At 53.1% G+C, this 110,796-nt stretch overlaps 29 protein-coding genes across 29 annotated transcripts; 11 read left to right on the forward strand and 18 right to left on the reverse strand.

Moving 5' to 3' along the window:
• Positions 1-1,374: 1,374 nt before the first annotated feature.
• HD553DRAFT_339591 (uncharacterized protein) lies at positions 1,375-2,379 on the forward strand (the record flags this gene model as incomplete). Its single annotated transcript, XM_046182459.1, has 7 exons — positions 1,375-1,385; positions 1,447-1,486; positions 1,546-1,598; positions 1,670-1,706; positions 1,771-1,826; positions 1,903-2,040; positions 2,103-2,379. The coding sequence occupies 7 exons, from the start codon at positions 1,375-1,377 to the stop codon at positions 2,377-2,379; spliced, it is 612 nt and encodes a 203-aa protein (XP_046038659.1).
• Positions 2,380-7,781: 5,402 nt separating this feature from the next.
• Positions 7,782-10,492, reverse strand: HD553DRAFT_305928 (pyridoxal phosphate-dependent transferase). Its single transcript, XM_046179206.1, has 4 exons — positions 9,562-10,492; positions 9,107-9,284; positions 8,087-9,007; positions 7,782-8,018 (listed from the first exon to the last, which is right to left on the reverse strand). Exons 1-4 carry the CDS (start codon positions 10,090-10,092, stop codon positions 7,867-7,869), a joined length of 1,782 nt encoding a protein of 593 aa, XP_046038660.1. The 5' UTR covers positions 10,093-10,492; the 3' UTR covers positions 7,782-7,866.
• A 2,568-nt stretch (positions 10,493-13,060) lies between these two features.
• Positions 13,061-16,905, reverse strand: HD553DRAFT_322178 (uncharacterized protein; the record flags this gene model as incomplete). Its single annotated transcript, XM_046181276.1, has 8 exons — positions 13,061-13,945; positions 14,014-14,507; positions 14,620-14,722; positions 15,096-15,369; positions 15,455-15,895; positions 15,976-16,071; positions 16,163-16,370; positions 16,473-16,905. 8 exons carry the CDS (start codon positions 16,903-16,905, stop codon positions 13,061-13,063), a joined length of 2,934 nt encoding a protein of 977 aa, XP_046038661.1.
• A 2,072-nt stretch (positions 16,906-18,977) lies between these two features.
• On the forward strand, positions 18,978-22,075 carry HD553DRAFT_305944 (Gar1/Naf1 RNA binding region-domain-containing protein). The gene is made up of 4 exons (XM_046179207.1): positions 18,978-19,468; positions 19,634-20,666; positions 20,728-21,017; positions 21,083-22,075. Exons 1-4 carry the CDS (start codon positions 19,062-19,064, stop codon positions 22,065-22,067), a joined length of 2,715 nt encoding a protein of 904 aa, XP_046038662.1. The 5' UTR covers positions 18,978-19,061; the 3' UTR covers positions 22,068-22,075.
• Positions 22,076-23,819, reverse strand: HD553DRAFT_280991 (putative pseudouridylate synthase 4). Its single transcript, XM_046178119.1, has 4 exons — positions 23,559-23,819; positions 23,229-23,454; positions 23,009-23,163; positions 22,076-22,922 (listed from the first exon to the last, which is right to left on the reverse strand). The coding sequence occupies exons 1-4, from the start codon at positions 23,633-23,635 to the stop codon at positions 22,148-22,150; spliced, it is 1,233 nt and encodes a 410-aa protein (XP_046038663.1). The 5' UTR covers positions 23,636-23,819; the 3' UTR covers positions 22,076-22,147.
• Positions 23,820-23,936: 117 nt separating this feature from the next.
• On the reverse strand, positions 23,937-26,584 carry HD553DRAFT_305948 (phosphoglycerate kinase). Its single transcript, XM_046179208.1, has 11 exons — positions 26,327-26,584; positions 26,186-26,231; positions 26,001-26,080; positions 25,606-25,786; positions 25,180-25,445; positions 24,922-25,076; positions 24,805-24,812; positions 24,559-24,736; positions 24,391-24,488; positions 24,244-24,310; positions 23,937-24,178 (listed from the first exon to the last, which is right to left on the reverse strand). The coding sequence occupies exons 1-11, from the start codon at positions 26,444-26,446 to the stop codon at positions 24,115-24,117; spliced, it is 1,263 nt and encodes a 420-aa protein (XP_046038664.1). The 5' UTR covers positions 26,447-26,584; the 3' UTR covers positions 23,937-24,114.
• A 107-nt stretch (positions 26,585-26,691) lies between these two features.
• Positions 26,692-29,911, reverse strand: HD553DRAFT_305953 (putative alkylbase DNA N-glycosylase). Its single transcript, XM_046179209.1, has 4 exons — positions 29,724-29,911; positions 29,263-29,338; positions 28,890-29,124; positions 26,692-28,750 (listed from the first exon to the last, which is right to left on the reverse strand). The coding sequence occupies exons 1-4, from the start codon at positions 29,842-29,844 to the stop codon at positions 26,825-26,827; spliced, it is 2,358 nt and encodes a 785-aa protein (XP_046038665.1). The 5' UTR covers positions 29,845-29,911; the 3' UTR covers positions 26,692-26,824.
• A 430-nt stretch (positions 29,912-30,341) lies between these two features.
• On the reverse strand, positions 30,342-33,666 carry HD553DRAFT_305957 (uncharacterized protein). Its single transcript, XM_046179210.1, has 15 exons — positions 33,512-33,666; positions 33,313-33,417; positions 33,190-33,227; positions 33,071-33,106; positions 32,961-32,975; positions 32,792-32,881; positions 32,427-32,715; positions 32,192-32,318; positions 31,974-32,088; positions 31,819-31,880; positions 31,707-31,747; positions 31,531-31,625; positions 31,046-31,421; positions 30,795-30,908; positions 30,342-30,685 (listed from the first exon to the last, which is right to left on the reverse strand). Exons 1-15 carry the CDS (start codon positions 33,522-33,524, stop codon positions 30,582-30,584), a joined length of 1,620 nt encoding a protein of 539 aa, XP_046038666.1. The 5' UTR covers positions 33,525-33,666; the 3' UTR covers positions 30,342-30,581.
• Positions 33,667-35,574: 1,908 nt separating this feature from the next.
• HD553DRAFT_366121 (uncharacterized protein) lies at positions 35,575-36,445 on the reverse strand (the record flags this gene model as incomplete). Its single annotated transcript, XM_046184096.1, has 3 exons — positions 35,575-36,061; positions 36,124-36,204; positions 36,264-36,445. 3 exons carry the CDS (start codon positions 36,443-36,445, stop codon positions 35,575-35,577), a joined length of 750 nt encoding a protein of 249 aa, XP_046038667.1.
• Positions 36,446-37,768: 1,323 nt separating this feature from the next.
• Positions 37,769-40,028, forward strand: HD553DRAFT_305961 (uncharacterized protein). Its single transcript, XM_046179211.1, has 7 exons — positions 37,769-38,027; positions 38,083-38,341; positions 38,428-38,777; positions 38,876-39,160; positions 39,235-39,326; positions 39,401-39,806; positions 39,869-40,028. Exons 1-7 carry the CDS (start codon positions 37,873-37,875, stop codon positions 39,936-39,938), a joined length of 1,617 nt encoding a protein of 538 aa, XP_046038668.1. The 5' UTR covers positions 37,769-37,872; the 3' UTR covers positions 39,939-40,028.
• Positions 40,029-40,176: 148 nt separating this feature from the next.
• Positions 40,177-42,281, forward strand: HD553DRAFT_170802 (uncharacterized protein). Its single transcript, XM_046176894.1, has 6 exons — positions 40,177-40,487; positions 40,560-40,832; positions 40,925-41,209; positions 41,276-41,731; positions 41,793-41,918; positions 41,996-42,281. The coding sequence occupies exons 1-6, from the start codon at positions 40,222-40,224 to the stop codon at positions 42,225-42,227; spliced, it is 1,638 nt and encodes a 545-aa protein (XP_046038669.1). The 5' UTR covers positions 40,177-40,221; the 3' UTR covers positions 42,228-42,281.
• A 147-nt stretch (positions 42,282-42,428) lies between these two features.
• HD553DRAFT_292670 (pectin lyase fold/virulence factor) lies at positions 42,429-44,076 on the reverse strand (the record flags this gene model as incomplete). The annotated part of the gene is made up of 6 exons (XM_046178412.1): positions 42,429-42,745; positions 42,811-42,971; positions 43,035-43,234; positions 43,300-43,536; positions 43,604-43,685; positions 43,883-44,076. 6 exons carry the CDS (start codon positions 44,074-44,076, stop codon positions 42,429-42,431), a joined length of 1,191 nt encoding a protein of 396 aa, XP_046038670.1.
• A 106-nt stretch (positions 44,077-44,182) lies between these two features.
• Positions 44,183-45,185, reverse strand: HD553DRAFT_330732 (uncharacterized protein; the record flags this gene model as incomplete). The annotated part of the gene is made up of 3 exons (XM_046181985.1): positions 44,183-44,370; positions 44,409-44,903; positions 44,985-45,185. 3 exons carry the CDS (start codon positions 45,183-45,185, stop codon positions 44,308-44,310), a joined length of 759 nt encoding a protein of 252 aa, XP_046038671.1. The 3' UTR covers positions 44,183-44,307.
• A 164-nt stretch (positions 45,186-45,349) lies between these two features.
• HD553DRAFT_305969 (glycosyl transferase family 90-domain-containing protein) lies at positions 45,350-47,546 on the reverse strand. Its single transcript, XM_046179212.1, has 9 exons — positions 47,118-47,546; positions 46,931-47,037; positions 46,728-46,806; positions 46,624-46,639; positions 46,377-46,523; positions 46,227-46,297; positions 46,025-46,154; positions 45,687-45,954; positions 45,350-45,620 (listed from the first exon to the last, which is right to left on the reverse strand). Exons 1-9 carry the CDS (start codon positions 47,490-47,492, stop codon positions 45,491-45,493), a joined length of 1,323 nt encoding a protein of 440 aa, XP_046038672.1. The 5' UTR covers positions 47,493-47,546; the 3' UTR covers positions 45,350-45,490.
• A 200-nt stretch (positions 47,547-47,746) lies between these two features.
• On the reverse strand, positions 47,747-51,226 carry HD553DRAFT_305971 (uncharacterized protein). The gene is made up of 7 exons (XM_046179213.1): positions 50,197-51,226; positions 49,645-49,857; positions 49,010-49,524; positions 48,708-48,924; positions 48,356-48,625; positions 48,084-48,255; positions 47,747-47,975 (listed from the first exon to the last, which is right to left on the reverse strand). The coding sequence occupies exons 1-7, from the start codon at positions 50,980-50,982 to the stop codon at positions 47,863-47,865; spliced, it is 2,286 nt and encodes a 761-aa protein (XP_046038673.1). The 5' UTR covers positions 50,983-51,226; the 3' UTR covers positions 47,747-47,862.
• A 408-nt stretch (positions 51,227-51,634) lies between these two features.
• On the forward strand, positions 51,635-54,322 carry HD553DRAFT_305972 (uncharacterized protein). Its single transcript, XM_046179214.1, has 8 exons — positions 51,635-51,914; positions 52,023-52,174; positions 52,449-52,558; positions 52,703-52,914; positions 52,993-53,747; positions 53,825-53,908; positions 53,981-54,026; positions 54,101-54,322. The coding sequence occupies exons 1-8, from the start codon at positions 51,870-51,872 to the stop codon at positions 54,212-54,214; spliced, it is 1,518 nt and encodes a 505-aa protein (XP_046038674.1). The 5' UTR covers positions 51,635-51,869; the 3' UTR covers positions 54,215-54,322.
• Positions 54,323-55,279: 957 nt separating this feature from the next.
• On the forward strand, positions 55,280-57,861 carry HD553DRAFT_348146 (maltose permease MAL61). The gene is made up of 6 exons (XM_046183351.1): positions 55,280-55,830; positions 55,912-56,003; positions 56,089-56,354; positions 56,434-56,695; positions 56,767-57,451; positions 57,528-57,861. Exons 1-6 carry the CDS (start codon positions 55,614-55,616, stop codon positions 57,683-57,685), a joined length of 1,680 nt encoding a protein of 559 aa, XP_046038675.1. The 5' UTR covers positions 55,280-55,613; the 3' UTR covers positions 57,686-57,861.
• Positions 57,862-58,441: 580 nt separating this feature from the next.
• Positions 58,442-61,296, forward strand: HD553DRAFT_171219 (uncharacterized protein). Its single transcript, XM_046176895.1, has 13 exons — positions 58,442-58,662; positions 58,737-58,824; positions 58,930-59,094; positions 59,190-59,227; positions 59,342-59,400; positions 59,520-59,737; positions 59,836-59,904; positions 59,992-60,416; positions 60,489-60,519; positions 60,592-60,632; positions 60,690-60,705; positions 60,777-60,835; positions 60,904-61,296. The coding sequence occupies exons 1-13, from the start codon at positions 58,516-58,518 to the stop codon at positions 61,174-61,176; spliced, it is 1,629 nt and encodes a 542-aa protein (XP_046038676.1). The 5' UTR covers positions 58,442-58,515; the 3' UTR covers positions 61,177-61,296.
• A 1-nt stretch (position 61,297) lies between these two features.
• On the reverse strand, positions 61,298-63,115 carry HD553DRAFT_339609 (thiazole biosynthetic enzyme; the record flags this gene model as incomplete). Its single annotated transcript, XM_046182460.1, has 12 exons — positions 61,298-61,378; positions 61,439-61,500; positions 61,563-61,618; positions 61,688-61,719; positions 61,791-61,866; positions 61,950-62,008; positions 62,125-62,204; positions 62,275-62,290; positions 62,357-62,413; positions 62,476-62,582; positions 62,651-62,828; positions 62,885-63,115. The coding sequence occupies 12 exons, from the start codon at positions 63,113-63,115 to the stop codon at positions 61,298-61,300; spliced, it is 1,035 nt and encodes a 344-aa protein (XP_046038677.1).
• A 386-nt stretch (positions 63,116-63,501) lies between these two features.
• On the reverse strand, positions 63,502-64,598 carry HD553DRAFT_306011 (uncharacterized protein). The gene has a single exon (XM_046179215.1). It carries the CDS (start codon positions 63,868-63,870, stop codon positions 63,637-63,639), a length of 234 nt encoding a protein of 77 aa, XP_046038678.1. The 5' UTR covers positions 63,871-64,598; the 3' UTR covers positions 63,502-63,636.
• A 1,033-nt stretch (positions 64,599-65,631) lies between these two features.
• Positions 65,632-67,355, reverse strand: HD553DRAFT_306028 (prefoldin subunit). Its single transcript, XM_046179216.1, has 7 exons — positions 67,185-67,355; positions 67,027-67,103; positions 66,832-66,943; positions 66,482-66,757; positions 66,213-66,371; positions 66,092-66,105; positions 65,632-66,023 (listed from the first exon to the last, which is right to left on the reverse strand). The coding sequence occupies exons 1-7, from the start codon at positions 67,314-67,316 to the stop codon at positions 65,951-65,953; spliced, it is 843 nt and encodes a 280-aa protein (XP_046038679.1). The 5' UTR covers positions 67,317-67,355; the 3' UTR covers positions 65,632-65,950.
• A 202-nt stretch (positions 67,356-67,557) lies between these two features.
• On the reverse strand, positions 67,558-68,561 carry HD553DRAFT_333884 (uncharacterized protein; the record flags this gene model as incomplete). The annotated part of the gene is made up of 3 exons (XM_046182119.1): positions 67,558-68,039; positions 68,133-68,170; positions 68,309-68,561. 3 exons carry the CDS (start codon positions 68,559-68,561, stop codon positions 67,812-67,814), a joined length of 519 nt encoding a protein of 172 aa, XP_046038680.1. The 3' UTR covers positions 67,558-67,811.
• Positions 68,562-69,531: 970 nt separating this feature from the next.
• Positions 69,532-69,921, reverse strand: HD553DRAFT_339612 (uncharacterized protein; the record flags this gene model as incomplete). Its single annotated transcript, XM_046182461.1, has 2 exons — positions 69,532-69,568; positions 69,668-69,921. The coding sequence occupies 2 exons, from the start codon at positions 69,919-69,921 to the stop codon at positions 69,532-69,534; spliced, it is 291 nt and encodes a 96-aa protein (XP_046038681.1).
• Positions 69,922-71,437: 1,516 nt separating this feature from the next.
• On the forward strand, positions 71,438-73,790 carry HD553DRAFT_306032 (uncharacterized protein). The gene is made up of 5 exons (XM_046179217.1): positions 71,438-72,439; positions 72,590-72,703; positions 72,838-72,924; positions 73,054-73,165; positions 73,255-73,790. Exons 1-5 carry the CDS (start codon positions 71,845-71,847, stop codon positions 73,331-73,333), a joined length of 987 nt encoding a protein of 328 aa, XP_046038682.1. The 5' UTR covers positions 71,438-71,844; the 3' UTR covers positions 73,334-73,790.
• Positions 73,791-73,955: 165 nt separating this feature from the next.
• On the forward strand, positions 73,956-76,977 carry HD553DRAFT_171700 (arginyl-tRNA synthetase). Its single transcript, XM_046176897.1, has 10 exons — positions 73,956-74,446; positions 74,572-74,636; positions 74,818-74,966; positions 75,113-75,339; positions 75,416-75,500; positions 75,581-75,826; positions 75,906-76,088; positions 76,170-76,362; positions 76,429-76,485; positions 76,551-76,977. Exons 1-10 carry the CDS (start codon positions 74,171-74,173, stop codon positions 76,918-76,920), a joined length of 1,851 nt encoding a protein of 616 aa, XP_046038683.1. The 5' UTR covers positions 73,956-74,170; the 3' UTR covers positions 76,921-76,977.
• Positions 76,963-79,349, reverse strand: HD553DRAFT_306046 (CRAL-TRIO domain-containing protein). The gene is made up of 11 exons (XM_046179218.1): positions 79,146-79,349; positions 79,063-79,080; positions 78,773-78,973; positions 78,668-78,687; positions 78,452-78,559; positions 78,212-78,347; positions 78,049-78,086; positions 77,896-77,959; positions 77,776-77,832; positions 77,629-77,700; positions 76,963-77,564 (listed from the first exon to the last, which is right to left on the reverse strand). The coding sequence occupies exons 1-11, from the start codon at positions 79,302-79,304 to the stop codon at positions 77,034-77,036; spliced, it is 1,404 nt and encodes a 467-aa protein (XP_046038684.1). The 5' UTR covers positions 79,305-79,349; the 3' UTR covers positions 76,963-77,033.
• A 1,160-nt stretch (positions 79,350-80,509) lies between these two features.
• On the forward strand, positions 80,510-85,458 carry HD553DRAFT_268641 (P-loop containing nucleoside triphosphate hydrolase protein; the record flags this gene model as incomplete). Its single annotated transcript, XM_046177588.1, has 14 exons — positions 80,510-80,906; positions 80,978-81,177; positions 81,238-81,630; positions 81,711-83,435; positions 83,493-83,857; positions 83,926-83,959; positions 84,024-84,085; positions 84,168-84,320; positions 84,404-84,525; positions 84,585-84,748; positions 84,818-84,882; positions 84,947-85,089; positions 85,160-85,232; positions 85,305-85,458. 14 exons carry the CDS (start codon positions 80,510-80,512, stop codon positions 85,456-85,458), a joined length of 4,050 nt encoding a protein of 1,349 aa, XP_046038685.1.
• Positions 85,459-86,165: 707 nt separating this feature from the next.
• On the forward strand, positions 86,166-88,393 carry HD553DRAFT_322197 (uncharacterized protein; the record flags this gene model as incomplete). Its single annotated transcript, XM_046181277.1, has 7 exons — positions 86,166-86,277; positions 86,431-86,473; positions 86,530-86,722; positions 86,761-86,790; positions 87,254-87,259; positions 87,297-87,436; positions 87,481-88,393. 7 exons carry the CDS (start codon positions 86,166-86,168, stop codon positions 88,391-88,393), a joined length of 1,437 nt encoding a protein of 478 aa, XP_046038686.1.
• Positions 88,394-104,790: 16,397 nt separating this feature from the next.
• Positions 104,791-106,037, reverse strand: HD553DRAFT_339621 (uncharacterized protein; the record flags this gene model as incomplete). Its single annotated transcript, XM_046182462.1, has 6 exons — positions 104,791-105,008; positions 105,162-105,377; positions 105,443-105,493; positions 105,568-105,630; positions 105,826-105,874; positions 105,936-106,037. The coding sequence occupies 6 exons, from the start codon at positions 106,035-106,037 to the stop codon at positions 104,791-104,793; spliced, it is 699 nt and encodes a 232-aa protein (XP_046038687.1).
• Between the last annotated feature and the right edge of the window lie 4,759 nt (positions 106,038-110,796).

Genomic DNA, 110,796 nt, shown 5'->3' on the forward strand with positions numbered 1-110,796 from the left:
CCCTAACCCCTAACCCCTAACCCCTAACCCCTAACCCCTAACCCCTAACCCCTAACCCCTAACCCCTAACCCCTAACCCCTAAAAAATGGAAGCGTCACCAATCTCATATCCGGGACAACGACTGCTCTCGGCATGTACTGCTGGGCTTCTCTCGTACCGTCATACCCTTTCTCCACCATCGCCATGTACTGTCGGGCTTCTCTCGTACCGTCATACCCTTTCTCCACCATCGCCATGTACTGTCGGGCTTCTCTCGTACCGTCGTACCCTTTCTCCACCATCGCCATGTATTGCTGGGCTTCTCTCGTACCGTCGTACCCTTTCTCCGCCATAGCCGCGTACTGCTGGGCTTCTCTCGTACCGTCATACCCTTCCTCCTCCATAGCCATGTACTGCTGGGCTTCTCTCGCCCCGTCTACCCTCAACCGACGACCAGACCTGGATACGAAAGGTGACCATTGTTGCGGGGCCAATCCATGGCGAAGGACGAGGATGCCGACGTGCGGTGAGGAATATGGGTAAGAGAGTGTGGACTAGTTGCACGGTCGGGCCAGCGCCATCGACGGCTTAGGGAGGAGGCGGATCGGAGAGGGTGGAAGGGGCGAGCATGGGATGTACGAAGCGTGATACACAGGGAAAAGAGACGATGCATGAGATGACCACGACCCGAGATGTAGGGTGACAGAGATGACGTGCTCGCTGTCATGCCCTGCAATGGGGTTCCAAATCAAGAACAGCTGCAATTCGCCTCCCTCTTGGCATCTCGATCCGCCCTCGTATCACCAACAACCAGAGCGGCCGCTCATACGGTGCAGGGAGGTCACGAGGGCAAAAGTGCAAATGTTCGTTGACGGATCTGACGGATAGGGAGGCGGGTGGGTTTCGCTAATCCGAAACTTTGATAACGGCCAAGTAGGAACCATGACGATGCCGGGGGGGCGAATGTCAGGACGGTGAGTCCAATGGCGTGCTGATCGTCGAATGGTAAGGATTAGAATCATATCGGCTGACCTGCGAGTTAGGGAGTGGATATCGAATCGAGCGACGAACATGGCGAGAAAGCGAGAGAGGTCAACTGAACAAAGAGGAAGAGAGCGCAGATCATCGAACGTGCGAGCAGATGGGGATGCCCTATTTCGAATCGAAGTGTCCCACCCGAATGATAAGGAAAACGGGGGTCCTTTGGCTAGCGTTCGTGACCTTCTCAGTGTGCGAAGCGGCTAGAAGTTTCGGGTGGGACGACAAGGGGAAAAAGGATAAGTACTGGCGAGGGGGATGAACGTTCTTCGAGCGAAAAGCCAGACGAGTAATCAGAAAAATCAGATATCACGTTTTGAGCTATTTACAAACTTAACCCCTAAGAGTCGGAGAAGATGGAGCCAACGTGAGTTGGTGAAGGAGTGTATGGCATAGGATCGAGCTGATTCAAGTCGTGCGGTGTGTAGCGAACGTCCCTTGAAGTATGTCCGCGGGCTGTCGTACGGGGTGAGTCTGGAGACGAGTCCTCGACGGTCGCAGCGGCTGACGAATGTATGCAAACGCAGTCGACTGAAGCGGAAGTTGGAGGGCGTAAAGGGCCGGATATGAGGTCCGAAGAGTAAGTATCTTTGTTGTGATTGCGGAAGTGAGGAGGCGACATTGACCCAATTTGACGTTGGCGGGTGATAGCGGAGACGAGCGGGATTTCAGGGAGAGGACGTTCGATGTGAGTGTATATGAGAGGTGCGGCGGAGGGGTACGGGGCTGACTGAAACAAACGTACGTTATAGTCGACCGAACCCGAGGTGGGGAAAGGTGCCTGGTCGAGGGAGGTGAAGGAGGAATAGTGAGTCGATAGATAGGAATGACTGTGGAACGTCTGAAACGCAAGGTGCTGATGATCTGAAGTGTGAAACGGACAGTGAGGATGAAGGTCTCGCGCCGGAAAACTGGCAGGAGCTCCATGCGGCGAACGAGGCGGGGGAGGCGACAGCGGGAGGGGCCGAAGGGGATGGGGACGCTGGGAGTGAGCAGTCCGGGGAAGCGCAGGGATTTGGAGCGTGAGTGGAACCGAATGAGAAATAGCGTTGAACGGAGCGAGTTCTGATCGTGGTGTGTGCAGAGGCAGGCTGGGTCGGGGATGGCAGATGGTGTGGAAGGACGCGAGGGGAAGGGTTTGCAGGGAGCCCGAGAATTACGAAGACCTCGAAGAGAGGTTCAAGCCGGGTTACATGGAAGAGGCGATCCTGAAGTGGGTTCAGCCCGGCGAGACGGTAGAGGAAGCGGCAGCGAGGTGGGAGGTTGAGTGGCGGGTGTTGTGGGCGTGGATCAAAGAGGATCATAGTAAGAACGTCGCGAGGGATGCGGGAATGACGCAGAACTGGGAGTGGCAGACTTAGCCAGTAATAATAGAGAAGTGCGATAAGAGACGGATACGATGATTATGTGTATACTGTCGTGGGGCCGACTTGCTTGTAAAGGTGAAATAGACATGGGCGAATGTAAAATATGACGGGTTTCGAATCGATAGATACTGGGTAGACATGAGAGTGAAATCGAGAGTTGCAAGTTTGTAAGTGGAAAGTGGTAACCCCGAGTGAGTCTGGACGGCGACTTGAGAATTACCCCCCTAGTCATAGGGTTACCCGCCAAGTCGGGGGGGAAAGTTACCCGCCAGATCGAGGGGGGTAATTACCCGCAAGTCCAAGGGGGTAAAATTACCCGCCGCGCACGGTCGGATCCTGACGGTCGGATCCCTAGGGCCTCGCGCGCGGGAACGGACCGTCAATTTACTAGCGAAACACGGTCCGTTCCAAATATTATATAGTTAGGTCAGAGCTGGGTCCTATGGCTTTGTTGGTGGTGTCATGACTCTGAACAACAGCTGGATACGTCGCTACCCGCTCAGAACCCGTTCGTTCTCACGCAATCGACACTGACCCCTTCGCAAGTCAAAACTCGACGTTTCAGCAATTTCACATGTTTCCTTGTGCTTTCCTCGTCGCAACAAGCTCAGCGATCACTCTGAACACTGTCCTAGATTGCTACAGCATTGTGCAACACTGAAATCACCATCCTACTATCAGGTTGTTGCAGAAACACGTCAAACTCGCTCGGGATCATCACAAAACACGCTAAACCTTTCGAAATTCGTCAAGAGTGTTCGGTCAACTCTGTGCTCATAACATTGGTTGTTCTTGCTTGTCTGCAGTCTGGACAAGCTGGGGAAATTGCCTGGACTGTTCTCTGTTGCATAGACAAGTGTGGGTTGCGTTTCTTCCGCTTGTTCTGTGGGGGGGCACTTTGGCTGCGAAAATTTAGTATTGGACGTGAACCCGAGGTCAGAGCTGGGTCCTATGGCTTTGTTGGTGGTGTCATGACTCTGAACAACAGCTGGATACGTCGCTACCCGCTCAGGACCCGTTCGTTCTCACGCAATCGACACTGACCCCTTCGCAAGTCAAAACTCGACGTTTCAGCAATTTCACATGTTTCCTTGTGCTTTCCTCGTCGCAACAAGCTCAGCGATCACTCTGAACACTGTCCTAGATTGCTACAGCATTGTGCAACACTGAAATCACCATCCTACTATCAGGTTGTTGCAGAAACACGTCAAACTCGCTCGGGATCATCACAAAACACGCTAAACCTTTCGAAATTCGTCAAGAGTGTTCGGTCAACTCTGTGCTCATAACATTGGTTGTTCTTGCTTGTCTGCAGTCTGGACAAGCTGGGGAAATTGCCTGGACTGTTCTCTGTTGCATAGACAAGTGTGGGTTGCGTTTCTTCCGCTTGTTCTGTGGGGGGGCACTTTGGCTGCGAAAATTTAGTATTGGACGTGAACCCGAGGTCAGAGCTGGGTCCTATGGCTTTGTTGGTGGTGTCATGACTCTGAACAACAGCTGGATACGTCGCTACCCGCTCAGGACCCGTTCGTTCTCACGCAATCGACACTGACCCCTTCGCAAGTCAAAACTCGACGTTTCAGCAATTTCACATGTTTCCTTGTGCTTTCCTCGTCGCAACAAGCTCAGCGATCACTCTGAACACTGTCCTAGATTGCTACAGCATTGTGCAACACTGAAATCACCATCCTACTATCAGGTTGTTGCAGAAACACGTCAAACTCGCTCGGGATCATCACAAAACACGCTAAACCTTTCGAAATTCGTCAAGAGTGTTCGGTCAACTCTGTGCTCATAACATTGGTTGTTCTTGCTTGTCTGCAGTCTGGACAAGCTGGGGAAATTGCCTGGACTGTTCTCTGTTGCATAGACAAGTGTGGGTTGCGTTTCTTCCGCTTGTTCTGTGGGGGGGCACTTTGGCTGCGAAAATTTAGTATTGGACGTGAACCCGAGGTCAGAGCTGGGTCCTATGGCTTTGTTGGTGGTGTCATGACTCTGAACAACAGCTGGATACGTCGCTACCCGCTCAGGACCCGTTCGTTCTCACGCAATCGACACTGACCCCTTCGCAAGTCAAAACTCGACGTTTCAGCAATTTCACATGTTTCCTTGTGCTTTCCTCGTCGCAACAAGCTCAGCGATCACTCTGAACACTGTCCTAGATTGCTACAGCATTGTGCAACACTGAAATCACCATCCTACTATCAGGTTGTTGCAGAAACACGTCAAACTCGCTCGGGATCATCACAAAACACGCTAAACCTTTCGAAATTCGTCAAGAGTGTTCGGTCAACTCTGTGCTCATAACATTGGTTGTTCTTGCTTGTCTGCAGTCTGGACAAGCTGGGGAAATTGCCTGGACTGTTCTCTGTTGCATAGACAAGTGTGGGTTGCGTTTCTTCCGCTTGTTCTGTGGGGGGGCACTTTGGCTGCGAAAATTTAGTATTGGACGTGAACCCGAGGTCAGAGCTGGGTCCTATGGCTTTGTTGGTGGTGTCATGACTCTGAACAACAGCTGGATACGTCGCTACCCGCTCAGGACCCGTTCGTTCTCACGCAATCGACACTGACCCCTTCGCAAGTCAAAACTCGACGTTTCAGCAATTTCACATGTTTCCTTGTGCTTTCCTCGTCGCAACAAGCTCAGCGATCACTCTGAACACTGTCCTAGATTGCTACAGCATTGTGCAACACTGAAATCACCATCCTACTATCAGGTTGTTGCAGAAACACGTCAAACTCGCTCGGGATCATCACAAAACACGCTAAACCTTTCGAAATTCGTCAAGAGTGTTCGGTCAACTCTGTGCTCATAACATTGGTTGTTCTTGCTTGTCTGCAGTCTGGACAAGCTGGGGAAATTGCCTGGACTGTTCTCTGTTGCATAGACAAGTGTGGGTTGCGTTTCTTCCGCTTGTTCTGTGGGGGGGCACTTTGGCTGCGAAAATTTAGTATTGGACGTGAACCCGAGGTCAGAGCTGGGTCCTATGGCTTTGTTGGTGGTGTCATGACTCTGAACAACAGCTGGATACGTCGCTACCCGCTCAGGACCCGTTCGTTCTCACGCAATCGACACTGACCCCTTCGCAAGTCAAAACTCGACGTTTCAGCAATTTCACATGTTTCCTTGTGCTTTCCTCGTCGCAACAAGCTCAGCGATCACTCTGAACACTGTCCTAGATTGCTACAGCATTGTGCAACACTGAAATCACCATCCTACTATCAGGTTGTTGCAGAAACACGTCAAACTCGCTCGGGATCATCACAAAACACGCTAAACCTTTCGAAATTCGTCAAGAGTGTTCGGTCAACTCTGTGCTCATAACATTGGTTGTTCTTGCTTGTCTGCAGTCTGGACAAGCTGGGGAAATTGCCTGGACTGTTCTCTGTTGCATAGACAAGTGTGGGTTGCGTTTCTTCCGCTTGTTCTGTGGGGGGGCACTTTGGCTGCGAAAATTTAGTATTGGACGTGAACCCGAGGTCAGAGCTGGGTCCTATGGCTTTGTTGGTGGTGTCATGACTCTGAACAACAGCTGGATACGTCGCTACCCGCTCAGGACCCGTTCGTTCTCACGCAATCGACACTGACCCCTTCGCAAGTCAAAACTCGACGTTTCAGCAATTTCACATGTTTCCTTGTGCTTTCCTCGTCGCAACAAGCTCAGCGATCACTCTGAACACTGTCCTAGATTGCTACAGCATTGTGCAACACTGAAATCACCATCCTACTATCAGGTTGTTGCAGAAACACGTCAAACTCGCTCGGGATCATCACAAAACACGCTAAACCTTTCGAAATTCGTCAAGAGTGTTCGGTCAACTCTGTGCTCATAACATTGGTTGTTCTTGCTTGTCTGCAGTCTGGACAAGCTGGGGAAATTGCCTGGACTGTTCTCTGTTGCATAGACAAGTGTGGGTTGCGTTTCTTCCGCTTGTTCTGTGGGGGGGCACTTTGGCTGCGAAAATTTAGTATTGGACGTGAACCCGAGGTCAGAGCTGGGTCCTATGGCTTTGTTGGTGGTGTCATGACTCTGAACAACAGCTGGATACGTCGCTACCCGCTCAGGACCCGTTCGTTCTCACGCAATCGACACTGACCCCTTCGCAAGTCAAAACTCGACGTTTCAGCAATTTCACATGTTTCCTTGTGCTTTCCTCGTCGCAACAAGCTCAGCGATCACTCTGAACACTGTCCTAGATTGCTACAGCATTGTGCAACACTGAAATCACCATCCTACTATCAGGTTGTTGCAGAAACACGTCAAACTCGCTCGGGATCATCACAAAACACGCTAAGTCAGCAGCTCTCAGGCCCTGGGCAAAAAACCAATTTCAACCCGTTGAACCGGTCCAAACAGATCCTCTCCGCTCAAATCTACATCACAATGGTTCGACTGTTCATGACGAGTCGTCCAAAGGCTCTTGTTTCCTGACTCGAAGATGGCTCTTTCGAAATAGGTCGGTGCGATGGCGATCCTCGGTCGAGTCATGTCGATTCCCCTGTAGAAAACAACAGCATCTCGCCTTCTCGAGGAGGGGCTTCAATCGCCAACGCCTGGGCAATCACCTCGGGTCGAATCCGATAATGTCGTAGTGACAACCAGTCGACGACCCGAGACTCTTGCCGTGTCGCTCAATTCAGTAGACGTCCCAGCCGCATGACCGGTCGCAAACGAGCTGCTCACCGCTTCGTTGATGCAAGCATTACCCGATCCACCCGGACCTGCGCACCTTTTGCATCTTGTCCGAAGCTGACCTTCCGGATTGACTAGCATCAACCCCGTCCTCTTGCCTTTGGCTGCACCGTACATCCTCATAAAGACCTCGGTATCCTCTCCCCGTACCGGGTCCGACCAATTGATGGGCGTTCGCAGGACCGAGTCTCGCCCTCGGGAGCATCTGGGCGTGGCCACCAAGGTATGCTCGAGTTCGAGGAGCGGTAAATAAGGCTACCCGAGTTTCAAGCCGGAGACGGTGCCTGAATGTCCGACAAGTGGACCAGCGAACAGCAGCGAGGTTTGCAATTCCCTTTCGTCCGTCATGACGGATCTCTTCAGTGTGAACAAGGAGAAGCTCTTCCTTGTCGCTCAATTTGTGGGTTCGGATGTAGCCCAATAGAGATGCCGCCGTCGACCCAGGTGATGGTGATTATCATATATGGGCGGCTGTCCATCATTTAACATATTATTATCTACTTGACGACAGGCACAACGGCCGCGTTTCGGAGTCTTGATACGTCACAGAGACAGTATACGAGGTCGTAACGCATGGGTCTGGGATCTGAGAATAGCGATGTGCGGAGGACTTGGCCAGGTTATAAATCCGTGTGGGCGATCATGGCGGCAGATCGAGCGATCTTGTCACAAGCACGAACGATGTGGCACCTGGAGAGATCGCCCACGCCCTCGATTTCAAAACGACCTGTTCCGATTATATACAATCATACGATTACAAAAACAGCACCCAACCTTCGCACGCCGCTCACGCATACCGCTTCATAAAGTCCTTGTGAAACTCCTCAATCTTGCCGACGTACTCTTCGACACCGGGGCAGAGCGCGGTAACACGGAGATGATACGTGCCCTCCTTTTGCCCGAACCCAGACCCAGCGACGGCGCAGATTCCGGTGGCGTCTGCGAGCAGCACCAACAAACGACGTCAGCCACCGCTCAACAACTCAACACAACCCGCCCGAACTTACCCAACAGATCCAACGCATACATGACGTCCGCCGGCTTGCCCCTCTTCTCGGCCTCCTTGAGCGCCTTGTCCGGCATCTCGATCGAGGGAAACAGGTACATCGCGCCCTCGGCCTTTTGACACGACATGCCCGGGAGCGCGTTGAACTTTTCCGACATGTAAGCCGATCGGTCGAGGAGGCTCTGGTGGGTGACGTTGGTCTCCTTTTCAAACTGCGCGTACGACGGCTCGCCGGGCTTGGGCGGGTCGACCAGCAGATCCACGCCGACCTGCCCCGTCACCGGCGGACAGAGCGAGATCGAGGCCATCTTGTAGATCTGGTCGACGACCTGTTCGTCAATGTTGACCAGCTCAAAGTAGCCCCCGCGCCTACCACACTCGCCCGAGACCCCCTTGGACAACGAGTGGAAAGAGATCAACTCGATGACGCCCGGGGTAATGGGGTTCTCGCCGTCTTGCTCCCGCTCCATTGTCCTGAGCACCTTTTTAAACGACACGAACGGCTTGGTCTCGGGGTAGTAGATGTTCGTCTGATAGACCTCGTCGGCCATGAGGACCAACCCCTGATCATGACACATCCTGACAATCTCCCTCATGTCCTTTTCCTCCAGACACCCTCCCGTCGGGTTACCCGGGTTGATGACAACGAGGGCCTTGATGGGGGTCTTGTCCCTGTCGACGGAATCGATCGCCGCCTGGAGTACCGGTTGAGACAAGCTCCACCCTGACGATTCTTGCAGTTGATACGGGACCGGATGGCAGGAGAGCGCGGCGAGGGTGGCCGTGTAGAGTGGGTACTGGGGGATGGGCACGAGCACGCCGTCCCCGGGGCTGAGAGCGACGTTGAGCCACTGGGAGACCCCTGCGGACGCTCCGGCGGTGAGGAAGATGTGTTCCGGGTCGCTAGGGAATCCATCCCGGCCTGCCATGTCCACCGACAACACGTTGCCCACGATCAGCCAACTGACCTACCCCTCACATCCCACACGTCCCATACGCATCTCATCAAAGTCGGACTCACGTTCGATAAACTTGGCCACCCTCTCCCTAATCTCCTTGACTCCCTTACTATGCGTATACGCCCCGACGCTCCCGATCTCCGCGTAAAGCTTCTTGGCACGTTCGATCGTATCCACCGGGTAGATCTGCGGGGTCAGGGGGTGGGACAGGAGGTCGGGGTATTCGAGGAGGGAGATGACCTGCCCGAGCCGAGTTGACGAGGTTGAGAGAGGTTGAGTGGTTGAGTGGTTGAGTGGTTGAGATCGATACGGGGATATGATACGTATGATGGAGAGAGACGGGGATGGTAAGGCAATCAGGGCGAGACATCGAGAATCGAGATCCAAGGTCGAGGACCAAGATCGAAACGATGCAAACAAATCAAACCAACGATCAACACGCTGTCAGACCATCACCAGACCTCATCACATCTAACCCCTAAGACGTCACACGTCACACGCCCACGCCAAAACTCACCTGCCTCCAAAAAGTGATCGGCTTCTGGTCCAACCCTCTCTGCTGCGGATTCCCGATATTGGCCGTGACGACCTTGTCGAACGGCAATCGCTCCCCTAAATCCCCGTGATCTTTCCCATCTTTCTCCTTACCCTCTCCCTTTTCCCCGTTCCTACTCTCCATCCCTCCCAAACCCGAATCCTTCCCCCCTTGCTCGCCCTGCTCGCCCTGCTGGCTTTTGAGCATCTGCGTATACTTGTCCGCCTTGATCGCCAACTCGCCCCTGACCGCATACTCCACATTGAGGATCGACTTGTGGATCGTATCCAGCGTCAACGTGCGTCCTGGTTTAGTGTTGTTCGATCCGGGAAGGTTGGAGCGGGGTTGTTTTGGGGTTGGAGGTGGGGTGAGCATAGTGTTGGCGCTGGTGGTGGTAGGATTGTTCGTAGATAACGATCGATATGAGGATGTTGTCGAGATGGTAGCGATGATTGAAGAAGGTAATCGAATCCGAGAGAGATGATTGATACGGGTCGAAGTTGAGAGCAACATGATGGGCGAGTTTAGAGGTTGGTGATGATGAGTAGACGAGGTCCCGGGGGTCTGTAGGTTATTGCGATACTAAATCAACCGGTGAGAGCTACGGGGGCTACGGGGTTACCGGATCGAGAGACTCCGTGTGTCGTCGTCGTAGTGTGAGAGTTGAGTGTCGGAGAGTTTGAATTGCACCGGAGTTGACGGGGACGAGAGGAAGAGGAGGAAGGAGGGATCTCGATCGAGTCAACGTGGTCTCTCTGCGTCGTTTTTCGGCCGAGAAGGGGGGCGATGTTCGGCGATGCGAGGACGATGACGACGGGAGAGAGCAGCTAGCAGCGATGAATTACTACCGTTGGGCTACTGTGGCTCTGTGGGCGGTCAGATACGGATGTGTGCGATAACGACGGCGTTGCGGTCCTCGGATCGATGGAGGTAGTCTGTGTGATTGGTCGATGATAACCTCGAGGTCTATTCTGTCGGTCCGAACGTTCCGAGATCTCAAATGACCCTGTAGTTCAGGTCGATCGTAGCTCGAGGTGTATAATTCGACGTTGAACAAGCAGTCCGCAATAACAGCAATAGCAGTAGCTCGTGAATCCCAGAGAACCCAGAGAGCCCATAACGCAAGCCGTTCTCCTCTATATATATCATCTGCCCATCTGCCCATCTGCCCTATGCTCATCACAACCCGCTCTTGTTGCGACGAGGTCAGATAGAAAGGTCACCCGAACCCATTTCTCATCGTCCGTGATCCGTGACAATCGGAAACGCCGTTATCGAACCATCTCATTGCTAATTGCTACGATAATTGTACAGATCTAGGCTTCTTACCAAGATCCATCAATCTGTCAAGCAGCTCTTGGACGACCCTTCCTCGTCTGATGCCCAGAAGACCAAGACCAAGACTATTAGCTCGTATTCAGCTGTTGAGATCCTGGACCCTCGACTCGCTAAGATCGCCCCCTGCTAAACGACTTGCTGCATGAAAGGAAATCAACGGCTCATCTTCCGGCTCAACAAGACATCCTCGTCTTGTCTCATCCCACTTTGATTCTTATGCTGTACGTACGAGGCGATGCCCACATCCCACGTCTATTCCAACGCCTGAACCTATTGAAACCAACGTTGAAAGTGAACAGAAAGACTAGAGTACGCTCGCCAACAAGATAAGGTGCCAAGTCCGTTCCTCTTCCCGGGTTTTAAGGGGGAGCACTTTGGCTGGTCGAAAATTTAGTATTGAGAGGGAGATCGAAATCGACTTTGGATCGAACTACAATGATATACTACGGCCTGAGATTGAACAGGGATCTGGTTATGGCCAACGTGCATTTCCCGTTGTCAACCAACCAACATGTCTCAACCAGCACGTTCGAACCGCAGTCTAAATCGCTCATCGTACATCTTACATCTCGGTCATACCATATATCCATATCATTATTGCATCATGACTCCCGTCTCCTGATCTATCACTCGCAAGAAAGCTCATCTACACACCTCTGAATCCGATTTCCCCATCCCAACCTCACACCTTCTCGCATCCTTGAAAACGCAACTCTCGCATCTCTCCATCGTCGTATTATTATTGGATTGATTAGAATATTGCGATCCATCACCTCGCCTCTCGCCTCTCGTCTCATTACACTTCTTCCAAAACCAGCGGAACCCTACTCTTCTCATTCTCACTTCCTGCTCAGGCCTCGGGTTGTGGCAGGTTCTACCATTAGCCAGAGTAGACGTAAGGCATCATCATGTTTTAGACGTCGTCGCCGGTTATCCGCGCTCTTCTTCGATTCCTCATCTAATTTTGCGTGTCCCCTTATTTCTCATGTTGTTCTTCGTATCGAAACTTGCGTCGTGTTGCATGTTGTCTATCGTATCGCATTAAATCGGATCGTACATCGTGTCGTGCTTTCACAGAGCATCAGGTCAGGCATTAGCATTATCGTACCAAGACATACTGGATGAAGGGCAAGGCTTCCGCGTGATCGTCATCTTCGTACCAATCCGCATCTTCAGAAGATCTCTCGGCCGAGTGCGAGGAGTGTGATACGCCGAGACCCCCGATCCGATGCGATTGCGATTCCGACTTGACCCGACACCCAGCCCGAGAAAGAGATCCCTGTACTTGGAGAAGAGGCATCGAACGTCGCAACTCGAGCTCGAAAAAGCCGAAGACGTCTGTCTCCTCCCGAAGATCGCAGTCGTGAAGCGTGTGTTCCTGTTCGCTGATCGATCCATCGACATGGTCGTCACTCTTTGATAGGAATCCGCTTGCTCGTAGATCTCGCATTCCATTCGCAATTTCCCGAGCTCAAGAGACCTTGAAGATATGTCCTATGCAGCTCGACTTTAAAGACGCAGCGTTTCAGGATACTGATTCGCGCGGATCGGTCGTCATCGGCAAGATTGTCATGAATCGTCGGAATTTGAAACTTCGGTGCCGTTGATCTTGGCGGTAGTCGCCCTGACGAGTCTTCCGGTCCAAGGATCGTGTCTTCGTGTTGTACAATAGTCATGTCTTCGTTTTGTAACGCATCGCTGTCGTTCTCGACAGGAACCGATCCGGACAGCTTGGCGGAGAATCACGTTCGTCCCGAGAGGCGAGAAAAGAGGTTATATCATGTTTCCTGCATTTCTATCGAATTATCCTCTCAAATGTCTTCCGGTCGTGACGAGGATAGTAAAGTACCGTGAGCTCGTGGCGCTGCGTCCAGGTTAAACCGGAAGCCGGGTAGATTTTGGTAATTGTATTTGATTCGTGACCATCGGGATTGATCGGGACGGTGACCGTCAATTCCAGCTCATTGTACGATCCGAGGGCCAAAGTCTATCTGTATTTGATGATCTTCCCCGTTGAACAAGCCGTTGATTTTAGATTCGCGAATCCAGCCGGACTTAGGGGAGCAAGGCGTTCTCTTTCTTCTTTTTGCGACTTTGATGCAAAAGACGAGCAAGATGCGTTCCACCGAGAGAAAGATACCCGTCACTCGTCGTCCGATCGCTCTTCATCGCCCGGATCCGACTGCTCATCGTCGACCGCCGCAGGATCTTCCTGTTCGAGCGCCCCGACCTGTTGCCGCCATCCGTGTATCGACAAGGGTACCACGGGCATATCCCGAATCGATTCGATGGTCCGCCACGACATTTCCGAGTCCGAGTCCGCTGGCGTGTCTATCGACGTGTCATTCGAATATACGGTACCTTCGTATCCCTCCAGCCCGTATCCCTTCCAACCTCTGTTGCGTGTCCGCGCGTGGCCCGCTGAATCCCAAGTCTTGCTGGTCGACGGTGCTTTCCTCTTCCTAGTGTTTGGACATTCCTGCCCGGCTCGACGATCGCCACACGCATTGCGACCCGCTTCTCTTGCGTTTCTCCTCTCGACGACGGGTGTGACGGCTTCGATCGTGACCCCGGTGATAACGACCCGTGTCGCCAGCGTGGGATCGACCTCGAACGGCCCATTGTCTGGCCAGACGAGCGTATCGACAGGTATATCGGCATGGTCATGACTCGCCTGCTGCTCCCTCAACTCAAAGAGGTCACAACACAGTCTAGCCACGAAGCGGATCAGGACTTTAGTTTGGCCAATGTGTGCGTGGTCTGGAAGCAAAGGTGACAACCTGAAAGCGAACATGCCGAATGGATTCTCCCGAAAAACCTTGTAGGCCGTCTCGATCGGGATTTCGAACATGCCGTCTGTCGACACGAGGCCGTGGTTGTAAAAGTACCTTTCGTCGCCTCTGAGGATCCAGGTAGTGATCTCGTCCTGACCTGTGTACTGGAACGGTCTGAACCATTGATTGCCATGCAGAGAGAGTCCATAGAGAGTACCATCGAGAGCGTGTGCGATTCGGATGTGAGATACGATCTGCGCGAGAGACTGAACATGACGAGGTCAGCCTAGATCGAGACCCACTCTAGGGTTGACGGGCGCACCTCGCTTCTGGTCTTCCTGTACTCGATGGCACACGCTGAGCGAAGGTCCTGGCACTCTCGTATCGGAGGATTGTAGTCCAACGACCCGTGCGTCATCATTCGTGGCAGGCCGATCCTGATCCTCTGTCGAAACTCGTCGGCCTCGGCACGGACGGCAGGGAGTTCGAGCGCGATTCTCGATTCGGCATACTCTACGAGATCGATGTCGGGTCCATACATGAGCGTCGTCGAGAGAGCGTCCTGTATATGCAAGAATTTCTCGGCCGAACTGACGGACCCGATCGCAGCGAGGGCTTTTCTGAGCTGATATTCTTCCAGTTTTCCGATAATCAGCCGGGACAATGTGTAGCTCCAGGTCTTTCTGGACTCGGCTTCCTCCACATGATAATCAGGGGGCGCTGTGTATCGCAGGTCAAGCCGCCGAGCGCGTCGCAGTTCCTTGTAGAGCTTGTCGATGTCGTCCGCCTCGAGATGTGCATGAAACTTTGCTGACGCTGTCGTGGATGATCGAGGAGTGGGAATTCGGCTGGATGTTGCCCATGGCCATTGTAGAGATCCGAACATTGCGCGACCTGTAGCTCTGGCTGCTGGATACGAGCTTCTGACCGCCAGGAGTAGTGAGTGTGTGGGGATGACGAGGCGAGTGAAGAGGATACCGAGAAGGGTCACCACCGATGATACTAGCAGGGTAGAGTAGGTCCCATGTCACCTATTGGGGAGATGAGAGTTGATATATCAGGATGCAGGAATGACAAAGGACCATACGGTAATAGAGTAGTGGTGGTGGTAAGTAGTGGTAACTTGGGAGAAGAGCGCATCGACATGGCTGTGGCTGATTCACCCTCATGTCCGCGCGGGCGTTGCAACAAGATGTCCGCGATCTCGACCGGTGGCAAACAACCCTCAATGTCGATTAGAGCATTGTCATCGTCATCTCATCGTCATATAGAAGTGTCCGTGTCAGAGCATAAAGCAAAAAGCACCTGTCTAAATCCTACATTATACATAGTATATATAAGCCATGTAGTAACGACAGAGCCTGCGAAACCTTAGAGGCTAGCCAGCACGATCCCCGCTCCGACCAGGACCAACGAGACGGCCGAAGGTCCCATCAACGAGGACGAAGCCGAGTTGCTCTTGTTGTCGTTCGACGAAGAAGCTCGAGAGGCGGTACTAGCGGGCGCAGTGTTGGAACCGGTCTTGCTTGCGTCGGTAGCGGCACCGGCAGACGAGGCGGCGGCCTTGCTACCGGTCGCAGTGCTAGATCCGGTCGCGGCGCTCGAAGCGGCGGCACTCGAAGAAGCAGAAGACGACGTGGCGTTGCCCGTCACAGCAGATCCGTCAAAGGCGGGGGTACTACGACGATAAAGCGAGTCGGACAATGGATGAGCTTACTAATCCTCTCAATTAACCACAACCTTCTCCCAAAACTCGTACTCACGTGACGTTCTGCTCGACATACGGATGCGTAACGTTCAACCCTTGCGCGACCGTAATGACATGCTGAAACGCCCCCTGAAGGTCGGGCAAAAACTTGATCGCCTCGCTCATCGTGAAATTGTTCAACTCGTGGGTGAGCATGATCGTCCCCCTGGTGTTATAACTCCCATTCTTGGCGGCATCGATCACGCTCTGATAATTGGCATCGATCTGATCCGAAGTGACCGGCGGGTTCCCGGTGTTGATCCTCCAGTCGTCCGAATCGGTCTCCCACAAGATCGAGGTCAAGTTCAGGGACTTGGCGATCACCCTGACTCGGTTGTCGATGTCCCCAAAGGGAGGTCGGAAGTGAACCGGAGTGACGCCGGTGACGAGCTTGATGGCTTTCTGGGTGTAGTAGAGCTCGGCAAAGACTTGTTCGTTGGTCATGGCCGTCAAGTATCTGCACGGACGAGTCGGGAGTGGAAAGAGGTATCAGTCGTGTGAAGTGCTAGCGACTCGATTGGGGACGAGACGACTGACTGGTGAGACCAAGTATGAACGGCGAGCTGGTGTCCATCGCTCAAACCCCGCTGAGCCTGTTTAGGCCAGTTCATGACGTTCGAACCGATGTAGAACCTGCAATGCCGCACCAACGTTCAATTGCAAATCAGCCCCGCCTGCTCGGACTTTCACTCTACTGTATCACCCCACACCTCTTCGCACTCACATGGTCGCTTTGATCTCCCTATCCTTCAAATGCTGATAAAACGCGTTATGACTACAGTTCGGACCATCGTCGAACCCGATCCCATAAGTCGACGGTTCGGGCATCTCGATGACGTCTGCGGGGATCTCGGTGTTGGAGGGTGTGTCGCATTGACGGTACGTCCACCAACAGTCCGGGTCCGAGGGAGGGTAGGTCGGGGTGAAGCTGGCTACGATGACGAACGAGCAAGAGACGACGACACGTTTGGTCAGCGGGCGAGGCTTGCAAGCGAAGGATATGATGAACTGCAAGACGATGCGACGCCACTCACAGAAATCCCCATTCAAGGTCCCCTTGACCGAGATGTTCGGTGCCAACCTGTTCACCTCGGCCACAGCTTTCGCCAACTCATCCGCCGCCTCCTGATCCCCGGGTACGAGCTGCGCCGTATCCCAAATAGTCGGGAAATTGGCCTTGTTATCCAGTACGGGCTGGTAAGAGTACCCCGTGCACTGGGAGACGGGGTCTAGGTTGTCCGGCGAGTATCCTGCAGCGTCTTGTCGTTTGAGAAGCGGAGAGTGGGAAGACGACTCTTCGGGAAAGAGGTAAGGGTTGCGTTTGGCGAGGTGTTCGCCGTTGCAGCCTCGGCCGACGTGAGAGGCTCGAGCGTTGGCACCGGGCAAGACGCAGGATCCGAGGACGAGCGTGACGGCTGCCAAAGGAGAGATGTTGAGGCTAAAGAGCGTAGAGGTCGGTCGGACCATGGTAGAATAGATTCGAGCTGGTGGGCGTGTGTCCGAGGGGTCGTGGTGGTTGTATATAGTTGGTATTTATGTGTTTGAGTTTGGGTTTCTCTGTCGATTATCGAGAAGATGTAGAAGGATAAAGAAATGAGAGGGGGGATTATAGCTTTCTCGTTTCTCGATCTCGGTGTCAAGGTTGTTATTCACTGTGTTATATGTAGTCGTAAGAGTTGGGACGCAGACGAAGGATAAAATGTACTAAACACCCTGAAGAGTCGAATGCAGTGTTGTTTAGTCCGACCTAGACTGAATCGTATATGAGAAACTGCATAGCAATCCCACTAGCGAGGTGTATGGACCTCATGTTTTGATCGCTAGTTCGGTTGAGAACCGTGCGGACGACACGCAACGCATGGGACCCCTGCCAACAGCGGTGTAGGGGTTGGCTGTGTGTGATGGTACAAGCCGAAGCTAGGTGGGGATTGCCAGAGGAAGAGAAGGAGACGTCGTCCGTTTCTGGATTTGTTTGTTGATCTTCGGCGGGAGAGTCGTCCAACTTTTGAGCTCGAAATAGCGATCGCCCTTGCGCGCTAACAGAGAAAGAGAGCGAAACCTCCGACCTGTCTCCATCTTCCCGCTGCTCGCTGCTCGGCTTCGGTCAGACGCAGCGACCTCTGCACAGCCTGCGAGAATAATGTCGTCGGGGAGTACCCGAGCTGTCCTCGTCATGATCATCGTCACAGCAACGCCACAGCAGCAGGCAGCAAGCAATTCTACGAGGGTTTCGGACTCGAGGTGGATCGTTCGAAAATCTGAAACCCTGGGCGCGGGAACCGAAGCCGAGCGAGAAGGAAAATCGCCGAGCATGCAGGGCGAAAAGGTCGTTAGGCTGCTGTGATATCGTGCGGATCTTTCGCAGCGTTTACGATCACAGCGTACAGCAATGATTGACGCAGCCTTACGAAAAACTTTACACGTTCAGCACCATCTTTGCAGCTCCGATAGAGATCCGGCCCTACTAGCTTCCACTGAGCAAGGATCTAATCATTTGGGCCGATCGAAAGAGTTCCTGGCTGCGAGTTTCAGGTTTCATCATGATAAAGCAGCGTTGATTGGGAGGCAGGAGAACAAAGATACAAAGAAAACGAGTCGCGAGCTCGACAAGTCTCAATCAACCTGATTGTCTTTCCGTACAGTAGACGACATAGAGAACTCCTCGGCTCAGTACTGTAACCGTAAGAAGGCTACTTCTTTCACGCTACAGTACAGAGCACTTTTCGTCGAGATCGCTACATCGTTTCAAGGCGAAAGGAAATCCTCGAGACCTGAAGTTACTTCCTGCGGCGGTCGTCCTCACTTCACCCTCTGAGTGTCAAGTTATGAACAAACTGGAATTCGGCAAGACCCCATGAGTAGTCTCGCACCGTCCGACCCTGCCAACACCTAGCTCGAGACAGTATGACCCACTGCCGCAGTACTCAGTTCGAGCATATCGCTAGTATATGCTCGGTCTTCATGCCTCGATGAGGACGAGGGAATGTTGCGATATTTTCACACGATTTGTACTTGCCGAGCATTTCTTCAGCGCGATCCACAGTAAATGCAAAGAGCGCCGGAGAGACAATTTCTTGCGAGGAGGGTCAAAAGATTCATGAAACAGCACAAAAGATGGGAGCACCTGCTCTGTGAACTAAGAATCAGACCTTGGGCTCGAACCGCACTGTAAGATTCATCTGGAGTATCGCCGCAGCGACAACAAACATGCATAGATTGCACTCGATTGCTCTTCTGGCGCGTATACGAGTAATCAAGACCTTCTTCACTCGACATACATTGGGCGTTTGGACTTTAAGCTCTGCCATCGCCAGGAGCAAACCTTGAGCCTGAATTAGCTACTATGGAGAAGATGACAGCATGGGACGGTTCCGATAACAAACTCATAGACGACACACCTCCCTTAAGCGCTCTCTGAGTCAGAGTCACGTGATTTCTCAGGACGAACTCTGAATTTCCGTCGCCGGCCAAGTGCGAAACTGCAGAAGTGGCTCGTTCGATCGAGACTTGCAGGTGCACACGAGTACAGAAGCGGACCAAAAAAACCTGTATCACCGCAATAGTTCTTGTCTTCATCTAAGAAGCTGACGACCGTCGGAAACCACCGCAATTATCAAACGTTGATGGACGACAAGCAAGAAACGCGAACGGGGGAGCAGGAACGCGAAGAGATGCAGGCCGAACGAGTCTCGCCCGTTCACGTAGGAGAGGTCGGACAGATCTCGACACTAGCCGAGATGGACATCGTGGGAGAACCTTTGGAGTCGAATAATCCGAAATCCGTGATAGAACCTGAAGCCGCCGTACCAGCATCGTCCGTGGTACCCATCTCGAACGCGACGGCAGGCCCGAGTTCGAGCTCGACGACCACCGCGCAACCTATCCCGCAAGACCTAGAGTTGATCATGAACATGGTCACGAATGGCAACGACTTGGCAGCTTTGTCAGTGGCCGACCGTAGTACACAGGGTCAACCGGGGGTTGAGGTGGAAGTGGAAGTAGAAGCGGGGAGCGGAAGTGAAGACGGAGCGTGAGTCGTCCTGTTGCTTAAATTCTGGATCTCTCATTCTGTTGAGACGAGCAGAAGATCAATACTGACGTCGGTTTGTTTCTGGTTGATCCCTCTTCATCTCTATCGTTTTTATCCTTTTCCCTTCCTGTCTCTTCTCTGCCGATCATCCATATATCATCACAGCGAGGAAGACTCTGACCCCGACTCCGATTCCGACTCATCCTCCATCCAAATTCCACCCTCAGGACCGACCACCAACACCCCAATGTCACAAGCTACGCGGGACAGGCTCATGGCCCAGCTTACCACCTTCTACACCTCTACCTCGAATGACGATGAAGGACTAAACGAGGATGGTGAGGGGTACATCACCGCGGATTCGGACGAACTGGAGGAAGAAGGTGCGGTGGATGTGGGGCTGGGTTATGGTGGCGATAGCGACGGGGACGAGGAAGCTCTAGCTCCGACTCGTCTTGCCGTGCCACAGGGAGCTACGATTGAGCTCATGAGCGAGGACGAAGACGACGAAGAAGACGATGACGATGATGATGATGACGACCAAGAGTCCGTCTCGGAGAGCTCTTCCCAGGACGAAGATGGCAAGATCGACCTGATGGACATGGAAGACGAGTCTGACGAAGAGGCCGGTGCTGCGGGTCCCAGCGTACCTCCAAAGACGAAGCATGAGCTCGAAGACGATCGAGCGGTGGTCCCGCAAGTGGAAATGTTGAAAGATGGGGAGAGGCTGGTACTAGCTGGAGAGATCATGAGCGTCTTGTTAATTGCCGGGGTCAAGCATGAGCCGGAGGTGGGCGCGGAGATGGAGGTCAAGGTCGAGCCCGAGGTAGAGGTAGAGGTGGATGTCAACGCCGCGGTCGAAGCCAAGACGGATCAGGCAAAAGCTGAAGAGGAAGTCAAACCGGAGATCGCCCAGTCTCCACTCGACCCTTCGACGACCGACCAGGACTCGAAGCCCGAACCCGCCGCCACCGCCGCCGATCACAAACCGAAACCGGTGAAAAAGGACGCCAAAACGAAACAACGGGAAAAGAGGCAACAAAAGCAGCTCGCCAAGAGTTCGGGGACGATCATCATCAAGGCTTTGAGGCCGCCTCTGGGTGAAGCTGGAATCGGCGGGTTGAGGATTGGGGACGATGAAGGGTGGTTGGAAGAAGGCAGTCTGATATGTCTGGAGAACCGACGGGTGTTGGCAGTGGTATGTCGAGAAAATCGTCCTCCCGGAGACGAAACGCTGATCAACCCGCCTCATTCTCCAGGTCGCCGAAACGTTTGGACCGCTTTCTCAGCCATTCTACCTCTTGCGGCTACCGCCGGCGCCATACCCTCTTCCGACGGCCTCGGAATTGACGATCGGCAAGCACGTCTACTATCCCGCCAGCGGTAACCGGTCGTTTGTCCCCGTACGCATGCTCAGGACGGACAAGCGGTACAAGGGGACCGACGCTAGCAATTTGCACGACGAAGAGGTCAGCGAGAGCGAGCGAGAGTGGAGTGACGACGAGGCAGAGAGGGAAGCCAAGAGGCAGCGCAAGGCAGGGAAGGGCAAGTGAGTTGGGTTGTGTTCGAGTCGTGATATAAGTCCGCCACTGATTAGAGCACCAAACGTGGTAGAGCCCCGGCAGCCAAGACACGACACTGGGACGCCGGAGCCGAGGTCGACATCGAAGACGACAGCGAATTCCTCGACTATGCGCAGGGTCCAGAGACTCGCGACGAGGACGATGGTCGATCGATGGCGGGCATGTCGACCGTGAGTACGAGGGGAGGTCGAACGGGTCCTGTGCGGTACGACGATATCGTTCCGTCTGGGTCGGCGGATCAGAGTCAATCAACTGGTGTAAGCGGGCGAGGCGCGAGGGGAGGTGCGATTCGGGGACGAGGACGAGGCGGACCGGTGTCCGATGCAAGGCCTAGAGGAGGTGAGCGAGATCAGCAGCGTGGTAGGGGACGAGGAGAGCCTCGTGGAGGAGCGCGCCGGGGAGGGGATCGAGGTAGCGCTCGAGGTGGAGCGACCAGAAACCAAGACGGCGGACGGCAGATCGGACAGGGTAGTGGTCGTGGACGCGGACGAGGGCAAGGAGGGTTCGGCTTACCGGTCTCCTCTCACGGTGGTGCCGGCAACGGTCCCGAACGATCTCGCGACATGTCTCCCACGTCGCTGGCGATCGCTCGAGCAACGAGCCAAGCTCCGATGTTGCCCCAAGGCACTGGCATCGCGCAGCCCATGTCGGCCCCGGCCATGCAGCAGCAGCAGCATCAGCATTACGGTCACGTCAACCCGATGATGCAGATGCAGCAACCGCAACAGTATCAGCCGCAACAACAGGCGATGATGGGCATGCCCTACGGCTGGCAGGGTCAACCTGGACACGGGATGGGCATGCCTCAGATGCCGTTCTACTTTAACCCTATGCAGCAAGGTCAGCAGGGTTTCGGAGGGCAATTCCAGCAAGGCGGCGCGCCTCAGGGGGCTTTCAACCCGGCATTTGCGGCTCGAATGATGGGTATGGGAATGGGCATGCCATATCAGCAGTCGCCGCAGAACAACAACAATAACGGCGGCGATAACGGGCAAAACGGTGGGCAGCAGCAGTAGACAGTTGGACTGTGCTTTCATCGCATTGTATTTCCGCCTGGTCTTGATTACATCTCATACACCCCCGCATCGTCCCAAGTCTAATCCTTCGAGACGAACCTCGCGAAAAACTCTCGCTCCCACTCTTTCGGTCGCCATTTCCCATTATCCGGCTTGCTCGCCAACAGCTCCTCCTCATCGACATCGCCCTGAGCGATCTTTTGCTCGTTCTCGTGTTCCTCCTCGATCTCGGCTTTGCGCTGTTTGATCGCCCTCTCCATGACGTCCCACGAGATGACCCCGCCTTTACGTTCGCCGAAATCAAACTTGTCCGGACCGTCCTCGTCGTAGACGAAAAAGTCTTCTTCCCGCGTCGCTTCCGTAGACTCGGGCTCGAGGGTGAATTGCCCTTGACGGGTTCGAGTGAGCTTGACGACGTGTGCTGCAGAGCCGATGGCGAGTCCGATATCGTGTACGATCGAGCGGACATAAGTTCCCGAACTGACGGTCATGCGGAGTTTGAATGTAGGAGGTTTGACCTGGGTCACGGTCGATGAGCCATGTTGAGCGTCCTCCTTTGCCTTGACTTCGGCATCAGCAGCGGGGATATCCATCAACCCCTCCGCCTGACCACTCGCCGCCGTCTTGGTCAACTCGGTCAGCTTGCGGTAAGTAGCGACCTCTTCCTCGCTGAGATGCTTGACGGGCGGGTTATACGTATGTCCACCGTCCCCCTCGACGACTTGAGCGGGTGTGAACTCTTCCAGTACGAGCTCGGAGACGGTCACCGCCCTCGGATCGATCGCTCGGGGAAGAGGTTTGTTCTCCCTGGCGTATTCATACAAAGGTTTCCCGTCCATCTTCAATGCCGAGTAGCTGCGAGGTTCAGGAAACGATCATTCACACACCGCGTCAACAAGGGTCCATCAAGAGAAATCGTGAGAAGTCGTAGTTGGACTGACATCGGTGGCATCTGATAAATATTTCCCCTAAACCTGTCCAACACGCCTTCGATCGTTTCCCGGGTGACATGAGCATAAGGAGCCGTCGAGATGATCTCTCCTTCCGAGTCGAACGAGGTCGTGCAAGATCCCAAAAGTCCGACGGTCGTATAAGACTAGCCAACGCCGTCCCGTTACAATCAGCATCGGGTTGTCCGACCTCTTTGTCTTGGCTGCTCACCTTGGTACACTCCAAAAACTGGCCCAGATGCTTGGTACCCCTCCCGATCCCCAGAACCAACACCCCATCGGCCAACGGATCCAGGGTCCCCCCTTGCCCGACCTTGAGCCCTCCCTTGCGTTTCATCATCTTTTTAGCATCAGCCCTGGTGTGATTGTTGGTATTCGGCGGGAGGAAGAATTTCGATTCACAGAGGAGCGGTTTGATGCTATCGATGATGCTCATCCTATGCAGCAGCATCGCAATCGAACATAGAAAACATCCGCACCAGACCATCAATCTCTGGAAACATAATGTGCAGTAGCAAGGGATCGAACTAGGCGGACTCACGACGTCGGCCCTGAAGGTTTCTCGATCCCGACCAACCCGTTGAGCGGGAATTGAGGGACTTTGGGTGCTTTAGGCATCTTGCCGAGGACGCTGGCGACGAGGTGACGTGGGAGGACCGAGTTTATGATGGGGACAGTGTAGTTGGCTCGAGGCAGGAGCTATAGAGTTGATTGGCTTGTCTTTCAAAGCGATGTTGTCGATATGTGATGATGTCCTGAGAGGTCGGAGCCTTTGAACTTTCGTCGACTTTCGAAACTTTGGGCACCAGCTGGCGCGCTCATATCCGAAAAACGATACAACAGCCAGAAAGAAGACCATCGACCTCTCCTCTTTCGACAACGCCCATCTCCCACAAGACATTCCCACAGCCAGGCTAAATTCCGTGGACCTTGACATATCACATACGACATCTGACATCTGACAAGTGACGGTCAACAATCCTGCAAAACTAATCTATTGGTTTTTTCTTTTCACGCAATCGTCTACCACACTCCCGTGAGAACCTCCTCGCAACCTGTTCGACAAAGCGCAATCTCGGCCTGGACGACGGATCCGCTCAAGCGCTCTTCTCCGAGAGCTCGGCGACACCGGGCAAGTTCTTTCCCTCGAGGAGCTCCAAACTATAGGTCGGGCGGACGATCAGCCAGCTGAGCATATGGGGGGGAGTACGAACGCGGAGACTGACCTGGCACCACCTCCAGTGGAGACGTGAGCGAGCTTGTCTTCGGCGTTTTGCTGGGCGACCAAGGTGGCTGAAGGCGCGTATACACAGCGGAAATACGGTTCAGCTTGGGGTTCAACTCGATCTGAAAGAGCTAGTGGCCCGACTCACCGGTGTCACCTCCTCCGACGATGACGGTCGATCCGTTCTTCTGGGCCTCGACGGCAGCGTCCAAGAGGGCGAGCGAACCTCCAGCAAAGTTGGAGAACCTGCCCCGATCGTCCACCTCTCATCAGCTCACTCTTTCTCAAACACCGCAATACCTATCCCGGGACCCACTCGAAGACACCAGCGGGTCCGTTCCAGAGGATGGTCTTGGACTTCAAGACGGTCTCCCTGAAGAGCTTGTTGGACTGTTCACCACAGTCGAGCCCTTGCCAGTCGGCCTTGATACCCTCGGCGTCGGTAGCGGTACCACGCTCGGTGTCGTTGGAAAAGTCCTTGGCGGTGACGTAGTCTGTGCGTCGTACATGAAGGGATAAGTCTGAGATCAACGATCAAAGGTATATCATGCCGCGTGCTTACCAACGGGGCTAGAGGCAAACAGAACGATTTCACATAGAGCACAGTGATCGTTCATCAAAATCACACCTTCTCCCCGAAACACATCCCCCTTCCTCTGCCGTGAACGTATATACTCACAAGACGAGCTCGACATTGTTCTTCTTAGCCTTGGCGACCAAGTCCTTGACCTTTTCAGCGCCGGCCTCGTCAAAGAGCGATTTGCCGATCTCGACGCCGTCGACGATCTTCTTGAAGGTAAAGGCCATTCCTCCGCAGATGATGAGCGAGTTGACCTGCGGCGCGGCGTTCACATACGGGGACGTCGGTTTCAGTCAGTTCATACGGTTCGCAAGAGAAAAAGAAAATTCCCGTTGAACGACAACGACGACTCCTCACCTGATCCAACATGTGATCGATCAACTGGATCTTATCCTGAACCTTGGCCCCACCCAAGATGGCCAAAAACGGCCTCTCCGGGCTCTCTAGCGCCTTGGCGAAGAACTCCAACTCCTTCTTCATCAAGAACCCTGCGGCACGTTTAGGCAGCTGGACGCCGACCATGGACGAGTGCGCTCGGTGGGCGGTCCCAAAGGCGTCGTTGATGTAGATCGATCCTAGGGAAGTGAGGGATTTGCGGAACGCTTCGACGGCGGATTTGTCGGCTATAAAGCGACGTGTGGGATTGGCAGGGCGATGATATTTCGTCGAGGTGAAGGTGGATGATGAGCGAGAGCGTCAGCGTCAATCCCAGTGTCCATTCAAGTAGATGCGGAAAACGTCCTCCACATCAAGTAAACGAAAAACACGCGATTCTCGACTCACCCTTAACCTTCTTCCCCTCACTATCCTTGCTAGACCCCTCCTCCTCGGCATGGAACCTCAGATTCTCGAGCAAAAAGATCTCTCCATCTTTACTGTTCTTGACGGCCTCCTCGGTCTCTTTGCCTACGCAGTCCGGCAGGAAGGTCACCGGCTTGGAGAGGAGTTCGGAGAGCTTGTCGGCCTGCGATTGTGACGTTGGGGCAGGCAAGGGGGTTAGGCGTTAGGATATGTAGGGTGGGATGTATAGTGTGTGAGGAGAGGTTGAGGAAGAAGAAGCGAGGTTGTGTCGTGTCAGTCAACCAGAACGAAAGCATCAGGATATCAGGAATAGGTAGAGTAGAGTAGAATGACAACGAGGTAGAAAGAAAGAAATGGAAATATGGACCCGAACGTACGACAGGCTTCAAGCTGTACTTTTCGACCTTGTGACCGTCCGGTCGGCCCAGGTGGGACATCAGGACGATCGAGGCGGCGCCTGTGTGATCAGTATAGTGATAACGAATCCCATAGTGAACGTAAACGGTATATTATTATTAGTATACGCAAGACTCGAAAGCACGTGCCGGGTTATAGGACTCGCCTTGCTCGATAGCATACTTGATGGTAGGCAACGCAGCGACGATTCGCTACAATGTCGACGTTCCCAAACAAAAAATCATCAGCTGTGCTTTCCTATTTATATGGCACCTGCATAAAGCAAGACCCTGGAGTTCTGGCTCACAGCAGGGTTAGTGATCTCGTTGGTCTTCTTGTCCTGAGGAACGTTGAAATCGACCCGGATGAGGACCTTTTCGCCCTTGAGGGAGACGTCGGTGATGGTGAGCTTGCTCGAGAGGGACATGGTTGAATAAGGTGTAGGGTTTTGGGTATAGGACTTGGAGTGTGGATGTCAAGAGAGTGATCAATCGATGAGGTTGACGATATCATCGTCATCATCATCGTCGTGACTGTTTGGGGGAGAACTCGCCAAGTCCCTCCCAAAGGTAATGTCTCCGCACAAATCCGTCCAACCGCCGACCGCGGATAAGCAAGTGGCAACTGGCGACGACGGGAGCATCGTCGACGGTGATGTTATCGACCACAACACCGGAGCAAGACGTCATTGTCAAGATGCATCGCGCATCGAGTGGTCTAGTGATACAGTACAGGCAGAAGCAGAAAGGAGGCAGGGCAGAATAATAGCGATCTCCTACAACCTTCTAGGATTGTCGTTTGTTTGTTATCCTCGTCGCCCGCCTCCACCCATGGACAAGACGACCTTTTTCCTACCCTTTTTCCCTCCCTGTTTCCCACCACCACCTCCTGTCGCTACACCTTGCTCACCCCCAGTGCCAGCATTTTCGGCATCCTGCCCCTCGACCTGATGTATAGCCCGTGAAGCCGCAGCGCGTTCTTCAAACTCCAACCACGCTCTCGCCATCTCATCGTCCACCTCCGGGTCACGTCTCCGGGCTGCTGGACGAGGTCCCCCCGGTGTATGAAGGGCAGAGGCGAACGACATGTTCGTCCCGTTCGTAGGAGACCCCCAGATGCCCTGCCCCTGCCCTTGTCCTTGTCCTTGCCCTTGAGCTTGAGCTGCGGTCGAGCTCCCCGTCGACATCCCACTCGGCGAAGGTCCGTTCCGCCCAGTAGACATGTGCGCGATCAAGCTAGCCGTCCCCGGTGAGACCGCCAACCCCTCCGGATGATCGTTATTCGACCTCTCTAGGGCGTTCAAAAAGTCTTCATCCAGCATCAAACCCGGGTCGATAGCTCCCATCGTCGTGGCCACCTTGCTAGGCCCCGCGGGTTGAGAATGAGAATGCGGCACGCCAAAGGGCAACCGTTCCCTCTCCTGCGCTTCCCACTTGACCTTGGCCCGATCCTCTTTCCTCGTCTTTTCCCGCTTGCGGTCCCTCCGTCGTTTCAACGGCGCTTCGAAAGCCTGTACCGCGCCCTTGCCCAACGTCTCTTCCAAGTCGGCTTCTACAAAGACGACGTTGGTGCCCAATTGCAGGTGTGCGAGGTATTTACACCGTCTCCTCAGGTCTTCGTTCATCGACCCTTCGTCGGCGCCCTCGGGTTTGACGAGGATCGTATCGGGAAAGGCGGTGTACGACTTGTAGTGCCCGAGGAGGATCTTGATGTCGAGCGGTGAGAGGTACACGTTGGCGCCGTTATCGGCCTGGTAATAAAAGTAGGCCGGGTCGTCCGCGGCGAAATAGTTGTTAGGGTTGTTGTTATGCGCTGGAGGGCGCTTGTTTCGTGAGGATTTGGTGGGTGTCGAGGAGGCCTCACCGGTCCCGCTGGACATGACGAAAGAAGGAGCGTTCGCTGACAACGCGGTCGTTGTCGCTGTGGTCGCCGTCACCGGGCTGATGGTCGTGGCAGAATCGACGACCAGCGCATCCACCCCATCTACCAGCTGCGCCTCCTGCTCGTCCTGCTGCCTGGCCTGTCTCTCTCGCTGCCTCTGCTCGGCCTGTTCGACTCTCCGCTTCCACCCTTCCTGAACCTCGGCCACCCCCTCCCTCGCCTCCCTCTCCATCCGCCTGAAGACCGGCGTGTCCAACTCGGTCCTCGCCTTTTCGATCTGTTCCTTGACCTTGCTCATCGCCACGTCGACAAACGACAACCCAAGCTCGTCTCCCCGCAGGTTGATCCGCTCACGTTCGAGCTCGGCCACTTCCCTCTCGAGCTGAGAGATCATGTAGGACGATGTGGCCAGCATGAATTTGGAAAACGAGAGGACGTCGGGGATGAAATGCCAGGGGGCTTGGTTGAGGGGGACGACTTCGGACGGCCAGGTAGGGGATCGGGGCAGGGCGAACGTGGTGATCTGAGGTCGTTGGACGAGACGCATCTTGACCCGATTCCCAGACGGCCTGGACGGCTGTTCCTCCAAACCTTCGAGATCGCCAGCCGCAAAGACCGTCTCCGAATCCGTCTCCACTTTCGCTGCCTTTACCACCTCCCCGGTACCTGCCCGCAATTGCTTAGACACGAGCTTCCCATCGACACCCGCCTGCCCAGCGCTCTCCTCGTCCCACCACCTAACGCTCTTCAACAAAAACTCTTGAATCGTCTCCCCGCAAATCGGACACTTGGCCGACCGCGGGACGTCGGACAAGGTGAAATAGTGGATGATGCAGGGGAAACAGAAGATCTGCAAGGGTAAGCAAGAGACGTGACCCCGAGGACAGGTCAGGTCAACACCGTTCGGATTCAGCCTGCATTCCTCTCTCCTAAAACGGGCAAGACCGCCATTGTTTTTCTTTCTTTTCTCATCGTCTCGCCCGACTCACATGCCCGCACTTGGTCATCCGCCCCGCAACCGGCTTCCCCAAACAAATCGGACACTTGAAAGCCTCCTCCTCCTGTTCCTTCCGTTCCCTCGACTGTTTCTGCTTCACCTCATGCGTGTGCCCTTGATCGTGATCGTGATCATGATCGTGTAGATCAACCGGTTGACCCTGGGCGAGGGACAAGAGCGGGGTGGTAGGGACGATCACCTGTAATATCTGTTGGAATGGGAAGATGCTATTCCACACGAAACACGAGTTCAAATTCAGAGTCAGTCAAGGTCGCTACGTATTCGCTATCCGCTATTTGCGATCGAGATCCGGGTGACAAGAGGTAGAGGTAACAGTGAGAGGTAGAAGACCAGAGCGGACTCACAGATCAGGATCGGCGAAATGGGCCGTATAATTCCCACTCGGTTTCATGACGAATCGGAATTGCGCGTTGACGTATTCTATCGTTCATCATCATCATCGTCGTCCATATCGTCGTTGTCGTTATCGTTGTTGTTGTCGTCGTTGTCGTCACGATGTCGAGGTCGTTGTGAGATCGAGGTGGAGTTTGTAGTCAAAAGAGATTGAGATTGAGATAAAAATTCCCAATGAGAGTACAAGTAAAACGTGCGAATGCAAGGGTATAAAAAACGTAGTCAGCTTTCCCCGCTCAGAGTCGCTCGGAATCATCGACAGACAGTCATCAGGCCATATGTCGTTGTGTGATCGATGTCGACCATGACCACACCACACCAAACCAAATCACATCATACCACGAAACCTCCACCACCACACCACAGCGACGACAACAACAGATCCGAACGAACGAGAAAGACGCCGACTCACTGTCCTTATTAAACGCTCCCCTAATCCCTCTAGACCTCCTCGGCGTAACCCCACCCCCACCTCCAGACGTCCCTGGATATCCAGACCCTATCCCGCTCCCAACGACAGCCCTCGGGGGCATCCTCAGTCCTAATAGATGATTCAAATTCCCCCCTCCTCCTCCTCCACCGGCATTCGCATGTTGATTATAATTCTCGCTCGATTTCCTCCCACCACCCACCCCCACCCCTACCCCTGAACCGGGTACTGTTCTCACTCCCCCATTCGGTCCCACCAAAACCGAGTTCGAGTTCGAGTTCGAGTTCGAGTTGTTGGAACCAGACAACAAGCTCGTCGGCGTAGGAGCGATCCCATAAACGGGAAGATCGATATCATCGTGTAGGTCCCCTAGGTGATGATGCGTCATCCGGCCTCCTGCACCGTTCCGGCGTGAAGAAGGTGTTCGTGGCGGCATACTAGTAGTCGTCGGGTGTGATCGAATTCGGTCTATTCGATGGGTATAGAATGTAAAATTGATGAGGTTAGAGTTTATCTTTGACTGGGGACTCCAACCAAGGAGTCCTTGGAGAGATTCGATCGAGTACACTACACCAGAGTGAGAATGGTGTTGTACAAAGTATCGGATGATGACTGGCTCTGGCTGGCGAGCGAGGGGGTCATCGTTTGGTCATCGACGATCGGGAACAACGCCTCAGCCAAGTGTGGGGGCGACGCGCATACAAGGACGTGGCAAACGTGCATCCAGGTTCACCTCTTCATCGATAGTTGCCATGTCATAATGACTACTATCTAGTACTAGCTACTAGCTACTATGCGTATTTCTTTCTGGGTATCAAGTCCTGAACGGAGGCGCGTGTCTCATACCACCTTGGATCGGTACAACAAGATGTACGCCGTCGAGTCCTCCCCACCCCCATCGAGGGACATGATCTTGCTCACGGGGACGACCGAGACCTTGTCGTCTGCCATTCCCAAATCGAGATCGAACATCGAGGTCACGTTGTACAGTCGCATACTTTGTCAGCACCTGGATTCTTGCAAAGTGAGCACCATCGAAGGCCTAGGGCTCACCGTCAAACTTCCACCAATCCTCCTCCCCCGGAACCCCATTCTCCTCGGTAGGCTGACGCGTCCATCCGATATAATGCCCAGAATCGGCCGAGTTGCCTTTATGCGTGACGATCGCTACGAGAGAAATGAATCCAAACGTGCCGCATATCGAAAGTGAAGTTGGTCAGCCTGATTTTTCGCTTCAAAAACATCGACATGTGGCTTTGGCAAGACGCTCTACTGTAGAGTAAAGTAAAGTATAGAAGACTCACCGCACAACTCGTACAACCCCGTCTGGTTCGCACCCTTGTCCACAGCACCCTCCTGGGCCTTGATGAGATCCTTGACCATCTCCCTCTCCCTCTCCCGCATCTTCTCCTCGGGAACCTCCTCGTCGCCGCCTTCCACCTGCATGTCCGTAGTCGTAGCCGTAACAGCATCCCCCTCTGAGCTCTCGGCGCTCTCTGTGTTAGTGCTAGGGGCAGCAGCTCCAGACTCGGCGGGACCTGCACTTCCACCGGGCGCAAGACCCCGGCTGATATTGTTCTTGCGCTTCTTGCGCTGCTTGGCACGGTCGATCCGGGCCTTGTCAATGTTCTTCAAAGCGAGGTTGACAGGTCGGACTCGTTCGCGGAGTTCGTCCGTGAGCTACCATGGGTGCGAAGAGACAGGTAAGAACGTATCGGTGAGGGAAAAGCCTCGGTGGTTAGCTTTTTTCTTCTGAGAGGAGCTCGGTGACACGCCTCTTCGGACTGACCAGCTCGGAAACGTCGAGTTCCATGGAAAACTTGACTTTACGCATGATCTTGGCCTTTTTCTGGACGTCGGCTCGCCAGTAGAATCGGACCATGTCTGTCGGGTCGATCGAACGTCTTTCGTCAGTAAAAAAACGAAACCCCTAGCTGTTTTTTTGGCGACGCGAGGTGCACTCACGGACGGTCAGGTTGGCGGGCAGTCGAGCGATACGAGACGTCCTGATTCGAGTAGGGTGGGATCCGGTCAGAGACGCGACGACAGAGATCGATCTAGAGGAGTGGAAACTCACTGGGTGTAAACCGCGGTCCTTCCGAGAGAGGGCGAAGTCTTTTCGATCTTCTGATCAAAGCTCTACGGCGAAAGAACGAAGTCCAAAATAAAGATATTTGAGGTTTAGCGACAAGACTGCCCGGAGATGACGGATCGCTTGCACCTCGCACTCACATCCTTGATCCCCGTCAACATGTAATTGGTATTGATATTGATGTTACAGTCGAGCTTGAGGACCTTGTCCGTCTTGACGTTCTTGGGCTCTTCCGGCGCTTCGTCGCAAGTCAGCCTGTGAAGCATAGTATTAGGTAGAGTAAGGTAAGCAACCATCGCGTCCATATTGTCGCCCAAGTGAAACAAGAGACGAAGAAAATATCGACAATATCACTCACGTCTGCTGTAAATCGGCCGAGAGATAATCGTCCACAAACGAACCCCGGCTGGATTCGCCCCCAGCGTCGGGGGAACGTAACGAATTGTGCAAGGCGCTGACGGTCTGGGTCCACATCTCGTCGGCGTCTATCCTCCGCAAACCGTAAAAGTTTCCCCATCGAGCCAGTAAACAAAGTCAGCGACAAACGAAAAGGAGTATGAGAGTAATAAAACGACATGATGATCGGAGCGCACCTTGTTGAGCATAACCACCATGCTGACTCTGTTCCGCAAACTGCGGCGCGATCGTCCTCAACGTCTGCAAAAACATGTACGGCGGGATCGCCTCTGTCGTCTGATCCATCCCGTTGAACAACGACCTCAACTGGGTGGTCAGCCTTGCATCCCCTCCCGAGCTGGTAGTAGAGTTGGGCATGTGGGACGTTAGGGCGGTCTTCAGTTCCGGGATCGAGCGGAGGGCTTGGAGGGAGGCGTTCATATAACAGGTGTTCCCGAGGTTGGTCAGACCGGGAGGTTGTTTGAGCTGATGGGAAATGGTGTCCAGGACTATCAGTCTTTCGAATCGCTAGATGTAAAGAGAAAGGTGGAAGAAGACTGACGACACTGGCCAGATCGGAATCGTCCATATCCTCGACAAACTTGATCGTCTGAGCCGGCGCTTGAGGTAAAGGACCGGCCGTACCGATGACCTGTAGTGTAACCGTACGAGTTCGTCTTCATCAGCCCTGGTCAATGATGACGTACAACAGTTTGGATTAATTTGCTTACTGTGATCGCTTGGCCCTGTAGTTTACGAAAAGGTTGAGTTCGATAGGAACATTGCCCGCGTTTAGTCCTGGGGAGCGTTTTTCAGGTTCGACACTCGGACCTCGCCTTACCTCCTTGATGGCCAACTTGCTCAAATCCGCATCATCCTAACAAAAACACCCCCCAAGTTTCCCCATCAGTCAACCGGGCCGTTCTTTCCGATACTCGAGGTGGACGACTTGTGACTAACCTTGAGGATCCCGCCCTTGACCATGACCTTCATCCGGTCTACCTCCCATAATCGCATCTCACTTCTCAGCTCGCTACCCAGGCTGCAAGACAGCAGTTCCCTGTGGAATTTGAAAGGACTTACCGGTAGGCACGCCCGTGACCTGGTAGATGCTCTCTTTGAACGCCTTGGCATCTCCCACAGGGTTGAACTCGACCTTGTGTTGCTTGCCTGCATGCTTGATCTCGACTGTGATTTATTTGACGAGCGAAGGCGGATGGAGGAAAGTCAGAATGGATTAGACGGGGACAAGAGCCATTTGGAGGTATGTCTTCGATCATACCTGTGAACGCCATGTTTGTTCTTTTTCGCTACTTCGGCTTGTTGACGTATTCTTTTGTGGTGATTGATCACTGTCTTGACCGTGCTAGGTCTATGATCTACGACCTTTGTGATGATCCCGAGTCCAGCAGCTTGTAGTCGAGTGTCATCAGGACAGTTGTGACTTTTAATCGAGATCCCGACAACACGATGACGATAGCGTGAAGGAGTGACACAAGGTGAACGAAGAGTCCAAGCTCAAGGGGCGTCGCAAGATAGAAACAGCTTGAACCATCCTCTACCTCTATGATATCTATGATATCTATGATCTATGGTGCGGCTGAACATGATGCGCAAGGGTCCATAGATCTGCGACAAAGATCGCATCTATCTCGCATGGATCATCGACATCACGATGACAAGCCAGGAATCGCTCGCGGAGGGATATATCTCCAAGAAAAGGAACTACGAGATAAAATGTACAAGCCGCATCTATCGAGTTCAGAAACAGATCCGATCTGGGGCCTCTTCAAGCTCTACGTAAGTTCCTCGTCTTTGCCGTGAAATTCGCGTACAAGCTCTCTGCTTCATCGTTCCACTGTATCGCCTCATAGTCGCTCGCTTTCCCATCGACAAGACTAAAACGGAAGGCGATCGGAAGAACATTACCTCGCCTCTCACCCAAGTACCTATAAGCGGGAGGATTCTCGTATGCCGAAGGATTCCTCTTCAGCGCTTCGAGATGAGGACAATCGTGTCGAACCTGACTGTGTTCATCACAATTCCCGTCCAGCCCGTTCCAGAAGAAACGGAACTGGAGGTACTTATCACTCTCTCCTATTCTTTGGGTGGTCAGGTCCAACTGCAGAGCGTCCTCCGGAACTTTCGGTGCGGTGCTAGTAAATGGATCCGAGAGGGCTGTACTGGGACCAATGTCCGCATTTGACTGATCATCCCCGGTTCTCTTGGTGCGTTCCGTCATCTCGTTCACCCAAGCTGAAATGAAATCTGAACCTTGAGATTGGGTGTTGGTCGATCTGGACAGCCCTTGATCAGAAGGATCATTGATGCGCCTCGAGAGAGAATCTTTACGCATTGCCCAGGGTGTAAGCTAAGAACATTCGAAATCTGGTAGATGAGCGGCCTCTTGTTATACTCAATGTTATCGAGCTTGAATGTGATCGTCCAACTAACGTGCTAGCGCTATATACTTTTCACTCGAGCGGGAATCCCGCCTAGATACAACATGCACGGAAGCACCTCGAGCGCGCTTACGTTTCGACGCCTGGATTAGGGTATTGCAACAAAGGAATGCTCAGCCGAGAAGCTACCGTGTAGGGTTCTCTTCATAGCTTGAGCAGATGACGAGGTAAGGGCTTATGGCCAGAGGGGGTCATCGAATTGCAACCGTATAGAGGAGCGCTATACGGACTTGTTAGAACTTCGCTGAAAATCATTTCCGCCAAAGTGATTCTATCCCCGTCAACAAACTGACTCGACGCAGAAATATCCTCAATCAGAGCGAGCTTTATGCGTTCGATCGCTCCTGGTAAGGAGAATTATACGCAGTACTATGGGTGGGTACCTTGCTCAACAAGAGAGAAGTCTTGTACAAATCTATCTTGCGAAGTCACATGTGAGTCGTTTGTCAGGAAGAACCCCATCACACGGAAAAGTATCGCAATGGTCGGCCTGCACATTCTCGGCTATGACGCATCCAACTGACATGCGATTTCTGAATGAGCCCGTTCTTAATATCAACTAAGCGTCTTTGTGACCTCCTGCAGACGAATCTGATGACGCGAGTATCGCAATCTACCGTAGACAGAGGTCTTTGACCTGTAACGCATACTGAAGACTTGCTAATGGGCTCTTGTCGCGATGTTCGCTGTCGAATCCAAATTCCAGTCCAAGAAGAAACCTGGTGGAAACACGGATCATAAACATAGATTGACATAGACAAAGTACAAGTTGAGCGGGAAAAACGAGTGGCCGGGACTTGATAACAACGTGAGTGTAGAGTATCACTTCTTCACATCCCGACAGGATGTAACCATACTTGTACTGATACGATGCACAATACGCTCAGTCCCATGTAGGGGGCAACTGATATGGTTTCCAGCGTTCCTCCCAGAATTCTTGTAACCTCCAATCCTCGACTGCGTAGAGAGGTCCTCCTATAACCATTCCCTTCCTGTTATCGTCGTAAAGGACATTGCCATCCGGTGCGTCGGTGTCGAACATTTTCACTTGACGCGCACCATAAGTGCCACGTTCAAGAACTTGGCACACTTTCTCGAAGTTCTCCTTTTCCCACGTTGTTCCGACATCATTGTGGGGTTCGTACTCGAAAAAGAGAGGTATGTGCATCTCTCCTGTTTTCCGATTTTTTCTGATCCCGAACCTCTGAGCGATCGTCTCCACGTGCACACACAGAAGCCTGGACTCGTCGGGAGGGAGGTCCTTACACGACAGACACCGCGGTTGATATCCCCTCTTATCAGTTCCTGGTTGTTGTGGCACCAGGATGATATATCTGCACTGGTAATGCACTCCGCGTTTGAACAAGGGCCTTTGATCACAGAGGCAGGAGTAGTCAGACAGCGATGATGATCGACAGACTGGTCGACTTACAGCGCGGTACCTTCACGGACCTTCTTCTCGCGCGCAAGCCGAATCGCCTCCTGTTCTTTCGATTCCTCCACGGGATTGTTGCTGCTGGTAACGATATGAGAGATTGTCTGATGACCTTAGATTCGGCTCATTTCACTTACGAGGCGGTAGTTGTGGCCGGGCCAGAGGTTGTACTAGCTCCGGCGGCGGAGAATCGAGAACCATCAGAAGCCAAGGTATCACCGGGAACGGTGCCGCCACCAGTGCTAGTGGGAGGAATGGAGTCGGTAGGTGCGTTCGAAGGGTGATCGCCCATGACGATACTCCAGTGACTTCCGGACATTTCGCAGTTGCAACAAAGACTTTTCGCGTCGAAGCTAGATTGGGAGTTGATCAGTACTGATCTGGGCTCAATCCTGATATTTCCATTTTCCCGCCGGTCACACGAGGAACATCTTCTTGTCTTATATACCTGTCTGGCTACCAAAGTTTAAACTGTACATTCATCAAATCAAAGGAGTCCGATGGCATCGCCAAGCCATGACGAGTTCTTTCGCCATTTACACAGCCTGCGGAATTGAGCGCGACAGCAGCGAGTTCGCGGTTCTATGTCCAATTTAAAATACATCTAATACTGAGTTTCTAATCGCTGACGATTTCCCCCAAACGAGATAACGAACTGTATGACTGCCCTGTAGAGCCTATACGAAGGAGCCCTGGCCGTCCTGTATCATAACGTCATTTACCCCTCATTTGTAGCCATATCGTGGCGAAAAATGACACGCGTCATGCCGAGCCGCAGTCAAAGGAAGTTGACCAGAATCTTCGGCAAATACGACCCTTGCTTATGAGCTATGCCGAACTGATCTCAAAGGATGTCATCGAAGAAGCTCGGCATCGCCGCAACAACAATCAGCTTCTTTGGTCCTAGTCGAAAAGACGATATTTCAGCCAGGCGAGGTCGAATCTTGCGCAAGGGCCTTGAGATTCAGCGACACGAGGGCCTGCAGGAAAAACGATGCTGATACAAACGGGCGATCTTTGTTGACATAGGGGCGTCTTTCTAGACATCGTCACGCAGATTGGTTGAGGGTTCCACGATTGCGAGATGACCAGCCTTGTATGTTGTCGCAGTGCATCATGAAAACGAGATTGATGCGACTGATGTCTTCAACCTTGATTCCGACATAAGAGAGGGGGCGCCTCTTCGAAGAGGATTATTGGACATGGAGCGGTGGTCGACGTATCGGTCGAAGAATTTGAGCATTCCAGGTAATACACGCACCACATTTCAGTGAACTGCTGTCCACAAGCACGAGCATCTCACCGTTTCGATGATGCAACACCCGTCAACCTTCTAATCATCCCTTCGCGCACATCACAAAAAAGAGAGCATGTTTCAAGACTCAACAAGAGACCGACAGGCGAGAAGCCTCTGGTGAATACACTGCCGTAGAACGAGACTCGACAAAGTTATAAACGAGGATATCCTCTTCGGAATGGGTTGTATTTAGGGTTTCAGGCGCGCGCTAGTCCTCGGCCGCCCAGACAGGCACGACTGTCGGTTCTCGGATGATTTCTTGCTTGCCGAGGCCGAGTCGAGCGGTCATCGTCGTTCGTATGTCGTCATGGGCGTTGTCAGGACAGCGTCTTATATCTAGTTGCACTCGACTGGGTACAGAGTTGTGCGACTTGCACAAATTGCTATCCAGACCTGGGCAGTTATACTCCTCATTGACCAGATACATCTTGCATCGAGATTGGCCCGCCATGGAAACGCTCGCAGGTCTGGCACCCGCCAACCTGTTCAACCACATCATCGTAGTCTTTAGCAAGCCCATCATCAAACCTGATGGCTCTCTCAATCTCGTCAAAGCGGCTCTCTTTTCCTGTACACTCAGTGCGGGTGTCTCCATCTACAGCAAGTAAGCTGCAGTTCTGGTCGCTTTAGATGAAATTCGGCTGACGAGGAACATGTAGATACCGTCAACTCGCCTATATGAACACCCCGGCTTATCGGCCCCCAATCGAAACGAAGACCAAGGAATCGAAAGAACCCTCCGATTCGACAACCAGGGTCGAGCAGATCAAACACAAATTCCGATATGAGATCTTACTACAGGGCATCCAGTTGTCGACTAGCTATGGAATGTTACTCGGAGGACTGGACAAGCTGTGGAGTTTCGCTAGCAATACCGCTGGAAGACTCGTTCGGTCGCCTGACAGCTTCGGAGGTCGTGTGAGTCGGCATTTCCTGCTCTGTGCCGTCAACTATCAAACGATACTGAATGAAAGGATCATATTCTTGCCCCGTTACGCATGTAGCTCATCTCCAACGCCGTTTTCACCTTCGCCATCCTCCACCTCAACTTCCTGATAAGTGCGGCCGTACATCGGCTCTACTCCCGCCTGACCTCGGAAGTCGACGATTCTTACAAGAAAGATCGGGACGTCCTGATCACCACGTTCGCCAACGTCTGGTACATGAAGAACAAGGAGAAGAGGGAAAGGGTACTCAAATGGCCTGAATGGAAGAAGAACGCCGGGACCTTCGGTCTCTTTGGTTTGGTGGTGGGTTTACCCTGTGTAGCGTTGACTGGGCTGTACGAATGGCTAGGCCCCGGAAGGGTCGAACCTATGGCCATGAGCGTAGGATTGATCGGGATTAGTATCGTGTAAGCCCAATCGCACGACATCCTGCGGATCTCAAGATCCCACGCAGGTTGCGAGCACAGCTGAACACCGTCAAAACCACCTCTCTCCGCACACACAGGACCTTGATCAACGGCCCTATCTTGTGGAAACGGATCAAGGACAAAGACGCCTATGCGAGAAAGTCTACGAAAGATCCTAGAAAAGGAGCAGTCTGGCCGACACTTGCTGAATGGGCTGAGAAGAAGGGACTATCGTTCGACGTGACGGAATTTGAAACCAAAGTCCGGGCGATGGTCGCTATGAGTGATGAGCATGCGGGCTCGGTAGAATTGGTCGTCCGGCCTGATAATTGGGAAAAGGAGGACGAAGAAACCTCGGAATCGTGGAAAGCCCTAGAATCTCAGTGGGTTTGACGAGAGCAAGTTCAACACCTTCCAGTGAAAGGTTGCTGACGGGACGATGACGTGGATATTACAGCTCGGTTGCCTATCTTCCCGAGACATTGTTGATATGCTTGAAAGAACACCAGCTAGAGTCGAGAGATTTGACTTACAACCTGGCTCTAGTCTGTAAGTCGTCGCCTGAACCGCAGATCTTACCACACAAGATAACAGCAACCGACTGATTGACTTCATATCATCAGCCCGAGCGGTAGTCACTAGAGGCTATATGAAGCACTTCTACCTCGGCCAAGGTGTCGGTCTCCTAAGCGTTTCATTTTTCGCCATCCTCCACCATTTCTACGCCAAGAACCCTTCGCTCTTGTTAGACGTTTTCCCCTCCCTCCCAGCCACTTCGACCATGCACATCCCTCTGGCAGTCTCGCTCACCATGACCAACTACCTGACCGAGTGGACAAACGTCTTGTTGGGGCTGGAGAGACATCATGAACGCATGAGCATCTTGCGGGACGATCGACGAGTTCAAAAGCTCTTGCCCGACGATAATTCCGACGGCTGGACCCAGGTCATACGAGAAGAAGCCCGGGTGTTCTCAGAGCAGCTGAATGGGAAGCCGGTGGACATGGACCTGGGAACCCTCGATGGGATGTGAGTCGCCGGTTCGAGTGCACCTTCATTCGCGAGCTGATTGCCATTCCGATCGCTTTTAGCTATACGCTCGTCAGCGGGAGGTTGCCATCCGAGACCGAGAGAATCGCCGCTCTTCAGAAACAGCTATGATTAACCGTACCAGGTCGTGTGTTGTATTTGTTCGACTCCATACCACTGCTCTCGTACTTTGCCCAGTTCTATCAACTCGATACGTCCAGCTTTTTGGAGACCCCATCGACATATTACCCCCGAGGCAAGGGACTACGTCCGCGATTCAATCGCCGGAAGAAGTACCTCGGCTGCAGATCCCTCACCTAACATCGCAGGTGACCTGACAAGACCGCAATAAAAAGATCAACCTCTGCAAGACGATCCGTTTCATCGTGCGATCCCACCGTATTGTCTACTCTAGATGGCTAGAAACACCAAGCTCACGGCCATCCTCGCGTTTGGCGCTTCACTCCTCGCGCTCAGCCTCTGGGTCGTCAGGCACGATATATCAGACGACCCACTCGGGACGGGCAACAGCTTCAGCTATCTACGTGAACAGCTGGACCTCCGATCATGCAGTGGTTGGGACTCTGGGCGAGGTGCGGAATACGACCCACCAGGGTGTAGCAGAGCGAAGCAGTACAGGCAGCTCGAAGCTCTGCTCGAAAAGGAGGAGGTCCTGCACCTGTGAGGCGCCATTTCTAGCACGCTGTTCTTGCTCGCTCTGATCGATGTCCCATTTTTGTGTTTCGTGAACAGACTCTCTGATCATGCATACCGTCACAACCTAGAATCAGTCGGGCGGCTCAAAGCGTGCCTCACCGGGAAATTACGCTGTCCCCCTCGACCACTCATCATCTCCGGATACTGGTACTTTACCGAAGCAGCAAACCCCGCGCGATCCAGTACGACCGGCGAGGTCATCTGGATGAAGAGCGTGCAAGACCAACTACACGCCAACGGATACATTACCCTGGGTGTGAATGCATATCAAGAGATGGTGGCGTTGAGCAAATGGCTGCCTGATCTGATGTAAGTGCGGAAAGTGTGATACCATGGCGTTTTCGAGGCAACGTTCCTGACAGTCAGCAAATATTTTCTTGCGCCACGCGACCTCTCTACAGCCATATGGTATGGACTCAAGACGTCCAAGTCGTTTCATGTCTCTCGGATCGACGATGCATAACACCTGAACACTACGTGGCGCCAATCCTCCATGCCAACGAGACCGTCTCCGAAGAGGAGGACATACCTGAGTCTGAGCTCGGGGCGATTCCCATATGGCGCCTGTTCGCTACGGACTATTGGGGCAGTCGACCGGGAAGACATGAGGCTTCTGGGTATTGGTGGGATATTAACGAGGACGAAGAATGGAGCCACAATCCACTCGGACAGGAGTGGACGGTTACGTGAGTTTTCAGTCCTACATCTGACATCCCGTCACGTCGGCAATCTAACCATATCCAACCTTTCAGGCCGTTCGACTACCCCGGTCACAGCTGGCTCCCAATGTCCATCGAGAAGAGCTGCATGCAAACACCTTACGTAGACCACGACAAGCGCAACGACACCGCGCTCGTCTACGCCAAAAAGATCGAATACTTCTATCACCCCCACGCGCCCGAGCTGGATACATGGTCATGGCTAGCGAACACGTCAGACAAGATCCGTCCCTTCGATATCATCAGCACGGCGCAAAACTGGCATAACCCAGGAGAAGAGGACTTCGAGCTGCCGCCCGGATTGGAGAGTCTCGGTTCGAAATCGCGGAGCGCTTACAATCGGTTGCTCAGCCAAGTGAGAGCTTTGATCGGGATCGGCAACCCTCTTATCAGTCCGAGCGTGTACTCGGCGTTATGTCAGGGGGTGCCAGTGGTGATCCCATATTTCCAGGAATACCCTGAGCCACCGGGATGGTATCTCTTCAATGGGTAAGCTTCCATGCCGACGACCCACAAGGTAGTCCAGGCTGATCTCGTTAAGTACGGACAGTCTTTATGGTCAACATGGTCCCGCTGCGGCGCTTGGGGAGCCGTACGTCTATTCGTACAAGTTCGACGATCGGGATGATCTGCTGGACAAGCTCAACCGAGCCATGAGCAATCCGATACAGCGATAGTGAGTTCGGAAAGACAAGCCCTCCCCTCAGAATGCATCGCTTGAATACGTTCTCTGACCCGATCGAGTACCTACAGTATCCCGCCAGATCTCAAGTGGGGCAACGCTGTAGCTCGAACGCGTCGATTCTTAACGAGAGATTGGCACGGCGAATTCAACAGACGAGTAAAATCGGCTGGCGGGATCCCGATTTTGGATCCAAAGATCACGATTCGATGCTACGAGTTAAACCGCTGCAAACAGGTCGATCCGGGGAACCCTTTCCACCAGCAATGGCAGGAGGCCCAAGCATCAAGGCTTCTTGAGTGATGTGAGAACTTGTCGTGTAGACTGATCTGGGCCGCGCCGATGATCGATTTCCCGGTTCTAAAGGTGGATGGATACTGTAAATATATGAAGGTTGTACACGTCGAGGTTCAGGGGTAGCATAGGCATCGTACATCGGTCGATTCGGCATCACCAATGTCCTCAAGATCTCTTATTGTATATACCAGATTGATCCTAATTGATTCAACTACTCGCGCTCGAGCCTTTGCCAAACACGACAGTCCCCAAATCCACCCAGGCAGGCATCCCCCCGAATACCGACTCGACCGTATACGCGCTCCCGTTTGCGACCTCGCCCACGCTCTGATTCCTCTGCTCGAGCTGGAATCCCGGGCCATACGATCCGACCTCTACGAACTCGGTCAATCCCGGTACGATCCGAGGTTCTTTGGCGGACCACTCGATGAACCCTTGGGGCAGGACGATATCGGACATGTACGTGTTCAGATAGACTGCCCTGGAGGCGTTGTTCCAGGGTCTTCCGAGCGCACAAGAACGCGCTACGATGCAGACGTAATATCAGCTTGATAATAAGCCACGAATCATGCTGCCTGCGATCACGTACTCAAATTCAGGTCTTCAGGCGCATCTTCAGCTCGGACGATCCTGCCATTCGCCTGGTACACGCCGTACGTGTTGACCTCGTCCGTGATGATACCGGTCGAGCCTTTCCATGCCGTCAGAGCTCCGCCGTTCCCTCGGTTTGCCATGGTGACATTCTCGAACCTACAGCGAAACAACATCAGCCTATCTGAAGATCTTCAGAACAGACGTCAAGGCTAGACTGACCATGCCGTCCCGAATCCATACAGGTAGTCGGTCTCGCCTCGGACCTCTCCTCCGTAGAACAACGCGCTCCCGTTTCTCCCGACGTACAGAGTATCTTGCCAGGAAAAGAAAGAACATCCGTAAAAGCTCGCATTGGTATATGAAACGCTGACGGCCCCCGACGGTCCTGTCTGTCCCATAAACTCGCGACCACCCACCGTCTAACACCAATCAACAAAACATCAGCTCAGACCCAACGGAATACTCTGCTTCAGTCTGCACTCACCGCCCGATTTGCGAAATCCAGATTATACACCCTGAAATCGATATTCCCGAACTCCGGTTGTAAAGGCGCTCCTGCAGGACCTGCTCCGATCAATGAAGCGTTCCGGTTCGGCGAGACGGTGAGGACCATGGCATCCGCATTGTCCTCGCCGACGGCCTGCGTGGTCTGGTTGATGAAAGAGGAATTCCAGACGTGGACTTGGTTGTTACGCCAGTCATATGGGTCCGATGTCACTCCCTGTATGTTGTTGCAGACCATTGTCAGAAGGGGAATCGATGCGCTTATGGGAGATTGTTCGACTGACCAGCAATGTCAGTGGTCCTTGGCGTGTCACGTTGATGACTTCGTGGTAGTTTCCGGGCCCGATGAGGATGACGTGAGACGAACTAGGTCGAGTCGATTAATGCTCAGCGAATCAGCGGCGCAGGGGGATCAACTTCGTACTCACTTATCCTGTGGTCTACGCCATGAGAGTGCCGTCAGCGCATTTGCTATACAGACTCCGGTTCGCCAACTTACAAGCTTTCGATAGCGACTTGAATCTTACAGCGGGACAATCGTGAGTGAAAGAAGAACAGCCGACTCCAACGCTCGACTCACCTGCCCGAACCCGGCCTGAGGATCGGTCTGCGATACGTAGAGCGTGCCGTTGGGGCACTGGTCGAGTTGTGAACCCTGAGCGCGAGGATATTGGCAAGCCGCCCAGGTAGAATTGGCCGTCGCGCTCGTCAAGGCCGCGCTGGCGAGCAGCGAGGATAATATCAATGACACATACATCGTGGACTTGGTGCCGGGAAGTGCATTCGCTGTTTCATTAGGTCGTTAGTGACTGAAGTTCTCAATGATCAATGATCAACGGTGCCCAACATGCAACATGACGGCCTATATATACAGGATTTGGATCTACGACGAAACGGCCCGGGGACTGTGCGCGCTAACGACAATGACCGGCCCGGAAGCCTTAGTCTTGGTTCGAGCGATTTATATCGAAGGAAGGCTCGCCTAAATCTAGTAATTGGAACGAATATCCTCCAACAATCCGATCTCCTTGGGAGTCCACCCGAACTGATCCTTGTCCATTGGCTGGTCGCTCCGGACTCAATCGAGACGAAGAAGGACAACCACTGGAAGTGGGCCTCGGCCTCTTCGGCAGGGACGGACCTGACTTCGACTCCGACCTTCTGACCAACGGCTCGAGCCATCTCCCTGAAGGGAACCGCCTGGTCGTCGAAACCGTGCAAGATCCTGCCGGCAGGCTTTTCGATGGCCAGACGGTAGAGAACTGCGGCGTCCTTGCGGTGGACGGCGGGCCATGCGTTGTTACCCTCATCGACGTACGCCGAGAAGCCCTTTTCCTTGGCCATCTCGGCGAGTCTGTAAACGAAGCCCTGATCTCCAGCTCCGTGAACCGAAGGAGCCAACCTCAAAATCATGGCCTTGACGCCGGCATCGGCGAGAGCAAGCGTAGCCTTCTCGGTCGCCAGCCTGGGAAAGTACGGTCCCGCCTCGTCCGTCTCCTGAAGGAGAATCTTCTTGTCGTCGCCCCGAGCGAGCGATCCGCTAGTCACGACGAACGGCTTCGAGGTTCCCTTCAAGACCTCGCCCTAGGCCGCGATCACCACGGCGTCCTTGGCGGCAGATCCAGCGTAATCGGCAAAGTTGTGGATGAAACCGGCGTGGATGACGGCGTCGCATCGACTGGCGCCCTCCTTGAGTATTTCCATATCCTCCAAGGTTCCCATCAGAACCTCGGCTCCCTGATCCTTGAGCTTCTTGGCCGACTCCTCGAATCTAGCCAGGCCCAGGACGGTATGTCCGTTCTGAAGGAGTTCGGGGACGATGGCCGATCCGACCCATCCGGTAGCGCCAGTGACAAAGACGTGCATGTTGTAATCGAGCGAGATAGTCGAGTGTGTTCGAGGTTGCCCTGAGGGGCGTATGTGAGCGTAAAAGTCGGTTGCAAAGGCTGAGAGACTATCGATCACAAAGGCAAAACTCGATGAAACGACCGACCTGGCGCGTGTTTTATAAGCTCGACCCTCGGCTCTTTCGCGGGACATCTCGCCAAACCCACCGTCCGCGACTGTCACCGCGCTCACTAATCACGGAAGTATGCCACTGAAACACCAGCGAGATCTGACCAAGGCATACGGGCAATACATCGGATTGATAATACATGGGCCCTTCCTGATCAATGTTGCTCCCATTCGGTCCTCCCCGTCAACAACCACGATTCATAAGCTACACCTCTATCCCCGCGTTCCGGTTGAAAAGCCTGTACAGAAGCGTAAGCTCGGATGGCATATCTGAAATAACAGTTGCTGTGTAATGGGATCGTCTAAGTCAGCCAGTGAACATTCGATATCACGTCCTTGCCTTATGCTCACTTGGCAGCTGGCGTCAAGTATCGCTGTCGCAGGTACGACCACGAATTCGAGGCGATCCTCTCTGCCCGTTCGTCGTCGGCTATCAAAGCCTGCATGACCGCAGGCAAATTCTCCTCTAGCGGCGTAGGCACCTCGACCATGTTCTGCTGTGGGGACCGATCGTTTGTATTGAAGAGATGATGGAAGTGTTGAATATACCGCAGAGGGTGGGAGACGATCACCGACCGACACATCTGCAGGTACTTTAATCGACCCGAATATCCCCAGCCTGCCAAAAGAAGAAAGTAGCTGGAATCAGCTCTACGTATATTCAGATTGAGACCGAGGCCGGATCTGACCTTCGACCTGGGCGAGGAACCGATAATCGCAATGCTCTGCTGGGCTCAAGAACCCGGTCTCCTTGACCTTGCCCCAATCGATTTCACCGACGTCGGACCAAGGTTGATCACGACTTGCTCGCAAGAGTTGCTGCATAGCGAGCGAGTTCCCCCCGTCAATTTGGCGGGTCGCACGGCTGTAATTTGGATCTCGACTACTCACCTGTCGAACGTCTACCATCGGTACACCCCTCCAGAGCAACTTGGGTATCTTCGCACCCCAACTCGGGGGTTCTATCAAACAATTTATCAGCCTCGATCAACCACAATGTCCATCCACAATCTAAAGTCGCCTCCCCAGGCGGCTGCTTACGATTCCCAGTAACATTCACACTCCTCAACGAATCCTCGCCAGCCTTCCCTGCCAAGCCCCATTCCCTATCCAGAGCTGCCTGTCTGATTTCTGTATAGGCAGACGCATCGGATCCTAGCGGTTCGGGCCAAGAGTAGAACCCAAAGTCTGCCCAGGTCGATTTAGCAAAAATTACAGGTGAGAAGCGGTTGGGAAATGATTTAGTTTGTTGATAATATGAGATGGGTTGAGTTGGGAGGATACTTACCTGGCATCAACCAGAGCTACATATATATCGAGACGGCCGACGTTTATGAGATCAGCAAAACTGCTTGGCCACTTCTGATACCCGACTATCGCTACGCTGCTCACGCTCTCTTGCTCCGGCTTCCGACTCAACGCAAAGACAGGCTCGTCCCCATCCCCATTATCTCCGCTCTGTATGACGAACCTGCGAGTACGTGCATCCAGCTCCGATATATCAGCCAAACGTCTTTCCTTGTGAGACCTCGAAAGCCTCGAAACCTCGAAACCTCGGCCCCGGAGAAACGAAGAAACAGAAGAAAAACTCTTACTCGACATCAGGTAACGGCTCGGTCGAGCTGATCACCATATCGTGAATCGCCGCAAGACTGGCCTGAGCGCGGGTGTTGATACCGCCTCGCCATCTCCTTACGTAGAGCTATCGAGATCAGGTCGGGTCGAGCGAGGACGCAGAGTCATCAGCTATCGTCTATATATAAACAATGCGGCCACGCTCACCTTGTTCCTCCAGATCAACAACCTCGCAGACCCTTTCTCCTCCGCCGCATCCAGGTCTTTCAGCGTCACCCCTCCCCTACTTAACGTCCACTCGGCCGCCCGGTCCGCCTCTTGATAAAGCCGGGGGAACAAGACCTGACACTGACTCTGCGTCAAGTGCAAGTTGTCCGCGAACGAGTCCAGTTCCCCCAGAGGCGGCGGGTCTCGGTCTTGCCATCCCGCAGGGTACCTCGAACTCGACCTTGAGATGGACGTGGATGAAGGGACTCCTCTTAGAAAGGTGATGAGCGCGATCAAGGTGAAGAGCCCAGCCGCGGTGACGATGGCATGACGGCGAGTGAACCCGGCACTAAATGGGTTCTGTATGTCCGGCATCGGACAGGGTATGCAAGGTGGAACCTGGGTGATGTTACAAGTTCACAAGATGCGATAAACAACGATAAAGTGGTCATAGTTGCATGCATGCTTTCTGTCTGTCCTCCCTTGATTGTGATCTCGGCGACCAAGACGTTTTACTGCGAAAATCATGGGAACCGAGTTACGGCAGAGTTTCCCATCCACACCCTTCTCGACCTCGGAATCGACTTGTGAGATGAAAGATCACCCGAGAAGCTCAGGAGGACGGAAATGCGAAACTCTTCATCGTGAGTTCACGTCCACGCATGTCATGTAATCGTGTATCGTGAAACAACCCTCCTAGCTCCTAGCTCCTATGCAAAAGACCCCGATCGAACGAGTTCCTATCCTACTCCACCCGATCCCTACACTGACAGAGCTCCCCAGGCTGTTCCCCACAATCCGCCAGGTCCAACTGCGAACACCTAAACACGCTGGGCCAACTTCGTTCCAACCAATGACCTGTGCGACACGAAACGCAAGCCGAAACACACATCACGCCCTGACGTCAGCCACAAAAACATATCGAACCTAAAAAAACGCAATCGCATTCAGACTGCCTCCGCGTACCTAACGTCGGATCGCTCGGTTTCGCGTTCCACCACTGTTCCTTCCATATCCACGCTTTCGGGTCGGCAGAGTTCGGTTCGACGTCAAAGTACCCGAGGAGGTTCAAGTACGTCTGTAAAGGGACGTCTTGGATGCGTTTTCTGGACGCGAGGAATTGGCCGGCCCAGGTGACCTAGCGTTACGCCCGGAAGGAAAGCGGGGCCGCAGTGGGATTAGCGCTCATTACCAGTGGTGTACGTGGTCAACAGGATCAAGCTGGAGAACAGACTCACGCTGAACCCGGTCGACGGACAAAGATCCCCATTGAACATCGCATAGATCTGTGAGATCCTCGGGAAACTCATCCCATGACTATCCTTCTCAGACCCGTCGCCCGTACACGAAGCGTTCAAATAGGGGCCAAAGGAGATGAAACCCGTATCCGCGTAGACCTCCTTGAGACGAGGTTTAGCCACCCAATCCCAGGCCAGGTGTGGTTGGAGGAAAAAGGTCTGCCTGGCCAGAGGTGCGCGGGGGTTGGAGTATCGTCGTGCGATGTGTTGCTGCCAGCAAGTCGGGGTCCGAGGTCGAAACAAGTCAGTCGACGGCACGCAACTCGCTCAAAGTAGCCGGTGTCGTACTCACCAGATACGTCTCCCCCTCCCTTCCGACGTTTGCGAGCGCGACCACCTCGTCCGCCTTGGTCTCTTTTAACAACCTCTGCAGACCATGCCGATCGGACCCTTCCAGCTTCTTCGAGTACACCGTGACCCTCGAGCTGGACATCCGGGGCAATCCATCTTGCACGTATCGGATCGTATCGGCGAGCCCTTCGACCGGTTCGTCATAATGACTCAGGGCGCTGCAGGGACGAACGACCCGAGTTCCTCGTTTATTCAGCCAATGTCGACCTCACGCATTTTGGATTTGGAAGGCGGCCGACTTACAGCTCGAAATCCACGTCCGCCCTCCAATTCGGCCCGGTGACCACGCCCAACTCCCCACGGATCGTTCCCATCCCCAACCCAGGGTACCTCCACAGGCTGATCATGACGGCCACGAAAGCGACCATCCCGGCGACCGACCTTGCCCATCGAGAACGTTTCGCTGAAGAGGCACCGTCGTCATGCTGATCTTGATCGCGGTTCTGCTGCTCCCCCAACAATTGCTGTTGTTGTTGTGTTTGTTGAGAGTCCTGCCTGGCGACCACCCACCCTAACGCGAACATCCCTGCCAAGACCCACATCCCCCCTCTAGCCTCCTGCAAGACCCCCAACAACCCCGTACACACCGCCAGTTCCCTGTATACCGTCTTTTGCTTCGGACCGGGGCTGGAGACGAGCTTGGGCGGGTTGAGGGCAAAGACGAGGATGACGAAGAAGAGCACAAAGACGGCTGCCAAGGTCGGGGCGTTGAGAGGGTGGATGAGGATGGTCCCGAAGGTTGTTAGGGCGATGGCCGTCTACGTCATACCGATCGAGGATCCGAGGTACCGATTCGTCGGTGTTCCGAAAAGAAATCGCAATCAGCCTACCCTTCTCACCGATCATCTTCCCCTTGGACAACTCGATCAGAGACTCACCCCAACGCCCAGATTACCCCTCGCCGCCCCTAAACCCGCCCACCGTCTCCCCGCATCCAACACCACAACCCCTAACGCTCCAATGACAGTCGTCCACTCGGACCCATTTGCGCCGCCGTACAAGGTGTACGAAGTGTAGGTGGTAATCAATGAGACGAGGAGGAGTGTGGGGTTGAGGTTGAGGTTGTTAGGGCGGGGGGTGCCGATCAGGGACTATTGGGCCGATCGGGGGCGTGATCGTGATCGTGATCGTGATCGTGGCGGTTATGTTGATGAGTTTTGGTGTCAGTCAAGGGTCGATCGTCATTCGGTCGCGATAGCCATAGCGATTTAAACGGCAGTAGTGATGGTGTGACGGAAATGCGAAAAAAAACTTTCATAATCAGCCCCCTGCCCCTGCCCGCTCGTATATCATGACGACCACCCCTCATCGTGCTCCGTCGCGGCTCATCGTGCTCGTCCCCTCTCCACAAACAAGACGACGACCGCCATACAACCACCAAACGACCGCCAAACGACGGCCAAACAACAAAGGTCCCCCAAACGACTCACCAACAAACCCAACCCCAACCCTGTATTCCCCCGACTCCCACTCCCACTCCCATTCCCACTGACTGCCAAACTCAACCCTAATGCGAGGGCAGCTTCAAGGGCTCCGGAGAGGATCTCTGCTTTTCGTCCTCTGAAGCGAGTGGTTGTGGTCGTCGTCGTTGTTTTTGGTGAAGAAGGGGAAGAAGGGGAAGAAGGTGATGATGTTGAAGTCGATGATGTAGATGCGGATGCCGAGGTAACATCGAGATTGACATCGACTTTGAAATTCCCACTCTGTTTCTCCTCATCGTCCCCTCCCCCCGAGGAGGAATTCAATCTACCCCCTTTGGACTTCGTATTCGTATTCGCTTCTTCCCCTTCCTCCGTAGCATACCCATAACCCCCACCCAACCCAGCTAACCCCAATCGTCTCCTCCCAACATCCCCGACAACCCTCCCTACCACGATCCCCACCGGTACATACCCCCTCAATCCATCCGTCCTCGTATGGGGTGACGACAGGTAGATAACCAGGAACAAGGAGAGTGCCGAGGGAAGTGTTCTTGTTACCAGGGAGGAGAGGAGGGAGTGCAGGGATTTCAGGGGGAGGTCTTTGAAGGGGATAGCGATATCGTAATCGATACCTCCCTTTAGAGGTAATTTAGATGTCAAGCTTGATCTCGAATAGAAGGAGTTCTTGGTGCTGGAAGTGGAAGTGGAAGAGAGCTTGTCCAGGCTCGCTGTGAACCTCGTCGGCGCTGGTGGTGTAGTTGTAGATGTAAGTCTTGGCGGATCCGGGGTGGACATCGTACAGTATCGTATCGTGTATGGCTATGGTCGACGCTAGACGCCAAACGTCAGGCGAATTAGGCGATCAACGACTGATAAGATGTCGACTGAATAATAATGTCGAATGCTGTATCGAGCTCTCGAGTGAGACGTTCCTGAGTTTCTAGAGGAGCTGAGCAGGATGAACGACGGTACGACGAACGATGTACGTGGATATATGGATATGGTCCTACGATCCTACGATGGTATTTCATTAGGTCGGTCCGGTTTCGTTCTCGCAGCAGATGATTTCGTCCATATCGCGTTGAAGTCGATGGATATTTTGATCCAACTGCCTCCCCCCTTGGCGCATGCGCCCATCGGCCAATTCCTCGTCTTCCATTCGCTCTGCTTCCACCCTCGCGCCCAGCAGGCGACAAAGCCATCGTCATGGGAACATGAATCAGGTTCGGAGAAAAAAGCTGTGTGTCCCGCTGTGCCGCCGGTACCATGCGGTGTGAGAAAGGCACGACCGACAACGGGAGCGTAGCGTGGCGCGAAGCGTCGTGGCGGGCGAGAAGGAGAGAAAGAGCGAGAACGCCGAGCGGAGGGATGGCGCCGAACGACCGAGGGTTACAGCTACAGCGACGACCGAGGGTGTGATTTTGCGATTTAGGGTTTCTCCCGCTTCGTCTATTTTGCTTCTGGGAAGGAGGAATTGGTCGATCTACACCGCGGATACACACACTTTCACCCCCGATCTAGAGATCAAAATCAAACCCAGCAACGACCCATTCGACTCAACGGTTCAGGTTCAAGTTCGCATCGATTGAGTTGTTGTCTTGTCGTCGGATCGCCTATCCAGAGCCAGCCTCATTCACCTGATATACCTGGACGATAACAATCAACAATTAACAAGAACGAAGATGCCCGACCGTCACGTCCAAGTCCTCGTCATCGGTACCGGTCCAGTAAGTCGAGCCTCTGATCACCATCCCCCATCCTCATTCTTATAACCCGCTTGTGATACTTGTGCTCAATCGACATCTCCCTCAAACCAACTCTTTTCATTTTTTCAGACCGGCCTAGGCGCAGCGACCCGTCTAGAACAACTCCAACTCCCGCAATCTTACCTGGTAGTAGGACAGGAAGACGTAGCGGGCGGGTTGGCCGGGACGGATGAGACGAGCGAAGGGTTCTTGTTCGATTATGGGGGGCATGTGATCTTTAGGTCAGTCTCGAGTTTCTTCTTTCCTTTTTTATAGTCAAGGGGGAGGGGGGTTTAGGCTGATTTTTACATTCTTTCGGTTCTTGCGTTCTCGGTTCTACATACTACTATACTACTGTTGATCCTCGATCAACGACGTTCAATTTCCTCGTTCCTCGTTCCTCGTCGATATCTCAATCTTTGCCATTAAACTCCACCTCGACATATCTCCCCACGTCAAATATTCAACCCACAACATAACCACGACCACGACCACGACCACAATTCGGAATCTCAGCCACTACGCCTACTTTGACGATACCATCAACAAGGCCCTCCCGAAAGAAGACGATTGGTACGAGCATCAACGGGTGTCTTATATTCGGAGTGGGAGCGCTTGGGTTCCTTGTGAGTCGTCGTGTCTTTTTGCTTGAATGGACTTGGGATAGGGGTTGGGGTTGATGTGGATACGACCATGTGCTGATCGGATCCTCTCATCGACTGATGCTTAACAAATCGATCCGGAATGACGATATATTAATCCCCCGACAGACCCCTACCAAAACAACATCTCCCAACTCCCTCAATCCGAACAACTCGTCGCCCTGGACGGACTCTTGGAAGCCGCCGAACTGAGAGCGGCCACCCCGACGGTGAAACCGGTGACGTTTGAACAGTGGATCGACCGGAACTTGGGGAAAGGGATAGGGGAGATGTTTATGCATCCGTATAATTTCAAGGTTTGGGGGGTTAGGACTAGTGAGGTGAGTCGCGAGTCGGAGGACAAAGTCGAGGTGAGGCGGGGTGAGCTGATGAGTTCTGTACGGGGCGACGTGCGACAGATGCAATGTAAATGGCTGGGCGAACGAGTGGCCGCCCCGAACCTCAAGGTGGTCATCAAGAACGCCATCACCCGGACCCCCGCTGGGAACTGGGGTCCTAACGCGACTTTCCGATTCCCCGCTCGAGGTGGTACCGGTGGGATCTGGAAAGCCGTGGCCGAGATGATCCCCCGAGAAAAGATCCAGGTCGGCCGGGTGGTCTCGGTGGACCCGGTCCACAAGCTCGCCAAGATGGGCAACGGGGAGACGATCGCGTACGACAAGTTGGTCTCGACGATGAACGTCGATCATTTCGTCGATATCGTCCAGGTCTCTTCGGAGGCGGACAAGGAAAAGCTCAAGCTGGTCAAGCAGGCCACGCAAGAGTTGGTTTATAGCAACACCATCGTCATCGGACTAGGCATGCGGGGGCAACGTCCCGAACGGATAGGCGACAAGTGTTGGCTCTACTTCCCTGAAGACAACACCCCGTTTTACCGAGCGACGATCTTTTCCAACTATTCCCCTCACAACTGCCCTGCCGAGGAAAAGAGCCTCCCGACCCTCCGTCTGGCCAACGGGTCCGCCCCGGCCTCCACCGAACCCTCTTCGGGTCCTTATTGGAGCTTGATGCTCGAAGTCTGTCAATCGGCACAGAGGCCACAAAATATGGACACCATCTTGGAAGAGACCATCCTCGGTGCTCTGGCTACGGACCTTTTGAGACCGGAGGATGAGATCGTGTCGACCTATGTCAGGCGGTTCGAGCATGGATAGTGAGTCCGAGTCCGGTTTCAATCTCGAGGCGCTATAAAGCCGGGTCGGGCTGATCAAAGGCCTTTTTATCTGGTAGCCCCACGCCGTCGCTCGGACGAGACGCCGCACTTGGTCGGATCTTGCCGGTCTTGAAGGATGATTTCGATATTTGGTCTCGAGGGTGAGCGATCGGGTCGGATTTCGTCTCGCCTGTGGCTCAATTCTGATCGTCGACTTTCCTTGGTGTTTGCAGCCGATTCGGGAGCTGGAAATACGAAGCCGGGAACCAGGACCACTCTGTAAGTTCCCGCCTCTTTCTTGCCATACAAAGGGGGAACACACGCTCACCCGCACTCGATTTTCGACCCGGCAGTTCATGCTCGGCGTAGAAGCCGTCGACAGCGCCGTCTTTGGGACGCCCGAGATGACGCTCAACGAGACGGATTGGGTCAACGGGAGGAGGAACGTCGAGCGGCGCTTGCAATAAGTGAGAGGGAAGGGGCTTGTTTCGAGAGCTTTCGGTACTGCGTACCACATTCATATACTCCATGCATGCATACACGATACCATATACATGATACCACTTTCCGTCCATCGCCTCTGTGGCAAATACGGGGTCCTTGGAACGCTATAGCATGTCACTGCAATCCCACCAAACACCTTAATCGTCACCGCCAGCTACAAGTGTTCGGTGATGATCTTGTTGCCGCATCACTGCCTCCGACAACGCTAGCAAGACATATCTCACCCGAGTCCTCTGAAAGACTTGAAAGCCGCTGTAAAACGCAAACCTGGCTTGGGAGTCAATACATGTGTCGCTCGGACTCTCGCGAGAATGCAGTGGTCATCGACTCTCCGTCCAAAGTTACGGGAACCACACGGCCATGTCTTAACAGATGGAGATTCTGGACGACCTTGAATGGGCGCTCGACTTCTGTCCGCCCGCATTGGTTCGACGCTTTACCAGATCGGTGATTATTGGCGCCGCCGACATGTCTGGGATCAGGGTTCGTGTCCTGTCGAATCTCTTCGCACGGCGCAGTCTCGATCCTCGCTCCCATGTTCATGTGCAGTGTCCGTCTCGAGACCGTACCTACGGATGATCCAGTGCGGTTATGCTCGGGCAACGCTATCTTCTGTTGAAGGACCTGGAACATCGGGCAGTTTCTGGGCGGTTCGTGACTTGAGCGTGGGGCATCCAGCTCGAGGTCGGGGCGCCAAACTCTCAAGATAACGCCCTCCTCGCAAGGTTCTTTCGCCTTGTCTTCGGTGACGAGTGCAATCTGCCGCTGCCGCGAGGTTATTCCCATCAACTACTGATCAAAACGAGGATCCAATTCCTCGGGCCAGGGCTTTCCGAAGCAAAAATCAGCCGAGATGATGGTCAGAACAGGTCGTCTCGTGTGGGGTCTCCGTCATTCGGGCGGTTTTTATCCCCCCGACGCCCTTGGACACATACCATCTCATGGCCTGATGGCCATAGATGCGGTCCGGTTACCAGAGATTGCTTCCCTAGTGCCCGCTGGGTCATTGTTGAGTATGTGTGTGATGTAGCCGGTCGTCAGCTGATGTCGTTCGAATATCGTTCAACTTCGGTCGTGCCAACCAGGTCGTCAGCATCTCAGACTTGCCTCCGTGATTCCTCTTTGCTTTTTTTCAATTGGACGGAGCGGAAGCGCACTCAGCGGACAGCGCATTCGGCCCGCCTCGCCGAAAAGAGAGGGAAAACAATCCTGTATATATCATCATCGTCATCGCAGACGTTTACCCCTATGCATCCCTCGACCTCGTCTCGGACATCACAACTCAGACCATAATTAGTACCTGAACACCTCATCTACCTCGGACACATCAGTGATCACCACCTCAATCAGGATTCTGCCGCGATGGAATCTCCCACTCTCGAGCAAAGCAACAGCAAGAAACAGTACGATGAGCCTAGCAACTCGTTCGCCCAGGATGCCAAACTCGCCACCGACAAGGAACAGTCGATGACGCTGATGCAGGGTATCCGCCTATACCCTAAAGCTATCGGATGGAGTATCGTCATCTCGACATGTATCGCAATGGAGGGTTACGATCTGTGTCTGTTGGGCAACTTTTGTGAGTCGCGCGAGTCGCGGCGTGATCAACGAGTCGAGTTGAACGCTGATCCTCGATTGATTTCGACGCACGACCTTTTAGACGGATTCCCTCAATTCAACGAAAAGTTTGGTGAGCTGGGTCCGGATGGGACGTACCAAGTCCCAGCACGATGGCAAGCCGGTCTGAGTAACGTGAGTCTCGAGGTCATTCCTCTCCAAGCCTTCGTCCCGAGAGGCTAACCCGAATAACCCCTATTTCCTCCGACGCTCCACGCAGGCCGCCAACTGTGGCGAGATCATCGGTCTCTTCATCAACGGTCTCGTCGCCGAACGATTCGGATACAAGAACACCATGCTCGCCTGTCTCATCTCGATGATCGGCTTGATCTTCATCCCGGTGTTCGCCACGAGCGGGTCTTTGATCCAGCTCTTGTTCTACTACTTGATCGCTGGTATTCCTTGGGGTATCTGGCAGACTTTGACGATCACCTATGCTTCCGAGGTCTGCCCTATCGCTTTGCGAGGTTACCTGACCACCTACGTGTGAGTGCTCGCTTAACCCACTCATATGAGACGAATACTCCCAGCTGACGCCTGATCAATCACACTCGCGCGTCCGCAGCAACTTCTGCTGGGGTATCGGTCAAGTCATCGGAGTCGGGGTCATCAAATCGCAACTCAACAACAAGACCGAGTGGGCCTACCGTCTCCCCTGGGCTTTGCAGTGGATGTGGCTCCCCTTCCTGATCACCGGTGTGGCGTTGGCTCCCGAGTCTCCCTGGTTGTTGGTCCGAAAGGGTCGAATGGAGGACGCTAGGAAAAACTTGCTCCGCTTGACCAGTCTGAACCGTGAGACCGGGTTCGATGCCGATGAGACCTTGGCCGTGAGTCCCTGGCGCACATCGAGCGCCCTCTTTTACCGCTTCGTGCTGATCTTCACGACGCGATCCTGCAGATGATGGCCCACACCACCGCCATGGAGGCTCAGATGACCACCGGCTCGTCCTACAAGCAATGTTTCACCGGTATCAACCGTCGTCGAACCGAAATCGTCTGCATGGTCTGGGCGATCCAAAACCTAGCCGGAAACTCGTTTACCGGGTACAGCAACTATTTCCTTCAACAAGGAGGACTGCCCGCCTCCTCCGCCCTCTCGTTCGTCCTCGGTCAATACGGAATCAACTGTGTCGGCGTCTTTGGAGCCTGGGCCTTGATGTCTTGGGGATTCGGTCGAAGATCGCTCTACCTCTACGGTCAATGCGGACTCTGCGTCATGCTCTGTATCATGGGCTGCATGTACTTTGTCCGTGACAAGCACCCCGAGGCCGCCGCGTTGGCTACGGGGGGGATGATGCTCGGCTGGGCGACCGTCTACCAACTCACCGTCGGTACGATCTGCTACTCGATCGTCGGTGAGATCCCCTCCCGACAACTCCTCGTCAAGACGATCGCCCTCGGCCGAAACGCGTACAACGTCGTCGGGATCGTCTGCAGCGTCTTGACTCCTTACATGGTCAACCCGACCGCTTGGAACTGGCAACAACTCACCGCGTTCTTCTGGGCTGGGATCTGTTTCTGTTGCATTGTCTACACGTTCTTCCGGATCCCGGAGACCAAGGGACGATCGTTTGCCGAGTTGGGTGAGTCACACGGCTGTCATCTCACTCTCACTGCCCATGGACAATCGAGCTGACTATCATTCCACCTCATGCACAGACCTCTTGTTCGAACACCGCGTCTCTGCCAGGCGATTCGCTTCGACCGACCTCGACGTCTTTGACACCACCGAAGCCAAGGCCGCCGCTCGTGCCGTCGAGATGGGTGAAGACAAGGACCTCCCGGTTCACGTCGAAAAGACGGCGAGGGTGTGCTGAGTCTCGTCTTTCCGTGAAATCCGGCGCCAGCATTGTCGGAACGTGCGCTGGTCATTGTGCAAATTTAGGAAATGTATTATAGTAGTGCCTTCAGGTTCAGGCTACTTCGACTTTTGTCAAATCATCTATACGTACATCTAGGTTGTGCTCCTATTCAATAATCTCGATCATCTACACTTTGAAACAGTGCCATGGTTCCGATCGTTGCAGTCTCACGCAGATAGCGGAACTTGTTAGACTCACGATAGATGACGAACGTAAGGCGGAGCAATCACATACTGTGATGTTACGAGGTCGATTATGTCCGAGAAAACGCGAATTAGCTATGAGATGTCGTCCACTTCTCAACCCATCAACTTGACACGTGGCTAAAGAGGTTGTTCTCGATCAAGACAATAAGATGAAGTCTATGACACCGATGTCAATGTTATTGAGCAGAAATTGTTGATATATGGTGGCAAATCCCAGCTAGACGCTGGGTGACTGAGATGCGCTCGCTCCCCCTCGTCGGCTCACTGGCTTTTCTGACAACGATGTTCCAGCGCATCCCCAATACTGTGGATATCCATTGGTTCCTTCTCCTGCTGTGCGTCGTAGCCATATCTACAACCTCGGGATACGATACATGAGTATGAACTGACTACTTGCTTGTATATATGCCGTGTCACGTGACATCATTACTTTGACAAAGGCCGACGACGCAGTTCCCCGATGACGATTGACGATCTCGATGTCGCATTTCATAACAAACAACACGCAACACGCAACTCCTTCCAAAAGGAGGCATATACGAAACTACATCCTGAATACGAGATACCAACACGCTCGTCATGCCAATGCTCATCAACAGGTCCACCCTGGGCCCAAAACGAGCAGCCCTAGCCGGCGCACTCTGTCTCCTGCTCGTCCTCTTCCTCTGGTCGAGAACGGACGGACCTTCATCTCATCTACCGCTTTCTTCGGACAGGCTGATCAGTGTAAGCCCCACAAGCCCAGACCTGCGGGGGTGTCATTCTTTGTGGAATGCTAGCTGAAGAACAAATGGAATCAGGTTTCATCGTTCCCCGCGTCTAAACTGGTCAGACGGATAGACGGGTACAACGTCCTCGAAAACGTCTTGGCTCACGACGACAAATTATGTAGGTTCCAGCCCTTCTTCCACCTCTCACTCACATTTCTCCTCTCAACTGCACACTCACATAGTACAATAATCTCTGAACACTCACACACCCTTGCCTACGCAGATATCATAACCGACGACCTATCAACAATAGACCCTAACCTGATCATATCCCAATCGAGTGATCGAAAACATTCCAAATTGAAGATCTTATCCCGCGCCCAAGCCGATAACTTGTTAAGAGGGACGTGCAGGACTTATCCGGAAGCGTGCGAGGAAGTTGGAGAAAGTCAGTCTATAAAAGACGGACCTGAACGTCTCTGAATGAACCTAGAAGGTTGAAAGATGGGAGCTTACGTACGTCGTCATCCTTGAAATGGATAGAGCTTGAACTTCGGGTCCAGCACCTCAGCGGAATGTCGGTAAGCCTCCAAACTAGACCCCTTTGAACTGCCCGCCCCTCGAAACCTCGAAACCTTGAAACCGTCGTTTCCTCCCACTCGATCCTGATTCATCTTCGGTCTCTGTCCTCGTAGCTATACTTAGCCGACGAGCCTGATCCTCATACTTCGTCTACAACCCTTGAAGGCTATCGGTACGTCAACTGTTCCGTCCTGCATTCCCCCAACATCTCCACCCTCCTCGATTAACCACTAACCGACTTTTAACTTCCCATCCGTCTTCCTCCCACTTTCACGTTTGACCCCTTGACAGTCATTTCGCCGCAGAACTCATCTTCGCCGGCTATCGAGCCGGAATGTCTAGCCTCACCCGGTCCGAGGCCGATGCGGTGATCATGGGCAAACAAGAAGATATCAGTCGGGTCATCTTCCCCGGCCGAGATCTGGGTGGAGGTGGAGGTGGATGGGGGGACGAAGCCGGTCTGGCGTCGAAGCTGAATGAGATGATCGTCAGGTACGGGTTGGCTTGTGGTAAGTACAAGCGATCTTGGAATTTGATCCGGATATGTTCGGCGGCAAGAAAAGGATATGGGGCTGATACACTACGATGGTATGATTCGTTATTGTAGATGTCGTTGAGCAGGAACATTGGCAGCAGTTCACCGCACGAGAAGCTCCTTGGGTCTTGCTCGAAAAGGGTAAGTCACACTAGCCTCCCTTCAGACCTCGAGTTCACCAACTGAACGATCTCTCATCTTCCCATTTCGTCGCGTATTCACTCGCAGTCGTCATCGTCGATCGCAAAGCAGCCACGCACAACCACTCCTCAGACCCCTTCCTCTGGAACCAACCGGCCCTCTCCGCTCTCCAGACGCCGGTAGGGGCTACCAACCCCGCTGCCTTTTTCGCTCGTCCCCGTACACGGTTGATCCGACACCTCTTACAAGGCCCGGAACTGCATATCCCTACGCTGCGTAAGAAACGTAACAAGTCGTTCAATGGGAAACAAGTCAAGATCGTCTACTTCTCCCAGCAGGGCAGTAATAGTAACAGAAAGCTGGTGAAGGAGGATCACGAATTCTTGGTGGAGCTCTTGGGGTCGTTGGAGAAACAATCTCGGGGGAGGTTTGGGCAGAAGGTCTCCGTCGAGGTCGTCGATCCCGAGGTGGTCTCGGCGGAAGACCAGGTCCGAAGCGTATTAGATGCCGATGTGAGTAGCGTTCCCACGGCAACTTACTAAGCAGGTCCTCGAGCTAAATTCTGCATCTCGCTTTGATCACAGATCGTCCTGGGTATACATGGTAGTCCCCTAAGTGCGTTTTCAATCATCGTCAAATCAAGGGTTACTGTCGATACTCATATCCTACTACTGGCTCTCCGCGTAGCTCACACCCTATGGATGTCACCTGGCGGAGTCGTGATCGAGGTAAGGAGTTCTTGACGAGTAAACTGCCTGGATTAAAGGCTGATTCTTGGCTTTCAGATCTTCCCTCCGAATAGTACGGCACAGTGGCAATTCTAACTTGACCCATACACCCAGTTCTAACGGCTTCAATCTTTGTTTTCGCAGCGTTCCTTCGGGATTACCAGATCATCGCTGAAGCTTTAGGTCATCGGCATGTGGCTGTAGTAAGTCTGACTCATCTCTGGCCTCCATTGGCTATTGGGCTCACATGGGGTCATGTGCCTTCAAACAGTGGAACGATCGTCAACACAAACCGGAGGAATGGATGAAACACGTAGGCGAGCTGGGACGGGAAGCTTTGGACGACGGGAGCGCGATACCAGTAAGATTAGCTCCGAACTCAAAAGCTGTACAGACGCATATTTTGAAAACCTTACAAATTACCTTCGCAGCTGGATCATGCGTATATTCGCCAGGTTGTGCGGACTCATATTATGAGGATGTTGCCAGGAGCCATCTGATGTGCGTTAACGTGGCCTTGTACGTGGGACATCCGGAAATGTAGCCAATAGTCGATACTTTCGTCTGGTATTCATAATTTCTTACAGTCTTGCAGATTCTTACACGTCCATGTCTCGATCCTGTCCGTCGGGACATGTCATTTTCCAAACCCCGAAAAGTCTGATCTAGGCGGCCTGCTTGAGCCCCACGACTTCCCCTTCGACGATATCGTAAGAATCGAACAATTTGATGGCCTCCTTTGCAGCCTACGTAACAATACCTTGTCAGCAATCTGCGGATAACTTTAGCAGCCTAGTTGAACATACCTTGACTCCGCTCGCGAGCATCCCGCCGAAAGTGGCTCCCATACGGTTGGCACCGTCGAGTTCTTGAGCATAAGGTCGGATGAGCTCGAGCGGTCGCAGTGTCGGTCGGTACCTGGGAGCTTACCAGACAATTCCATCCCCCCGGTGATCAGCCCTGGAACGATCTCCCTAGTCGCGTTACTGAGGACGATATCCTGTATCAGTTGTATGTGCGCTATCTAGCAGTCATTCTTCGCTCTTTCCACTTACACGATATAGTCTTCCGCGCAGCGCATGTTGAGCTATGGTGAGGTCACGGAAGTGAGCAACTCTGTTGCTTGGTACGGCCACCTGAGACGTCTGCTGGACTCACCCCTCGCATATCTCCGAGTTCTTTGACCATGCCCATGGCGGCAAGTCGCTTCACAGAGAAAGCTCCGAAAGGGCCACTATCATAGACAGCGATCCGAGTTAGATACAGGCTGCTTTAGTCGAGGATTTCATCTTCGATCGGACTCGATCCTGGACTTACTCGTGTCCCGCAAACGACGCTACGATCGGAGCGGTGATCGTCTGAGGATCCATGCAGCTCTGAAGACCGTGGGCTAGGGTGACCAGAGTCCTGTCGGAGAAACCATCACATACTGTCAGCGATCAACTTCCCTTCTGTAGGGAATGAGACCATCGCAGGCTTGCCAGTTGCTGACGACTCCCGCTACACGCAAGTTCGAGCCATTGAGAGGGTCCTTGACGGTAATCAGATCTTCAACGGCCGTGGCGTTGTAGACTAGTTTATGGAAACGTAAGCACGGCGTCGAAGCGAAATCAGAGGTGTTCCTCGATTTTGATTGACTTACGTTTGACATTGGGGAACTGTCAGACAACAGAGAGATTTCATTTATTCAAGGGAATATCGAAGAACCACACGACAAATCTTACCTTCAATACCTTGCTCAGGATGGTCGAAGTGAACAAGGCAGCATGCTTAACCACAACCTTTCTATGAAGGCAATTAGCATCCAAATACCATTTACTGACACCCGATCAAGACGGCTCACGTAATCGCCCTCGTCCTCGAACGGGACCTCCAGCTCACGCAAAAAGTTGTCGGCCGGCTTTCGAACAACCATTGCAGACATGAGCTGTCCACCAAGCCAAGCGCCACCTTAAAGCTCGAGTAGCTGTCAGCGAACTGGAAATGGCGCAAGCGAAACAGCGACAACGCGCTCGTACCTCCCGGAGCAACTCCCGCTTCCAAGATGGCGATCTTCAAGTCAGGTCGCTCTTTGGCGAGCTGGTATGCACAGCTGAGACCGGCGGAGCCGCATCCAACAATGACAATGTCGGAGATGGCTGTTCGATACAGGTCATCACCGTATCGCTTGGTCATGGCCCGGGCGACGTGGTGCTCCTGTGAACGATTGAACATAAGATCGATACCGATACTGAAACGTTGACTTGACTGACCTTGATGGGCGCAAATTTGTAACCACCTTCCCAGTCCTCGATGGGTCCCACGCGAGTGTCGACGACCTCGCTTCCGTCGTCCGACGCCACCGAGCTGACCTTGACCGATGCGGGGGGAGACAATGGCTTGACGATCTGAAACTCCTTCATCGAGATGGGAGAGGCGTTGGAGTGTTTGTGGTCCGAGGGAGCCAATCGAGTGGAGCAGATGGAGGATTTGAATGACGACATGGTATAGAAGGTTAGCGCAGTTTGGGTTGTTCAATAGAGGTCTTTCACCTGAGTCAGTATTCGGTTGGCGAAGAGAGAAATGTCAATGACGCATATATACTCAACCGATTCAAGTTTCTGGTCCTGATGTTATGGGTCGCACGCTGCTACCTCTCTTTACACGGGACTCCGTGTCGAATCTCCTTCCGTTACCCCTATCCACGGATAGATATGAAACGGCGCAAGGCACCTCTCCGGAACAAATGTCGCGCTAAAGTTCGGTGCGGAGAGCAATAAAGTAAGATTCCGTTTTCGAATTATTTCATTGTGGTCCTACAGTGGTACAGTTCTACCGAAGGGCGGCCGACGGTGCCTTGTTGCACAGCTTGTTCATAATGATGTGAGATTGAGAATGCGGCCGTCGTTGGTGAGGGATGACTGACGTTGAAAAGCGATTCTGCTCTGGTCCATCGTCCGCGGATCGGTCCTTTCTCGACTCGACGATATCCGCGAAGGTTATCCGCGCCGCGTATGACGAAACGCTAACATTTTCGAATCTGACTTCGTTGCGTAACTACAACCTCCACATCACATGAATGAAGCAGACAATCGGACCGTGGCACGAAACTGAATAATCTTGAAATAGATGTGAAGAGAGCCCGACCGGGGTTCTCGAGTTTCGGCTTGTTTTTGGTTTGCAAACACAAGTTGCGCACCGCGGAAGCCAGTAGGAAGGGTTCATGACCCAGAAGTACCACCGCCGCGCTTAGCGTCATTCCATCAAGCCGGTCCGGAGTGGTATCTCCCGCTCGATCGGAAGTCGTATTACGGTGGTAGTTGACAGGGTCACAGCTCGTACCTCGAGAGAGCGCAAATCACTCAACCCGATCCAGTCTTCGATCATGATGATAGTCTGAAGACGAGGTCGGGCTTTCGCTTCTTATCGCCCATGACATCGGTGCTATCGCAGACAACTATTGCCAAGAGCGTACAGCCTATGACAATCGTGTCTGCCAGACAGAGTTCTACATCGTAGGAAGGCGTGATCAAAATAAGCTATGGTGGTCTATGGCAAGAGGCCAAGAAGGGATCGGTTTAAGGCCCCGCCCTGTCTTCTGGCTGCAGGTGGGGAATCTGAGATGAGCAACTCTGGTAGAGGCAATCGATATGATTGGGTTTCGATAAAGGCTTGCACCGGCTATGACTGTCGAAGAGGCTGTTTGTAACGTCACAGGCCTGAACCCGTCAGTCAGTGAGAAGTCTCGTTCATTGTCGGCGGCTTGCGTGGCTTAGAATCGCGCTGCGCCAATCGAAACGCAAAAAACGATTGGATACATTCATCGATCAGACGGGTCACGATCAACGCAGAGTTGATCATCTGCATATTGTCTAAAGATCGAATCAGCAGATTATCTCAGTAACAAAGGTGTGACTTTTGATAATGCAAGCGAAACCTCGTGCATTTCATGACTTCCTTGATAACAACTATGACGTGCGAGACCGACAAAGGGGGCATTCTAAAGTGGCTGTGTTGAGAAGCAAAGGTCTGATATGTCAGCTGATCGTTTTGGTATTGCTAAGCAAAGTGAGATTATTTCAAGGGATCCTCATTAGCTCTTGGGGGCTTCAGCACATCACCGTATATCTCCTACCATCACATGCGACTGAACCATCGCCCTGTCAAGCTTTTCAACCAGCGGGTAGACGCGTCGCTGGAGGTGTTTTCCTGTTCCATGCGGAAATGCGCCTTTCAAAGGCATACCGCATCATGAGTGATCGATCCATGTGAATAAGCAGGCTGCGAGCAGCAGCAGTACGAAGGAGCTAGCGGGCTCCTTTCTTCACATGCGACTTTCCGAGTCCCAGAGTGAATTGAGTGGGTCTGCAGGGTATATATGAGCTAGACCTGGCCGACTGAGCTATCTCTCTGCCCAGATCTACAGATCACTCAACCTGCATTCTTCCCACACACATTACCTTCATACACATCACCCTTGATACTCATCAACCATGTCATCAAATCATCAGCCTGAATCTTCGGTCAGCTCTACCGGCTCGACCAACCTTGATTCGGCCAGTTCGACCGGCTCTACCCAGAGCAGCTCTGCTTCGGGTCTTACGGCCAATTCTGCTTACACGCCAGTTGTCCAGGAAGGCCAGTGGAATCTCCAAACAGGAGGATATTGGTACGGACGAGAAAAAGATCCAGACGTTGCAGCCATGCGGGCTTCCCGCCTACCCAAACTGGAACCGCACAAGGAAGAGGAGGCGATACCCAGTGATGGCAATCGCGCTCCCGGTCGTGACAAGGGCGTCGTGCAGACTGGAGGTGACGTTCCTGGCGGTTTGAACCTTTGGCCCCAGGATGGAATCCGGGAAGAATTTCCCCGAGGATCTGATGCATCTTGATGCTGAGAGTGGGTAGATGTGGACGAAAAGATAGTCCTGCTTTGGGCCGTGTATCTTTACCTTTCTTCGTCGAATGCAAACGACATTGAGGAGTCATCTACCTCTCCGTGTGTCAGTCTGTACTGTAGTCCTCTCATGTATCATCGTTATGGTCTGTAAGAACAAGGGGAGGTACATGCACAAAACCCTGGCTTAAACATCCAGCTGTCGATATGCTGTCATTTGAGGATGGTGTAGCCATAGCCGTATTCCCAATGCAGCTCAGTTTCTCATCGATGAGCCAGTAATTGATCGTTGCGTACAATGCGATGATTCACATATGACAAATTTGGTTACCGTATACACAGCCTTCTGATGTATGCTTTTCCGGTAATACCGTTCCGCCAGCATAGTGCACTACCACATCTTCTGCTAGTGCTCTGCTCCTCGCTCTCCCACTCGTCTCGTCTAATCTTGGTCCTTGAGCGACTTGACGTGTTCCCCCTTCTTCCCCTGATCTCCCTCTTTTTGTAGTCGTCGTCTGCAATACCAAAACCATTTCATCAGCCGTCGCCCCACTTGCCTAATCATCAGAATGCTCAGGCTTACCGTTTGACGTCCCACTACATCCAGATCCCATACCATCCATCAATCTCATCTGGTCAGCATTCCCAACCCCATATCCAAACAACGACTCCAAAAGGATCACGGAGACATCCTTGAGACTCACGTTATGTACCCTAGCAAAGTTGACCTCCATGACAGTCACCTGTTCTCGCAAAAACTCCAAGTCCTCTTTGATATTATTCAGGTTCTTCTTCGCCGTCGAAAGTTTCTCAGAGAGGAGGACGACGGCTTCTCTGAGCGGGTACATGAGCATCGTGTTGGCCTACAACGACCCCACCAAACGCAAACGATAACGTATCAGTCTCAAGCTCGACAGATGCCAGTGAAAGTCCACGACCGTTATAAGGACCCAAAATAAGAAGTCCGACTCACACCCAACCACAACCCGACCTGCCCATTCTCCTCGACCTCGGCCTCGGCAAACAACGTATCGTTCAACTCGTAGAGCGTCTTCAAAGCCTTTTGCCCGGGGACCTTGCCGCTCTCGAGTTGTTCGTCCGAAGCTTCCAGCTCGTTGGCTTCTGCGAGGAGATCATCTTCGTCCTCGGATTCCGGTTCGTCTGAAAGTGCATCCTCGTCGTCCTGCTCTTCGTCTGATTCGTCCGAGTCCTTCGGGACGACCGTAGGTTGTGTTCCCAGACTTTTGCACTATGAAGATGTGGGAAGCTGGTTAGTATGTTCCCGTGAGAGATGATCATCTTCGTGATAAGGGTAGGACCCACTCGTCTAGCTTCCAAAAACTTGACCACCTTCAACGTCTCGGCGATATCAGGGATCTTGCTCTCGATCCCCTTTCGGCGGGTTTGCAAGCTGACCTCCATGTATTGGTATTTGCTAACATGACCACGACAAGACAAGTAGCGAAGTGAATAATCTGAGGCGTCTTGTTGCTGTAGTAAATGCGGACGTGAACTCACGACGTCATCTCCTTGAAAGACCCCATGATGCCTTCGACTCCAGCATCTTGACCGCCTACAAAGTCGTCCACGTTGGTCTAGATCAAGACAAACAAAGAACAAAGATCAGTACATGAATCCATTGAGGATCAGCTCGGCATCGTTGCCTCAGGACTGACCACAAAGGGGGCATAAGGAATCCCCCTTGGATTGCTCTTGTCGATCGTGTCGGAATGGATCCCGATGGTCGCGATCCCTCCGAATGCTCCCTTCGGCTTGCTAGGACCGGCTACGGCGTTGGGTCCAGACATATTGCTTGACGGACGTAGAGCAATCGCTGATGTTGGACGTCGTAGGGACAAAGTCAGCCTTGCGTCAACCGTCTGATAGCTGATAGCTTGATGAGGCATCATCTCTCGCGAGGTCACTATCCCGCTCGATGATCGATTTCACGTGATCGATCGAGCTGGGAGGACCTGAAACACCGACGTCAAGTATGACATACTTGACGTTCGAGGTGCACATTAATTCAACTTTGCAGCTTGTGAGTGTCTCGGGAATTTTTTTGTTTCCATCTAGATAACGACATGAACGAGTGACAGCGACAACGAAAAACAGAGCTAGGCTCGACGGAAAGTCTCGCTCATCGACCCTGACCCGTCGAATACCTATCTCAAGCCGAGTCCAAGAGCGATGTGGTAACAAGGCATCGGGTCACACGGGAGGCTGGGATCGAAGACAAATACATTTCTCAAAGGCAGAGTCGAAATATGCCATGTTCGAATACAGGCCCCTCGATCAGGTTTTCAGAGAGAGAGCTTGAGCAAGATGACGTTTCGAGTTGGAACACCATGGGAGGTCGTCAACGAAGAATGTACAGGGAATGAGTAGATCGAGACAGATGCACGTCTTGTAAACATGAATACCATTTCGCCTGGCACTCCATTGAAACGCGATCTCGGGCTCGATATAGTGTCAAAGACTGCTGAGCTGAGTCTTCGATGATATTGCTTGTACCAATCGTATTGTTCGACCTGAAGGACGTGGAGATATCCTAGTACAGCAAGTATCGTAAGAAAAGTGGCCATCTATGACAAGACATCCTTGTTTCGCCGTGAACCATGAACCTGATCGGGCCTTTCCCTTGTCGGACCCGGCGTAAAGGCTACAAAGCCGACGCGAAGTCGCTTACTGGCAGTCGAACGGTCAGCGTAACAAAGAGTGAACCCGAGGGGACACATCGTCAGCGAATTCTTTGCCAACGTCAGGGCCCGAATCTGAAACGTACGATCTCAGCAGCAACTCCCTGCCCCAGATGCAGCGCCAGCGACCTCCTCAGCAACTCCTGCAGCCCCGGCCGCCGCCGCCGCAGCAGCAGCAGCAGCGGCAGCTCCACCTCCCATAGTCGCGCTCTGGGCTCCAGCGAACAACCCTCCAGCAGGTACGGCGCCTCCCCAGAAGACCGATTGAGCTCCAGCAGCGATGGATCCAGCGACCGGGCCGATGGACGAGAATCCAAAGTAGCCGAGAACGGGGGCGAGGAAGGGGATAGGCATGGTCGTGAGTTGTTTATTTGGTTGGAGTTCGATGTGGGAGCTTTGGTAGTAAAGTTACTGTGATTGTGGATGTTTGGAAACGTGGCAATGAGTTTTTCAGAAAGTAGGGAACGAAGGCTATGGACCAACAAGAACAGTCTTGGCCTCCCATTATATATCTTGTCTAGCTTCTGGCTTCTCTTTGCCCGATACCTGAGACCGAAAAAAATTATCCTCGGAAGCTAGAAGCCTATGATGTGCTGGTCTGAACGACAAAGAGACAACAGCAACAACGACGAGCATCGCTCATCGCTCATCGCTCGTCGCAGTGGTCGCTGTATCCACCAGGCTAGGCCCTAGACCCCGTCTTGCCTTCCGCCAACCACCCAGCTTGTGTGGTAAACAGTTTCAAGCCGCAAGCCAAGCCGATTGGGGCGACAGCGACAAAAACACGATCGGCGGACGACGAAGACGACACAAAACAGCAACGAAGGCAATGACGACGATGACTGTGATCTAGTTCGGTACCGATGCGAAACGTGCGATGCGCGATGCGACGACGGATTTGTCTCTGGCATCTCTGGCTCTCTGGCCGTGCGTCTGTGCTAGTACCTACCCCCAGAGAACAGGAACGAGTGGAACCGTGTTGCTGTTGCTGTTGTAATCGTCTGGCGCGTCTTACGAGGATTGGCAATGTCATGAGTGATCGAGTGATCTGGTGATCCTTTATGAAATGCAATCGAGCGAGCTTATTGCAAGCTGTACATACCCCCACTTACGGAAATACGCTCTGGGCACACTCGGTGGTACTGTATGCCTTCCCGGCTCAGATATCAATGTGATTTCTTCAAGACCAAAGATGACCAGTCACGAGCTCGTGTGCTACATCTCGGCCAGCCCACAAAGACATCCTCTCAAAGGTCGAAAATCTGCGTCGTACGAGGTGTGCCTTCCCGCACTGGAATCTTGCGATGATACGACGAGTAGACGGTCATCGTTCGAGGACATCCTCATGGATCCAAAGTGTCCTACCAGGACCATCCAAACGATTATCAGCACATCCGACCGTCACGTCAGCCAGATCATCACATACCTACCACGCACGAGCACCCTCTCAGACCCCCCACCGTTCTCCCAGCTCAAGCGAACATCTTGACCGCCACCACAACAGCTCCGATCCCGACGACCCCCAAGACGACCGGTAAAGCTCCTCCGACAGAGCTCCCATGGCAGCCCTCTGCATCCCCGCAAACATGCTTCCTGCAGGGACGGATCCTCCGTAAAACGCCGCTTGGGCTCCAGCGGCGAGAGAGCCGGCGACGGGTCCGATTTCCGAGAAGCCTATGGCGCCGAGGAGAGGAGCGAGAAGAATTGGGGCCATAGTCGAGGGGTCTACCGTCTTGATTGATTTTGTGGTTGGATGTGGGTGATGTTGGGTTGAGTATGAGAGAGTTTGTGGACGTGTACGTGCTGACACGAAAGAGTTGGCACGAAGCGGGCGAGGCGCGAAAGGTTTTTCCTTGATACCTTGTTATACTTGTTCGCTGATCCATACGATCCATATTCAATACCCGAAACCCGAAAATGCGGTCCTCAAAAAATGCCAGAAGGCAGAAGCTAGAAGTTGCCCCATCATCATCTTTAATCTCGAATCTTCTCTGGGTAAGAGACAACAGCAACAGCAACAATAGGAAAAACCAGAAATTCCTCCTTGTTTGTGTCGTCTCTCGCTCTGTCTCCTGTCGGCTGTCGCTAGGTGGCTTCATCGCGTAATCGCTTATCGTTGTCTTTGTCTCACTACTGTTTCAGACCGTTTGAAACCTTCCGAAGGATCCGTTGATCCGCGTTTACAGTACGATCATGACAACAACAACAACCACAAACTACAACGGGGACACCAGCCATTCGCGACAGATCCGACAGATCGACAAACATCATTGCCTTAATAGATCAACAGCCACCAGATGATGAACGCTTCTTATCGTCCTGTCGCAGTTCAATGGGAATTTAGTGTACGACCCTGGACCAACCTTCGCTGCAGATCTTGAACCTATATGTAGAACCAAGTCTAATCCGTCTCCAGGCTCGTCCATCTTACAGCTCACCCCGAACGAGGCTCGGCGGGCTCAAAGCTAGGATCACGACATTCAGCGATGAGAGGCAAGAATGATCAATCGATAAGCGCAAAGAGAGCTGTACTGGTTCGTCGATGGCTGAGAGGCCGCCGTCTTCGTCGCACAGAGCTGGATCTCTGTTCCGGTGCTGAATCGCAATCGCGCGTTAACGACAACATGACCCGACTCGGTTTGATAGAAGATATTTCGGTCGACGAGGGTGTCAAAGAAGTTACCTATCCTCGCTGCAGGAAGGCCTGATTGAGTCTTTCAGGCTCTTATTATCGTCCCGCTCGTCCCGTTCCCGCCGTTGTAGTTTTGCCAAGCGAGCGATGACGATCCACCTCCTTTACTGCTTCGCTTGGTACCGCATCGCTCATACACCGGAACGCGTTGGGCATGAACAATAGGTCTCTGGCCCTGGTATCGTGAGAGGTGACAAAGATGAAACCCTTCCGATGGAGGCAGATAGGAACAAAAGGCGATACGCTGTGACACAGCGCGCGGACACAGTGCACAGCAACAAAACGACGTGAGGAAACCCGTAGTCGGCCCGGGCTTGAAAGTCTATTATTCCCACGTGGCAGTGCGATCGCAGCGTGAGGCAAGCAGCGCAAGGAGAGGGAAGGGGGCTACGCGTGACGCGTCGGTGGCTAATCCGGAACAATTCCCGGAGAGGGGGGCGACGCGCCATCCACAAAGGCATCCCGTCCGTCGATCTGATCATCAAATATTCGAAACACAAGGTTTGCCCTCCTCCTTCTTCCCTTCCCTTCATTCTACTCATCGTATTGTTCCCGCCACCTCTCCCTTCCTCGTCCTTCCCCTCTTGATATAAGACAGTTTGGCACCGGTTGCGAAACTACTCCCTTCCTTCTTCTTGTCTCACCGACACCCTTTACTCTTCACACCTCACTCGCCCTGACCTCGAACAAACGTTTTATCCGTTGACCGGAACGTTTCTCGACTCTCCACTATCTACCCACCACTTCGCTCGACACAGCACACACAAAGCACACGTTGCATACACACAGCACATAGCCTCGACGGTCTATATATCTCCCCAAAGGACAGCACGCACCTACTCCAATTCCAGGTCGTCCATCTCGCACATTGACTTTTACTTTCACCAAAACCAAACTTCACTTTCAATCTCGATACCTATACCTACATCATCACAAGATCACAAGATGATCTCCCTCGTATCCCTCCTCCAAATCATCCTGGTCCTGGCGACCCTCAACCTGACCTCCGCCGCACCCATCGCTCACGACGCTGGCTTTGCCGACCTGGAAGTCAGGGACGTATCATACATGCAATCCCGCCTCTTCCCCCTTGGCGGTTACCCCTCCAAATCAGCTTGGACGACCTCCACAGCCCTGTCTGACCGGTTCAACCTCCAAGCCGGGATCCCTATCAACAAGGGCGGTAAACCTCCTCAGGGGCACGCTCCGGATGGGAAAGGCGCTATCGTCAGTTTCTTCCCCCAGGGGAGCATCAACCCCGGGAACAAGCAAGCTCCTAAGGGAGGGATGAGCTGGTATACCTCCGGTCCTCACTGGGGGTCGACTTTCACCAAAGGAACGGGGTCTTGGGAGGACGACCTGACGCGGGCTAAAGAGATCACGTTTGGGTACTCGGTCATGTTCGAGAACGGGTTCCAGTTTAATAAAGGAGGGAAATTGCCTGGGGTTTATGGAGGGGTTAGTGAGGAGGAGGCGGTTGGGTGTTCGGGTGGGAGGCAAGAAGGACGGGACGGGTGTTTCAGCTCGAGGTTGATGTGGCGTGAGTCTCCTTTACTCCTTTCCTTTCCTCATCTTATACCTTAACCTTTTCGTCGCATCCTGACTGTCGAGACTGACCCCCCATCTACCTCTTACCCCTCTATCTCTCTGATTCTTCTTGACATCTGCTTTCATCTCTACGACCAAACAGGAACGGACGGAGCGGGCGAGACCTACAACTACCTCCCTACATCCGCTCATCAGCCCGAATCTTACTGTCAGACCGGACCCGAGAGCCATTGTAACCCGGATTACGGCGATTCCAGTCAGTATCCTCTCCTCGTCCTCCTTTTTTCCCTTTCCATCATTCGCCCTGCACTAGTTGCTATGTATGGAAGCTCGATACTCTCGCGAGAGCAAGATGGCTCATAGTATGATTTCGTTGATATCTGGTTACAGTCGGAAGGAAGTCGTTCTACTTTACCCCTGGGCAATGGGTGACCGTCACCCAGCGGATCAAGCTCAACGATGTTGGGAGCTCGAACGGTCAGTCTCATCCCCTCTCCCACGCTTACCCCTCCCGGACCCCTCGGGATCATTCCCGTCTGCGCCGAACCGGGAAGGGAAAACTAACCCGTTCTGCCCTGCTTTGATGGTACATTCATTACCTTGCAGGTGCGATCGAGATCTTCGTCGACGGCATCTCCAAGCTCAACGTCCAGGGTATCGAACTGAGAACCCGGGGAGACTCTGTCTTCCGGGGTATTCAGGCTCAGACCTTCTTCGGGTGAGTTCCAGTCTTTTTCACAGGGGACCGAGTTCAGCGCGAGCTAATGTCTGCTTGGGTGGGTTTCCTTTGTCTGACGAAACTTACAGAGGACACTCGACCGATTGGGCGTCGCCTAAGGACCAGACGGCTTGGTTCAAGGATTGGAGCTTGGCCATCATCAACTAGTCGACTAGGATGGATGGTGCTCTCGCTCTCGGTTCGGTCTCTCGGTTCACGATTCGGGTTTTCAGGGGGTTCATAGCTTGAGGTTTGGTTTGATATTTTGGGATTTTGGAGGGATCATGGGAAACCTGCTTCAAAGGTTTACATTACAGCACATTACGACGACACGATGCGATAGGATAAAGGAGATTGAGGATGAGAACGAGGTGGGAAGACGAGCGGGACATGAAAGGGTTTCTCGCACGAGTTGCTCTGATGTCGGCGGTTCGATCCGTTTTTACGATAAACGACCCTTATGGTCGCAGCCACGATCCCACGATAGGCGAAGACGAAAGCGCGAGGGAAGAACTGAGGCGGGTCACTGGTTGATCTTCCGGGTCTCGTTCTTGCTTGTGCTTCCGAGTTGTTGAAGGGAGTGGCTTTCATGAAGATTATTATAACATGCACATTCGTTCGATGATATATAAGCCTGTTTGGCTACTGGAGGTGCAACCTGAAACGCTCCTTTCACTTTGGGTCACGTGACCCGGTGTCTTTGACTTTTGAGCCCGGTCAACGTCCCTTTCAGAGTTCGAGCGAGACTTATCGAGTCAACCCACCACAAGAAGGGAAATCATAGATACAGACACTGTGTCTACCGAAATACATCCTTAACATACGTAAAACCCCACACTCCTTGTCTCTAAGACATATCCGCCCATCACGTCCTCGTTCATCGGCCCGTCGATCCGAGGTACCTTACGGCTCTCTTCTCGTACCGCTCTCCGTCCCGTATCTAGGATCATCCCGACCCGCCCAACTTTCATTCAACCCCACGCTCAACCTCAACATCTCCTCAAAATGGCTTCCACCTCCACCTCTACCGAGCTCAAACAGGGGGACGCCTACTACCTCCCCCCTGTCCCTTCAGTAAAGGGCGCCGACACCGAGACGGCCATAATCGAAGCCTACCGTATCGCCGCTGCCAAGATCGTCTCCGAAGCCGTAGATATCCCTCTGGAGACCGCTTACCCTGGTATCGATGTCGGGAACAAGAAGGCAGATCTGTATGTGGCCATGCCCAGGTTCAGGCTCGGTGGGAAACCTGATCAATGGGCGGAAAAGGTCGTCGCGCATGTGAGTTTCGACGTTTTCCCCGATTGGATGATTGTGGGAAATTGGGGGGTCTGGTCATCGTCAGAACAGAAATGTGATGGAAAGTTGCTTATCTTGCTTCATTGGAATTGAATCGATGAATCTAGTTCAAACCGGACGAATACCTCAGCAAATGTACATCTGAAAAAGGATTCGTATCCTTCACCCTCAAGTCAGTCCCCCCAGGCGCTCCTACTTTGATCTATCCACTAATCACCTCGCTGATCGACTTTGATTCCCATCTTTCACATTCCCTTACGACCTATCTGCTCTGTCCAACACGTCCCACCTTCCACTTCCACTTTCATTCCAATCTCCGCCGATAACGACAACTCCTCCTCTTACACTTACAGCCACGACACCTTCACCCGCCAAGTCCTCCGACAGATCCGAAATGCCACTCCATCGAGTTCGGTAGGGACGAGCGTCAACCCGCTGGACAAGGCTGCTCAGAAACCGGGGTATGGGAGTAACAAGTCTGGGCAGGGGAAGAAGGCTATCGGTAAGTCTCCTCTCTCTCTCTCTCTCTTTTCACCCCTGCTTGTTCATCCGCCAGCGAAACCTGCTTCGATTGCCTCAAAGCGACGAATTCTAACTGACCCTTCCCCTCTCCTTCTCTCCCATACCGTATTTTCCCATGGGCAACAGTCGAATTCTCCTCTCCCAACATCGCCAAACCCTTCCACGCCGGCCACCTCCGATCGACCATCATCGGTGCCTTCCTCGCCAACCTGTACGAGGCGCACGGGTGGGAAGTGACCCGGATCAACTATCTCGGGGATTGGGGTAAACAGTTCGGCTTGCTCGCTGTAGGGTTCCAGAGGTTTGGGACGGAGGAGGAGTTGGAGGCGAATGCGATTACGCATTTGTACCATGTGAGTCCTCTCAAGAACCCGCGGGGAGTGAACATAAAGGCTGATCGAGGTAGAGATTTTCGGTGGTTCGTGATAGGTGTATGTCAGGATCAACCAGGAGGCCGAGGCTGATCCTTCGATCCACGACGAAGCCCGAGCGTTCTTCAAAAAGATGGAAGATGGTTAGTCCGAGGCTCTTTTCACAGTTATCATCCACCTTACCTCGGGCTAAAAACTTCGACATATTTTCCTTATTCCGCAGGCGACAAGGAAGCCCTAGCCCTCTGGTCCCGATTCCGTGACTTTTCCATCAAACGTCTCGAAGAGACTTACAAGCGACTCAACATCCACTTCGACTCGTACGCCGGAGAAGCTGCCGTTAAGCCGGAAAAGATGGAAGAGGCCTTCAAGATCATGCAAGAGAAGAACATGTTGGTCCAGGACAAGGGGGCTTATCTGTGTGATCTGGAAAAGTACAAGTTGGGCAAGGTCGTCATCAAGAAGGCCGGTGAGTCGAGGTCCGACTACTCGAAATTGTGGCACTGGTTGCTCACTTCGATCGTATTATGTTACCTCACGACGCACAGACGGGACCTCGATCTACATCGCCCGTGATCTCGGTGGTGCCGCTCAGCGATACGAAAAGTACAACTTTGACAAGATGATCTACGTCGTCGCTGCCCAGCAAGACTTGCACAACAAGCAGCTGTTCAAGATGCTCGAGTTGATGGGCCACGAATGGGCCGACCGATTGGAGCACGTCAACTTTGGTGTGTATTCGGGTTCTCAACTTTCGCTCCCGTGAACACGTAGCTGACGACCTGGGTTTTGTCGTCCACTCCGGCTCGCAGGTCTGGTGATGGGAATGTCGACCCGAAAGGGAACCGTCAAGTTTTTGGACGAAATTCTCGCCGAGGCCAAGGACAGCATGCACGAGCAGATGGCCAAGAACGAGGAAAAGTACGCTCAGGTGGAAGACCCCGAGTACACCAGCGACGTTGTCGGTCAGACCGCCGTCAAGATCCAGGACATGTCCGCCAGGCGGTAGGTACAACACTTTGGGTTGATATGCCGTAACGACGGGGGTTCTGAGTGATAATCCGTCTGCAGAATCAACGATTACACGTTTGACATCAAGCGAATGACCTCTTTCGAGGGAGATACTGGGTAAGCCGGAACGATCTCGTTGATCGCAAATCCCCGTGCTTACGCCACTTTTACCGCCCGCGCAGCCCTTACATCCAGTACTCGCACGTCCGACTCTGTTCGATCGAGCGAAAGAACCCCAACATCGTCCTTCCCGAGGACGTCACTCAGATCAAGACCGAATTGATCACCGAGCCCAAGGCCAGGGAGATCATCTACCTCCTCGCTTGTTACCCCCAACTCGTCAACGACGCCATGAGGGATTATCAGGCTTCAGGGATCGTCACCTACATGTTCAAGCTCACTCACGCCGTATCATCTGCTTGGGAGACGCTCAAGGTTCAGGGTCAGGAGGAGGAGCTTGCCAAGGCCAGGATGTACTTGTTCTTGTGTACCCGGGATGTTTTGGCGAGCGCCATGAGGCTGCTCAGTCTGACGCCTCTGGACAGGATGTAACGAGACTGGATATCATATTCTATACGACGCATGCGCATATATCATTCGACCGGGCTCTTGCGATACAAACGTGCCGTTCTTGGCTTGACTGCAGACTCGATCGTCACACTCCGCTACGAAGCTCTCGACACGGCCGCCTCTTCCTTTTCCATCAAACGCCTAGCCTCCATCTTTTCTTCCTCGGTAGGCGGGTGATCAAAGACGACCGGCCCGGCAGGCGGCCCAGGGGCAGTCTCGACCTCGACGCTCGCCGCAGATCGGACCGAGTCGACAGAGCGCCTTGGCGTTTGCGATTCTTGCTTGATCGACGATGTACGCAGGTTCTCCATCTTCGTGTTGAGCTGAGCATCTTGATCGGGTCCGGCTGCTGGCGGCTTCTCCGAGTTCGCTGCCGAGCCTGCAGCCGCAGCACCAGCAACGCCCGCAGCGACACCGGCACCAGCCCCAGCTCCTGCCATATAGCTTGATCGTTGGTTCTCGTCCACCATGGCCGGGGACATGCCCGGTCTAGTCTCTGCCTGTTCTTGCTGCATCTCGGGCATCCCACCGGCAGCTTCGAGACCGAGTGCAGCGGCCTTGGCACCGTTCCCAAGGGGAGCTACCGTGGGCTTCCCATCCTTGTCGAGTCTGCCGCCGTCAGGTGCCTAAGTCACGACAGTCAGCGATCCATCCAACTCGTCCGAGTATCGAAGTCGGCCGGTTACTCACTAAGTAGCAATCCTGGACGAGCGTACGCCAGTAGATATCATGGTCGAACTTGTAGTTGTTATCACCGCCAAACTACAAAGCCACAACCGAAAATCAGATCAAATCGCCCCGGTCCCGTTCAAAAGAGCGGCCTTCCACTGTACCTACCTCGGTATCAAGCTGTTCCTTGGGCACGATCTCGGTCATGTTCGGGTTGAATCGAATCTGCACATCGTCATATCAGCTCGGGTCATCCACGAGCCCAGGAAAGAGACGAATCATGCGTACCTTTTCCTTGGTGACCGGATCCATGAACGGCTGAATCCCTTGGAAAAAGGCGTTCACCCACCATCTGAAAAGATCACGTACACCGATAGCGCAGTCCTCAGTATCATTCCATTATTTTGATTCTCCTGCAGAGGAAAGAAGACGAGGACTCACGGCATGTTGACCACGATAGCCTTTCCCATCCTCTCGACCTACGAACAAAATTCATACCCACCGAAATGCACCAGAACATCAGCATCGACGACTCGCCTCCTACGTTATGCCATCGACACGGCTCAAAGCCGATGCGACGCGATGGGTGGGCGACCGTGCTCACATAATGGTTCTGCAAGATGTTCAACGCCTGCCTAGCCGTCCCGATCGACGGATTACTCTGCGAAGTCGCCGAAGCATAGTCCACCACGATAGTAACCGTCTCTACTCCAGGTGGGGCTAGGTCGATGGCTCGTTCGCTGCGAGTCGGGGTATCGTATTATAGCAAAACAACGAAAAGTCGAGTCAGTTGAGATAAGCAATTCGATCTCCCGACATCATAGGCTAGGATGAATGGACTGACAGGTGAAAGATCAGATGTTCGATCTGCCTCGGACTCTTCTGCGTGTTCTCCCGTCCAGGTCGCATGTAAATAATAGGTCGACCGTCAAAGTCGAATCCGTTGACAATACTAACGAGCGGGGGTAAAGAGCACTAATATCAGCATCTGCTGCGACCGTAACTGTAGATATGACGGCTTGAGATCCGGTTTATTCGAGTTGGGGTTGGGGTGGCTTACATCTTGCCCGTCTCGGCTTCCTACAACACAATCAACCGCGATCAATAACCACGTCCGCCTCTCACATCCATAGGTTTATCCGCCAAGAGAGAACGGGATGCTCACGATCTTGACATGATCAGGCTTGATCAAATCCGGCTTGAACTCTCTCCTCCACTCGATCGTCCCCCTGACCCTCTCTTTCGCATTGTCCATCTTCCATTTCGCTGCCCGACAGTACCGAGGCATACAGCCTGGGTCTGATAGGAAACGTTTCTCCCAAGGATGGTATGGATCGCTTTCAGGGAGTAGGAGGGTGAATGCATACTGTATTGCGAGTATCAGGTTGAAATCGAGATAGCAATGAGGCGGGGTTAGGCTTTCGTAGATACGGGTCGGGCGGGGTTTGAGCTGACCTGCCGAAGTTCCTCGATCTAGGACAGGGTGCATCGCGATAAATTCCCAAGCTCTGTAATTTCCGAACAGTCTTCCTGCTCACCTTGTCTTCCTGTTCTTTCGAATACACCGTCTTCTTCTTCGGCCCACAACCCGGAGCCGGCGACGTCTTGATCTCGCTCGTGGTAGGTTTGTTCGGGTCGTCGGATACGGACGAGCGGCGGGAAGAGCTCCCTCCCAGTCGGCTGAGCAGAGACGACATGGCGATAAAAGGATTTGTGTAGATTCGCTAGCCCCTATGATGTTTTTTGCCTGCAACGACTAATAATGCGAGTCTGTGGCTCTGTAGATGATAGATGATAGCATTCCCCTCCCCATCCTCGCTCGGTCAGCTCGCAGCTTCTCCTTCTGACGTCACGTCACCCGAGATCGGTCATCGGCCCGCCCGCGCCAAGCGCCCAAAGGAAAGCCATCATCGAGATCGTAAGTTGATATGCATCGTACCATGTATATCACCTGCCTTCTCGCTCAGATTCAGCAATCGAGCAACTACGGGTGGGAGGGGATAGTTCGGCACAGAGAGGCTCCGATTTACCCTCAGCGCCTCTTTGTTTTTCGGCGCAATGAACGCGCTCGAAGGGGACGGGCTCACGGTTCGGACTCGTGAATTCGTGCAGCGGGACGAAGGCGATAAGCGCAACTCATGCAGATGGCAGCGTCTATGCATTATCTTTTCTGTGTAAGCTGTGATGGGATGCCTTGCAAGCTGTTGATCCTTGGCCGCAATGCCTGGTCGAGTCCACGATTGCTTTGAGCGCGTGGACATGTCCGATGTTGAATTCGGCCACTCGTTCTCGGCGGTGATTTTAATAACGATGACGCCTGCTACAATCTGCTCGTCCCTACGCTTGATCTCAACTTACCATAAAGAACATGGATATAAGGAAACCCCTTGTTCGACGAATATCGGACCCTCGTAAGCCAGTCAAGCTGGCCGAGCCGATACCCATTTCCCGCTCGCGCGGCACAACCGTCATAATGACATAATGATCAACGCGAAATCCGAGAGACGGTGACAGATTCATCTCCTTCTTCGTACCACGTTGTCTCCTGTACGCTTTCGACCGAGTGAAAGCGATACTGTCGATGATGAAACAGAAAGACCTTCGACAAAGGATCCGCGAATTTGTGATGACGACCGATTCCCCTGATCGCCCCGCGATGGCGCGACCTCGTTTCAGCGTGAAAGGGGAACTACCTTTGTTCCTAGATCACGGTGGTATCAGGTGATCCGAGGTGAAGAAGACTTGACGCTGGCTATATATCACCACATACAAACGCTCGATCGAAAGGGAGGTGAGTCGAGCGTGCGGAGAGCCTCAAGTCGACCCGTATTCGAATCTCGCCACGATGTGGCCCTTTCAGACAAAGACAAAAGCGCAGCCTCTCTCGCAGGAAGAGGCAAAGATGAAAGCTCGGCCTACCTCGCAAGACAAGCTCGCCAAGGAACAGCTTGCTCCGGACCAAAGTAACGGCCAAAGCAAGCAAGTTTTTGGGCACCGATCAACTCTCCCAGACATTCTCTATCCCCTTTCTTTTGCTGGTCCTCTTACTCCTTTATGGGTATCACCAAGCCTATTTTTCGCTCATCCCTGGGTACTGTACTCAATTGGTTTCATTGGAGTCATGGTATCAGCTGCATGCCTACCGGTATTTGAATACATAATTGGCCTTTGGTTGAATGGGATCACCGACCTCAGCAAGACAGCTGAACAGCGCAAACAAGTTGGAACAGACTCTGCCTATTACATGTTGGCTCCCATGTTTGCCGTTCTCATAGGCAGCTATACTTGGTTTGCATGTTGTCAGTTCATGCTGCACTAGTTTGCCATCAGTCAAGGGGCTGATATATCAGTGATTGTGTTTGCCCTCCAGATACCAAGGCTTCAAGGAAACTAGCTACAGCAATGCGGTTGGAATATATGTCATCTATCCTTGCTCAGGATACAGCATATTTTGACACTCATGGTTGTGGAGAGATCACCACAAGGGCTGACAAGGACATTGATACTATCAACAATGGTTATGGGGAGGACCTTGGCTGGACAATGCATCTTGGAGTATACTTTATTGCAGTGGGTGTTCATTTGTGTTGCATCCCTTGATGTGACCTGACAATGACACAACTCCTGCAGAACTTGGTGGTTGCGTTTGTGGCCTTGCCAAAGCTTGCTGGAGTCCTGTTGCCCTTCTTTATTTGGCTACTTCTGCTCTTTACCTTTATTGAGCGAACACTGAGGGGGCAAGAAGCCAAGACTGAAACGGTACAAGGCTTCTCAAATACATTCCTTGAGCAATGCTTCTCTGGTATCAGGGTGATACAGACATTTGCCATGTCCAAACCGTTGCTTAAGCACTGGGATACAACTATGCTCAAACATATTGAGAGATTACAGCGATTTCCTACCCTGGTCCGGTCAATCAAGATAGCATGGTGCCAATTTGCCTTCTGCAGTATCTTGGCTGCTGGCTATTATTATGGTACAACACTCAAGGAGGAAGGATTTTTATTCGGATCTATATTCAATGTGAGTTTGATCTCATTGACATTGCAACAATCTGGAGGAAATTACACAACAAAAGACTTATAGTGCATGCTTGCTTCCAGGTGATGATGTGCTATACTGCAATGCACTTTGTTCTGTATGGCCGCTTGTCTGCAATATCTGGATTTCTCAGCGCCATCGCCTGTGTGCGGGTCTTGAGGCATCAAATCGAAAGACAACCATTTATTGATGTCCGGGATCCATCTGGTATCCAACTCAAGCCCTTCTCACCAAATTGTGGCTACACTCCAACTGTGTCTTTCAATCAAGTCACATTTGCATATCCCTCAAGGCCCAATATGAAAGCTCTGGACAATGTATCCTTCACAGCAGAGGCTGGTCAACTGACAGCTCTTGTTGGACCATCTGGAGCAGGCAAGTCATCAATTGCAGCCCTACTGGTCCGTCAGTATGATCCCAGTACAGCAAACCTGCCTCACCCACATGATCAGGACGGAAACAATGAAAGAAGAGACCATCAAGCCCGTCTACAACAGTCCCCAACTACCACCTTAGCTGAAAAGGGGCTTGTTCCTGAAGAACCAAAGAAACCATCTGCAGAGCAGGACACTGTATCTGGAAGTGGAATCGTCAAATTGAATGGAACGGATTTGCGCAATTACAATCTTGCATCTCTCCGGTCCTGCATCAGTGTAGTCCATCAGGAACCTCAACTACTGGCAGGAACCATTTTTGAGAACATTGCCATGGGTTTAAGTGGAACACCTCTTGCATATCAAAAGGACATTGAGGGAGAAGATGCGGCAAAGGTCACATCCACACGCCTTTTATGCATTGAAGCACTCAAGAAGGCTGAAGCTTGGGAATTTGTGCAAGACTTGCCAGAGGGACTTGACACTCTAATTGCAGGCGGCCGGAATGGCATATTGTCTGGAGGACAACGACAACGAATTGCTATTGCAAGAGCGCTTGTTGGCAGCCCAGCTGTTCTGATCCTGGATGAGGCGACAAGTGCATTATCGAGTGATATGGAGCTGAAGATCCGGAACAATCTTGAAGTCGAACAGAAGCAAAGGGGGTTGACCATCATATCAATTGCTCACCGGTTGCAATTTGCTCAACTGGCTCACAAGATCATTGTCATGAAGCGAGGCTGTGTTGTGGACACAGGTACATATTCTGAAATATCTAGGCCTGACCGTCCAGACCAGACCTTTGCACGTCTGGTCAACACCGGCCGTATTTATAACAACAAATACACAACCAACACTGAGGAACAATCCAGGACAGCAACATCCCTCAGCAGTCAAGCAGAGTCAACAGTCTCAAGCACCAGTCTTCCCCTACGTAGGACTGGCCTGACAAACATGACCTCTATGAGACAACCCTCAATAGAAAAGGAGGACAGCACTGCCATGAGTAGAACAAGGCTACTACATTTTTTGTCTGCCAAAAAGTTGCCGTTTTATCTGGCAATACTCTTCACCATTTTGAATGGTGGCTTGAGGGTAGTTGCACAGTTACAGGTTGGACGTTCAAGTGCAAAATTGAGCGGAGCAGCAGAGACCTTGAGCATGGGTGCCATTGCATTGATCTGGCTTGGATACGCTTTTGGGTGGAGCGGGATAATCTATGGATCAGAAGTTTCTGCTGGTGTGGCCCAGAGAAGCACTGACAGGCGCCTGATTTCTGCCAGTGTCAAATCGTTATTCAGTCAAGAGATTTCATACTTTGAAGGGGAAGCTATTTCGGCTGGAATGCTCACCACCAACTTGACCAAACACTCTGCAATCATTGCAGAAACCTTGACTGTCAGCCTAAGCCGGGTGAGTCAACAAGAATCTTGTTGAGACATACCTCACTAATTTCCATGTGTGAGATAGGTTGCAGCTTTGACCCTAGGTGTAATTGGGACTCTATCAATGAGCATGGTCTTATCAGCCAAATTTGGGGCCTTGGTATTCCCATTCATCATAATTGCAGGAGCAACTGGGTGGTTGCAGATGTATGCTTTGCAGCAAGTGGAGAAGTGTCAAGAAGAGCCTCAGAACACCATCTCAACAACTATAAATGATGCGGTGGATGCAATCAATACCATAGGCATCCTTGGTCAAGAGGAAGAAGTTATCAGGTCCATTGCAGCCTGCACAGCGGACCCTAGATTACTCCGTAAATGGCAGAGCGTCAACCACGTCGCTCAAGCACTTGGAGAATCTATTGCTTTTGCTGTGGCAGCTCTGTTGAACTGGTATGTGGTTTGCAGCTGAAGATAAGAGGTAGGATCCATGTGCTGATGTTTTCTTCTCTATGAAATAGGTGGGGTGCACGCTTGTATGTTCAAGGTGACATTGTAAGCTGGTTCTGTATCTATATTACCTACATCATCAGAACCCTATTGATGAAGTCTGTCCTAGAGACCCATTGCGCTCTTCACAATTTATGAAGGTGCATTCTCAGTGGTCTTTGTCCTGTCACCGTGAGTATCTTGCAAAGCCATGACTCAGATCAAAATGCTCAATGTAGGTATACATTGAACTGATCGCTCTCAACATCAACAGACTGCTGCACTATGTGAACAAAGTTACACGTGCCATGCACGGATGGTCAACCCTGAAAGAGCATCTCCAGCGGGTCCCACAGCACACACATAAAGAGCTCTTGCCAGACCAAGCAGGCCTCATTGGCAAAGCAATGAGAGGAGATATCATCTTGTATGTCTTGCTGCCTCTGATTCTAGGTGGAACATCACCACCTCTGCACAACCTGACAGCCACACACCTATAATCTTTTGTAGTGGAGGGGTGAAAATGCAATACCCAAAACGAAAGGATCGTCTAGCGCTGGATGGTCTAAACCTCTGTATAGCAGGAGGACAAGTCAATGCCATTACTGGAACTAGTGGTGGGGGAAAGAGTAGTAAGCCTGTCATGAATGGAAGTTCCAAGGACGCAATAGCTGAGTCATTTTCCACTCAGCAATACTTGCACTGCTGCAGCGTTTCTATGATCCGTCTCATGGCACAATCACAGTTGGAGGTATTGATCTGCAGATGATCCCCCTCGAAACACTTCGATCAAATCTTGCAATTGTCTCGCAAGACTCTGTCCTATTTGAAGGCGACATCAGATTCAACTTGTGTGTAAGTCCAGGACTTTGAGGGTTTTGATGTGTCCTTATGATGACCTTGTCAGCTTACATGCTGTGATAGCTTGGTGCCAAAGACCCAGAAAATGTCTCGCAAGCTGAACTAGAACATGTTTGCAAACAAGCATGGTGAGCATTCAATCTTGATTATCACAGCTGGGAAAAACAGGCTCATATCTAGTCGCAAATCCAGCATCCTAGAGTTTATTCAGAGCTTGCCTGACAGTTTTGCTACAGACATTGGATTGAAAGGTACTAGGCTGTCTGGTGGTCAGCGGCAACGGCTTTGCATTGCACGAGCACTTTTGCGCAACCCCAGCATTCTTCTACTAGATGGTGGGTGACAGAATGTGCAAGACAGCTTCTATCATACCTGACAATGGCCTACATAACTTCTGATTCACAGAAGCCACATCTTCTCTTGATGCAGCCAGTGAAGCTGAAGTAGAGAAAGCACTACAAAATGCTTCAAAAGGCCGGTGAGTTGTTCAGAAACAAAAGAGCAATCAGATTAGTTGTGGCTGACTACTAGTATGGCTTCTGTTCTTAAGTACTGTCATTGTGGTTGCACACAAGCTCCAGTCCATTCAGAATGCGGACAGTATCTCTGTGATTGCTGATGGAAGACTGGTGGAAGCGGGAACACATGAGGGACTGGGTTTCATGCGTGGTCAATACTACAATCTCATTAAGAGTCAACTGTGATCATGTTCATGAGCAGCTGTAGCTATGTACAAGTATGATGATTCTGTGAGCTGTAATAAGATACAACCAGAATCCTATGATGATGTATTCTCATGCAGATTCTTATAGATGGATCCTACCAGTTGTCACAATGTATAATACCATGTCTTGCCAACAGATTTCAATAAACGGCTGTTGGCTGATTGGGCATTGGCAAAATCTCAATTGTCATGTGTTAGGTTGCCAGCAACCTGTGTGTTCTCTGGGACTTATGTAGGGTAGCATATAGATAAATAAGTGTGATAGCAGATGAACTACATACTACGATAGTGATCGTAGTAGTTAGACATTACCTATAGTATCGTATAAGTACCTGCTCCGCCGGAGCTGCTGGCGGAGTACCCGTTCGGATATACGTGATAGTCATACCGCGGATGGCTATAACATCATGACAGGACATGCCAACTCAACTGTACTTGTTATCCCTACTGGATGATCGATGACTTACAAGCTTCAGTGTGACATTCACAGATCCAAAAGCTAAAGCAATAGAAGTCTTGCAATCAGGCATTGCCAATACGTCCGCTCTGGAGAGCCAAGTCCTGGACCTTTACCGGCGGCTGACTAGACGGAAAGATCCTGTGATTGTTTCACTGGAGTTATGATCGAGTCATCCGGAGCTCTACCACACGATCGATTGCTACGAAGAAGATCGGAAGGCCAAGAACATGCAAGTCACAAAAGGAGCGTGGGGCGAGGGTGGGAAATCTGAGCTATTTGGTTTTGATATCAAGCTAGGGTGGAGCAAGACTGAGCAGATCAAACGGCTGGCCAACAAGTGTGAGGACCTGGATGCCGTTCAGCTATAAAGGCAAGAGATAGCAAAAAGAAAGGTGCCTAATCAGGGCAGATTGAAGGATCACAAGCTCAGTGATGGTTTAGCATCGGTCTCACGTGCTGAAATCAAATCTGCTACCGCAAGTTATCTTGCAGACAAAGCTGCAAGAGGGCAAGAGGCAAGTTCCAATGTGGTCAAGTTGATTTCAAGCAAATGAAACACTTATAACTCCGTATACGTATATGTTTCAACAGGTACGGTCGATGCAAAGTGGGGAAGCAGTCGATCGAAACGAACAGGACGATGATTGAGAAGCAGTCAATCGAAACGAACAAGACGAACAAGACGAACAAGACGAACAAGACGAACAAGATGAACAAGATGAACAAGACAATGATGGAAACCGACCGGACGACTTTGAAGAAGACGAACTGCGCGAGGATCAATGTAATACTCAAGGCGATCTTCTTTCCCTTGCCAAGCAGACCAATACAAAGGCGGGCCCGATGCTCAAAGTAAGTGCTAAAGATAGTACCTGGAGACGATCCGCGCTCCGATTCACCGACAGATGAGATAGCTAATTCACCTCTCTTCCCGAAGATCAAGATCCCGCGACCAAAGTCGACACCAAAGTCAAAGCCAAAGCCAAAGCCAAAAACAAAGCCGCGCACGGGAACAGCGTATTATAGGCGTCACATGATGCGTGATCTACGGTGCGCGTGGCCTCGGGGTCTCGTTTGGAGACCCTCTCGGAGACCCTCTCGGAGACCCTCTCGGAGACCTTTTAGGAGATGTTCTCGTAGACGTCTAACTAGTACCTTGTAGTAGTTAGACATCCGTTATTACATTACTATGCCTACCGTTACCTTTCCCCAGTCCCGCGACCTTATTACCTCAAGACCCGGCAGGTTGACTGCCAGGCCTTATACAGCGTCCCTGTCGACATACCTCTTCTTTGGGGTCACGACGATTCGACAGGACTGGGTAAGTATCCTGCCCTACCAATCTATCATGGGTATAGCTGACCGCCCTCCGGGATATGGTAGACAACATCTTGGACTCGCTCAATGACCCGTCTCACGAGCACAAGGGTCAAGACAATCGACTCGATAATTGGAAAAAACTCATGCACAACACGTTCAAAGACTTTTTGGAAACTCGGTCTGGAGACAGCAGTATGAGGCTGGATGCCTTGCGTCGGCAAGCACCCCCGCTGCAAAGACTGGCCGAGGGCCAGACACAAAAGAATTGGAAGACCATCGTGCTCGCATTGACGGTGGCCGACCTGGAGGCGACCAGGGTGGCTCCTCAAAAAAGGCGGACTGGGAACGAGGCCATTGGTCTGCTATGATGGCTACATGGAAGGAACAAACAGACGTCCTGGAGGTATACGGCGGGAATGTTTTGATCAAAAGCCAGGACGGGCAGCCCCTTCTAGTATACTGTGAGGCGGGTTTATCCGGTGAAGAAGCAAATGCGGTACTGCGCTCGCTGGAGTGGATAACACCTCACATGGACCAATGGATCCCAGATGAATTCGTGGACCTATACGCCGATCAAGCAGACGAATCCGGCGTGTTCAATCTGACGTATGACAGGAAGAACACGACCCTGTCGTCCGATTTCCTTCAAGGGGCATCGCATCATTCTGCCTGCCAATTCGTTTCGGAGCTCGATGAGGTCGTCAACAAGATGACCGATATCTATGCAACCCATATGCCAACAGATTATGAGAGCCAGATGACCCTGGTCAATGAGATGACGCGGCAGTCTGCCTGCTATCAAGGAACGTTTGGGACTTGGCGGTCTCCTTATAAAGGGGTAGAGGTCGCTCGCAGAGCAGGGTTACTTCCCACTCTACAAGCTCAGACCTCCCGAGGTCTTCTCGCAATGGTGAACGTCTCAAGTGGTCAAGATCCCGGCACGTATTTGGTTGTAGGTTCCAATCATCATCAATACAAATTCCCTTGGACCGATAAAACACCCGTGATCTTGCGAGGGGATCTTCTCCGTCATGCCACCACTACTCCTGAGGATAGCTTTAAGGATGCATACGAGTACTTCACTTTGGTCTTCCCGCCCGTGGACAATGATGCCTCCGCGGACAACGATGCCTGAACAAACTCGTGCGGAAACCGCTCAGTCCACACAGCGCACATGATCCACATCCTTGTGAATGCGCACGCGGCCGTTTTGCTACTGAGCGGCGATCTTGGGTGATTTGAATGGCCGTAATGTTTGAGCGTTGCCACCGTTGGTCTGAACGGGAGTTCGTCTCATTTCTTGAGCGGCAGAGACATGGAGAAGAAGCAGGTGCAAGTGGAAAACACGGGCAGAATATATATATATATATATAGGTATAATAATAGAAAAACAGAGGTTTATCTGGTTGATGAAATCTGTATGTTGGCGGCGGGTTTGGATTTGTTCATTCACGACATGAAATGGTTATGGGCAAGATGCAAATGAAATGGTTGCATGAACCGATCACCAATGGAGACTTATTGTAAGGCCCGGGAGCGACCCCGATGGGGATCCCGCTGGGCAGGCTGACGGGACGCAGGAATGAGGCAAGGTACGGGTAGACATCTAAATGTAATAACGGATGTAGAGCTATTACAGAGGTACTAGTTCTACATCAAAACAACAACACCGAAAAGTACCCCCGGCGGGAGTCGTCTACGGGAGTCGCGTACGGCGCGTCCGATGCGTCACGTGACCGCTATAACAGTGCTTCCATCAAATCTCTGAAGTATTATAGGCATCCGCGGTACGCATGTCGTACACACGCGGGATGTAGGTTTTCACCTCGTACGGAGGTCCGTTCGGAGACTCTCTCGGAGACCCTCTCGGAGACCCTCTCGGAGACCTATTAGGAGGTGTGTTTGAAGATGTCTAACTAGCACCCTGTAGTAGTTAGACATCCGTTATTACATTCATTACCCTACCCGTACCTTCTAGTCCCGTGTGTTACTATTCAGGCTTGCTGGCAAGCCTTATATGAAGCCATTCTTCTGATAGGCTCGAGATGATCTAGGCAGTCGTCCCGGTAGATGGTGCTGGAGAGTGTTTGCAGATTGTCAATGAGATATGGGACGATCTTGTCATGAGAGAGTTTGCCAGGACATTGGAACAAATTCTTCAGTGGTCCGTCTTGAATAGGAGGTTGACAGTCCCTGGCCAATTGGCACAAGACCTGATCCCTGACCTTGGCTAGAGGATGGTCTGAGCGAGTCTTGATAGTGCAGCTATAAGGTTTGCCAGCAAACCTGAATAGTAACACACGGGACTAGAAGGTACGGGTAGGGTAATGTGTTAGAGATCGACGCGGTCGAGACGCGGGACGCGCCGAGACGCGTTCCGGCGGGCCACCCCGAGGGCGGACTCCGCCGTATTTGTTGTTTACATTCGAACATTGTACTATCACTAAAGACCGGATGCTGGGCATCCGTTATTACTATATAGATGTATACTCCTACCCTCGCCTCTCTCCCGCTCACTCGCCCGGCGGACCAGCCCGGGGCAGCAGCCCGGCGGACTCGTCGCCGTAACAGAATAACGGATCAACCCGTGAGCCCGAGGAGGCAGGTACCTGCGGAAGATGCAGGTCGTGAGTGTACGATCGGGATGTTGGGCTCTCCAGCGGATCCGGAGGAACACCTTACCTTGTTGGGTACGGTGTACCCCGAGGGGAGAGCCGTAGAAACAGTCCTGCTGTTGGATTGTGGGGCGACGAACCTGTTCATGGACAAGGGGTTCGCTGCGGAACATGGGTTCGTGGAAGAGAAGCTCGAGAAGCCGAGGATGCTTAGGGTGATCGATGGGAGACCGATCAACTCCGGTGCAGTGACCCACCGGACAAGTACTAGGCTGAGGATTGGCCGACACACCGAGTCGGTCGCGTTCATGTTGACGGACCTAGGATCGTACGACGTGGTCTTGGGAGCGCCATGGTTCCGGCGCCATAACCCGATCATCGACTGGACGTCGAATGGAGTGGAGTTGGGGGATACCTGCCTGGGTCTCGGATGTCTACGAGACAGGAAAGAGGTGGTGTTCTCCCCCGAGGAGTCTACCCGAGAGAGAGTCCGGCGGAGCACGGCGTCGGAGGAGATTGACAGGGTCGCAATGGAGGGGTCCTACACGCTGTACGCAGCACGCCTGGACGCGGTGGTGGAACAACCGCCCCCTGCCAAACGGCCGGACCTGTGGGATTGGGACGTCCAACCAATGGACTCGTTCCCGAATGACTTGGACCCGCCGGAGTACATGGAGACACTCCGGGAAAGGGTCCCGAAGAAATATCACGCCTGGCTAGGCGCGTTTTCAAAAACAAAGGCAGATACACTGCCGCCGGCGAGGTCCTTCGACCACGCCATCGATCTACTCCCCGGGACAACCCCGCCATTTGGCAAGTGCTATGTGCACTCCGCAAAAGAAGGAGCGGCGTTGTCGGAGTGGATTAAGGAGCAGACGGAGAAGGGCTTTATCCGGATGTCAACATCTCCGGCGGCGAGCCCCGTGCTGTTTGTTCCGAAGAAGGATGGGTCGTTGCGGCTCTGTATTGATTACCGGAGGTTAAACGACATCACGGTCAAGGACCGCACCCCCTTGCCCCTTATATCGGAGACGTTGGACCGTCTTAAGGGGGCGAAGATCTACACCAAGTTAGATCTGCGAGGGGCATACAACCTCCTCCGAGTAAAGGAGGGTGACGAGTGGAAGACTGCGTTTCGAACGCGGGAGGGGCTCTTCGAGTGCTTGGTGATGCCCTTCGGGCTCACCAATGCTCCAGCCTCGTTCCAGAGGTGGATGAATCACGTGTTCCGAGATATGTTGGACACCAAGGTGGTTATCTACCTGGACGACATCCTGGTTTTCTCACCGGATCAGGAGTCGCATGACGAGGCCGTCGGAGAAGTCCTTCGGAGATTGTTGGAGAACGGGCTTTACGCGAAAGCCGAGAAGTGTGAGTTCGATACGGACCACACCGAGTTTTTGGGGTATGATGTTACTCCACAGGGCGTTCAAATGAACGACTCTAAGATCAAGTCCGTACTGGACTGGGCTGCCCCTACGAACGTGAAAGGACTCATGTCCTTTCTGGGGTTCGCCAACTATTATCGCCGCTTCATCGAAGGGTACTCGAAGAAGTGTAGGCCAATGCATGACCTTACGAAGAAGGGTCGGAAATGGGAGTGGAGTAAGGAGGCGGAGGCCTCCTTCCAGGAACTGAAACGGGCGTTCACGACGGCGCCGATCCTCGCTCATTTTGACGAGGATAAAGAAATCTTGTTGGAGACGGACGCCTCCTCTGGGGCGATCGGGGCGGTGCTGTCCCAGGAGGGAGCCGACGGGAAGATGCACCCCGTGGCTTTCATGTCGAAAAGTCTGACGTCGGCCGAAAGGAACTACGACGTTCACGACCGTGAACTTCTCGCGATCGTGTACAGTTGCACGGTATGGCGACAGTACCTCGACAGTGGTCGACTCATTCGGATCCTTACGGATCACAAGAACCTCGAGTACTTCCGTACCGAGAAAATGCTGACGAGGAGACAGGCGCGGTGGTCGCAGCGGTTGAATCAGTTCAACTACACCCTGGAGTACAAGCCCGGGACGGAGAATGGTAAGGCCGACGCATTGAGCCGCCGGGAAGAACTGATGAAAGACTCCAAGGTCCTGGAAACGGAGATTCTGCTACGGCCGCAGAACTGCGAGCTGCCGATGCAGCTGGATGCTCTCACGATGGAGGAGAGCGAAGGGGCGCTCCGCCGGAGCGTTGCGACGGACCAGTGCCAAGGAGCACTCCGCACATGCGGAACCTTGCAACTTCCAGAGGAAGAGATCCAGCGTTTACTGCTGGCGGAGCTGAAGGAGGACACCTTTGTTAAGGACGCCTACGCGGAGTTGACCGCCGGGGCCGAGCGAGTTTCCCAAGCGCCGGAAGGCAAAGCGGAGGAATGGACGGTGGACAGCGACGGATTCCTCCTGTATCGAGGGTGGATGTATGTCCCCGACAAGGAGGTGTTGCGTAGCAAAGTGCTCGCGCTATGCCACGACCAGAAGCTGGTCGGGCACTATGGTCGGGACAAGACGACGGAGATGGTTCTCCGGGAATTCTGGTGGCCCCGGCTAAGAGAGACGGTGGCCGAGTATGTGGCGACCTGCGACGTATGCCAGCGGAACAGGAGACCGCGGGCAAAGCCCATGGGGGAGTTGCACCCACTACCGGTACCGGAAGGGAAATGGAAGTCGGTCACCATGGACCACATCACGGGGTTGCCCGTGTCGAAGGGGTTTGATTCGATCCTCGTAATAGTGGATCGTTTTACGAAGAGGGCGCATTTCGTGCCCTGCCGAAAGGACGACGACACGCATGCGCTGGCGTCGATATTCGTCAACGAATGGGTGCGGCTCCATGGGTACCCTAAGGATTTGTTGACCGATCGAGGGGCGTTGTTTACGTCGCGATTCTGGAGGGACGTGTGCAAGATCACCGGGATGAACCAGCGGCTGTCGACGGCGTACCACCCCGAGACTGACGGGCAGACGGAGAGGACCAACTCCACGTTGGAGCAGTATCTCCGGAGCTACACGAACTTCCAGCAGGATGATTGGGCGGAGTTGATCGCTATGGCGGAGTTCGCCTACAACAACGCGTGGCACTCGGCAATCAAGATGTCGCCTTTCATGGCCTCCGAAGGAGAAGATTTCAAGTTCTCCCTTCGCCAAGTCCCGGGGAGCATCGAGTCGGCAGCAGCCTTCCGGGAGCGTATGGAAGAGGTCCGCGAGCAGGTTATGAAGTCGCTAGAGCTCGCGCGGACCAATATGGCGAAGTACGCCGATCGCAAGCGGCGGAATGTGCCGACGGAGGGGTACGAGGTCGGGGACCTGGTGATGTTGTCGTCTGAACACATCACCACGGTTCGACCGAGCAGGAAGCTGGACTGGAAGACCTTCGGCCCGTTCCGAATTACGGAGAAGGTGGGAAACTCGGGCCTTGCCCGACGATTGGAGCTGCCTAGCAGTATGAGGCGCGTGCACAACGTGTTCCACGTATCGCTATTGATACCGTACAAGGCGAACACTAGGGAAAGCCGGCGGGTAGACCCGCCGCCACCGCCCGAGGTAGCCGACAACGGAGAGGCTGCTTACGAGGTGGCTGAGATCCTGGATTCCCGAGTGCGTAAGGGTCGAGTCGCTCGAGTCGAATACTTCGTCTCGTGGAAGGGGTACGATATGGCGCACAACGATTGGGTCGGAGCTGGAGAGTTCGACTGGGACGACGACGTCGTGATATCGTTCCATCGCCAATACCCGACGAAGCCAACCCCACGCCGGTCGGAGTACCGCAAAGGGGGTTCGGAGAGTACCGACTGACACATCCGGAGTTTGTGTCTAGACGGGGGATACTGTTAGAGATCGACGCGGTCGAGACGCGGGACGCGCCGAGACGCGTTCCGGCGGGCCACCCCGAGGGCGGACTCCGCCGTATTTGTTGTTTACATTCGAACATTGTACTATCACTAAAGACCGGATGCTGGGCATCCGTTATTACTATATAGATGTATACTCCTACCCTCGCCTCTCTCCCGCTCACTCGCCCGGCGGACCAGCCCGGGGCAGCAGCCCGGCGGACTCGTCGCCGTAACATAATGACTGTAATAACGGATGTCTAACTACTACAAGGTGCTAGTTAGACATCTTCGAGCACACCTCCTAATAGGTCTCCGAGAGGGTCTCCGAACGGACCTCCGTACGAGGTGAAAACCTACATCCCGCGTGTGTACGACATGCGTACCGCGGATGCCTATAATAGGATCCCCCCCTTAGGGCGAGATTCCAGATTGCCCAAAGTAGTCGAGTAGTCCGAGGCTAGAGTGAACGTTTCATCTTGAAGTTCTTTGTTCCCTTGAAACGTCCAGCGTCTGTACCCCCGCGACTCTCCTCACGTCTCCGCTCTATTGTCCCCGAAGAGATCGTCTAGAACCTTCGATTTGTACGCCTAGGTACACTTGTTCTCCTGAAACACTGCTCGGTGCCCGTGGGTGCTGCGATGGAGAACGTATTGTCTAATGATGTCGTCGACTTGTCTGAAACGCCCAACCGACGACGATGACGCGTCGCGCGTCCATTTTCTATTGTCTCTCCCGCGGACATCGCAACATGGTTTTGTCCGCGGTATTGTTCGTTGATGTAAACAAAGGTGATGTCGTATGTATCGACGTCCTTTCTAACCGATATTGCTATATTCTCTTTGTCGTGTTTGATGTAACGACTTCTTGCTTTGTCCTAGTAGCTGCTACCTAGGTTTCTTTTGTCTTGTTCTCGGAATGTGAAAGGTATAAGACCCCCGAGGGGGTTTGTCGACTTGATGTTTTTCGACGTACGTATCCTCTCTCCTTTAGCAAACCTATAGCTTACTATCTTCCGTATCTTTTCCTTCCTTTCCTTCGTACAATGCCTCCTTCTGCTCCCCCTACTCCCTCGAAAACTCGCAGGCGCAATGCCGCCACGGCCTGGGAAAACGACGCCGTGTACGGCTATGTACGCGGTAACAACTGGGAGGGCTTCGAGATCAACGAAGTCAACGCCTTACAGAAGGCGAAGGAACGATTCCGGGGAACCGTCCCGGCGGAGATCCACTCCGCGTGGATGCGAGGAGATGTGGATGGCGTGAATGGGTTGTTGGTGAGTCCTTGATGTTCCTTTCGTTTTGTGTCCCCGATAGGGTCTCCGACTGACTCTCCTTTGGTATTCGATTTTCGTTCTCCAGGCCCAGTTCTCTGGTGGTTGGCAGTGGTGTTGCCAACGTTGCTTCGACGGTGTCAAGTTCAAGAGCGTCACCCCCGCCGACTTTGTGACGTACAACCCGGAAGACGGCACGTGGTGGGACGTGATCAGCGTCAAAGGTCTCTTTTTCTGTCGCCACCTCATCCACCCGCCTCGCACCGCCGGCAACGTCACCAGGTCCTGCGGACGGTGTGCCCCGAAGAAGCTCGGGTGCACCTCCGTCCCCCGAGAGATGGTTGTCGTCTTCGACGACGACGAGGACACCAAGACCCGAGTCCGAGCGGGGTTGGTGTTGTTGCGTCAGGACAAGATGACCGTGGGGACTCGAGACGAGGTCGCGGAGCAGATCGAGAGGCTCCTCGATACGGTTGTGAGTTTGTTGTTTTTCTTTTTCTTCTTCTTCAATTGACTTTTCTTGCATGCCATTCCATATTCAGATCGTACCTCAACTTAACCGTCGATCCGGAGTCTCCGTCATGAGCCAGCGCGGGGCTCTTTACAAGGCCATCGCCGACAACAAGGAGGAGTGGGACCACCTGGACCCCAACACCCGTCGCGGTTGGGAAGGGTTCGAAGAGGCCCGCAAGATCACCTTCGATTTCGCCGAGGGTCAGTACAAGGCCCTTCCCGTGTGGCCCGGCGAGGAGGACGCCATGGACGTGGACGAGGAGGAGACCGAGGTCCAGATCGTTAGTACTCTCTTTCTTCGTTTGCGTTTTGAGCTAACCCAAGTTCTCCTAGGCTGCGCGGGAACGGGACGCCCGCCTCGCGGCCGAGAAGGCCAACGAAGAGGCCCGCCAGAAGCGGCTCGACGCCGAGGCCGCCAGCAAGGTCGCTGAGGATGCTCGTTTGGAGTACGAACGAGCTCGGGAACGCCTCGCCGCCGTCAACCCCCCTCGTCCCCGCACTCCGCCTCCCGCCAAGGACACCGCTCCCCCGCCCGCCCAGGACAAGGAACCCTCGCAACGAGGTAGCAGGGCCAGGTCCCAGCGCAAGAGGACCGCGAGCGTGCACACCAAGGACCGCAACGAGGGTGATGGTGGCGATGGTGGCGGCAATGGCGGTGGCGATGGCGGTGGTGACGGTGGTGGCGACGGTGGTGGCGAGTGATTTTGGTTGTGTTTGTAACGTCTCGTTTGGTCGCCGTTCGGGGGCCGGCTCCCTTGTTTTATTTTTATGCTATTTTCTTCTTGCGATTCATTTCTCCAGCGAAGTCTCCGAAAGTGTCTCCGAACGAGTCTCCGATTGAGCCCCCAAGCGAGTCGTGGTACTTCATTGTTTTCGTAAGACAAACTTGATTGTCGTTGGCTCGTTAAGTTCGTAAAAAAAAAGGAATGGTGATAAACATCTTCGTCGGTCCTGCCGACGAATATTATAGGCGTCACGTGACGCGCGACCTACGGTGCGCGTCGCCTCGGGGTCTCGTTCGGAGACCCTCTCGGAGACCCTCTCGGAGACCTTTTAGGAGATGTTCTCGTAGACGTCTAACTAGTACCTTGTAGTAGTTAGACATCCGTTATTACATCGCTATGCCTACCGTTACCTTTCCCCAGTCCCGCGACCTTATTACCCCAAGACCCGGCAGGTCGGCTGCCAGGCCTTATAGAATAACGGATCACCAAAGGACCCCGGCTGGGAACGTGAAAGGGGGTAGTGATGGGATCCCGCTGCACATCGGTGCTAGCGGTAACCCTAGTGGTCCGGAGAGCCACCTCACTCTGGTAGGAGTGTTCTACCCGCAGGGGATTCCTGTGCAGGCAGTGATGATGGTAGATTCGGGGGCCACGGGTATGTTCATGGATCGGACGTTCGCGAGGATCCATAACTTCGATGTGATAGACCTAGAGAACCCTAGGACCGTCACGGTCATCGACGGAAGAGAGATAGTGGGTGGTCAGATCACCCAGAAGGCACATGCTATTGTGCGGACAGGATTGCACCAAGAGAAGGCGGAGTTCTTCTTGACGGACTTGTGTGGGTACGCGGCGGTCCTTGGGATTACATGGTTACGACACCATAGCCCACACATCCAGTGGGATACAAATACAGTCACCTTCGTGGACGACTGTTTGAAGAAAGGATGCGTCAAGAAGGTAGAAGTAGTATGCTCCCCCGACGAGGTGGAGATAGAGACGCGGAATATCGATCCGCTGTCGAGAATGAAGGAGCCGATCACGGAGAATCTCGTGGTGGCTCAAATGCAGATGACGAGGGAGGATGAGGAGCGGGACCGCAGGCCGGACCTGTGGAACTGGGACGTCAAGCCCACCGACTCGATTCAAAACGAACTCGATCCTCCCGAGTACATGGAGAAGTTGCGGGACGTTGTGCCGAAGAAGTACCATGAGTACCTCGGAGCGTTCTCCAAGACGAAGGCAGATTCGCTGCCTCCGAAGCGCTCGATCGATCATGCGATCGAGCTGAAGCCTGGAACAACTCCCACGTATGGGAAGTTGTACAACCATTCGCAGAAGGAGACGGACGCTCTCAAGGCGTGGTTGGCGGAGAACCAGGCGAAAGGGTTTATTCGACCCTCGAAATCCTCGTGTTCGAGTCCGGTACTGTTCGTACCGAAGAAAGGGGGCGAATTGAGGCTGTGTATTGATTACCGCCGCCTCAACGAAATTACCGAGAAGGACAGGACCCCCCTGCCGCTTATCTCGGAGACCTTAGATCGCCTACGGGGATCGAAGGTATATACGAAGATGGACCTGAGGGGAGCGTACAACCTCCTGAGGGTCAAAGAAGAGGATGTTTGGAAGACCGCGTTCACGACACGCTATGGTCTGTTCGAATGTCTCGTCATGCCATTTGGTTTGACAAACGCGCCGGCGACGTTCCAGCGCTGGATGAATCAGGTCTTCCAGGACATGTTAGACGTGTGTGTGGTTGTCTACTTAGACGACATATTGATTTACTCCGCCGATCAGGAGACACACGACAAGCACGTACGGGAAGTGCTGAGGAGGCTACAGGCGAATGGCCTGTACGCAAAGGCAGAGAAGTGTGAGTTCGACACGACGGCGACGGAGTTCTTGGGGTATGATATTGCCCCTACGGGGGTCAGCATGAACCCGTCGAAGGTGAAGTTGGTGTTGGAGTGGGCGGCGCCCCGAAATATTCGAGGCCTGCAGTCGTTCTTGGGGTTTGCGAATTACTATCGCCGGTTCATACAGAACTACTCCAAGAAGATTCAAGGCATGACGGCCTTGACAAAGAAAGGGGTGAAGTACCACTGGCCGGAGTCAGCGGATGCTGCCTTCAAGGAGTTGAAGAAGGCGTTCACCGAGGCGCCCATCCTCGCTCACTACGACGAGGAGCGCCAGGTGGTACTGGAGACGGACGCATCGTCAGGTGCGATGGGAGCGGTGATGTCGCAGGTAGGGGACGACGGGAAACTACATCCCGTGGCGTTCATGTCGAAGAGCCTTACGCCGGCTCAACGAAACTACGACGTACACGATCGCGAGCTGCTCGCCATCGTGTACTGCTGCCAGATATGGCGGCATTACCTGGACGGGAAGTTCCCGGTGAGGATCCTTACGGATCACAAGAACCTGGAGTACTTCAAGAAGGACAAGATGTTGTCCCACCGACAAGCGAGATGGTCTCAGTTGCTGAACCAAATCTCGTACACGTTGGAGTACAAGCCGGGGACAGAGAACGGGAAGGCTGACGCGCTCAGCAGGAGAGAGGAGTTGATGGAGGAGACGGAGCCCAAGCAGGCAGAGACCCTGTTGCGCCCCGTTAATGCAGACGCGCTGGTGGTCAGCGCAGCGACGGTACCACCCCCGTTGCGGTTGTGCGGAACGATCCCCGTCATAGGGGATTGGTTCTTGAAAGCGTTGATCCCTGCGGGACAAGAAGATCCGGTCGCGAGAGACCTGATCAAGGGCGTCAGGGAGGGAACCTTGACGAATAGTCGGTACAGTCTGAGCCCGGGAGGCGCGCTCATGTACGACGGGCTGGTGTACGTTCCCGATGCGGGAAGCTTGAAGACGGAGCTCTTGAAGAGGCTCCATGATGGGAAGACCGCCGGGCACTACGGGCGGGACAAGACGGAGGACCTGGTGAGTAGAGATTTCTACTGGCCGGGTATGAAGGCGTGGATTAGCCAGTACGTGGCTAGTTGCGACAAGTGCCAGAGGAATCGGAGGCCGAGGGCCAAACCAGTCGGTGAGCTGGCTCCCCTGAAAGCGGAGACGGAGCCCTACCAGTCGATCACGTGGGACCATATCACGGACCTACCTGAGTCGAGGGGTTCGAACGAGATCCTGGTGATCGTCGACCGCTTCAGCAAGCGGGCACATTTCGTGCCTTGTCGGAAGGACAACGACGCCAAGGTGTTGGCACAGATGTTCCTGCAGGAGTGGGTACGGTTGCACGGGTTTCCCCGGCAGATCATCTCGGACAGGGGGACGCTGTTCACGTCGAGATTTTGGAGGGAGTTCTGTGAGTTGTCCGGTGTCGAGCCTAGTTATTCGACCGCCTTCCATCCCCAGACGGATGGTCAGACGGAGCGCAGTAATTCGACGCTCGAACAGTACCTGCGGACGTACGTCAATTACCAGCAGGACGACTGGACCGATTTGTTGCCCATGGCGGAGTTCGCCTACAACAATTCGAAGCACTCGGCGATCGGCATGTCGCCCTTCATGGCATCGGAAGGGCGGGAGCACGCCGTCGAACTCCCCATGCCTATCGCCAAGGATTCGGCTGTGGAGTCGATACAGGAGTACAGAGAGCGGATGAACAACATCTGGGAGTCTGTTAATGTCGCGCTGAGACAGGCCAGGGAGGATATGGCGAAGTACGCGAATCGGAAGCGTACGGCGGTACCGGATGAGGGGTACAACGTTGGCGACATGGTGATGTTGTCGTCGGCTCACGTCAATACCGTGAGGCCGAACAAGAAGTTGGAGTGGAAGACCTACGGCCCGTTCAAGATCACGGAGGTCGTAGGAGAAGGTCGTATGGCGCGACGTTTGGAATTGACACCGGGGATGCGTAGAATCCACCCGGTGTTTCATGTCTCGCTGCTCATCCCGTACAAGCCGAACGAGCTTCCTGGGAGAACAGTGGACCCACCCCCTGAGCCAGAGGTGCTGGACACCGGGGATTTGGGGTGGGTGGTATCGGAAATCGTACACTCCAAGGAGTTGCGTTCAACGCGCGCCGGGCGTAGGACCCAGTACTACGTGCGCTTCGAGGGGTACGGGGACGAGCACAACGAGTGGGTTAGCCCCTCGGATTTCCACCACAACGACACGCTGGTGCTGGAATTCCATAAGCGACACCCTGAATTGCCGGTACCGGGCCGCCAAGAGTACGGCGATGCTTGATGCGTTCGGAGCTCGCATCTAGGAGGGGGATCCTATTATAGGCGTCACGTGACGCGCGACCTACGGTGCGCGTCGCCTCGGGGTCTCGTTCGGAGACCCTCTCGGAGACCCTCTCGGAGACCTTTTAGGAGATGTTCTCGTAGACGTCTAACTAGTACCTTGTAGTAGTTAGACATCCGTTATTACATCGCTATGCCTACCGTTACCTTTCCCCAGTCCCGCGACCTTATTACCCCAAGACCCGGCAGGTCGGCTGCCAGGCCTTATACGAAGGTACAACAATGAGTAATGACAAACACGAAAACCCTAAGCACCCGGAGTCCACAGCAACGGCTCGTCCCCGTTCTGCTTAGCGAACTCCTCGTCCCAATACGCCTGGTGGTTCTGGGCGGGAGGTTGCATGTACGTCGCAGCCACCTGCATTCGACCAGCCTGTTGCCGAGCCTGCCACCAAGCAGGTGGAGACCTCTTGGCGTTGCTGCACTGGGCGCTCCTGTGGCCGGGCTGCCAGCAGTTGTAGCAGGGTTTCCCGCCGGGCATCCTCGCAGCGTCCACCTCCATAGGCGTAGCACCCGACGTGGCGGCCGCCGCAGGAGGGGCAACAGTGGTGTTAACCACAACAGGGTTTCGGGGAGCGACGTGGTTACCTGCGTAACGATTCCCGCTCGTGTGGGCACGGTTACCCGAAGACGTGTGCCTACGGGCCTCCGCTTGGTCTTCGTACCGACGGCATTCCATCTGGAACTCCGCCAGCGTCATATGCTCCTGGTTGGGCATAGGGATAATAGCGTCCTGAAAGGCCTGGTTCAGGTTGGCGCGGAAGAACGACCGTTTGCCGTACTCGTTGAGGTTTGGGAGGAGGGCGGCGAGGTCGTTGAACTCGGTGATGTACGTACTCAAGCTCTTGTTGCCCTGCTTCAGAGAGTAGTACTCCTTCTCCGTAGCAAGGATGTTCCTTCCCCCTCCGTACATCTCCACGAGCAACGCCTCGAACTCCCGCCAGGTGACCTGAGTTCGCCCCGACGAGTACTCCCTTGCCCATGCCTGGGCCTGCCCATCCATGTACGACTCCGCGTACATAATCTTGTAAAGGTCGGTGTACAACCCCGGCTTGACTTGGAACTCCCGGTTGCATTGGTCCAGGAATCCCCTAACCTTCTCCTTCTTGCTGCCATCGAACCTGTCCGGCGTACCGAACTTGAACAGCTTCGCTCCCGCTTCCTCCGTGGCCGTTGCCAATCGAGTGTCCCTCGACATCGCCAACTCCATCATCTGGCTATGCATGGTCGCCATCATGGACAGCAGGGCGGAAACGTCCGGACTGGTAGGAGGCGCAGCGGCCGGAGCAGGGTTAGCTGCTGGGGGTGTTGACTGCATTTGTGGGGGAGTCTGCCCCATGTTGTTGGCCGGTGTGGCCTGCGTGGAAGCGGTAGGTACCCCCGTGGCACCTACCTCCGGTTGCTGGTGGGCAAAGACGCACTGGTCGTTTACCAGCGTCTCCCCAGTTGGGTTCCTCCATATGAACCTTCCTTGTCCATCCATCATCTGCATGCTCCCGTCTTTGCTCAAGACCGGGATCGCATCCGCAGGGATGGGATGGACAGCCCTATCCGGTCCGTAACACTGCGTGAACGTATCCATCGTATACGGGGTCTCCTAGTCGGGGTGTTTGGGTGATCCGTTATTCTATAAGGTTTGCCAGCAAACCTGAATAGTAACACACGGGACTAGAAGGTACGGGTAGGGTAATGACTGTAATAACGGATGTCTAACTACTACAAGGTGCTAGTTAGACATCTTCGAGCACACCTCCTAATAGGTCTCCGAGAGGGTCTCCGAGAGGGTCTCCGAACGGACCTCCGTACGAGGTGAAAACCTACATCCCGCGTGTGTACGACATGCGTACCGCGGATGCCTATAATAGCAGCTCTTCCCCCTCTCAATCATCCCGATTGTTTGCGAGTGGTAATCGGACGCAGGTTCTGGTCGCTTGGAGTTGACCAGTGGGTTGCATGCCTTGCATAGCTCGCTGCCATCCGCTTTGGGAAGCAGGCATGCCGACCTCCGTCATGATTTCCCTCGTGTTGCTTGTTGATTGGTACATCTATGTTTGGGGCATAGCCAATAGGTCTTTTCGCTAGGCAGACAGTTTTTCCTCTTCTTGGTGCTATAAGGACGTCTTAATGCAGGTCCCTAGACCAAGGTTTTGCATGTCAGACAGTTGCCAGATGGGTCTTCCATCACGAGCACGATAAGTTATTGATTGTGGAGATGTTTGGGTTCGTCAACTTTGGAGATGTTTGGGGTAGGTTCGGAGATGTTGACCGTCATTTGGAGATGTTGATCGTCGTTTGGAGATTTGAATCTCACAAACTTTCGAATCGTGACGTGGCAAATCTCATGAGCGTATGTGAGCTTGCCCGAAATTGGACGTGCACGCCTGCTAGTCCGAGATTCATCGGGCGTGTATTACGCATCACATGGTTATTGCAATTGTACAAATTATCACATTGGGCTGGCTTGCATTTGCTCTCGGCCTGGACCAAGTGGAACTTTTGAATCGTCTCTTCATCGTCTCTTCATAACGTTCTTAGGCGAGTGTCGCTATAAGGCTTGCCTGCAAGCCTGGAATAGTATCACACGGGACTAGAATCAGGGGTAAGGTAATGAATGTAATAACGGATGTGGTACAGAAGTACTACATTACAGTAACTACATAGGGGGTGTTCTAGATATACTCCGTACAGGAACTCCCATCGGAGGTCCCTGTAAAACTGCCCGATGTTAGAGATCGACTGCCTTGACGGAGGCTATCAAAGAGGATGGTTCGAGTACGTTCTACGGACGCGACCGACAGACGTGATCCACGGACGTGATTGACGGGGCTGACCGCCGGGTGGCTGGTCGCGTCGCTTCGACAACAACATACCGGAGTATATAGACGGTGAACTTCAATGGAGACCTATCCATACTACTATATTAGATAGTTCTCCATCCGTTATACAATCCGTAGGCTTAGAACCTAGTACAAGTCCCGCGTAGAGAAGCGACTAAGGGCGTAGCAGGGCTCACCCTTAACAGTCTGCCTGAGATTCAGTGCGCCCGTGCTGTCCGAGATTCAATGCGCGCGCGCGCGGCCCAAGAATTCGGATCCATGCCCGCTTGCCCGAGATTCCTTTGCCCAAGATTGGCGTCTGCCTGAGATTTGCGATTGCGGTGACATGGCTGCGGTGATATCGAGACGCGCGCGCGGGTCAGGAAACGATGAAGACGTCGATGACGACCACAGCGGTTGATCGGCCTACACGGATAGCTGCAAACGTACAGGTTCGTTCTGACAATTTCATTGATCGCTCTCTCAGCGCGGTGTTGCGTTCTGACGATTTCATTGATCGCTCTCTCAGTGCGGTGTTGCGTTCTGACGATTTCATTGATTGATCTCTTGGCGCAGTGTTGAGGTGTTGAGTGCACGTGCGATTACAACCCGTGTTCAAATACTCTCTCATGAGAAAACAGCACCACAGCCTGCCTGGTACCCTCAAAAGGAGTGATGGCATGAGGGAGGATGCCAGAGTTGAAGATTACCACGTCGCCCGGTTGGTAATCCATCTTGTACTGTATGCTCCAACTGCCAACAAGGAGATGTCCGCCGGTAAACTTGCCGAATGGTGTCATGATGACGAACCCGTGCTTGTCATCCGCGTTGTCTGTATGCAACAGTACCCTGAGGTTCTGAAGCAACGCCAAGCCCAGAAAGGCCATCTTGGAGCTGTACTGTATGTCCGACATGCTCTTGAAGATCTTGCGTAGCCTGTCGAATTGCTGCTTGTACTGAGCGTGGTCGTTGGGGAGAAAGATCCTGAATAGGTTGGCTGCGGCTTGCTGTAGAGGTGCCATGGCATTGAGGAAACATGCTACCGCTTCCATGTCGTAGACGCTGTTGCCCCTGGTATTTGCTGATACGTACGGCACGGTCTTGTAGGGAGTCCACAGGGCGAAATGCCAGACGCCAGCGCCTCCATTGTTCGCGTATTTTTCCACCATGGCCTTGTACGCGTGGTGGCGGTGATCAAACTCTCCAAGCGCCGGAGGAGGCGCCTCCCAGCTGGCGAGAAGCGCGGCGAACGAGTCGGTAAAGTGTTCTATCACGATGGGTCGGGAGAGAGGCGCGATCAGTCGTGCACAATGTGTAGACGGCAGGCAAGACTTACTCGTCATTCAACCCTTGTCTTCCGGTCTTTTCCAAGGCAAGTTGATCCCTCCGTTCAGCTTGACACAGACGATCCTCTTGTCCTTTGACCGAATGACCACATTTCCCTGGATAAGAGGCAGGGTGGTGATGGCTTTGTCCCAAGCGTTCACCCCATCGTCCCAAATCTAATCACATGTCTCTTTCCACTTGAGGGCTTGCTCCTCGGTCAACTTGCTGGTGAGGCTGGTATTTTTCGTCTTCTTGCCGGTGGTGTGCTTGGCCTGGAGTTCGGCGTTGAGGTACAACTGATCATACGTCTCCGGTAGGATGATTTCCGTGTGGCATTGCATGGCTTTGAGAACCTTGTCCCTGTTTACCGTGTCGTCCCAGTCCTCCCATTCGTCTGGGTAGAGAATGCGCGACAGATCGCTGGAGAGGCTACCGGGCAAAGCCTACCCAAGCGCAGGCAGCTCAAAGGACTTTTTCTTCGCCTAGTCCAGACGAGTAGCTCAACACCAGAATCATCCCAGGATTGACCACCGATCTGGGGACTCACTCGACAAGCCGTCATACTTGTGGCCCACAATTGCTGTAGGCAGCATGTGATTATAGTCGCCCTTTGACGCGGATAGGTTGGTTTTTGCGGATAGGTCGATTTCCGTCGATAGGTCGATCGTGGTTGGATTCGAAACAACAACCTTGAGCCGCTTGGAGGATCGCATAACCTGGGAAGGAGTACTTGGTCGCTTGTTTGCAGCTGTAGCAGAGGTTGCTATGGAGGAGGGAGCGGGGGGTAAGTTTTTGCGTCCACGATCTCACCAGCGGTGGTCTGCTTACCGAGCGGTGTCTGCGTGCCGAGCGGTGTCTGCGTGCCGAGCGGTGTCTGCGCTGACAAAGAACCTAGAGGACTGAGCAGGGGGCTAGTTTCTGCGTCGATAGGCGAGCGGGCGGTGTCCGCTTACCAAGCGCTGCCGCAGCAGGAGGCTGAATCGGTTCCGTTGTAGATGATGGAGAAGCAAGCGGTGCTGTTGTAGTCAGAGTTGATTAAGGACTTAATTCAGAATCCGTTGCGGCATGCTTATTCTTGCGCTTGGACCACCACGTCGAGGGGTGCTGTTTGAGGTTCTCGCTGACGCTTTTTCACATGTGGAGGGTGAGCGGGTTCCAGGCTGCATCTGGATTGACAGCTGTGATCGCTGTGATGGCTGCCTTGAGAGTACAGACCCTCGCAATGCTCTTGAATTGAAGGAGGAATTCTCTTTTAGATTGCTGCGCACAAGGGGGTCTTTCATCAGCCGAGCTCACCCCAGCTCTCACAACCCGGACTCACCTGCTTGAACTGAAGTTCCCTCCACCAGCCGTCCTGCCATCTCCCATTGATGTATTGGTTCATGAAAGAGACCTTCTGAGCAGCCTTAGCATATTCCTTCATCCTTCCAACTATTCCCGGATCCAATGCACTAGGTTCCACCAGATTTCGTGCAAGGAGACGAGACCAGATGTCTGCAGTCAAATGGTGCTGATGCAATAATTGGGCCTCTGAGTATAAAAGCAGAGCCACTGCCATATTATTTGCAGTGCTAGCAGGTTGACAAGACAAAAACTGTAAGGTTTCATGGAATTTCCCGGCATTACATTGCTGCCATAGTCGAATGATAATGGACGAGGAGGGGTCACACATGCCAGGCTGTGATCCTGACCGAGTCATGATCGAGTCGTGATTGCGGTCAAGAAGTGATACTCGAGTCGCGGTTGTCGTCAAGATCAATTGATGACCAATGGATTGTAATCGAGTTGTAGTCGTGGTCAAGTTGTGGTCAATACGGCGTAAGCTGTAGATGTTGCAGATACCCTCAATGAGCCGGCAATAATGAATAACACGCTCGCAATGGCAAGTTTGGTGAAAGAAACCCGCGGGTGCTAGCGCTAATTTGGAGTTGGTTCCTGGCGCTAGTAAGCAGACATCCATCATCAGTTTGAAAGCGGTCATGGCGGTCCCAGTATCTCGACAAATCGACTGCATTCCTGTTGCTGAGGCGGGAGGCGATTCTTTCATGACGTCTCTCAAGGGCTGTCTATTTGTATCAACACATTCTATATCACGTTCATAGAGAAAGTAGCCGACAACTTGGCTCGATTTGCTAGAGGGCGAAACACGGACTTATAGACGACTGTATGTCTGTCGATGACGTAGGCGGTGACACGTCTCCCGCGGACATGCGACAACAGACATGGGACCAAGATATGATGGCGACTAGGTGACCAATGATGGCGACAAGGTGATAAAAGATGCAAACGATACCGACACTTTCCCCGACCATGACGATGGAATTACCCATAGTAACACTATCATCCACACACCATAGTCACTACAACACATCATAGACCTGTTATGGAACCACATACCTGTCAAATCTGCCTTCGCCCACCGAGCCTGACTGCGTCTCAGAAAACGACGAAAACCTTTTATATCAAGGACCACCTGGGAACATCGATTCGACTTCAAAGAGAGATCTAGATCCTCTGATAGTTCAACTGTCTCACTACCGATCGTGTGTCGTACACCGATGTAGTCGCAAGCTGGCCCATGACGACAACATCACCTGCATCAACCTCGTGCCCGAGAGCCATTACGCTTGTCTATATCACGTCCAGCTAGACCGTGACAAGAGGACGTGGTCAGACAACAACAACAAGAAGCAGCAGGCAGCCACCGTCATCTACCCCAGAGCAATCAGTCTCTACTTGTATTAGGGGGAAGGACTAACAGTCTATGCGGGGCTAGGCTTAAGGGTAATGGTGTAATAACGGATGAAGTATGTACATACAATGAGCCTATTATAATAAGCATCTACGGGAGACGAAAAAGTAGACCCCTGTGGGGATGTCGAGAGGTGTCTCCGAAGGGACCTCTGAGGGGGTCTCTCGCGGGAGTAGCGAGGCGTCACGTGACGGCTATAACAACTTGTATGAGAGAGCACACTTGCCACGGCTTCCCAACATATCCGGCCGTCAAATCACCTTTCCAGACCAAGCTCGGGATCGCAACTTTACTGTCATTCTGCCGGACAGCGACAAGGTTTCACAGAGACACTACTTGGGAGAGATACTTAACAGATGGATCCGAGATCTGGGCAGCGGGGAAAGCAAGCAAGAGCCTCTTGTACGGTACCTACCCAGAGCAAGGGCTGGAACCAAGCGTTGTGAGTCTTCTAATCGACCACCTCGTCCTGCACGCAAGCTGACCATTATCATCAAGAAGACGGGGTCCCACACCCCTGCCTGTCCGTCAAGCTCATGAGTGAAGCCTAGAAGAACAGCCCATCCTGGATGAAAAGGAGTGGTTCCTGAATCACTGGACCCGCAACCTCTCTGGCATCTCGACAACTGTCAGCGCACACGACTTGGCAATCAGTTGCATTACCACAGCCTCAACCCCAGTAACGACCAATATCCACCACCTGCGATCGAGATCAGTTCAGCAGAGCTTTGTTTGACGTGTGTAGCCGGAACCAAGCAGGAGAAATTACTCAATGCCTGGGATATTCACCTACCGGATTGGACGGATGGCATGTGGTGAGTGGTCGGCTCGGCGCTTACATGACCACACAAAGCTCTGTCGCCCACAGCTCGTCGGTCAGACAATTTGCTCTTCAATACATTTCTAAGCACTCCCGTGAATATCCAGAAGTGGCAGAGCTCCTCGACCTCATCGGTGACCACGATCATCACTGGACCGAGTTCGAGTTGTTCTACCTCGCTTCGACACCGGGTCCCTTTAGCGTTAACCACGTTGACAGGGGATGTTGTGCCACAATGGTGACCATGCGTACCGGTTGCAAGCTCTGGGTTGTCCGGGATTTGTCTGGCCATACTGAGATGGCCCTTTTGCTCAAAGGTGATCAGATGTGAGTAGTGACAAGGACCTCTTCAACACTCACGCTCACGGCTCCTTCTTTCCTGGTCCACTCGCAGGATCATGCGCCCGGGCTGCCAACCCTGGGTGTACACTCCCAGTCCTTCCATCTGTCACAGCCAAACGTTCCTCAATTAAGCATGGCTCGACCTGCACCTGCAGGCAGTAAAGGATGCGACCGAGCCAGTCGAGATCAACGAGTACCTAACTCAAGCGAAGATCTACATGCTGTTCCTCATGGTGGCCCTTGCAGATGAAGAGTGGGTCACGTTCTGCCGTATCAATTGAGAGAGCCGGATGCCTCATACAAAACAGCTGCTGGATCGGTTTGATGGAGACCAGGACGACTACATTGGCTTTCCGCCCCAGGCCGAACTGGATCATGAAGCTCTGAGCTTTACCACATTGATCAGCAATCTCCTCCAGCCTCAGACGATCTGGCTGCTGCAAGGTCTACAAGGAGAGGCACGTGAGCTTTGGCCAATGTTTCCACCATCGTCTAGGTTGGCCAAGAAAAGACGACGGGGTTGACGTGTGCATCAGAGTTATAAGCAACTTGGGGTTGATGTTGTTTGACATGGTGATGATGCAATGGATGACTCTCCACAGCCATAACTCATGGGCATCCCGTCTCGTTGTCCGCATCTGGTCTCGTCGTTCGTGATGTTGTCCTGGCAAACCGGACTCGCGGGACCTCCTGCTTGACCGCGATCTCATTCTTCAAATTGCTACTGATTCAAAACGACTCCCTTGCTGCACTCGGTAGCCCGTACCTTGGTCTCTCTCCTTACCCTCTCCTCACCACCTGATCCAAAGCCGACTCGACGTCTCCTTTGGGTGGCCATCCATCTGATGGAAACCCCGTCGTCTCACCAATGCCTGCGCACGCCCGCTCGATGCCACCGCAGCGGCAGACCTTTCTTCGAACGTATTTGGAATGACAAACTTTGACTGATTTTTGTATCAAACAAGGTGTAGAAAGAAGCAGCCATCCCCTCGATCACTGGCTGTTTATCTCAAGAGAGTCTATATCACGTTCTTTGGGAAAGTCCACAAACAAGGTTGCTCGAGGTGTCATACGCGTGTCTAGTATGCAAGGGTCGTTTGTATAGAGCATCACTTGTTATTCTGTTAAAGCCCTTGCAGCTGGGACAAACCAAGACTGTCCAACTGAGGACTAGCTATCTTGAACGCATGTTCACATTTTGAGTTCTTTCGGAAAGTCAACAAGTCTGTTTCACTGCTCTATCCATGCATGTTGATATCATAGCTGGTTGCACGCTTTTGCTGACCCTTGCTGTTCAATGCCAAACGACCAGCACCCATCTGTTTATGAATCGCAACATGATGTGGCACTCGTCTGCTTCTGATGATCCAGCCACAGTTGATAGCGGCAAACACATGAACAAGACTGGCCGCAAATCCACAACGTCCATGCGCTCCTGCACATCAGAATCAGCCGCGCTTGCAATGATTGCCGTTTCATACCCCACCTTTGATGCTATTGTCTCTCCGTCCGAGGATATGATTTTGGGTGTTCCTCTGGCCGAGTGCTGCTTATATAGAAACGCATGCAAGTGGACGCCTGCCCCAATACCAACAAGACTCTCCATTCAACATGCTAAGAACAACTGTAAGGCCTGGAAGCGACCCCCGACGGGGATCCCCCTGGACAGGCTGATGGGACGCAGGAATGAGGCAAGGTACGGGTAGACATCTAAATGTAATAACGGATGTAGAGCTATTACAGAGGTACTAGTTCTACATCAAAACAACAACACCGAAAAGTACCCCCGGCGGGGATAGGATATGGGAGTTGCACACGGCGCGTCTGAAGCGTCACGTGATACCTATAACATCGCCCTCAACCCCCTAACCACTACTTTAGTTTATCGATTCAAACCGACTATTCGTATGCGGTCACATCAATCAACTTGGATCTTGGTAAGCTTGGACTACATTCCTTCTCCTCAGTCAATAGATCGATAGCTCACCATCATTGTTGTGGTCCATCATCATCCTCCACCATCCTACCACCACCCTCACTTCGTCCTTCATTGTCATCCTCCACCATCGCCCTGGCCATTACCCTTGCTCTATTCTACAACCTTGTCGCATGTGCTCAAGCAGAAGTGCTGCTAGACTAAACCTTGCTCCAAACAACGCACCCACCGTCAACTTGCCCTCTCAAGGTGGAAGGGGATCAGCACGGGCTGGAAGAGCAGGTGGTACGGCTAGGGGTGGCACAGGGTCAGGCCAGGGTGGCAGAGGGTCA

The sequence above is a fragment of the Filobasidium floriforme genome (genome assembly GCF_021052385.1).
Source record: "Filobasidium floriforme strain CBS 6241 chromosome Unknown HD553scaffold_4, whole genome shotgun sequence".
Taxonomy (NCBI): Eukaryota; Fungi; Basidiomycota; class Tremellomycetes; order Filobasidiales; family Filobasidiaceae; genus Filobasidium; species Filobasidium floriforme.

Bases quoted from the DNA above. Each gene is read 5' to 3' on its own strand.
- HD553DRAFT_306046 (XM_046179218.1), bottom strand. From the start codon at position 79,304: ATGTCGTCTCTGCTCAGCCGACTGGGAGGGAGCTCTTCCCGCCGCTCG. The intron at 78,688-78,772 runs GTGAGCATCCCG...ATTGTGTTGTAG, and splicing joins AGCCTGATCATGTCAAGATC to GAAGCCGAGACGGGCAAGAT. The intron at 77,833-77,895 runs GTACGCATGATT...GACGATGTGCAG, and splicing joins ATCCGGTCACCAAGGAAAAG to ATTCGATTCAACCCGAACAT.
- HD553DRAFT_305948 (XM_046179208.1), bottom strand. From the start codon at position 26,446: ATGTCCCTCTCGAGCAAGCTCACCATCACCGACGTCTCCCTCAAGGGC. The intron at 25,077-25,179 runs GTGAGGAGTCGT...GCCGCGCCGCAG, and splicing joins TCGATCACATGTTGGATCAG to GTCAACTCGCTCATCATCTG. The intron at 24,489-24,558 runs GTGGGTCCCGGG...CGATCGGGGCAG, and splicing joins GGACCCGCTGGTGTCTTCGA to GTTCTCCAACTTTGCTGGAG.
- HD553DRAFT_306028 (XM_046179216.1), bottom strand. From the start codon at position 67,316: ATGTCTGGACCCAACGCCGTAGCCGGTCCTAGCAAGCCGAAGGGAGCA. The intron at 66,944-67,026 runs GTGAGTTCACGT...TGGTCATGTTAG, and splicing joins TCTTTCAAGGAGATGACGTC to CAAATACCAATACATGGAGG. The intron at 66,372-66,481 runs GTGAGTCGGACT...GGGTCGTTGTAG, and splicing joins AGGTCGGGTTGTGGTTGGGT to GCCAACACGATGCTCATGTA.
- HD553DRAFT_305953 (XM_046179209.1), bottom strand. From the start codon at position 29,844: ATGCCCCCGAGGGCTGTCGTTGGGAGCGGGATAGGGTCTGGATATCCA. The intron at 29,339-29,723 runs GTGAGTCGGCGT...GATGAACGATAG, and splicing joins GGGAGCGTTTAATAAGGACA to AATACGTCAACGCGCAATTC. The intron at 28,751-28,889 runs GTGAGTCGGGCG...TTACCCTTGCAG, and splicing joins GGATGACCAAGTGCGGGCAT to ATCTTCTGTTTCCCCTGCAT.
- HD553DRAFT_171700 (XM_046176897.1), top strand. From the start codon at position 74,171: ATGGCTTCCACCTCCACCTCTACCGAGCTCAAACAGGGGGACGCCTAC. The intron at 75,827-75,905 runs GTGAGTCGAGGT...CACGACGCACAG, and splicing joins GGTCGTCATCAAGAAGGCCG to ACGGGACCTCGATCTACATC. The intron at 76,486-76,550 runs GTAAGCCGGAAC...CCGCCCGCGCAG, and splicing joins TCTTTCGAGGGAGATACTGG to CCCTTACATCCAGTACTCGC.
- HD553DRAFT_170802 (XM_046176894.1), top strand. From the start codon at position 40,222: ATGGCTAGAAACACCAAGCTCACGGCCATCCTCGCGTTTGGCGCTTCA. The intron at 40,488-40,559 runs GTGAGGCGCCAT...TTTCGTGAACAG, and splicing joins AAGGAGGAGGTCCTGCACCT to ACTCTCTGATCATGCATACC. The intron at 40,833-40,924 runs GTAAGTGCGGAA...ACCTCTCTACAG, and splicing joins AAATGGCTGCCTGATCTGAT to CCATATGGTATGGACTCAAG.
- HD553DRAFT_348146 (XM_046183351.1), top strand. From the start codon at position 55,614: ATGGAATCTCCCACTCTCGAGCAAAGCAACAGCAAGAAACAGTACGAT. The intron at 56,355-56,433 runs GTGAGTGCTCGC...GCGCGTCCGCAG, and splicing joins GGTTACCTGACCACCTACGT to CAACTTCTGCTGGGGTATCG. The intron at 57,452-57,527 runs GTGAGTCACACG...CCTCATGCACAG, and splicing joins ACGATCGTTTGCCGAGTTGG to ACCTCTTGTTCGAACACCGC.
- HD553DRAFT_305971 (XM_046179213.1), bottom strand. From the start codon at position 50,982: ATGTCCACCCCGGATCCGCCAAGACTTACATCTACAACTACACCACCA. The intron at 49,525-49,644 runs GTGAGTCTCTGA...GGTATGACGTAG, and splicing joins GGGGTAATCTGGGCGTTGGG to ACGGCCATCGCCCTAACAAC. The intron at 48,256-48,355 runs GTGAGTCTGTTC...GCGTAACGCTAG, and splicing joins GTCCGTCGACCGGGTTCAGC to GTCACCTGGGCCGGCCAATT.
- HD553DRAFT_306032 (XM_046179217.1), top strand. From the start codon at position 71,845: ATGATCTCCCTCGTATCCCTCCTCCAAATCATCCTGGTCCTGGCGACC. The intron at 72,440-72,589 runs GTGAGTCTCCTT...ACGACCAAACAG, and splicing joins CAGCTCGAGGTTGATGTGGC to GAACGGACGGAGCGGGCGAG. The intron at 73,166-73,254 runs GTGAGTTCCAGT...CGAAACTTACAG, and splicing joins CAGGCTCAGACCTTCTTCGG to AGGACACTCGACCGATTGGG.
- HD553DRAFT_305928 (XM_046179206.1), bottom strand. From the start codon at position 10,092: ATGTTGCTCTCAACTTCGACCCGTATCAATCATCTCTCTCGGATTCGA. The intron at 9,285-9,561 runs GTGAGTTTTGGC...CGGCTCGGGCAG, and splicing joins CGATCACTTTTTGGAGGCAG to GTCATCTCCCTCCTCGAATA. The intron at 8,019-8,086 runs GTAAGTTCGGGC...TGCTGCTCGCAG, and splicing joins GTATGCGTTGGATCTGTTGG to ACGCCACCGGAATCTGCGCC.
- HD553DRAFT_171219 (XM_046176895.1), top strand. From the start codon at position 58,516: ATGCCAATGCTCATCAACAGGTCCACCCTGGGCCCAAAACGAGCAGCC. The intron at 59,228-59,341 runs GTAAGCCTCCAA...CTGTCCTCGTAG, and splicing joins AGCACCTCAGCGGAATGTCG to CTATACTTAGCCGACGAGCC. The intron at 60,417-60,488 runs GTGAGTAGCGTT...CTTTGATCACAG, and splicing joins GAAGCGTATTAGATGCCGAT to ATCGTCCTGGGTATACATGG.
- HD553DRAFT_306011 (XM_046179215.1), bottom strand. From the start codon at position 63,870: ATGACGCTAAGCGCGGCGGTGGTACTTCTGGGTCATGAACCCTTCCTA.
- HD553DRAFT_305944 (XM_046179207.1), top strand. From the start codon at position 19,062: ATGGACGACAAGCAAGAAACGCGAACGGGGGAGCAGGAACGCGAAGAG. The intron at 19,469-19,633 runs GTGAGTCGTCCT...ATATCATCACAG, and splicing joins AGCGGAAGTGAAGACGGAGC to CGAGGAAGACTCTGACCCCG. The intron at 20,667-20,727 runs GTATGTCGAGAA...CTCATTCTCCAG, and splicing joins ACCGACGGGTGTTGGCAGTG to GTCGCCGAAACGTTTGGACC.
- HD553DRAFT_305969 (XM_046179212.1), bottom strand. From the start codon at position 47,492: ATGCCGGACATACAGAACCCATTTAGTGCCGGGTTCACTCGCCGTCAT. The intron at 47,038-47,117 runs GTGAGCGTGGCC...TGATCTCGATAG, and splicing joins TGTTGATCTGGAGGAACAAG to CTCTACGTAAGGAGATGGCG. The intron at 46,155-46,226 runs GTGAGTAGTCGA...CTCGCTATGCAG, and splicing joins CGATGGTAGACGTTCGACAG to CAACTCTTGCGAGCAAGTCG.
- HD553DRAFT_305961 (XM_046179211.1), top strand. From the start codon at position 37,873: ATGGAAACGCTCGCAGGTCTGGCACCCGCCAACCTGTTCAACCACATC. The intron at 38,342-38,427 runs GTGAGTCGGCAT...TTACGCATGTAG, and splicing joins CTGACAGCTTCGGAGGTCGT to CTCATCTCCAACGCCGTTTT. The intron at 39,327-39,400 runs GTAAGTCGTCGC...TCATATCATCAG, and splicing joins TTACAACCTGGCTCTAGTCT to CCCGAGCGGTAGTCACTAGA.
- HD553DRAFT_305972 (XM_046179214.1), top strand. From the start codon at position 51,870: ATGCCCGACCGTCACGTCCAAGTCCTCGTCATCGGTACCGGTCCA. The intron at 53,909-53,980 runs GTGAGCGATCGG...TGGTGTTTGCAG, and splicing joins TTCGATATTTGGTCTCGAGG to CCGATTCGGGAGCTGGAAAT. The intron at 54,027-54,100 runs GTAAGTTCCCGC...TCGACCCGGCAG, and splicing joins CCGGGAACCAGGACCACTCT to TTCATGCTCGGCGTAGAAGC.
- HD553DRAFT_305957 (XM_046179210.1), bottom strand. The intron at 33,228-33,312 runs GTAAGTCCTTTC...TATGGGAGGTAG, and splicing joins GGTCACGGGCGTGCCTACCG to ACCGGATGAAGGTCATGGTC. The intron at 32,716-32,791 runs GTCAGTCTTCTT...ATTTCCCATCAG, and splicing joins ATTCCGATCTGGCCAGTGTC to CTCAAACAACCTCCCGGTCT.
- HD553DRAFT_280991 (XM_046178119.1), bottom strand. From the start codon at position 23,635: ATGCCTAAAGCACCCAAAGTCCCTCAATTCCCGCTCAACGGGTTGGTC. The intron at 23,455-23,558 runs GTGAGTCCGCCT...GCTGCTGCATAG, and splicing joins AAACCTTCAGGGCCGACGTC to GATGAGCATCATCGATAGCA. The intron at 23,164-23,228 runs GTGAGCAGCCAA...GGCGTTGGCTAG, and splicing joins AGTTTTTGGAGTGTACCAAG to TCTTATACGACCGTCGGACT.